A 144,179-nucleotide genomic window follows, 5' to 3' on the forward strand; every position below is an offset into this window, starting at 1 on the left:
GGACGATGCTTGTTACCTTCAACGAGGTTAAACCCTTTTCTCTCAGACGTCATGTTAAAACAGGCTCCATAGTTACAATTTGATCCCAAGACAAAGAAATAAAGGTCAATGATTGAAGGCAATTCTTTACCATCAAATTAAGATGTGACAAATTTGTCTATTCTTCACTGACAATATTTTGCTTCTTCTGCAAAACCAAGATTAAAGTGAGAGGGGGAAAAAAAAAAGATAAGGACTCAGTTTTTAAAAATTTCCCATTTCAGTTCTTTAGTTGTTTCTACTCTTTGTTAATTTAGATCTTCTCCATAATTGTTTTGAAAATAATAAGATATAGTACCATAAAAAATTCTTTAAAATGCAAATAATAATGTAATTTTAATAAAGAGAGTTATGTTTGATTCTAGTGAAATTTTGAGTTTCAATGAAAGGAAATGAGGCTTAACGAGATATTTAAAATTAAATAAATGCCAGGGGTTAAAATCATTCCCTATTTTGTTATTCCATTACTTAACATCTGTATAACCTGGGCAGTTCGAGGATATTTCTTTTTCTTCTTTCTTTCTTTTTGGTAGTACTGGAGATTAAGCCTACCCCATGGGGGCTTTATCACTGAACTACATCTCCAAACCATTTTTAAAAAATACTTTTTATAACTTTATTTTATTTACTTTTTTTTTAATGTGGTGTTGAAGATCGAACCCAGGGTTAAAGTGCTAGGCAAGCACTTTAACCACTGAGCTACAGCTACAGCTCTTCTCCAGCCCTTTTTAGTTTGAGACAGGTCTGGTTAAATTGCCTAGGCTGGCAATCAAATTTACAATCCTCCTTCCTCAGCCTCCTGAGTTGCTGGGATAACAGGTGTGTACCATGAGGCTTGGCTTGCAGGTCTCTTTGAGAGTCTTTTGTTGCTAATCTGCAAGGATGGCCCCAGTAATTTCTTACACATAAGGTCATATAACCTGTTTCATGAGCCATAGCTGATTGTTCCAGGACTCACCATGCATATAATGACACATCTCAGATCCTATACCTGACATAGGAACAGCATTTCCTGAGCTGGGATGAGGTGGCTTGATAAAAAACCTGAGAAAATTATGATCCTCCATATTGGCTTATGAATAATCTGCCCATTAAATCCTCACCTCCTGGACATAAGATGGGTCCCACCAGAATTCCTAGAATAGCCAGAACTGGGGTCATAAATATCTCTGGTCTCCAAGAGTCCTGACTTTTGACTGCTGAGATAGTTTCTTCTATTTTCTAATATCCTAGAGAACGCTTATAATAAAAGTAGTTATCTGTGACCTGGACATGTGTTGGTTCCTTGAAACATAAGAGTCTAACATAATAGTATAGTAACACATTCAAAGTACTGAGAGTATATATTGTAGATTCCTTCTAGGATGTTATCAACCTTTATCTTTGGCCCTAAGGAGGGGCATTCAGTCAATACTCAATATTTGATTGACTCAAGGGTGAGAGAATGATGAATGAATGGAATAACAAGATGGACAGATGAAATGCATTGCTCAAGGCTACTGAGAATTCAGACCAACATGATTTCATGACCCTGGGTTAAACAATTCTGAAAGTAGGTATTCTTTCCTGTCCTTTTGTCAAACAATACTAAAACGAAGCAAAGTATCTTAGCTGTATGTCCCAGGAACACCTGTTCCCAGAAGATAATACCATAAAGCAACTAAACAATTTACTTATTAAGACTAATAGCTTCCTCAGCAAACCCTTCAAACCCTTGCTCTGCTGCATCCATGAATCTAAACTTATAATATCATAAATTTTGTTTAGTCCAAGCCAGTTCCTTACCTGATAAGAATTACCTTAAAAATCATGCTGTCTGGGTCCTAGGACACTATCAATACCCTACTCTAATTTTCATTTTTAGCCACTATGATAGACCCAGTAAAGCAATATTTTCCTTCTTCATCCTGGGTCTTAAAAATACTTTTGCTTAATAAGTAATCTTCTTTGGTAGTTTTAAATATAACACAACTAGTTTTTAGTGCTTCTTTTCTTCTTTTTAGAACATAATGTCACATTTCTTTGAAAATATAAAAATCTATTAAGCACAAGGAAAAGTGTGGATTTCATTGCTTTCCTTAGAGGGTTTGCAATAGAAAAAAGAACAGTCCATTCTCTTTGGTACTATTTCTAAGGAACCAAATAATTGGACTGAAGTTATTTCAAAAATCTTGCCAGGAACAGGGGTGCATTCCCATAATCACAGCAGCTCAGGAGACTTGAGGCAGGAGGATAGCAGGTTCAAAGCCGTCCTCAGCAACTTAGCAAGGCCCTAAACAACTTAGTGAGATCCTATCTCAAAACAGAAAAATAGAAAGGGCTGGGATATGACTCAGTTGTTAAGCACTCCTGGGTACAACCACTGGTATACTAAAAAAAAAAAAACCTTTCTAATTCTAGGATTGGGGTGTAATTCCACCTATGGAAGTGCTTACTATATTCAATTTTGCATAAATGTCATAATTGTGTGTTCCTGTGTTGGATATAGAAGAAATCTAGCATTGTCTTGACTCTGAAGTAGAAATTGGCTTGTGCTGCCTGGCAAACAGGGTTCAGGCTCTATGGTCCATTAAATGCTGAGTTTAATTTCTTAAATATACACAAAAATGCACAGCTCTGGACTTGCAGTAAAGTATCTGTCATGAGAGTCATTTAGCCCAAATGGTTCTAAAAAATGGCTGTCAATTCCAGACGTTTCCAACTGGATGGGACAACAGCCACCACATGTCCTACAATACACCACACACAATGTAAACATACCATTCATGTCCACAACTAAGATATTTATGGCATTTTCCATGGTTGCCATGTCAACCCATGCAGCAACCAGGTCATTAAATCATGCTGTCAGCAGGCCAAGACAGTAACACTGCAAAAAATTCCAGTTGCTGACATGAAACATTACATTTATCATTTGATGACTTGTTTTTTCCAGCTGTCTTTTGCTTTATGCTCTTCACTGCTTTTGAGCTGGTCTTTGAGGGCACAAGGAGAATACAAATGAGCTGTTTAAAATGCAGTAGAAATCCCAGCCAACTCTTGACTACTTTTATTTTCATAGAACTTAATTTTTTTTTCTTTTGGTACCAGAGATTGGACCCAGGAGTTCTTAAGTACTGAGCCATATCCCCAGCCCTTTTTATTTTTTATTTTTAGAAAATGGTCTCACTAAGTTGCCTAGGGCCTCACTAAGTTGCCGAGGCTGCTCTTGAGCTTGTAATCCTCCTGCCTCAGCCTCCCGAGTGGCTGGGATTACAGGTGTATGCCACTACACTCCGCAGAACAAGGAGGGTTTTGAGATGACTGTGTTGCGGTCACATTCCAAGGGAAGAAGGGATGGATTGAAAGCCAATATTATTGGTATAAGTCCACTTTTTAACATTCTTACTTGGATTCACTACTTTTTCTCTCCCTTCTGAAAGAAATTATTCCAGTGAACTCTTGGATTTTTGAGTGAATTCAATTTAGTTTCTTCTGAACACAGCTTGGGAAATTCCTGTTAAATTTTTTTTTTTTTTCCATCAGGATCATGGAGAAAGTCCAATCAATAGATATAAAATGTGGATTCTACAATTGGTAATAATGATAAAAGAGTACATTTTCCCTGCATTGTTAGGGTTTTATATAACCATATTAATTTCAGAAAAAGTGTTTCCTTGAATATATAATTAAATATAATTTAAAATTTGTACCATTCAAATACTTTTTACATAAATTCACAAGTCAGAAAAGGCTTTCTGTTACATGAAGGGCTAGAAATATAAGAGAATGAGGAAACTAATATTTCAGCATAAATGGTGATACAATTTTCAGACCAAGGTTTATAATGCATAAGTAGAGCAAAGAGGCTTCAGGGTTTGTTCTAATTCGCTTTATAGTCCCTCCTCTCTTACACACAGCCTGCCTGTCCTGCATATCAAGTTTGCAGGATTTTCACGGGGCCTGGAGGGTTGTAACTGTTCGTTCTTGCAGTGTTCTGACCTTCATTCTTCCTGGAGAACACCTCTACGGAAGCACAGTGAAAGCTTCCAGAGAACAAGCCTAGACACGAGTCTCTGACTTATCTTTAGAATATCTTTCTGCTTTTCACTCATCTCACTATGACCCACAGCTCCTGAAAGGCAGGTCCCATGGGTATTGTTTTGGAAAAAAGAGACAGAGGGTAATCAGATGGTGTGAAAAAGAGCCAGGATGGGGCTGGGGTTGTGGCTCGGCGGCTAGAGTGCTTGCCTAGCATGTGTGAAGCCCTGGGTTCGATCCTCAGCACCACATAAAAATAAAAATAAAATAAAATAAATGTAAAAAAGAAAGAAAAAGAGCCAGGATGTGTTTGGGGGCGGGAGTAGACCATCCAGGATATTGCCATTGACCAAGGCTACAAACCTGAGCATCTAAGCCACCCAGTGGCTCATGGTGGAGTGGCAGAGGCAGATCCTTACAGAGTGGATGTTGATAGTCCGCAACCTTGGGATCAGAATGGAGGACAAAGTGAAGGAGATCTTCAAGGAGGAGTTAGCATTGTCCGACAGTCATATGTGGAGAAGAGTAACTTCAGACTGAAGGACCCTTGACCAAGAGCCCAGAAGCAGGAAGATGCTGATGGAGCTGAAGGATGAAAATGTAGATTTTATGTTTTCCAAGTAGGATACACAGGATGCAGGACAGGGGCAGCAAGTCATGGAAGACTGTGAGTGCTTGGGTGAGGGGACAGCAATGGGAACATGGAGGAGAATGTGCTCAGATTATTCTTTGGTGATGTTTGTGAGATGAATCTTACGGAGAGGCAGATGAAGTCAGGAATTCACTGGAAGTTAATAATTAGATTTAAGAGACGGCAAAGATAATGAAAAGAAGATTAAAGCAGAGATTGGAAGTCTGAATGCGATGAAGAATGGGGGAAACTCCTTTTTCAAATATTTTGTAGGTAAAAATTTCCTTTGGAATGCATCGTAATATATTCACACAAAGGAATATCACACATCAGTGGAAAAGAGTGGATTATAATTAAGTATAAAAACATGGTTAAATCTTTTAAAGATGAGTCTTAGCAAAAGAAGCCAGGCACAAAACGCTAAATGTGGTTGAGGCCATTTATTTAAAATTCAAAAACTAATCTCTGCAACTAGATAGATATTGGAGATCCTTGAGAATTGTGAAATGATTGAAAGAGAACATAGTTGGAGGTGTCCAAGAGGCTGGTCACATTCTGTTTTTTTTTTTTTTCTTTTTCTTTTAATTTTTAAAATTTGTTCTAATTAGTGATACATGACAGTAGAATGCATTTATGCACTTTGATACATCATACATTGTAGGGTATAATTTTTCATTTTTCTGGTTGTACATGTTGTAGACTCACATCATTCAGTCATAAATGTACATAAGGTAATAACGTCTTTCTCATTCTACTATCCTTCCTATCCCCATATCCTCTCCCTTCCCTTCACTTCCATCTATCTAATCTAAGGTAACTCTATTCTTCTCCAGGGCCCTCCCACACACCCTTATTGTGAATTATCATCCCCATTTCAGAGAAAACATTTGGCCTTTGGTTTCACGTTCTGTTTCTCGATCTAGCTATTTCCTGGTTTGTGAAAAATCACTGGGTGGTACATTGATGGTATGCCCACTTTCTGTATGTTAAACTGAAAAGTTTTCACAAAATGGCATACTTTGTTTTGGACATTTTGGTTTAAGGAGGGAGTTATCTATGAAATGGTCTTTAAATGTTCAACCCTTGAATGTAAATACAAACGGGCCATGGTTCCTGGATTCCGGGAAAATTAGGAACTGTGATTCATCGAGTTAAACCATTGCATCATGCAGTGACACCTGACGTCTCCCACCTCCTGTCCTCCCCACCCCTCAGCCAGGCATGGAACACTAAATTGCATCCACAGGCCCAGACGCTGTCACCAGAACCAAGTCATTGTGTCATCAATTTTAAGGAATCAGGAGAATCAAAAGTGATAAGGGAAAGGATGGTGGGGAGGGGTCATCTCTTCGCAGCTTCAGAGTAGAACCAATGGAGCTTGGATCCGGATGAGAATTAGAAATCCATCATTCCTTCCTCCTGCCCTGTAGTCAGCCCCACTGCAGAGCTTGGCAGAGAAGCCTGTAATGATTAACTAGGCCTGTCCACACAGTGCTCCCAGACAGACTTCTTATCATCTGGGAGCTCAGTACTTTACACTTAGTCATGTTCCAGGTTCAGACAAGGAAGTTTGCAGCCATTAATATACCTCCAAATTTGAGTTCAGTGTTAATTCCAGTAGTTCATTCAGTAAACCTTTTCATAGCTGCTCCCCACCTGGAGGAAGAAATATTTCTGGCAGATTTTTTAAAAAAAATCCCAAATTATCCCCTAAAGTGGAATTCTCCTTTCCCTAAGGAGCTCTTTAGGAAAAGGGGCATTTCTCAATTTGGAATTTTCATAAGTGTTTTTTTTTAAGATTGTTTATAAATTATTAACTACTTGTAAAAGGATCTGAGACAAAGAACAAAAATGGAATGACAACAGAGAACGTAAAATATACCCTTAAGTTAGTCACATTATTTTAATATTACATATAGGTTGAACACCCGTCATTCGGAAATCCTAAATATGAAATGCTTCAAAATCTGAAATTTTTGAGCACTGATATGACACCACAGTGAAAAATACCATACCTGCCCATATGTGATGGGTCACAGTCAAAATGCACTGAGGATGTTGTATAAAGTTCCTTTCAGCCTCCTTGTAGAAGATGCACAATGAAACATAAGTGAATTTCATATTCAGATTTATGTCCCATTCCCAAGATGTTGAATCATACATATGCCAATATTCCAAAATCTGAAATAAGAAATGTGAAATCTGAAAGTTTAGTTTCAACCCTTTTAGATTAGGGATACAAAACCAGTATATAATTAATTGCTTATAAAAATTGTGTGTTACAATCAACACTTTCAACTTCCCATCAGAACATAATTGAGATCTCTCTCCCTCACCCCTGCCTTCCATTTCAGCTGTTCATTCCGTCAGCGAGTGTTGTTAAGTGGGGTCTACGTACCAGGTCTTGTTTAGGGTGCTGGGGTAGAAGCAGCAGTAAGTTTGGGCTGACCCAAACCTACATAATGACATTCTTATGGCTATGACCTGGTGCAGACACTTATTCCCCTGACACTAGCTTTGGGAACTTTCTCCCACCTCTCCGCACCTCTGGCCTGTCAGTTTCCAATACTTCCAGGACTCTGAAAACGAGAGAGAGGCCCTGCAAGATTAGATCTGAGCATTTCATACCATCCCTCATGCGTTCTCTCTATCCTCCATGCCACAAGTGATAAAATCAAACAGAATAAACATGCAAATTTCCTCTATCAAATACAAACAAAATCTTTAATAAGATAAAGGGAAGACCTTAGGATAAAAAAACTCACCCAGAGTCCTTCAAATCCAACTCTCAGTTTCTTTCTCAAGGACCCACATGGTCTTTCTTGGTATCATCTGTAGGCCTGTTCATGTCTTCCTATGTCAAAATGTTTTTTTGTTTATTTTTATATTGCCTTTATTTAAGTATATCTTTTGCCCAAAATGTCCTTCCTTTCTACCTCTGCCCATAAATTTATCCATTTTTCAAGAGCCAAGTTCAAATGCTCTTCCTTCACGAAACCTATAGGCTACTGACGTCTCTTCTCAAATCCACGTCCAGCAACATCATTCTTGGAGCTTGGATTTAGTTGTAACGACATTATTTACACCAGGAAATTGGTTAATGCCATAAGTCAGAGATTGATTTATTGTTTTATCGACTATCTTGACTTAAGAAATTGGTAGATGAAATGTTAATAGAGCAGATTAAACTTAAGTGTGCTGTGCCTATAGCTATTATGTTGTGAAAGCAATGCATTTCAGGAAAGAGTTTTCCAGTATTTGAAAAAACTATTTTCCAGTTTAACAAAGAAGCCATCCACACTACTGAAGGACAATAAAGTTCCAATATGTCTTCATTTTATTTCACTTCCGTTTGGCTAGTTACCATCTACAAAAATATCATTCAATATTCATGTTGGAACTATACTCACTCATCAATGAGGTGAGCAACTTTTGCTGAATCTGGTAGTAATCATTGATATGTAATCTGATGTTCAAAAATCATACTTGAAACAAGAACACAAATGGGCTATGAATAAAAAAGTTCAGTAAAATCAACAAAACCTTTCTGTGAGAATCAAGTAGTTATAGTTAATTTATAATAAAGAACATTTTAGAAAAATATTTTGTTCACAAAAATATATTCAAGGTATACAGTGTGATATTTTAATACACATATATGTTGTCACATATGCTATCAGAAGTGGCAAAATTCTCCTTTTTTCATGGCTGAATAATATTCCATTGTATGGTTGAAGATATATCAGATTTTCTCCATCAATTTATCTGTTTTCAAGAACTACTAAGTTGTTTCCATATCTTGCTTGTTGTGATTAGTGCTGCAGTGAACATGGAGATAGGGATATCTCTTCAAGATTTTCATCATATTTTATTTGATCATATACCCCAAATTGGATCATGTGGTTATTCTATTTTTGAGTTTTTAAGGAAACTTCATATTGTTTTCCACAGTGGCTGCACCAGTATACATTGCAACCAACAATTGCATTAATTGTACAAAGATTCTCTTTTCTGCTCAGCCTTACCAACTCTGGCTATTTCTAGTTTACCTGGTAATGGTCGTCCTCAGAGGGTTAAGGTAATATCTCACTGTGGTTTTTATTTGAACTTCCCTGATGATTACTGATGTTGAACACCTACCTGAAGATAGATAGATATAAATACATAGATATCTCACATTTATATGTCTTCTTTGAAGAAATATCTATTCAAGTCCTTTATACATTTTAATAATAGGGTTAGCTTTTTGCTGTTCAGTTGTGTGTGCTCCTTATACATTTCTAATATTAGACATTTTTCAGATAGATGGTTTGCAAACGTGTTCTCCCATTTTGTAGGCATTTCCGTTCTGCAGATGATTTCCTCTGCAGTGGAGAAGCTTTTTAGTTTGATGCACACCTACTTGTTTGTTTTTGTTTTTTGTTGACTTCACTTTTGGTGTCATATTAAAAAAACAATCAACAGCAAGGCTCATGTCAGGGAGGTTTTGTTAAAACCTGTGTTTTCTTCTAGGTATCTATTTTTTAGAAGGGGAAAAGTGGGTGGTGCATGTCAAGATCCTGGCACACAAGTGTTAGAGCAGCGATCAACATCACCACAATGAATGTGGCCAAGGTGGAGTGTTGCTAGATTGTATTTACACTCGTCAGGACTGTCTGTTGGCTCTTCATGGAAATCCAGTGAGGTGGGTTCTGCATCGCTTCCGTTTTAGAGATGAAGAAACAGAGGCAAACGTAGAGTAAGCTATGTGCCCAGGGGCCCACCACTGGGGGTGTTCAGTAGATACTATGAAAGAGATAACATTAAAAGGTGGGTTTCAGGTACATTTTTCTTCTCCCTTTTCCTTCATCTGTGTTTCTTGGTTCTTTTATAGTCTCTTTTCTTTTCTTTCTTTTTCTTTTTTTTGTACTGAGGCTTGAACCCAGGCCTGCTTGACCACTGAGCCACATCCCTAGGCCTTTTTTATTATTATTGTTATTTTTAGAGACAGGGTTTTGCTGAGTTGCTTAGGGTCTTGCCGAGTTGCTGAGGCTGGTTTTGAACTTGAGATTCTCCTGCCTCAGCCTCCCAAGGCACTGGGATTATAGGCTTGTGTCACAGCACCCAGCACCATAGTCTCTTAATTTTTCTTTTTCTTGTATTTCTGTTCCTTCCCTGGGACTTCAGCCACCTGAAGGGGAGAGAAGAGGAGACTACAAATAACATCCTTCTTATTTTCCTGTGGATTTCACTTTCTTAGCTGCTCCCTTTGGGGTTTTATTGACTGTAAAAAATTTTCTGACCTAACTTCAGACTTGTAAGAGAAGTTGCATTAACTGTACGTAGAAACACCACAAACGCTTTATTCAGATTACCGGTGTGTTTCTGTTTTATCTCATTTGCTTTATTTTCCTTCCTTTTTGTCTTCTTTCTGCCTGTTCTGTACCTAACATAAAAAGATGATGTCATCTGTCTGGCCAAACTGGACATGTAGCAACAACTTATTTCTTCAGTTCTCCTCCATATCATCATTCATGAGCACAGTGACACTTGCCTTTTCTAATTTCAATTCCCTTCCTTGTCTGTTGATAGCAGAGTACCACCAGCCACAAATTTTCACACATTTTAACCTGCTTCCCAGAGAATATTCCACTGTGGAACACCTCGGACAGTTATGTGCTATGCTGTCCAAAGCCCTTGAGTCCAATGGGTTTTAGAATCGGCAATTTAAGGATTTTAAAAGGAAAGGTAAGGAATGTTCTATGTATTTAATAGCATCCTCAGTGAGATCTAGGGGAACTGCTCCATCATCAAACACTAATATTTTTGCATGTAGAATGAACAGAGACTTTAGATATTCTCAATTCAGTTCATAATAGTATAGTAATCAATTGAGATTTGATGTTGAAATTTCAGAATTTAGAGCTTCCTCTTCTTCTCTATTTTTTTTTTTTTTTTTTGGTGCTGGGGATCAGGGATTGAAACCAAGGGCACTCTACTACCAAGCCACATCTCCAGCCTTTTTTGTTTTTTTATTTTGAGAATTTCATTAGTATTTAGGTACTACTCAGTAAGTAGCCTCAGACTTGTGGACCTCTTGCCTCAGGCTTCCAAGTTGCTGGGATTACAAGGTATGCAACACCATGTCTGGCTAGAGCCTCTTGTTTTTTGGAAATGCACAAAAATGTATGGCATGACCAAACATTTAAATATGGTAGGGAAAAGATGCTAAATAAAAACTTTAGTGATTGACCAACAGTATCCCATCTAAGTTGCATGGAAAACTTAGTAAACAGATCAATTTTGTCTCAATAATAAAATTATGATAATCTCAATAGTAGTATGTTAGCAGCTAACTATTTCCCCAACCCACTTACACTCCAAGATAGAATTAAATTCTTAAAGATGGTAAGCAAAGACTAATGTCTCTTTTTTCAACAAGATGGGCTTCTTTGAAATTATAGGGAATCTAGAACTCAGCAGTTAAATATGTGGCGGCCTGTCAAAACAGCAGGACACATAGCAACCATGGGGACTATGGATTGCTAATCAAGTCTATATCAAAGAACACAAAGTTCTGTGTACCAGAGCACAGTTTTTACAACAAATCAGTTCCCACAGTGGTAAAAAATACATTTTATAATAGCACACTGGCTATCCCTAAAAAGTATCAGTTTCCCCAGTGAATCATATATTTATTAAATATCAATAGAGTGAATATTCTTTCATGTAGTGACTTCTACTGAGAACTCTTTTCTCTATAGTTTTAGTTTTATTATATTTTTACCCAGCCTCCATCCAGCATGAGACTGAGCACTACCTCAAACTATTCTCAAATGACTTTATGGGTATTTTTCATTTGACATATCATTAGAATTTATGTTTCCTAAGCTAAGAGTTGGCACTAAACAAATATTTGAGTCTGCTTGCAATAAACCTAAAGGAAGGATGATAAATTTAAATTGACATGAGGCTTAATAATTACCATAGAAACTTTGGTTTTTGTGATTAATTTATTTGTTACGTGTCATTTCTCTTCAGTATGCTTTTATTCAGGTAGGTTCATACTATATCCTTTTTAGGGATTGAGAAAATGAGTTTAACAAATTGCTATGGTCATAGATCAAATCAGTGCGTCAGCCACGGAAGTTTTGCTTTAAAGGTTCCAGTTTGGATGCAGACTCCTCGGTGGATGGCATTTAGGATATTTCTTGTTGGAATATGAGGTCAGGAACGTCAGGTTTTCCAAAAGAGCATTCCTTTCTCAAGAAGTCAGCAAACTCCTCTTTTTGGAATGGATGCCTCTGAGTTGCTGCTGCTTAGAAAGCACCAGGCTGAAGCTTAGAGCTGAGCACGTCCTGGAACTGGGAGCTCTTGACAACCCCATTAACTGGCATCAGATGCAGTCAGATAGGTGACTGAGCTGCTGCTTTACCTTTTTTTGTTGTTGCTGGTTTTTTTTTTTTTTTTTTTGAGAAGAATGTGCTTGTACCCTCTGAACAAAGTGGCAAATCTCTGCAGCTGCCTGCTGCCGCCAGACAGCCGGTCTGATGTGAATTATTTAATGGGAAAGTACCGCGACCTCCACTAACAATAGAGGAGGCCTCAAGATTTGTGGGCAACACCCTGGCAGCCCACAGGATCAAAACCAGGCTCCTTGGAGAAGCAGGGCAGCTTAGCAGAGCCGGTCATCAGAGGAGCTGTCGCGATCTCGGGGCTGAGAGGGGAATGCCACTGCGTGCCCTGAAAGCCACACATTCCGGCAACTCAACCAGGAGAGGAGAGGCCAACTATTGGCATGACCAAACTGCAAAGTAGGTTGATTACACTTTTAAAGATCCGCTTCTCAGCTCCAGATCTAAAAATTATATTTAAATTTCCTGCCTCTGTGCAATCAAAGGAAGCCAACTGAAAGCAATGTGCACTTCAAGGCTGTAAATCTGAAACTTCCTAATCCCCGAAAGTGCACACTAGACTTCTTGCCTCCATGGAAACAACAAAGCATTCTGCCAACTGATTGGCCTCCAATGAATTTTAGATAAGACAGCTTGGAAGGGAATGGATGTGATTTTAATGCAGAAGAAAGCGCTGGAAGGGAGGTCCACTCGGTTCATATTTGAATAAAGCAAACAAGGCAGACGAAAGGCTGACAGCTGTAAATGACATTGTCAGTACAAAAATTATCAGCCAGTTTACAATCTGTTTGCTTATGTTGAACAAACAGACTGTGTGTGGCATCCTCCGGCCCCGTGAATGGCAGAAATACTTGCGGGCCTCAGAAAAGCTATCTACTCTCCTGCAGCCCGGCCACATTAGATCGCCATTTGACAGCCACACTGAAAAGGAAACTGTGTCCTCCGTCTTTCCCCGGCAGCCCCTCGCCTCTCTGCTTTCTCTTTCCCTTTCTTTCTTTCTTTTTTCTTCCTCGTCTTCTTCAGAAGACAAGCACTGAAGTTGGGTGGAGACACTCGTCTTGTTGTTTCAATGGGGTGAATTATGTTAGTTCTGTTGCTGGATCAAGTCGTTTACTGATGTGTCTGACATTCCAAGAGGGAGATCTTCAGTAACCTAGCAAGGCTCAGTGCCAACAGTCTTCATTTTTTATTCCTTACAGGAAGCAGAATCCCGGAGTCCCTGAAAGAATGTCACTTTTTTTTTTTTTATTCTTTGTGCAGCCTGTCTCAGAGACCCTTTGCTTTGAACTTGCTAACAGCATTGCAAATCACAACACAGGGATGGCTGTGGAGGAAGCATCCAGCCCTCCTCCCCCTGAGCTGGGCCCAAAGAGCCCAAGTTTTTAGGAATAAAACCCCAGTAGGCTCTAACTCTTCTTGGGACAGAGCTGAAGTCTTCCGACCCAGCCCCCAGCCTTACAGGACAGAGTTGTGTGGTCCCACTGCCTAATCCCCTCTGTGTTCTGCAAACTCATATCACAGAAATAGCTCCCTTTGTTCAAAAAGAATGGAGAACAAACACAGGTACTAAATTTATCCTTCAAGTTCTGAGGCTCCCTCTTGTTTAACTGCATCAGAGAGATTTAAGCTGCTGGTTTGTGGCTTTTCAAGGGGCCTGAGGCAATTTGGATGCTCTTGGCTTCTTACCTAAGAGATTCCAGCTCACCTTGGAGAGAGTGAAATACCCCTGGCCCCAGAGGACAGACAAGTCACCTCTGTAGAAATGCACACTGGTGACATAATCATCTCATAGAAGACAATTATCCAGAAAAAAAAATAGTTTGATTTTGGGTTTCCACCTAACATATTTCATCATCATTTGCCCTGCCTGCTTCTTTGGGTGAGAAGATTAATTCTTATTATGCTTATTGTTTGAAAAAAAAAAAAAATATATATATATATATATATATATATATATATATATATATATGAATTTGTTTAGAGGTGCTTGGTTTATTTGACCAGAAAAATAAAATAACAATGGCAGGTGAGTGTGGTGTGTTTGCAGCAGATAAAAGGGGCATACCAGGAACACAAAGCTGGAAGAATGTGGTAATTACTGTTAAGCAGTGAAGCATCAAAACACCTCTCATATGGAAAGTTCATCCAATTACCAGCAACCTGGAGAGGAGAGTTATGTTGTGCTGTGCTTTTCATTTTAATCTAAATTGCTGTTTCTCTTTCTCTGATATGGCCATCGGTCATAAAGAGTTGACCATCATTAAAACTGTTTGATTTGGAACCCTGTAGTGTTTGGCTAAGAGGGTAAATGCAAATTTGATGAAAGAATAAGGATGAATTTACATATCAGCCTCAGCTCACATGGAGAAAGTAAACATTCTGTTTATCTCAAGTGTCACTTTATGATTTCAGTAGAATATAAAACTGACCTTGGCTCAGTCATTGCAAAAGACCTAAATGAAATATACGGTTGTCTAAATACGATTTACTCAAGTAGAACTTGTCGGCAAACCCTGCGGAACTCAGCAAACAGGACTGGAGAGTGCAGCGGGAGCATTTTGTTCTGATAAACTCCAAAATGGAATTCTGGAGCGAGGAGTTGGTGAATAAGAAAGGATTTAAAAAAAAGAAAAAAATTCCCATTTTATGAATTTTATGTAATCGCCATGAATTAAACCATTTTGTTTAGCTAGTATTTTACATGTCAGTTATCTAAAAATTAAAAATAAAGAACAGAAAAATGTTAAAATCCATGTTAACACTGCAATATCTAGTATTCTTCAACCAATCCTTCATTTTATCATTTGGGGACAAGAGTAAGACCGTCATTTGTTTGGTTTCCAGAAACTATAATTGATTTGAGGAACTTCGACACTCCATAGGTAGTTTACATTGCAGGAGGATAATTCCTTTTGGCTATTTAAATCAACCACGTTTGCATTTTCCACAACATTTTTAATTAGTTTTTTTCCTCAGGCTAAGTCAACATTCATCACTGTGGTAAAGGAACACCAGACTTTTGTTCATAATGGAAGCTTTTGAGTGTGCAGAAAAATATTCTGAAACACCTGCAGGCATCTAGATTGATACTTTTATTTTTGGGTACTAGGGATTAAACCCAGGGGTACCACTGAGCTACATCCTCAGCCTTTTTTATTTTTTATTTTGAGAAAGGGTCTCGTTAAATTGCTGAGGGCCCCGCTAAGTTAATGAGACTGGCTTTGAACTTGTGCTCCTCCTGCCTTAGCCTCCCAAATCACTAGATTGATATTTCACCTCCACTTCCTCACATCCAAAAGTTAAATGTGGAAAATAAAGAAGTGAAATGAGATACTATTCTCTTTTGAAGGCAAATTGATGGAAAAAATGTAGTAAGACGATAGGGGGAATGTATATACATACAAAGATATGTATTAAATTTGAGATATTCTATTTTGCCCACCCTAGAGCAAAATAATCCTGAATAAAGGAAAAGTGCAGGACATTTGGCAGATATAAATAGTTTTAATTGGAATATCAAAGAATATTTTTGTAGGACAATATTTATGCATTTACTTCTGTAGCCTACGAAATAATTATTTTTCAAACAAGTAATTATTTATTCACATCTACAAAGTATGACAAAGATTTAACAGAAGAAATCCAAAGAGGATCATGAGTTCAAAGCCAGCCTCAGCAATGGTGAGATGCTAAGCAACTCAGTGAGACCCTGTCTCTAAATAAAACACAAAAATAGGCCTGGGGATGTGGCTCAGTGGTTGAGTGCCCCTGAGTTCAATCCCTGGAACCTAAATAAATAAATAAATAAACTCCAAGGGAACTTCTAGTCTAAATATAGTTTGCATCTTAATTACAAATACTTACATGAGAATAATGGCATAGAGAATGTCAGTGGGCACATGTGCAAACCATGGACTACCCCTTGCCTGAAATGGACCTGTGTGTGCACAACATGTAGAAATCACCTTCTACTTGTTTTTCTGTGAACTCCATTAGATCATATCCATAGAATGCTGAAAGGGATAACTATAAAGCTAAAAACAACTACATGTCCATCAAAACAAAATATAGCATGTCCACCTATGGGAATATTACTTGGCAATAAAAAGAAGTAGAGCACTGATACACATGACAACAAGGATGATTTTCAAGAACATTATGTTCAGTAAAAAACCCAGTCACAAAAGATTACATATTGTAAGATTCCATTCATATGAAATGTCCCCAACCATTCATATGAAATGTCCCCAACAGGTGAATCTAAACACTTGTTGCTAAACACTTGGAATGGAGGGTGTTAACAAAAATTCCCTAGGAAAGAATTACAGATGACAGGAAGGTCTGGTTTAAAAAAAGCAGTTTGCAAACTGGGCAGATGCAGCCTTCTGTGTAAATTTTAAGTGGGCTAGGGAAGGAATGAAGAGAGAAAGGGACTAGATTACATAGAAGTACCTGTTCAGGTTCCTACTTCTGTCTGCTTATGCAAATGAGGGATAACAGAGTGCTCAAGCTAATTGGTGGGTTTTATGTAGATGAGGGATGCAATCATGCCCAATCCTGATTGGTTTACATTTACAGATAACAGTAGTTATAGATTATTGGTCAGATCTGGGTATCACATAGAGCTGCTAGGGTTCAGTTAGCTTGGCAGTTGAAGCAGGAACACCCTAGCAAGGTCACAAAGTTTAGTTTGTGGTTATTCCAGAAGCACAGAATTCTGCATATGACCTCACAACTAGAATATGACTGTCAGGTTCCATTTTGAATTTTACTCAGTCTCTTGGAGATTCAGTTTTTCACAGGGGTGGGAATTGGAAGTGATTGCTAAGGGGTATGGGATTTCTTCGGGGAATGATTAAAATACTCTAAAATTAGATTGCAGTAAGTGTTATATAATTCTTTGAATATAGGAAAGCCATTGAACTGTACATTTTACATTTTTTTTTTTGTGGGGAGGAAGATATTGAGAATTTAACACAGGGACAATTTTCCACTGAGCTACATTCCCAGCCCTTTTATTTTATTATTTTTTTTTTTAAAAATTTTGTGACAGAATCTCATCAATGCTTAGGGCCTCACTAAGTTGCTGCGACTAGTCCTGAATTTGGTGATCCTCATGCCTCAGTCTCCTGAATCACTGGAATTCCAGGAGCACACCAGGACACCCAGCTTTTAAATAGGTAAATTTTAAATAGGTAAATTTTAAATAGGTAAATTTTATGGCATGTGAAAGACAGCTCACTAACATTGTTGAAGAAACAGGAAGAAAAAGATAAAACCAGACCAGCTATCCAGCTTCTTGGTTTATACTCAAAGGACTTAAAATCAGCATATTACAATGATGCAGCCACATCAATGTTTATAGCAGTTCAATTCAAAATAGCTAAACTATGGAGCCAACCTAGGTATCCTTCAACAGATGAATGGATAAAAACATATGGTGTGTGTGTGTGTGTGTATATATATATATATATATATATATATATATATATATATACACACACACACCATATCCACAGAATCTTTACACAGCTGGAGGACCCAGATCCTAGTGAGTCTGAAAACTGTTATGAGGAGACCTGGGGTGGTTGACCAAGTATGTGAAGAAGACTTGTACTGGCCCCACCAGGAACTTACATTTGGTCCCAAGCCAGACAAGCCAGACCCTAGTCTGTTGTGGGAACAGGAGCTGGTTTATTCTCAGGCAGGGTTCTTATGAATTGGGAAAGGCAATCATTTGGGGGTCTTCTGCAGCTCCAGTGCCACCTCAAGCTACAGAAATGCCTCTGGCAGAATAGCCCCAATTTACACACACACACACACACACATATAGGAATATTATTCAGACTTAAAGAAGGATGAAATTATGACATTTGCTGGTAAATGGATGAACCTGGATACTATCATGGTAAGCGAAATAAGCCAATCCCCTCCAACCAAAAGCTGAATGTTTTCTCTGATATACAGATACTAATTCACAATGCAGGGGTGCCTAGGGAACAGTAGAGTTACTTTGGGTAGAGGGGAGTGAAGGGAGGGGAGGGGATGAGTAGAATGAATTAGACATTGTTACTCTGTGTGCATGTATGACTATATGGCCAGTGTGATTCTATATCATGTACAATCAGAAGAATGAGAAATTATACACCATTATGTGTGATGTGTAGGAATGCAGTCTACTGTCATGTATAACTAATTAAAACAAATTTAAAAAATTAAAAACAATGTGTAAGACAAGTAGTTATGAAGGATATAAAATAAAGCAACATTTTAGTGGCTTCATAAATTCCCACTACTAAAAAAAACAAAAACAAAAACAAAAAAACAGCCTGGCAGCTAGGGCTACCATAGAACCAAAGATGAGCTACCAAAGAGAGAGAGAATTGTGTAGATCTTTGAGAGACAAATGGAAGGCACATGAGCATTAACTCAAACCAGGCCATTGACCATCTTGGGCTGTTTCCATCTGGATGAAGGGAGTGTTTGTCAGACCCTAACTTAAAATTTGGTAAGTATTTGTTGGTTATTTATGCTGCTCCTGGTGTGGTAGGCCATGTGGGAGAATAAAATTCACTGTGGAACTCCCAGTCTAGAAGGACACAGGAGAATATAGATATTATTCCCTTGACCACAAGCCAGACAACAGTGCATGGTATTAACAGTGGGCTTAGAAATGCAAGGAATAGGCAGATCCCTCCAGGAACCCTCCCTGCGAAGAAGACACCTCAAATGACAAAGTTTCTAAGTTTTTGTTGGGGTGGTAATGAGGAGATTGAAAATTGTTTTTTGTTTTGTTTGGTTGTTGTTTTGGAAGGAAAGTGACAAAATATTTTGCAAAGCCCAGTGCCAGTCTCAGGGTTGGATCTCAGCACAAACACATGAATGCAGGGCCCAGGAGCTTGGTTTAGTGAAGCTTTCAGGTGTCTTGCTACTACTTGGAAATGGCATATGCAGATATAATACTTCCAGGAACCCTTAGTTCCTCATTTGTGAGCTTTTTAGAGATTGAAAGTATCAGGTGTCCTCCAAACACCTAAACAAATTCTTTATTACATAAATAGCACAGAGTCTACCATACAAAGTAGAGTGAGTTTATCACTTGGAGACCTGGAGATTACAGCCAAAGGTCAGTGTTCAATGCCACACTCTAGTTTAAAAGGAGCACAGTTAGAGGAGTATGGCAAAGATTCTGGAGGAGCTACCAATTAGATAACATCCATAAGGGTGAGAGAGAATGGGAAGATCCCAGCTAGGTGGGGGCAGATGTCAAACTTCACCAATCTTTGCTATGAATTAGGAGTTTGACCTCACTACAAGCATCACAGCATTTAATCCTCAGAACCTAAGAGGGATCAGTGACAAGGAATGACATTCTCCCCATTTATACAGATGAGAAAACAAAGGATAGAGATATTAAGGAATTTATCTAACGTCAATGGGTAAAGAGCAAAGTGACTCCAACATAGCTCCATTGACCATTCAAGATTACAGTTTTAATCGCTGTGTTATTTCGCTTTCTTGCCCTGAATAGACCCACAGTATGTAAAATTTGCCAATAAATAGAAACTTCAAGATGGCAGCAGCTTGTCTCTAAACTCTACAAAGAAGAATAGATATGTATTTTCAGAGTGTGTTCCAAGTCACTGACAATGTTCATGGAAGAACTAAAGGATCATTTATTGGAAATATAGATGGTGCAAAGTATTGGTATCAAATGCTCTTCGTGTGTTCTGTTACCCTACTGATTATGACAATGTTATTGTGCTATCCTATGAACAGAACCAGAGCCTCTACACGTGGTCATGCAGGTTGAACATAAAACAAATCCAGGACGGGTGGGGGAGGCTTCGTATTCATAGTCATTGAAGATTTGACTGCTGATGATAGTTTCCCTAAAGATCTTAGTAAAAAGGTTTTAAAGGAGAGAAGCTATTCTTTGTACGCCATAAGTTTTCATTTTATTCCTTAGAAGTCTTGACTATTGTCTGATTTAGAAAGATAATTGTAGAGAAAGGATGGAGTGTCATAAGACCCAGATATAGAAAGATGAAAACCACTTCCATAACAGAAAGTGAGGGAAGAAGATGGAGATTGTGTTATGGTGGGAGCTATTTCAAATGTGAATCAGTTTAGGAGACAGGCAGGCTAGAGACCTATATTTAGGAATTGTAAACATAACAGGATAGTTGAAGCTAAAAGAACTGGTAACTTTAAGTGAGGAGCAAGAAAATCAGGCATTGAAACATAACCCTGAGCAGTAGGCAAATTTAATTAGATGGTGAGGAAAACAAGAGACAATGTTTTTCAGGTAGTAGGTGATCTTCAGAGAAGACAGGTAATATGATTAGCTTTTCCACCACTGTAACCAAAAAGACCTGACAAGGACATAGAGGAGGAAAAGCTTATTTGGGGCTCATGGTTTTAATCCACGGGCAGTCAACTCCATTGCCTTGGGCCCAAGGTGAGGCAGAATATCATGGAAAAAGAGTGTGGAGGAGGAAAGCAACTCAGAACACAGAAATAAGGAAGCAGAGAAAGTTCTGCTCTCTTTCACCATGGATAAATTATAACCCCCAAAGGTCTACCTTTAGTGACCTACCACTTTCAGGTACACTTTACCTGCCTACAATTACCACCCAGTTAATCCATTCAAGTGAATTAATACACTAATTAATTTAAGGCTCCCATAACTCGATCATCTCACTTCTAAACTTTTTGCATTGCCCCACACATGAGTTTTGGGGGGGACACCTCATATCTAAACCATAACAGTAAGAGAAAGACGGAGAAGTTGATGGATGTAATGAACTTAGACATTTAGGATATTTAGGAGTCCACTTTCAATGAATAGTTGATAGAGAACAAGACAGAACCAGACTGGTAGATTATGGTGTAATGGCTGCAGAAAGTGAAAAATAGTGTGAGCAGAAGGGTGGCATTGAAGAGGAAATCCATGGTGCTCTGGTTTGAGAGGGAAGAAGGTCAGAAAATGGTTTTGGTGTGTAGGGAGGTGGAGATTGGGAAGACATGACACAGATGATAAATCATTTATAAACAGGAGCCATACATTATACAAATGCAATATCTAATGCAAATTTGGCGCTGAATGGTCATGTTCCATAATTCTTAGTAGAATCTCTTAAAGTAACAAGACATCTTTTCTCGGAGAAATCTATATATTTCATCTTAAGTGGCTTGTAAGAATGATTCTTTACTTGCAGTATTGAACACACATGCTTCGGCAAGTCTTTACAAGATTTAAGAACACTCAAATGCGGGTTAGGAATGCTTACAAGCAACTCATATCACATGGTTTCATGGTGTAGCTTTGGTCTTAGTGAGTTCCACTTTTAAATCTCTTTCAAATGTACCATGTGGCTGAGAAACTTGGGAGGGTTTTTATTTGGAGGGCCCAGAGCAACTTGGAAATCCAGAGGCCAAGGCATGTCTTGGAGCCACACCCTGTGCCTCCAACTCTTCCTCCTTCTGTCTCTGAAGTATCCAGGAAGTTGGGGCCCGAAACCTCAGTCACGCATCAGAGCTCTTAAATTGGCTCCGAGAAATTGGCAAAAAAAAAAAAAGCAGCTGGAACTATTTTGCTGCCCCATTGTATCATTATTATTAAACTCTTAAGGGGTTTGCAAAATAAAAAGCATAACATGTTATAACTTAGGGGAAAGAAAGCATGAGGATAAAACATGACATGTTGAAAGAGCGTGACACTTTTTAAAAAGCATGACATGTTAAAGCATGACATGTTGTGACTTTATTACTACTCTCTGATTTCCAAAGTCCTACATGTTTGTTAAGGTGAACAGTGGTGAGATGTGTGAATGATTTTCATTTTCTTCATCATAATTTTCAACATTTAAAAAAGTGTTGCTATTATCCTTTGTTTTTCTTATATTTTCTTTCCATATGCACATCACTTATCATTATTTATATAATTAAGTTCAACCCTCAGTGTGTGGGACAAATGAATGCTTCTACATTTTAGATTTTTTTCCCTTAGAAATTCATTGCAAATTTTTCCCATAGTTAAATGTGTTTTTCTATTATATAATCTTTGTACTATTCCAAACCTGTGTAGTACTATGATAACTTCTTTAGACTTTCTATAGGAAACTTAGATTGTTTCCTCCTTTGTTTTGTAATTATATATAAAATACTATGATAAATATCATTTCCTCAATTATTTCTTTTTGTTTCATCAGATAATGTGATATTTTAATACTATATATTCTACTTCATAGAAATTATTTTTACTATTATTAATTTGGCAGCATTAGGGATTGAATCTAGGGGTGTTTTACTACCAAGCTACGTCATGTCCTTAAGTCTTCTTATCTTTTATTCTGAAATAGAATCTGGCTAAATTGCCCATATGGCTTCAAATTTGTGATCTTCCTGCCTCAGCCTTCTGAGTAGCTAGGATTACAGGTGTGTACCACCATGGCTTGTTATAGAGAATTCATTTTTTAAGACCCTTGCATTTGATTGTCAAATTTTCCCTTAGAATGGTTATTCCATTTTACATTTTTATGAGTTGGCATAAATGGTCATTTTTTTTTGCACTTCTTAATAAGTTCTGGGCATATTCTTAAAAAGAAAAATGCAAACCAGTTTTAGGGGATAAATGTGGAATATATGTACGCATTGAAATTTTTATTTGATTACAAATGAAGTTATAAAATATATAAAGACATGAGTTTTTTTTTAAAATACTTCTTTTATTTGTAGATGGACGCAATACCTTTATTTGATTTATTTATTCTTTATGTGGTGCTGAGGTTCAAACCCAGTGCCTCACACGTGTGAAGCATGCACCAGGCACAACCCCAGTCCCAAGACATTAGTCTTTTATTTGACATGTATATTAGGATGTGGGCATGTATGTGTATGGATGTGTGTATTTAGAAATTAGATTTTTTTTTTTTTGCCAGGCATAGTTGCTCAGGAGGCTGAGGCAGGAGGATTATCAGTTCAAAGCCAGCCTCAGCAAAAGCAAGGTCCTAAGCAACTCAGTGAGACCTGTCTATAAATAAAATACAAAATAGGACTGGGGATGTGGCTAAGTGGCCAGCCAAGTGCCTGTGAATTCAATCCCCAGTACTCCCCTACAAAAAAAGTAATTTAATTTTTTGTTTTGTTTTGTTTTTGGTAGTGCTAAGGATCCAACCCAGTGCTTCACTCATGCTAAACAAGCACATGTTATTTCCATGAGGTATAAAGCCATCCCTGAAATTTGATATTTTATATAATAAAATATAATGCTTGGATATAATTACTTGGGTGTTTCTTCTACTTTCTGTTATGCTTACATGACTCTCTTATTCTGAAATTACATATTTGTCTATTCCCTTGATTTTTATTCTATTCTCTGAAAACAGTCATCTTTTAATTTTTAAAAAAATCAAAACATATCAGTACTGCATGTGACTGTATATATAATATTATATAGGGCTCTAATTTTGATTTTTTTCCCAGTGATTTAATAAATTTTCTCATTAGTATGATTCTTTACTTTTCCTGTTGTCTTGAAAGCTCCTGTTTTCATAAACTAGACTTTTATACTTGCTGTAAAATCTGGATTTCTATTCTGTTCCATTAACCCATCTATGTTTACATCAATATCACACTACTGTAATGATACATCAACTTTAATCAGCAGTAAACATTAGAAGAAAGGAATCACAAGACAATGGCAATAAATTTATTGTGGGTTAGCAGCAAAATCTGGGAGCCAAGCAATAAAAGACTTAAGTTCTAAATTAGGCTTCACCACTGGTTGTCTGGGCAATATTGCTTGAGACCCCTGCAATTTTAAATATATTTCTTCATTTAAAAAGTTAGATACTGGGGCTGGAGTTGTGGCTCAGTGGTAGAGCGCTTCCCTAGCATGTGTGAGGCACTGGGTTCGATCCTCAGCACCACATAAAAATAAATAAAATAAAGGTATCATGTCCATCTACAACTAAAAAAAAAAAATTAAAAAAATAAATAAATAAAAATTAAAAGTTAGGTGCTGAGCTGGAGTTGTAGCTCAGCAGTATCATACATGTGAGGCAGTGGGTTCGATTCCTAGCACCACATATAAATAAGCAAATAAAATAAAGGTCCATCAACAACTAAAATATATTTTTAAAAAGAGTTAGATGCTATATGCATAAAACTGAGATTATATCATTTCTCTGGCTAATCTCATCTAACTCTCCCAGAATCAAACGTTTTTCTTTGTCTGACACAGCAGTTGAAAGCTCAGATTTTGTAATTAAAAAAAAAAAAAAAAAATATATATATATATATATATATATATATATATATATATATATCTCTGGTTTGAAATAAGGCATGGAAGGAATTATAGGTTTAGTTTTCTACACTAAGTAATCATTTAGGAGACTCATCATTGGAACTTGCTACATGGCCATAGAAAAGAGAGCTTAGAGAAAGAGAGGATTCAGGGGGAAAAAATAATAATCTTGAAGTATCTTTAGCTACTTTTTGGTCTCAGGAGGAAAAGCCCAGTCCAAGACAAACCCTCATCCTGAAGGTGTGCACCACATTTGACATCTTCCTGTATGAGCTGAGCTACTACTATTTAGGTGATTCACTACCTACCAGGTTATTTCAGGGGGAAGGCTGTATCTTCCAAAAATAATTTATGGGTCATAGTAGTAGTAAAACGTGTCCAAATGAATACTTCCTCTGTGTTCACATTTGGATTAAAAACTCTCAGCCACAGAAAGCAGAATTGGGCAGGAGGGGGAAAGAGTGGAATGCACAAAGCAAGGGTACTGAGCACTGGGCAGGGAATTGAGAGCTAGGAGATCAGTGGTCACCTTACATCTGACCTCCTATGTGTCTTTAGTTAGATCTGGCCTCTGTCCTGGTTTGAACAAGAGTGTTGCCTAAATCCGTACTGGCCTCCTGTGGTTTGGTAAGAATCTTCATCTAATTCCCTGGGGTCTCATAGGAGCGGTGCCCACTAGCAGCCCACCCATGTTGCATGAAGAGAGGGGCAGGTGGAGTGGATGGAGGTCCATTAAGCAGAGTGGGAGTGGGAATGCTGTGAGGGCAGACACCATGCTGTGCTATCTTTCTCCCCCAGCATCTAGCACCTTTCATGTGCATGTTTAGTGAATGAATGAATAGGTGGATTTGAGTGGATGAGAAACAGCACAGGTGGTCCACATCAGGAGAGGAACCTGAAAGCTGTTTACCCTTTCCAAGAAGTATCAGAATCCTGTTTCTTGCTACCACTGCTCAGCCAGTTTCAAGTCTTCCATCCCACCCGGGATAAAAGAGGATGGGGCTCCTCCCACAGGCAGGACTCCAGCTGGCCCATATTTGTCCACAAAAACAATATCCCCTCCTTGTTTATTCTGCCAGCAGGGTACCAACCTGGGAGGCCACACTTCAAGGCCAACACCTCCTTTTCCAGGGGCAACATCATGGTGATGAAGGGTAGCCTCAGCCCCACCCCCAATAGGGAACTGTTTCCCTTGAACCAGGATGAGGTTCCCACCAAGGGAGCTGAAAGCATTGTCCCTTCACCTCAGGTTGGCAGAAAGCATTCCATTTAGACAGGTGGCTATTTCTATCCACTGGCAGAAGTTTTCTTCTTTTGCTCTGAGTGCTGTCTTCCTTTGCAGCTGGGCTCTGGCTAGGAATTGGGAGCGGGTGACAAAAGGGTAGAGCAGAGCAGGAGACAAGTCCATTCATCAGAGTTGCCTTTGATGAAATGGGATTATTCTGCCTTCATTTGTCAAGAACTGGAAGCCAGAAGATTAGGGGCAGGTGCACTAATCAAACATAACCAAGGCCAGCACAGACCTCCAGGAGCATACTAAGGAGCCATACTAAGGAGCATGGAATAACTCATTTGATAGAATCAGGATGCTAAATGCAGCTCATGTAGGAAGATATCAAATGTGGTGCACACCTTCAGGATGAGGGTTTGTCTTGGAATGGGCTTTTCCTCCTGAGACCAAAAAATAGCTAAAGATACTTCAAGATTATTTTTTCCCCTGAATCATTTCTTCCCTTAAGCTCTCTTATATACTGCCATGTAGCAAATTCCAATGATGAGTCTCCTAAATGATTCTTGCTATGAGAGTTGCAAGAAACCTGAGGAAATGACTGTGTTCCTGGTTTCTAGCAGCACACCCTATTGCCTGCACTGACCATCCTGTGTCACATGTGTTAAACTGGCAGATACTCCATCTTGTGAGATGGATGTCAGATTCATTGTGGCATCAGACTGAGTGAATTTTGCAAAGATTAGCAGCCTAAATTGACAGAAGTTTTGAAAGGCCACAAAAGAAGGGATTACTTTAAGTTGTAGATAGTTACTTCAAGCTAGAACTCTGCACCAGGAGCAGTTTTCAGGGAGCGAGGAGTCCTAATAATGATGTCATTGCACCAGACATAAATGTGTCTCAACATGGTCTCACATCCGTAAATTTAAAAGCACCACTATAGTAAACAGTGTCACCTACTTCATTACAGGAAAGTGCTGTGTAACTCAAAATACAAGATGACTCCTATCTATCCCTTAACCATTCTGTAAGCAGGACATGGCAGTAAATAAAATAAAAAATCTTTTGATTGTCACTTCTTTAAGAGACCCCTGTTTTCTGTGTTTTGCTTCATGCTATCAGCACTCAGAATCTGGGGAGTTTCTGAAAGAGCCACACAGGGGAGGGAGCTAGGTGCATAGATAGCTCCATCCAGTAGTTTGGATGTTTTCTTCTGTACATCATCCTCTCAACTTGTCCTATTCAAATTTGTCCCTCTGCAAAATGAGCAATTAATGCATGGCCACTTGTAAATGTTAAATCTGCAAATACCAGGCCAGTCTTATAAAATGTTTCCATAAATTGCAAGATTCTTGCCACATTATCCCCATTTCCCTTGGGAAGGGGAGGGGATCAGAGTGACCAGTTTGCACATGGGGACGTAAAGGCAGAGCACATTTGCATACTCATGAGAAAGAGCACATTTGATAGAATCAGGAGAAACCATATTACAAATCCCTTAGAGAGTAAAAGGAGGTAGGGGGACCCATCCTGGACATTTCAGCTATAAATACATTCATATGCAAACATATTTCAAAATGTGAGGGAGAGTGAGCACCCATCTGAATGAGGTTTTATTCACCAAAGAGAAGGTCGCAGTTTCCTAGGTAGGACTCAGTGGCCAGAGAAGATGAAATCATCTTCCACAGAAATGGGGTCATGCAGGTAGTATGGCTCCTGGAAGATTTATTTAAAAAGAAATCGTTCCACCTTCTTATTCATAGGAAAACTGATATATTCTCAATTAAAACTTCAACTTTTAAATGCCATGGTATGATTTATTATATTGGTAGACTGTGATAGTGATTTTGTAGCCTTAATATGCATTTGATCTAACAAAGATAACAAGTTGAAATGTTTAAGTTGGTGTCTTTCTTTCTTTATAAACCAAGCAGTTTCTTATTCACAAATCCTGTCTGAAATTTCACGTTCTAAAGGAAAGGAGGGGAACGACTGTTTTAAAATTTTCTGAAATGTCTAGCATTTATTTTTAAATTTTATTCTTGTATTTTTGTGCAGGTGATCTCATTTCATACCTGGATGTATGAAAACAAATTATTTTTTATGTTAAACATAGGTAGAACTTATATGCATTTTAATAGGTTAAATATTATGACTGGATATTGTTATGCAATGAACCAGTGTTCTCCTTACAAACAGAGCTTCAGAAAGTTAAATGTCATAAATTTCTTTTTAGTTCCTTAAAATGAGAAAATATCATTTTTTATTTTTCTCACTTTATAAAATATATGATCATTTGAAAATGCAATTCAGATGTCAGCATTGTTAGCATTTTGATATGTAAGTATAAATATACACATATATTTTGACAGATTTAGGAATTATTTATTTATTGCACTATTGGGGATTGAACTCAAGGGTGTTCTACCACTGCACTACATCCCCAGTCCTCTTTATTTCATTTTCTAAATTTTGAGACAGAGTCTCACTAAGACTCACTCAGACTTGCCTCCAACTTATCATCCTCTTGCCTCAATCTCCCAAATAGCTGATATTATAAACATGCACCACCACATCCAGCCAGAATCATATTATATAGAGAGTTTTATTTTCTCCTTTGTTCCTTTAATGAAGTATTGTGAGCATTTCTCCATGGCATTGACTATTCTTGGAAAATGTGCCCTTTAATGCATCTAGAGTGCCCTACATATGATGTCTTCATGTATTTTACAATACACAACAGTGCCAAGTAAATTTGGTGCAAAAAAAAGAGATAAATGTCATGAAATCAGCCAATTTGGTAGGGAAAATATATATAGTATGCACTGGATTTTGCAGAGGGACAAATTTGAATAGGACAAGTTGAGAAGATGATGTACAGAAGCAAACACCCAAATTACTGGATAGAGCATCTATGCACCCAGCTCCCTCCCCTGCGTGGCTCTTAACTATACAAGTTGATTAATCTTTTGGCTTTTCAACTATTGTTTTATAATATATTGCTGCAATAGATCTGGGGACCTCAAGGTCCTTTTTCTCTTTGGGTTTCAACGGTTCACCACATTTTATTTTAAACAGAATTCATATATGCTATGTTTTAAATGGGATTTGTTCCCATGTAAACTCATGTTGAAATCTAAATTACTGATGAATGGTGTTGAGCGGTGAGTTGGCCTTTAAGAGAATTTGGATCACGAGAAATTAAGGAAGCCCTCACAAGATCGGGTTTGTTATAACAAGAGTAATTTGTTATAAGGTGTCTAATCTCCTTCATCCCCTTTCTTGTTTGCATGCACTTGCAAGCCCTTTTACTTTCTTCCATGAAGTGAAGTACTTCAAGGCCCTTATTGCACACAGTCACCCAATCAGTCTCCAGAACCATCAGTCAATATAAACCTCTTTTCTTTATAAATGACCCAGTCTCAGATATTATGTTATAACAACAAAAATGACTAACACAACATGCAAAGAGGCAAAAAACTGAGGATAGAATGAGAAGAACAGAGAATTATGCTCTAGATTATTCTAGTGACATTAAATTTTCATATATGAGAAGAAGGAAGACGTAAGATGAAAAGCAAATAGCTCCTCAATGAAAAGGTATGTGAAGATATTTTTTAATGATGCCATTATTTTATAATTTCTAACTAGTTATATTTTTCTGAGTGAAATTAGTGCCAACCTACTCATCCTGCACCAGGTGAAGTTCTATCAATAAAATAAAGCTTCAGTCCCATCTTTCATACTTTATCCCTTTGATTGGGCAACTAGCCCAACTGTCATTAAAATTTCTTCTACCAATCTAATCTTTTGAGATTTTTAGGGTGCAGAAATGTGGAATTTCAAAAGAGGGGTTTGAACATTATACTTGGCAGAATTGCAGCAAGAGATCCAAAGTTCTTGCTTCTTAACTCTAAGACTTTACAAGATCTTGGTGCTTTAGTGATATCAAACATCAAAGAAGATTATCATGGTTATTTAAGGGGAGAGGGAAGTGTGTCTAAAAATATAGTTTTCTATTTTGGTTTTAACCATGAAGTCTTATTTATTCTTTCCAAATTTTCTAATTTTTTTCCTCTGCCATGTTGAAAATGATCCCTTGAGTCTCAGTGGAACCAGCCATGATTTGCTTTGGCCACATATTGACCTGTAGCTTCCTCTTTAACATAGAAAACCCTCATTTGGGAGATGTGGAGTTGTATTTAATCCACTCTTAAGTAGACCATTAGTGCCTATATAGTGAGAACTAAATGGGCATTAGTTTCCTATGATAACCAGTAGAAACATAGAAAAGTTGGATAATCTCTATTAAAAATGAGTGAAGTAAAAGTTTGACTCTTTCTGACCTTAGTACACACTATTCCTTTGGAAGCAACTCCCATGAAAATACATTCTCGGTGAGTCAAGCTTCACATTTCCCTTTTCCTCCTCTCAACCTCAGAGTGGGCAGCTCAGGTGTGTGCCAGGTATCTGCTCCAGTACAGCCCTCCTACAGCCTGTCAAAGCAGTCCATTGTTATCCAACGGAAGCTCATGATTCAGCAGGTACATGACGTGTGGTCTCTTAAGAAACAGCTACCAAGCATCTGAACAATTTGCTGCCGACTGACCACATCTCCAGCCAACAAATGCTTCCCACAAATGAGCAGCCTGTCCTTCTCTGAGAGTAACAGGGTTGACTTGTGTTTTGGGGCTAATGATGGAATAAAATCCTCAACCAGGTTGGTCTCCCAATCTCAAGATGTCTCAGGCATTCATTCTGAAACACACGTTGGTCTCTGGACATTGTTTTCATACTCGGTTAAGGTGTGGAAACAGGCCAAGAAATGTGTGCCATAGGGACAATGAAAACTCTCTGGCTTTTTGCCACTGTTTATTTCTTCATAGCCACTCAACGATTAAAGACTAACCATAAAGCAAGACTTTTCCAACACCCATGCATGTATCTATCCATCCATTAGCCAGCAACTAGTCATGTTACCTGGTTTTACATTAAGCATCTAGGATGCAAAGGTGAATCGAATCTAATCTTCAAGAACTCAGACTAGTGGGGAGAATGGCTTTCTCACATAGTTCTTCATATAGACATGTGAAGAAAATACTGTGGAAGAAAGCTTGAGAATAAGGAGACAATTGCATAAGCTTCCACAGAGGAGTGAGACATGTGGAGTTGGGTGTTCTGCTTTTTCTTTTAATAAATTTTATTGTGTCTATTTAAAGAACACATGTTATGGGATACATATAGGTAGTAAAATGATTATTGTAATAAATAAAATTTGTATATATATATAATTTCACAGAGTTATCCATTTTTGTATATGGCATAATTAGCTAAAATCTATTAATTTATTAAAAATCCCAATACAACACAGTACTATAATTATAATTAGCAGCCCTCCAGTTGTACATTACAGTTCTAAACTTGTTCATCCTATGAATCTGCTACTTGGTATCTTTCTGTGTGGGCTGTTTCTACACCATAACCTACTCTGAAGACAAAGTCCAAAAACCAACCTGAGACTCCTTTAAGAGGAGACCCACCTGGTGGGAATTTTATCCCATCATTTGCCGCAGGATTCAAGCCAACCCTGCTACTCTCAGAGGAGGGTGATTGCTCATTTGTGGTTCTCCCCATAACCAACCTCATTCCTGGTAACCACTGTTTTATTCTCTACATCTGAATTTGATTTTTTTTTATTCCACATATAAGTGAGGTCATGGGATATTTTCCTTTTCTGGCTGACTTCACTCAGCAGAAATTCCTCTAGTTTTAGTTTTATTCATGTTATGGCAAATTGCAGTATCTCCATTTTAAAGACTAAATAACAGGACTGGGATCTAGTTCACTAATAGAATGCATGCCTAGCATGTATGGGGCCCTGGGTTCAATGCCCAATACTGAATGAATGAATGAATAAATAAGTAAGTAAGTAAATAAATAAACGAAGTGACATTATATATAAAAGCCTGTTTGTGTACCACACATGTAAATATACAAACATGTGTGCATGTATATGCATGTGCATACATTGTATATTTACATACATGAGACATATATACACATAAGTACATGTGCATACTCACATGCACGTAGTATATAAACACATGCACCAACACACATGTATACATACAGTAACACATGTGTATGTGCAGGTACATGAACATGCAAAGACACATGAACAACACATCTGAATACCCATATACACATATGTATACACACAAACACACATATGCATGTGTATATGCATGTGTATACACATGCACATGTATGCACACTTCTGTAAATATACATCACACATTATACATGAGCATACACACATACATGCAAATGTATGTGTATACAAGTATGCATACATATGTGCACACATGTATGCATTTGTAATGTACTCACAAACACTCATGTACACACATGTCTATACACTATCATACATGTATTTGTACACAATCACGTGTATGTATATACACATACCCGCACCTAAACATATATACACGCACATCTAGCACATGTAGGAACAGACACACAACCCATGTACACATCCACATATGCACACAGGTGAATGTTCCCACATATACACAATCCATACACAGACCCACACAAATGCATACACATACAAACACTTGCACACTTATGCACACTCGTGTGTGCTCTTGCATGCACATACAGGTGTGCATACCGGCACACATTTGTCTGCATGTTTGTGTAAACACACATCTATGTATGTACACACACAAGCATGTTTATATGTATTTGTGGGTATATGTATATACATAGGTCCCATATTGCTTATCCAGCCATCTATTAATGGACACTTAGGTTGTTTCCATATGGTCCTTACTTTGAATGCTTCAGCAATGAACATGGAAGTGCAGATATTTTTATAAGTGGTATTTTGTATCCTTTGGGTGTATACCCAGAAAAGGAATTGTTGGGTCACAGGTAGCTCTATTTTGCCTCTCTGTAGGAATCTCCAAACTCTTTTCCATAAGGCTTGCACAGTGTACACCAACAGTGTACAAGGGCTCCCTTTTGTCCACTCTCCTGTCAACACTTAAAATCCCTTGTGTTTCTGACAATAGCCATCCTACCAGATATGAGGTGACCTGGGAATTGGGTCTTCAAGGTGAATAAAAATTTGTCTGACAAGGAAGGGGTCAGAGTTCATTTCTGGCTTAGAGGGTCACATACTCTTGTTACTCTTCCCCTCCTCCCAGTAAGTTTTGGCAGAGTTCGTTGTCAGGAGGCTCAGTTTCCTTAAAAAGATAGTGATAAATATAGCTGCAGACATTGTTTTGTTATAAAGTCACTCTGTACAAACTTGAACAGTAGTTCCACTTTCTCATGTTGATATTTCTATGTAAAGCTGCCCTTTCTGCAACCACTCAACCCAGAAACATCAGTAGGTCTCCTGTTGTCTTCTCCTACTTTCTTCATTGAATAACAGCAGCTGACTGCAGGCACTCCTAGCCAAGAGCTTTCCCCAGCACCCTAAGAACTTACCTATCCATTGATAACTCTATCCTAGACATTTCTGTGGTGCAGAAAACTAGACTTGACTGTTTTGTTTTTATCCACCTTACAACCCTTGCCTCCTCTGGGCAACTTGCCTCTACTACTCTACTCCAACTCTATCCCTCCCTCCTCAAGTTGGGTCCTTCCAAGCTGAAATTTCCTGGTGATCCCTCTTAATTCACAATTAAATGAGAATTTATTTCCAAATTTTAGGAAACCGGGCTTGTGGTCTGAGCCACAAAAGCCATTCAAAGTGGTCACTTTCATGCCTGGTCCTTGTCTTTTTCTATGGGTCATCTGCAATTCAAATCCAGGCCAAAACTGAGACTCAATTTTTTTTTTAAGTTCAAACTTAATATTTGATGAGCAGTAAAAATATTGTTGTATAGCTCTGTCCCCCTCAGAAGAAAAATCTTAATTTACTCTTTTACTTAAGATTTTTGTATTGACTAATCTATTTTCCTTGTTGAGGTTCTTTCTGTCATAGCATCTTGAAAGGTTCTCAATGTCATCACAGATATGTGTGTCTTATGGTCTCCCCTCCAAATCCAGGATGCATGACCTCTCTTGTAACCCAAGTGAGACTCTCCAGAGTTTTAAGTTTTCTGGTTATAATTGTGACCTGCTTGAGTTCTAATCTCAAATCTGATCAAATGCGGTGTCATTAAACATAAATAAAGCTAGATGCAGACACAGGAAGTTAATAATACAAATTCAAATGACACCCTTGTATGTGGATCAGTTCAAATGTGTACTTGTAAACATTTTATTTTGACAACACAAAGTAAGTATAGAGCAGAGAAACATCATAAACTTACAGTTTTGCTACTTTATGTAATTTACAAATTCTAATTTTGTTTTGCATGTGTGTAGTACTGAGGTTTGAATCCAGTGGTGCTCTACCACTTAGCTAAATCCCCAGCTTTTTTTCTTATTTTTAATTTTAAGACAGGGTCCCACTAAGTTTTCCCAGGTTGAATTCCAACTTGCAGTCCTCCTGCCTCAGTCTCCTGAGTCACTGGAATTATAGATATGCAGTACTATGCCCAGCTACAAATTCCAAATTTAATGACATTCTCCTGGAGAGTAAACAAAATTATTTAATAAAGGAGTAGTTTGGGTATGATTTGAATTTGTCTCTCAAAAGTTCATGTTTAGAAACTTGGTCCCCAGTAGACAACAGATGGAGTCACCAAATCTTGGACATTTAGCCTCCGAATCACAAGCTAAATAAGCCATTTTTCTTTACAAAATACCTAGCTTCAGATATTTTGTTATAGCCACATAAAACCAAACATGGTCATTATCAATTGGCAATGATTTTTAAAGAAAGAGGCATCCATACAGATAATAGAAAATCACCAATAGATTAAATTGTATTCCAGTTGGTTCATATGGAAGTATGGTATGAAAATGTACAGGTATTTTTTAGTATACTGAAAAATTCACTCTGACTAGCTATGTTTATAACCAAGTAGGAGTCATGAGTTAACAAAATGCCTGGTACAGGACAGAACTCTTGAAATGGAGACTGTTTTGAAATACCCATGTGTCTTAATGTGGGGACATGTAGATGGTGATTCCCAGACACCTCCAACATGGTGGGTGGGCTGAGACCATAAACAGTGTAGACCTCAACTCTGCATGAGTTCTGGGACCAAGTGTCTCTTGAAAAAATGGAGTAGGGAAATGCAATGATTATTTAGGTAACTACTAAAGAATTGCACTGGGATTAAGTTCAGTTTAATTGTCTCAGAATGAGGCTTTACCTAATGGTGGAAGACTTCACCAGAGCTGGGGTTAAAAGGGGTAGAGGAGGTGATAGGAAGTTCTATTTAGCACTCACATCTTTGGGAAAACAAAACTCAAAAACCGCAAAAAGATTATATTCCTTTCAACTTCATTTTTATTGACATACTTTCACATTTTGCATTTATTTTATTTTTATTTTAATTTTAGCTGACATATACTAATCATAAAAATTTATATGGTACCATGTGATATTTCCATTCATGTATATGATGTACAATGATCAAATCAGGGTAATTAGGATAGCCATCACCCAAAACATTCATAGTTTCTTTTGATGAAATGCAAACAGATACCTCATTGAAATTACCAAAAAAATCTACATAAAGTCCTAATCCTCTTTTGGGTCACATGGAGAAAAAAAAATCATCACATGACATATCTGATTATGAAGAAGATAGACCTTCTAAAAGCTAAATGCAATGTTTATTTTTAAATGTCCGAAGGTTAAGACCTTGCCAGCAAGTTTTTATTGCAACCTACGTGAGAAATGGGGTTTATGATGGAAATGCCGTCTTTCTGCCTTAATTATCAGATTGCCACCAGGCACCAGCATAATGAAGGAATTTTCCTATTTTTGCACAATGAATACTAATTAAAGTGGGAGAAAGGAGAATCCGTGTGGTCTCACTGCAGTAAAAGGGTGCCACCTAAAGGAGAAGAGAGCAAGCCACAGGAGCGGTGATTTGCCAAGGAAACAGAACGTCTTCTTCTAGCCTTGTCAGCTGGATTTCTGCATTTGGGTTTTTGACTAAGCCCAAACTGAACTCTGTTGTGTTGCTAACACGGTTGTTTATGAGGGCGGTGTCTGGGATGGGGCATATGCTGCCAGTTGCTCTGAAACCCAGCTCCAGATAGCAGACTTCTCATCAGGATCAGTGATTAGGCACCACTGATTATGCATGCCCTGGGAAGAGAGAGATAGGGACAAGGAAGGAGAGAAAAGGGAATGGGAAAAAGGGAGAGGAGGGAGGGAATGGAGATGAAAAGAGGGGGAAAAAAGAGAAGAAATAAGAGAGGAGTACAAGGTCATTTTGTACCTGATACTTTTCTTTTAGATATGCTATATAAAAATTGGCTTTTAGTCTTCACAAGCTGTCACATTTGTACATAAAGAAAAGGAAACACAGAACTACCATAAATTACCCCCAAGTGATTTGGTTGGCAAACTACAAGGCTATCTATCCTTTCTAATTCTAGGATCTGACATTTCTACCAGTATGGGGTAACCAATGAAATAACCTGGTACCCATTCTCAGACAGAAACATGTTTATTGCATTTGTGTGAATATTCTCACATATAAGTTCAAAGACAAACCTTCCCATTAAACAGACTCGGAGAGCAAAACACACACACACCCTTACAGTGCACATAGAGTTTCCCTCACCCTCACAGAGTTCTAGTTAAAATACTTGCTTCACCTCACTTCCATGCCTTTAAAGTCTGATTTCCCAATGCATCAAAAATTCATGGAGGACAACAGGACTGAGAAAATATTACTGGGACTTTAACTTTGACAAACCCTCTCAATGAAATGAAGTCCTTTTCATAAACCAGAGACAGCTTGGATCTTACTGTTCTGTCTCTTGGCAATATATGGGAAACAAATGTCACTTGGTGACCAAGGGGTATTAATAGATCTGAAAATACAAGGAATTGACCTGTTGTCTACACCCTGGAGAGTTGGTTAATAAGGTTGAATGGACATGAGGTTTGAGGCTAAATATAGCATTTCCAAAGTAGCTGAGAATTCCAAATGTGGTGAACCACAAGAACATTCCATGAATGGGGGGCATTTTTATACCACTGGAATAGGGCCCATGGAATAATCTTAGTCATTTTAATAACCCAGTTGACTCACCACAAATGCTCAGGTGGAGGAAAGTACAGTAATTTATTTATTTAGCACTGCTGGGGATTGAACCCAGGAGTGCTCTACCTCCAAGCTGCATCCCCAATCCTTTCATGTTGAGACAGTGTCTCCCTAAGTTGTCCAAGCCAACTTTGAACTTATGATCCTCCTGCCTCAGCCTCTCGAGTTGCTGGGGTTACAGATGTATGTCATTATGCCTGGCAGAAGGGCACAATTATTTTGCTAGTACGGTCTGAAATATTGGTTCCGTCATATCATCTGGACCCACACAGGCTGCACAAAACTGAGGTCTCTGATGCAATCAGGTAGAATAATGGATGACAGCTATTGGTCACTGGAACTAGATTTAACCTGGTCAGCCTCCTGGGATGGCCTAGTCCAGCCACTGTGTCTCCCTATTGGTTTAAAAGAAAGAAGATATAGCATTTCAGCTTTCTAATGGTCTAGGATGGAGAAGCAAAATAGTCTCTTTAACAGGTGCGTTTTCATGTAGTAGACTCTTAGCGGGGCTTGAACGTTTCTTGGGGGGGGGGAACTACTTGAAGCCATTTCCGTTAAATAACAGGCAACCAGAGTGAGATTTCCATTTTTTTTCTCACTGATTTTCAAAGGGAATTTTTAACTTTAAAAATCTGCTTCTATCTAATTCAAATATGATCATCAGCTACACATCATACAAAGAGATCAGAGAAGACAATGGAAGAGAACAATAGACGTGTTGTGAATACATTTTTTTTTTAAATTGTGGAAAATGTCTGAGGTTCCTGGGATTGGAAAGCACATGCAGGCTAAGGAGACCTCACCCTGTGTCCTTTGATGAGTTTGACATTATTTAGGTCAGAACTTTTCAGAATACATACAGGTGTTCTTTGAAAAACTATTTATCAGTCAAGTGAATATGGGAGGCAGCTGGTTAAGACAAAGGCAGGTTTTTCTGTTATAGGACTTTTCAGACCTTTGAATATGCTAACATACTTGCGACATTCCAAGTGGGGCCCGAGCAAAGGCTGAGTAAAGATAAACCCCTATCTCTCACCATGCACAAAACTCAACTCAAAAGTAAATCAAGGACCTAGGAATTAGACCAGGGATTCTGCACCTAATAGAAGAAAAAGTAGGCCCAAATCTACATCATGTCAGATTAGGTACTGACTTCTTTAACCAGACTCCTAAAGCACAAGAAATAAAATCAAGACTTAATTAAGGGGATAGATTCAAACTAAAAAGCTTCTTCTCAGCAAAGGAAACCATCAACAAAGTGAAGAAAGTGCCCACAAAGTAGGAGAACATTTTTACTACACGCACATCAGAGAGAGCACTAATTTCCAGGACATTTACAGAACTCAAAAAATTTAACACCAAAGATAATTAACATAATCAATAAATGGGTTAAGGAACCAAACAGACATTTCTCAGAAGAAACAATATAATCCGTCAACAAATATGTGAAAAAATGTTCAACTTCTCTAGTAATTAGAAAAATACAATTCAAAACTACTCTAAGATTTCTTCTTACTTCAGTCAGAATGGCAATTACCAAGAATAGAAGCAATAATAAGTGTTGAAAAGGATGTGGGGGAAAAGGTACATTCATACATTGCTGGTGGCATTGAAAATTGATGCAAATACTCTGGAAAGCAGTATGGAGATTCCTTAGAAAACTTGGAAAGGAACCACCATTTGATCCAGCTACCCCGCTCTTCAGTCTACATCAAAAGGACTTAGAATCAGCATACGGTAGTGACAAGCCACATCAATGTTCATAGCAGCTCAATTCACAATAGCTAAACTGTGGAACCAACCTGGATGCCCTTCAACAGATGAATGAATAAAGAAACTGTGGAACATACACACAATGGAATATTACTCAGCATTAAAAGAGAATAAAATTATGGCATTTGCAGATAAATGGATGGAGTTGGAGAATATTATGTTAAGTGAAGTAAACCTACCCCTCCCCCCAAAAAAAACAAAGGCTGAATTTTCTCTCTGATAAGTGGATGCTGATCCATAATGGGGGTGGGCACGAGGGGAGAATGGAGGAACTTTGATTGGGCAAAGGGGAGGGAAGGGAGGGAAGAAAGGAAGGGGTATGGGGGCAGGAAAGATGGTGGAATGAGATGGACATCATTACCCTAGGTACATGTATGACTGCACATATGGTGACTCTACATTGTGTACAACCAGAGAAATGAAAAGTTGTGCTCCATTTGTGTACAATGAATCAAATGTATTCTGCTGTCATGTATAAACTAATTAGAACAAAGAGAGAGAGAGAGAGAGAGAGAGAGAGAGAGAGAGACTGACTTTAAAACATTTTATACAGAGCTCTGTAGGGTTTGGATCCTAAGAAGCAGACTGATGAGGCAAAAGGACTGAGAAGGCTGTATAAGGACCTGGAGCTACATATGGGACCATATTTCCAAGAAAAAGCATTGTAATAATGGAATACTTTTAATGGAAATACTAATTACATAGCATAGAAAATACTGACAGTAAAGAATGAAAAAATCTTTCTCCCAAGTGAAAGAGAAACCAGGTGGCCACCATTCCCTGGAGTAGGAGATGGAATTAACTTTTTGAGCTCTTTTTAAGCATCACACTGACTCCTTTACAATTATTATGAGGTTTAAATATTGGAACTTTAAGATATACTAGTTTTTCCCCCCTTGGCTTATAGAAGAGGGGCATGACTCAAGAATGTCAGGTGACTTGCAGTGCCATGCAGGTACTTAGAGGGAGAGAGCCCTCTTTGCAGGAGGCCAGGCCTTCTCTGAGGAGTAGCAGAGAAGAGTCATTGTCGGTGTCTATAAATCCAAATGTACTCCAAACATCATTGACAGCCTGGGTAATTAATATTTCTTGCACCAATTCATACTATTCTGTTTCAAACATAAATGCTGCTATAATTGATAAAATATCATTAATCTAAACAGTTTGCTGAATTCATAGTATTTAGGTATTTTCTCAATAGATAACTCGAGTTAACTGTTGAGATATGTGTTTAGATAATCCCCAAAGTTTTTTAAAAAAACTTTGAATAAACAATACACATGATTAAAAAACCAGGAAGTGTTAATAGGGAATAAAAATACCTCCCTCTCATTCTTAACCACCCATCTGCTAAGACGCCAGGGCTCTAGTGGAATAATTTTTTTTCTTAGTTTGTTATAAAATCTTTCCTGTTTATCCAGCACACATGAACACATTCAAATGTAGGGCTTTACTTTGCCCTATTTTTACAAAATGGATAGCATATTTTACATGCTAGGCTTTACCCTATAGGTCTGGTACCACTGCATTGCCATATATCATCGCTATTGAAATAGATTTCTTTACCCTCAGACACCTTGTAAGTGCCAAAAGCTCCTTGGACTTCACACCATGTTTAGAGAAATTGATCTTATGTTCTATATCTCACTCTACCTACAGAGTAGCTTACCTCTTAATTTCCAGTATGATGGGGAAAACTGGGTATCCATGGGGTCAGAGTTCATGCTCTAAGTTTGACCAGATGAGTTAGACTAAAGATTACATGGAGAATACCAGGTCCTAAAAATGTTGCAAAATCTTGTTACCTTTGGCTGATGCTCTGGGCTTGTGGGGTTCGTCAGGACATCAGTTTCTGACTGATTAGGGGGAACAGGGAGCTAATTATTTCATCTGCTCAGCACTTATGGTGGCTTCTTGTTTGTAGAAAAATTCAAGAAACACTTGCTAAGGCCTGTTTTTCATCAGAATCCCTGGGGCTGCAGAGCTTTTAAAAAGTGCAGATTCTCAGGTCTCTATTAAGACCCATTATTATGATTGCCAAAATCCCTAAGAGCTACTGAGCATAGGTATTTCTAATTTCCCAGGCAATTCCAATGATCTCCAAGAAGAAACATGGTTGAAGGGATGCTGGGTGTACTATAAATAGGAAGAATGTGATGTGTAGCCCTTCTCAAATCTTTGTACCGTTTGGTTATACTAAAGGTACAACTTTGATGAAAACAATCTTTATTTATAATTCTATTTGATTTATAAATATGCATGTCTCTTGGGCAGGGAATCACTTAGAAATGGAACACAAAAAAATCAAAATAATAGAGGGGCAGATGATTCCTTAACCAAAGGAAAAACACCCCAGATTTTCCCTTGGGAACCATTGAATATGACAGAAATAGTGATTGACTTGAGTTGGATGAAGTTAGAAATAAAATTCAAATTCAGATGAAGCTGAACTCTATTATGATCCTGCTCTGCTGAATGCCTACAAGATGGCCCCTCTATCTCAGTTTGCTCCTCCTATGGTCTGATGACCTTAGGACCTGGTGTGATGAAGGGCTGGCAAAAAGGGAAATCAGTGGAGTTCAGCACCAGAAGAAGTGGGGAAATCCAAGGTCTCTATCAGAAGGCCTTGGAAGAATCTGAGACTGTGTCAAAAGCTGCAGGAACCATGGGACTATCTATATCTGACCAAAAATGCAGGTAGGTAAGGCTACTGATACATTTCTCTTCAAAGGCTCTTTTTGGTGGACTAAGAGCAGACAGATTAATTGCAAGAACTGCCTGAATTTGCTACAATTCCATGTATTTACATTTTCTGCAGTGTGACTTCTCAACTCTTTCCCTCAAGATGCGAAATCTATTCCCTTTCCCCTTGAATTAGGGCTTCACTTTTACCAACAGAATATGACAGCGTGCTGGAGGCAGAGCAAGCCTGGGTGTTTAGAAACCATGCATGTTAACCACTGTTTTGGAACCCAGTTTCCACCAGGGGAAGGTGCCTGGGCCAGCCTTCTGGAAGATGAGAGGCAATGTGGAGCAGAGCCAGGTCAGCTCAGTGGCCCCCCACAGGGAATATTTTAAACACCAAGAGGCCCCAAGGGATGATTATGTTCCCAATGGAGCAGAACAGAACGGCATAAAATTTCAACATCCTACTTAGAATGGTGCTCAATTTAAAACTTGTGAATGATTTCTGGAATTTTCCATTTAATATTTTTGGTCTGCAGTTGACCATGGGTAATTGAAACTGCAGAAAGCAAAACTTAGATAAAGGGGGAACTACTATATAGGTGAAGAAGCATCAGAGAAATGTTTTCCTGCTGAAGTACAGACTGACATGTTGTGGGAAGGACCACATGGCTGGAAATGACAGGAGGTCTGTAGGTGCCAAACATGATCCTGGCTGATATGGGGCAAGAAAATGGGGAACCTCAGTCCTACAACCACAATGAACCAAATTCTATCAATAATTAGTGAGCCTTGAGTGAGATTGTAGTGTCAACCATCACCTGAATTCCAGCCTGGGAAGACCTTGAGTTTAAGACCCTGCTAACCTGTACCTGGAAATCAAGAGGCACTAGTGTATTTTTCTAAGCTGCTAAGTGTGTGGTAATTGGTTACATAGCAAAAGAAAACCTACATGACCTCCAAAGAAAATATCAACAACTGGGGACTTCTGGAGAACAACTTCAGGGAATTTTCTGTATATTTGGGGGGCTTTGCAGTAAATCAAAAAAATCATTCAAAATAAAATGTTATCTAATAGCTTATTGTTATCTATATGGCTTACTAGAGGTCATATACCCTTTAAAGTATTTAAATATATTAGCATATTTAATTCTTTATAAATAAATGAATAAACCCCCCCTTTATGATTCTTTTTCTGCAAATAAGGAAACTGAGGCATAGAGATTTCGGGTGACATGCTAGAAGTCACATAGCTAATAAGCTGCAAAGCTGGGATTCAAATTCAGCTTCAGAGTTCACAATACTTTATACTGTGCCATAGATACTCAGTGGTCCTGAAGTGATATAATGCTAATTGTGCCAGAGGACAAGGTGACTATGATTGAGCACTGAAGCCCATGGAGAATCATGTTACTCTGTTTGTTTATTTAGCGCGCAAGTGTTTGCAGTCATGGTGTGGCTATGAAAGCAGAAAGATTCACAATATTTGAATTAAAACATTGGTATCTGTCTTGTATTGGTGATTTTATATATTATCAAATGTATGTATATAGCCTAACTTGCTTTATCCCCTCCAAAATCTCAAACCTTCATACTGTGATAAGCCAATAAATTCTAAGTCAATGAACAATATGAGTAGAAGCATGAACAAATTGGGCTTGTTAAATGGAATCAAGAAGAAGAATATAATAATGAAAGTATGAAGTTTAATATACTTAACAAAAATCAGTCGAAAATGTACTTCCAACCTTCTAGCATATTGATTTTGTACATTTATCATACTCCAGGCTTCGGAATAAAATGAAGGCAACCAAACTCCATTGTGAAATCTAGTCTCCTCAAAACCCATCTGACCTCAGAGAGGCAAACAGTGAGTAATTCAAAATATTTTTGAATGAAAGTGTCAGTTTAAGATCCTCAGCATAAAACATACCTACAAAGCCTATTTGCAAAGTAAATTTACTCTGGATTCTTGATACCTATGAAAGTTTTTTCTATTATATTTATTTAAAATTACAACAGTTTACATTAGAAACAAGCTCAAACAATTAAGGTAAAAGATAAATAACTGCATACAGTTTAATTTTACAAAATGCAAACACACATCTTTCATTGTTCCATTATCTGAGTATTAAGCGCCACATAATTGCACAAGGCATTTTCAAATGTCTTAAAGGCTCTAAAATTACAGAGTTGACTTTTGTGAAATAGTCTTTATTTTTCTCCATTATTATACAAATAATTGACCACACAGATTAAATTTAAATCGGAATTGGATATGTCCCCTGTAGAGTTCATTTGTCTTTTGTAGCTTAAGGTTGGCAGCTTGTGACAGCTCACAGAGCTTCCTTGGGCCCATGTGGGGTTCAGAACAGGGGATCAAGTTCCCAGAATTTAGGGTGTTCAGCCAGGAGGGACTTCAGAGTCCCCAGGACTTGGTAACCTCACAGCTAGGATTTTGCAAGACAATCCCCATTTCAGCTATGTCAGAGTGATTTTAATTTGTCCTTTTCACACTCAAAAATACTTCATTTGGAAGATGGTGCCAGGGATGAAGATTCTCTCTGACCCAGAAAACTGTGGTCATTCCTGGGGAGGCAGGAACCCCATTCTGCTGTCTTCAGAGGCACCCCACCCTCCATTATGGGAGCACAGATGGAAAATCAAAGAATGAGTTCTTTGGTCCTCACCATACAATGACACATTACTCCCCAAACTGGGAAGAGGACAGAAGAGATCATGTTTATATTATTATTTTTTCTTTCATTAGAAAGAAAAACATGTCCCTGCCAATAAACTGGACAATGTGGATGCAGGCAAAGGAAACCAATTCTGATAAAATGCCCTCCATTAGACACGGTTAGTAGTTAGTTACTCATTGTTTAGACACACAAGGGTTTCAGGAAGTGACTCTTAATTCTCAGTGGCAAGAGAGGGTTTTATAGTGTGTTCAACTTTTAGAAATCTGATCTCAGATCTCTGAATTCCTCTTCCTCTGCCCTCAGAGATCAAGTTCTCCTGATCATAACTCTGAGATAATTACCTCTATCAAGGAAGTGAGTGGGAAAGGGGGAAAAAAGAAAAATAAAATTTAGTTGTTAATAACTGGGAACAGAAGGTTGGATGTGGGTTCCCTCTCACGCAGCATCAGGACCTCCTGGCACCCACCTTAGATCTGGTTGTCAGACAGCACGTTGATGGTAGCCTTTTGAATGGACAGCCCTGCTCGGCTCATGGAACCTGATCTGTGCTGGGGAAAAAAAAATGTATCTGATTTCACCATTGTTCCTCCAGCCCTAACATGATGCCAAGAATGAACTAAACACTAAATTTTTATCAAATGAGTTAAGTGTGGTTTACACAGTTTTGTTGTTGTAAGGTTCATTCTAGTCCAAGTTAAATTATAGACCCAAGGGTTTCCAAAGGGTTTAAAAACATTTTCCCCCTCCCAAGGTATAATGAATGTCTAATTTCTTTGCCAGACCATGGTGATAGTAGGGTGAATAAGAAAGAGCCCTTATTCCTGAGGATCCCAGACTCACATAAAGAACCACATATTAGAGGTAGCATGGTATAGTTGAACAAGTTAGTGAGACAAAGTTAGGTTCAAATCCCAATTCTGTGCTCATTCGTTTTGTAACTGCAGGCAGGATACTGATTATTATTAAGAATGTCTCCCCAGCAGGGCTAATGACAATTTAAATTTATTGGTTGCTTGAGGATTAAATGTGTTAATTGATGAAAAGCACTGGAAGATTGCCAAGCACATAGGCAATCCTTTGACATATGGCAGCTGTCACCACAATGTAACAGCTGTGCAATCTTGGACAGGTGAAACTTGCTGAGTCTGTTTACACAGGTAAAAAATGGGTCTAGTAATATGATGATTCATAATGATTCCTACACTTCAAGGTTTTTTTTTTTTAATTGTTTGCATGAACCACAAAGTTTGGGTCCCCATTATGGCCCCCTTTCCATCCTGGGGACACTAAAGCTCAAGGCTTGAAGTTGGGTCATTCTCTCAGATAGCCACAATCCAAGGCTCGTGTTGGGGCAGAAGCCCCAGGTATGGCTACAGAACACCTGGGCCAACATCTGTTGTGGTGATTGGTCCTGGTACCTGGCCAGAGTTCCTTGGATCCTTTAGCCAGTTCTGTGCAACCATTCTCCATCTGCTGCAGGCTGTGCTGATAAGATTCACCTTCAGTTTTCAGAGATTCCCTGCTTCCTGGAACATCCTCAAGAATATAGAAAAAAGAAAAACACCACCTCATCCCCATGGCTAAAAACTCAAGTATAATTTACTGTTCAGAGAGCTCCAGGAAATCAGAAAGAGATTGGGCCTCTACCTGAAACCACACTCTAGCTCTGCTTCCTTCCTTTCCCTGTCTTGCTCTCTGGTCCCTTGCCACTTTCCTGGGAGCACATCCATTATAAATGACTTCCACCTCAGCCCTTGGTGCAAGGTAGTACCTGGATGATGCTGGTCACATAAAAGATCTAAATGCAATGCTGGTACTTGGTTGTTCATCAAAAATTCCAAATCCCAGATGCCTTTTCTGGGAAGTGAGGCTGGCCCTCAAGGCAGGGGTCCTCAAGGCTAGCCTCTACTTAGTTCTTCTCCCAAAGCCATGAGGACTTGCTATATGTTAAACCACATGTCTATGAGGACTTTGCTTTCCTATTTATTCCTTGTAGCCACAACTCTGCTCAGAGTCTGTTTCGGAACCTCCGGATGACAGTAGGCACTGAACCAATCCATAAATTCTCTAAGTGTTTCACTGTTACTACTCAGCATCTCCTCAAAATAAACTTAAAAAGCTCTCCTGTCTCCACTTTACTGATGAAAGAACTGAGTGGTATAGGATTAAGTTGAGGTCAAGGTCACATAGCCCACCAAAAGTCAGGGCTGGGATATGAGGTAGTTCTCATCATCGAATTGCTGCATTAGTCTATGTTGTGCTCCCTCCATGAGCTTCTTGACCATTTAATATATAGATTCCCAGACCTGATTCCAGAGGTCCTACAGTGCAATTTGAAAAAAAAAATTAATTTTTAAAAAAAGCCAAGTAGTTTTTCTCCCCATCAACATTTAAGAATTAGAGAAGAAAATTAGGTAGTCTAAAATGATATTCTAATTGCTGTTTTTTTTTTTTTTTGGAATGAAATTATCTGATTTTTTAAAATATAAGATATCTAAACTTGGCCAGGTGTGGTGGCACACACGTAATTGCAGTAGCTTGGAAGCCAGAGGAAGAAGGATCGCAAGTTCAACGCCAGCCTCAGCAATTAGCAAGGCCCTAAACAATTTAGTGAGACCCTGTTTCAAAATTAAAAATAAATAAGTAAATAAAAAGGGCTGGGGACATGGCTCAGTGGTTAAGAACCCCTGGGCTCAATCTCTGGCACCAAAACAAAAACAAAAACACTAAAAAAAGCAGATATCTACAATTACTGAACAAGGCTATAATTGATGCTTGGTGTCACAGTGTTAATCGTACAGAATACCTGAAGGACTGTGTGCACAGAGCTATGTTGTTGGGTTTGGGGGGAAGTAACTCACTTTCTCAGTAAGCTCTATCAGCTAGCTGCCCAACAATGGTCTCCCTCATGGATTTCTATACAGAGAGCCTATTAGCAAGTGCCAGCAAAGCAATCTTTGTGCAAACTGAATTCAGACCCTCTGACCTTGCTAACTATTAAGTAGCTTTGTATTTTGATGGACTCACTTCAGTCACAAGAACACTCAAATGCATCCTCATCTCCTCTAAAGTTCAGGTTGCTTTTGGTGTCATTGATTTTTTTTTTTTCTTGTCCATTATGATCCTAGTCCTCAATCTATGGTCTTTCCCCTCTTATTACTCTCTTTTGTTCTTCTAATAACCACTGTCTTCTGTACCAGATGATTGTTCAAAATGGACAGGACTGCAAACTGATTTACTACTATGTGTAAAAAGGGTGACCTGTTCTCAACTTCCCAGAAGACCAGGGAAAAACTGTGGGTCAGCAATGTCAAGTCTGTTAGGCCTGCTGGAGTCTGGGAGACCTTGACCATGCAAGTGTTCACAATGTCTAAGAATGAGGAAATCACCGGAGGGTATCTGCAGAGATTTAGGTTCTGGGTAGCTTGTGATGTAAGATCTTTGGATTGGTAGACACAGCAAGGTGAGGATCTTGAAGTGATTCTTGATGAGCAAGCATTAGTCTTGATTAATAAGCTATTTGCTTAATTCAGAGTCTTCCAGAAGCAGAAACTTCTCCAAGTAGGCAGTTATTTTTCCTTTTCGCTGTACTGTTTAACACAGGCCCAGAAAAGCATACCAAGTTCCGTATGGTTTAACAAATGTTGGGAAATCATCTTTGTTGCACTCCCCAAGAGTGATAAATTACCGGCACTGGGATAAAACCATAGCTGCCCCATGTTTATAGCAGCACAATTCACAATAGCTAAATTATGGTACCAGTATAGGAGTCCATGGACAGATGAATGGATAAAGAAAGTGTGGTTTATATACACAATGGAGTTTTATTCAGCCATAAAGAAGGATGAAATTATGCAGGAAAATGGATGAAACTTGGGAACATTATGCTAAGTGAAATAAGCCAGATTCAGAAAGCCAAGGGTTGTATGTTTTTTCTCACATGTTGAAGCTAGAGAGGAAAAAGGAAAAAACAGGGTAGGGTATCTCAGGAAAATAGAAGGGAGATTAATAGAGTAAAGGGAACAATAGGAAGAAGGAAGGGAGAGAAAGGGGATTTATCAAGGTATAGAATTGATCATATTATGAGTGTGTATAAATAAGTCACAATGAATCACACTTTTATGTGTAATTAAAGTGGGCCAATAAAACATAATTTAAAAACACATAAAATATAACCTCTAGGACCGATCTCAAAGGTATGTGTTCAACAGTCACAAACTTTAAATTCTCATGTTCTTACCTACCTTCAAAGAACTCGAAATGCCTATAAAAATCCACCCAACATGGCCCAGGAGCAATATAACACCCCCGAGATGTATGCTGAGCATTCAACCGTGTAAGTAAGAACACTCAAGGATGAATTCCTGGAGACTCCATAGGAGAAAGGATGCTTCAGCAGTGTGCATAAATGATGGCTTTGACCCACATCCCCCTTACCCTCTTCTGACTCAGAGCTAGGTGCTCCCAAAGTACACATAGCCCTTGGGGGAGAATGGGTAGGATTTGCAATTAACTTTATTTTCCTTTAGATGTCAAATAGAATGAGGGCTGAAAGTAATCGGTTGGCTGTAAAAATAAAGAGAATTGCTATTTTCACTTGCTTACTCTTACACACTGAGTCTCTCTCTCTCTCTCTCTCTCTCTCTCTCTCTCTCTCTGTGTGTGTGTGTGTGTGTGTGTGTGTGTATGTGAGATACCTTAATTTGGGTTTAGCCCCAAAGTAGACGTGCAGATCACTCATCTGTGAGACAATCCCATGTCAAGGAATACCCAAGACAGAGAAGGAGAAAGAAAAGGTGGGAAGCAATGAAGACCTCAGAAGCAAGGGTAGGGAGAGGGATTCATCCAACATTAGTCCAATGGAATCCTGTTCTCAACAGTTTCCCACTTGCAAGCAAATTAAAACGACAGGAAAAGTAACTTCAAACAGCCAGAATTTTTGTGGCAGAGAGAAATGCAATCAAATATCACACCTGTCCTTTTTTCTCAGCAGGGCTTTGGAAGCTCTTTGGAAAGGTCAAGTTTAGGTTTCATTATTGACTTTGGTGCTCTGGACTCAGAAGTCAAAACCTGGCTAAGACTTTCTAGCTTCTTACATATTTAGCAAAAATGATATGCAGGGAGGGTCCAAACCAACAAGTTTCTTCTCATTCATTAAGAACTGTGCTGGACCAGATGGACAGCATGAACTTCTCCATGAATCAACATTGGTTCATCTGAAGCAGAAAAAGATTCAAGCCTCTGGCTACATGGAGTGGCCACAGCTGGAAAGGGGCACACATGCTATTTTGAGAAGCAATGGGATTGTTTCTGGCTCATTCCTTATTGTTTCTCTCCCACCTGGGCTTAAAAAAAAAAAAAAACCTGGCAATTCATTGTCATCCAAAGAGCAGGTGCTAGAAAACATGGCAAATTTATATTGACAGTTGCCTCTGTCACTAAGGAATTGCTTGTAACAAAGGAAGGCATTTAGACAAAGGGTCACTTTCTTTCTGTAATTGGGTAGAATGGTCTCATTCTAGTCTCTGCATACTGAGCTTACTTCCTTTTAAGAAAAGTAACATGCAAACCAGGGTGGGATACAAATGTGAACCTTTTTGTTTGTTTGTTTTAAAGATGTTCATTTTTAATAAGCAAAGAATTCAGTCTATCTTTACTTTTTGTTATTTATTTGAATGAGGACTTAGAAAAAGTTACATTCTCCATACCAAAGTTAGTGGTTGCAAGGGACAATAAATAAAATTACTAGGGTAGGAATGAAAACATTGTTCTATTACAAAAGTAACTTAAATGGCTAGATATCTGATTTTATCAGAATAAATAAGTTAACTGGACAACCACGTGTAAAATATAAAATTTTGTCACTTGGGATATCTGGGCTATTTACTCCTTGGTCATTGATGGCTAAAACCTTCTGGACTACACATGTGGTACACATTTTCTTTTTTACACGGTTCATTGTTTGTTTACAATCACACATTTCCAGCTTTTTATTGCAGCAATTTTCAATATTTTTGTAAGAAATGAATACTTTGTTTTCTCATGGAGGGATGTTGAGAGAGTTGCAACAGACAATGGGGTCCCAGGGAAGCTAGGAAGGGGGTTCTCCTGCTGGTCTTCAGCATCTGAAGATGTACAGGTATGTTATTGAATCAGGATACCTCAAATGCAATGACTGCTACAAGATGGAGTTTACTTCTTCCTCAGATAGACAACTTTTTGTTCTCTAAGACTGGCTTCTGTCTCTGGGTCCAAGGTGGCTGCTTTAGTCCTTTCATCTAGTGGCCTGTGAAAAGAAAGAAGAGGACTCCTCTCCTTAGGCTGCCAGAAGAACATTCATATTCTCTCTGCTCACCTCCCATTGGACAGAGTTTAGTCACATGACCACGATAACCAATAATGACAAACAACTAACAGCTTCTGCTTTTTAGAGTCTCTCTTGTGGCTTGTAGTTTCAGCAAACTCAGGGGAGGGAGGCATGTTGAGGAGGTTTAACTTCTGAGGTCCCTGAACTCTTGACAGTAACCACTTAGTGATGTTTCATTGTGAGACCAGTTTTGGCTTCATAACAAGGAGAGTTGTCATGGCCATGAGTGTAGGACTGGAGTGGAGTAATGCACACAGTAATATTAGGTATGGCCATCGTAGGGGTTAGAGATCCTGTAGCAGAGCATCTTGCCTTCACAGGGGCTATGATAAATGTGGTCACTTTCTACATGTTAATGTTCCTCTATGTTTGTATCCTTAGCTTTCCTTGGTGTAACTCATCACCTTCCAAAGAATATAAAGTTCCTTGGAGAAGAAAACCTATAGCTCTCAGATACATGTAGTGTTGATCTCTAGTGTTGAAGATATTCATATGCAAGTCAGTAGAAATCAAAAACACTCTCTAAAAACAGAATTCATTAGTTACATTGAAATGAAAACAAAGCAGCCAAAGTTTTATCCACAAACACAAATACAGGATAATTTCAAAGATCTGCAGGTGTTTGGTTGCCACCCTCAATGGCTCTGCCTCATTTGATACAGAGGCTCTTGTAGATATTCCCGCAAGCAAGAGGAGAAAGGGAAGGCTACCGGGACTCACCCTGCCAGCAGCTGTTCTGAGGACCTCTCGCTGCCAGCACACTTATTGTTCTCGGGTATTCTTTCTAGTCAGAAAGGCTTTGGAAGCTTTTGTGTCCCTCTGTTTTCGAATTTAGGAAGAGTTGTATCCCTCACTGGCTATTATTAAGATGCCATGTGCTACTGCTGAGGGGTGGGAGGAGAGAGAGAGAGATAAAGAAAGCCGAAGAAATCCAGGTGATATGTTTTGAACCAGATTAATTTCTTCACTCATTTCAACTGGAGCAAAGATTAACTGAAGCTCTAGGCACCAAGTGGAGGAGGAGCCAGGTTCTAGGTATATATAGAATATTCTTCTCCTTGAGAAACACAGCAAGACTCACACATTATCTAAAGGTTAACCACACAAATCATTTTGTTTATAAAATCGTACCTTCCCTAGCTTTCTGCTGTTTATTCTTGGATGACTTTAATTTTCAAAGACTTTATCCTCCTTTATAAGAGTGATTCATGTTCATTGTAGAAGAATAGGATACCACATAAAAGTAGAACAAAGAAAAAAGAGTCACTTATACTTTTATCTGAAGTCACTCCAAATACTTGTGTACATAATTTTTCATTGTATAAGAAGAAGACATGTCAGAGTAAATGTGCGTCTTTTTCCCCTTTCATTTATCATTTTAGCATAATCATCATCTATGTTATTATAGTTCTTTTGTAAGCATCACTCAAATTTTTACATGAATTTCTCTGGCTGATGTCCTTTATTATCCTCTGCTTAACTCCTTTCCCCATTCTGATTAAAATAATCATGGTTCTGTCTAAAGCCATCTGTGATAGTCTAGAATTCCCTCACCTTTCAAGCTGCCTGCTTTATTCTTAGGGCTGCGGCCCACTCATGCTTGCTGGGGAAGCAGCTCTGCTGGTGAGGGGCATTCACATCCCAGGTGCAGTTTTGCTACCAATGAAGCTATGTATGACAGCTGCACAACCTTTTTACTCACTTATTCTTTTGTTACAGCAACTGATGTGTTCTGATTCCCAATGCCAAGCCTCACTTTTGCAGAAAAACAATAAATCTCTGTGGCCCTGGACCAGGCAGCACTTTTGGATCACATGCTGTAAAATTCACTACAGTTAACTTGTGTGTAAAAGGGACCCTCACAAGCCCTATGAGAGAGGTGAGGGGACCAGAACAGGAAATAGGTCCAAATTGGAGGGAAAGATGTTCCTTCATGTGGCAGCCATCTCACATCCTGGAAGCAACCTGCTCAATGTTTAATGTCCTAGGAAAGATTCAGATGGGTGGGAAGGAAGTGGACAGCTCCCTGTTGGTTGTGAGAGGAAGTGGGAAATAGAAGGGATTCCAGAGACCCCAGCATTCTGTGCTTGGCTATGAAGTAGGACAGAAGAGACTGGACACCCCAGGAATTTTCAGAAAACAGGTGTATTGACTGCAGGGTTCGTTGGTGGCTTTCACCTAAGAATTTTTCCTCTGAACAAAGATTTTGGAAATTCTTTGAATTTTATTTTTTAAAGAGAGAGAGAGAGAATATTTTTTGTAAATGGACACAACAAAATGCCTTTTATTTTTATGTGGTGCTGAGAATGGAACCCAGGTCCCACCCATATTAGGTGAGCGCTTTATCACTGAGCCACAATCCCAGCCCCAAATCTTTGAATTTTATACCCAGTGTGTGTGAGCAGGGGTGGGGGGCGGAGGGGATGGGGTGAAGCTTGGAGATTCACATGACAAGGGCTCTCTGTTCCATCCCCCAGACCAGACACAGGTTTCACAAGTTTTTACCAAGAAAACAAAGATAACATCTTTTGTACAACAAGCTTACAGACTCTTCCTCACACTTTTCCGGTGCAAACCTGGCATTTACAAGAAAAAGGAAACTACCAAACACAATATCTTGCAGATATCCTTCTGATCTGACAAGAGGAGAAGCTTAATTATGGCAAGGGTCTTTTGGGTGGGAGTCTCTGGCCTGCTTCATTCAGCCCAAGGAAGCCATTTCTTATGGTTTCACAAGTGGAGAAGAAATATTTCCACCAGAGCAATTTGAGGTGTCCTTAGGAAGGGAAAAGAGATGCTGGGCAGCCAAAAAATGACGGATGTCCACATAGGTTTCTTCATCTCTCAGCCCTTTTTTTTTTGTGTGTGTGTGTGCTTGGCTAAAGAAAATCCAAGTCTCTCTACTTTTCTTGTCTTGAGCTTTAGTTGCCATTCTGGGCCCCTGTTTCCATCTGCCCTTGTGAATCTCTACCTGTGGAATGCTTCTTATCAGGGCCACTAGCCACAGTTCATGTAAGTTATGAAAATGTTTTCAGTGTAAAGGATTATATTATTTACATTGTTTTGCCTCCCCTTTCCCTATAAGAGATTATATACTCCAACCCCCTTTCCATGTGTGCTGTATGCATCACTGTTCTTCGATTTGGGGCTTAGCCTTGTGACATGATGGACCAATGAGATATAAAGAGAATATATGATGTAGGCTTTGTTCGAGCAGAGGTTTTAAAAGAGAATCTTTGAAATTCTACCAGCTCTTTTTAAGTCTGCTCTTTGTCAAGAAAATATTGCATCCTCCTTTGGAAGGTGCTACTACTGTTCTGGAATAAGAGGTTCATGGAGCAGAGCCACAGCTCTTCACAGAAATACGTGTTTGCTGCTGGAAACAACTGGAATTTAGGTTTTGTTTTTGTTACTGGAGCAAAGTGTGTTGTTAATGTCCAAAAAATACTGACTTGAACAGGAATCAAATACCCCCACTCCCACCCCCATCTAGGTTCTAAGAAAGAAAACAAAATAAAAGGTAAAACACAACTTGGTAAAAACACAAGAACTAAAGTGAGAAGGCAGTCTTAAAGACTTCAGAAAAGTAAATAATAATACGTATTGTTTTAAATCTGCATCAATGAGTCTGTTCATTGTGTAGGAAAAATAATAGATCACAGAGGAAGGTCACAATAATCATCATAACTCAATACACAGTCTCTCTGTCTTCAAAAGATGTGTCAGGAGGAAGATGAATGCCTCGCCCACAATGGGAGGACACAAGTGAGGAGGGCAGAGGTCGAAAGTTATTTGTGTTTGTCAGTGTGCTTTAGGGACCGTACACACTGGCCTGCCACAAAACGCTAAAGGTCAGTTTTGTCTGCTCTTCTGGCTCCCTGCTTGCACCTGCCTGTGCGACCCTCTGCACACAAAGGAAGGGGCAAGAGGCCTTTGGAAAAACCAATACCAAACAGGCTGTTTCCTGCTGCAAAATGAAGCTCAGGGATAAATTTTTGTTAAATTTATGCCAAAGAACAAGGTACTCTTCATAGGTCTGATTCCAAAATGTGATTTTTTTTCCTTCCTATCGAGTCTCTATCAGTTGTATTTTCATGAAGGTTGAATTCCAGACCGCATATTATTTGCAATGATAGTTTGGAATCCAAAGTTTGTTATTTCTCTGTGTAGAAAGTCTGAGCAACTCTGTCAATAGATCTTGAAAAAAAAAAAAAACAATTAAATCCCAGAAAATTAAAAACAAGGATGGAGACCTTTTTGCCTCAAATCAGGATTTCATTTTTGTATGTGTCTGGAGTTTCATTGTAATGGCAGCATACAGGGGCTGTGATCCATTCCTGGGGAAGAAGCAGCTGTAAGGATTTCTGAGCTCCTTGTCTGCAAAGTGAGCATGACAATCAAGATTCCATGGGGGTTATAAGAGGATTCCTCAAGACTTCTCAGAAACATGAACATGTAGTCTTTTGCATATAGTCAGTAGTCAGATCTAAGAAAATCTTAGTTTTGGGGCTGTAAATAGAACACACACAAAATGTACATGTAAGAATGGGCATAGAAATACAATTTCAGGGACGTGGGGTGTGCTATGGGTAATGAAACCATCACATGATATGTTAGTCAGTTTTCCATCACTATAACATAATACCTAAGGTAATACACTTATAAATTTATAAAGAGATTACGTTTATTTTGGCTCACAGTTTTGGAGCCTCCAGTCCAAGATTGAATGACCCTGTCACTTTGGGCCTGTGTTGAGGCAGCACATTGTGGCAGGAGTGCACAGTGGAGTGAGACTCCTTAGCTCATGGACCGACAGCAAAAGAGGAAAATACCAGAGTCTCTTTCAAAGGCAAGTCTCTAATGACCTAAATACCTCCATAGGGTCCCATTTTCTAAATACTCTCCAGCCTTCCAAAAGTGCCTCCGAATTTTCTTTCTTTTTAAGGCTGAGTAACATTCTATTCTATTGCATGGGAGTACCATGTTTTTTGTTTGTTTGTTTGTTTGTTGTTGTTTGTTTTGTTTTTTTGTTGTTTTTTTTTAGGGCCTCAGTAAATTGCTGAGGTTGGCTTTTTGTTTTGTTTTGTTTTTTCTATTATTGGTTGTTCAAAACATTACAAAGCTCTTGACATATCATATTTCATACATTAGATTCAAGTGGGTTATGAACTCCCATTTTTACCCCAAATACAGATTGCAGAATCACATCGGTTACACATCCACATATTTACATAATGCCATATTAGTAACTGTTGTATTCTGCTACCTTTCCTACGTTTTGTTTATTCATTTATTCATTGATGACATTGGATTGCTTCTAACTTTTGTCTATTATGAAATATGCTGCTGTGAAATATTTGAGTCCCTCTTTTTGGTTCATTTGGGTGAATACTCAGAAGTAGAATTTATGGATCACATGGTAATTCTGTTTGCCAGAATTCTTGTCCTTCAGATTTCCCACAACGGTGGCCCCGTTTACATTCCCACCAGCAGTGTGCAAGGGGTCTACTTATTCCACATCCTTGAAAATGCTTCTTATTTTATTTTTATTTTTGAAATGATGGGCATCCTAAGGGGTGCAAAGTGGTATCTCATTTTGTGGTTTTGATTTGCATTTCCCAAATGATTAATTATGTTGACCATATTGTCATGTAGTTACTGGTCATCTCCATGTCTTCTTTGGAAAAAAAATATCTATTTAAATCATTGGCCCAATTTTATTTTGAAATTTATTGATTCTTTTTAGTTCTGTAAAACATTAGGATATATTTTGATCAATCACAAAAGCTTGGAATATGATTGGCTCTAGTTCAGTCCCCAGCACTTCCTCTTTTCCCCCTTCTTCCTGCTACCCTCTCTCTACTGATCTTCCCGCAATGTTTATATTTTTTGTTTAAATCAGTGTTTGTGGGTATACTCGATGTTGGCATTCACGGTGCTATATTCACGTATGTACGTATGAAAGTTCAGTCGGAATCATTCCATTGTTCTTCCCTTTTCCGGTTCCTCCTTCCTCCCTTCATCTACTCTACTGATCTTTCCTGTATTTTGATGAAATTCCCTCTCCCTTTTATGTCTCTCTTTACTTCCCTCCCTTACTTTGGATTAACTTCCACGTATCAAAGAAAATATCAGACCTTTGTCTTTTAGGGACTGGCTTATTTCACTTAGCATGATAGACTCCAGTTCCATTTGTTCACTGGCAAATGCCATGATTTTATTCTTCTTTCAGGCTGAGTAAGACACCATTGTGCATAGAAATCACATTTTCCTTATCTATTCATCTGTTGAAGGGCACCTAGGTTGGTTCCATAGCTTGGCTATTGTGAATTGTGCTGCTATAAACATTGATGTGACTGTGACACTGTAGTATGTTGATTTTAAATCTTTTGGATATATATGTAGGAGTGGGATAGCTGGGTCATATGGTGATTCCATTCCTAGTTTTTTGAGTAATCTCCATACTGCTTTCCAGAGTGGTTGCACTAATTTGCAGTCCTATCAACAATGTCTGAGTGTATCTTTTCCCCCACATCCTCGACAATATTTATTATTATTTGTATTCTTAATAATTGCCATTCTGACTGGACTGAGATAAAATCTCAGTGTAGTTTTGATTTGCATTTCCCTTATTGCTAGGAATGTTGAGCACTTTTTTTTCAATTATATGTTGATTCTTTATATTTCTTCTTTTGAGAAGTGTCTTGCTTAGTTCTTTTGCCCATTTATTGAGTTATTTGTTTGTGGGTTTTTTTTTGTGTGTGTGTGTTAAGGTTTTTTTTTTTTAATTCTTTGTATATTCGGGATATAAATGCCTTGTCTGAGGAGCAGGTAGTAAACATCTTCTCCCATTTTATAGGCTCTCTCTTCTATTTAATTGTTTCATTTGCTGTGCAAAAGCATTTAATTTAAGGACATCCTACTTATTAATTTTTTAAAATGTTATTTCTTGTGCTTTAGGATTATTGTTAAGGAGGTCAGTTCTTATGCTAATATGCTAAAGTGTTGAGCTTACATTCACAATTACATTCTAGCAATTGTAAGGTTTATTGTCTGATTTCTAAGTCTTTGATCCACTTTCAGTTGACTTTTGTACAGAGTGAGATAGGGGTCAATTTTATTCTTCTAAGTATGGATTTCCAGTTTTCCCAGAACCATTTGTCAAAAAAACTGTCTTTTCTCCAACACATATTTTTGGCAGCTTGGTCAAGTATCAAATGGCTATAAGTATGTGGGTTTGTCTCTGTGTCTTCTATTCCATTCGTCTTTATGTCTGTTTTGGTGCCAGTAACAAAAATGCTATTTTTGTTACTAGAGCTGTATTTATACTAAATAATTTGAGTATTATGATGCCTTTAGCTTCTCTTCTATGGCTAAGAATTTCTTTGACTATTATGGGTTTTTTAATTCTTCCAAATGAATTTCAGCAGTACTTATTTCTACTCCTGTGAAGACTGTCATTGGTATTTTGATGAAAATTGTGTTGAATCTATATTGTGCTTTTGGTAATATGGCCATTTTGACAATATTAATCCTGTCTATCTGGTAACTGGGAGATGTTCCATCTTATAAGTTCTTCTTCAATGTCTTTCTTTAAGCGTTCTATAGTTTTCATTGTAGGGAGTTTTCACCTCTTTTGTTAGATTGATTCCCATGTTGCTTTTTTTTTTTGAGGTTACTGTGAATGGTAGAATTTTCCTAATTTCCTTTTAAGCATATCCATTATTGGTACATAGAAACATGATTTAAATTTATGAGCATTGATCTTGTATCCTACTACTTTGCTGAATTCATTTATCAGCTCTAGAATCTTCTAGAGGAGTTTTTTGGCTAATGTAAATTTAGTACAATGCCATTGCTTTGCCCAATTTTAAGCTGAAGAGTGTTGTTGTTATGTTGTAAGAATTTTTTATGTATTCTGAATATTAATTAATTATAAGATATATGATTCACAAGCATTTCCTTCCATACAATGATTGCCTATCACTTTGTTGAAATGTTGTTTAATGCACTCTAGTTTTAATTGTCATGAAGTTCAATTTATCTCTTTTTTCTTTTGTTGCCAGTGATTTGGGTGTCTATCTATCAATCTTTGCCAAACATAAAGTCATGAAAATTTCTCCTATGTTTTCTTCTAAATGTTTTATAGTTTTAGGTCTTAACATTTTGGTTTTTGATCCATTTAAATTTTGAATATGTTATAAAGCAAGGTTCCAACTTAATTCTTTTGCATACCGATATCCCATTCTCTCAACAATATTTGATGAAAAGACTATCATTTCTCAACAGAATAGTCCTGGAATGCTTGCTGAAGGACTATATTTGCACATGTTAGTTTCTGGGGTCTCTATTTTATTCTAAATGGTCTACATGTCTGACTTTATGTCACTGCTGTATTGTTTTGATTTTTATAGCTTTGTACTAATACTGAAATTAGGAAGTATGAATGTCCAATTCTGATTATTTTCAATATTTTTGTTTATTTAGGATCCCTTGAGATTCCATGTTTATTTTAGTATGAATATTTCTATTTATACAAAAAAGCACTGGAAAATTGATGCGGATGACATTGAGCCTGTGGATTGCTTTGAAAAACATCTATCAGTGAATTAATGAATGTGAGAATTCTTTCTGTTTATTTGTATTTTTAATTTTTTTCAGCAATAATTTGTAGTTTTCGGTTACAAGTCTTTTTTGGTTAAGTTTATTTCTATTTTAATCCTATTTTTATTTTTTCATGGTATAATTGGAATTGTTTTCTAAGTCTCTTCTTCAGATAGTTTAACATTAATATTAGGAGTACAACTTTTGTATGTTGATTTTGTGCCTTGTGGGATTTCTGATATAAGTTAGTAGTTTTAGTTGTTTTTGAAAGGAAACTTCAGATTTTTGACAGGTCTTCTGTGAACATGGATAATTTTATTTCTTCCTTTTTATTTTGGATTATTTTTCCTTCTTTCTCTCTTTCTTTCTTTCTTTCTCTCTCTCTCTCTTTCTTTCTCTCTTTCACTCTTTCTTTCTTTCTTTCTATCTAATTGCTCTGGCTAGACCTTCCTGTATAGCTTGAATTAAAGTGGACATTTCTTTTCTTGTTCCTGATCACAGAGGAAAATCTTTCAATCTTTCTTCATAGAACCTGATGTTAGCTGTGGGTTTTTCATACATGGTCTTCATTATATTGAAGTAGTAAGTGTCGGTGATCCAACTCAGGCTCTGATGCAGGCTCTGACAGTGCTCTATCACTGAGCTACACCTACCAGCAACACCCCCACCCGCCGTTTTCTTAAATTGTGAAAGGATGTTGAATTTCTTTTAAATATTTTTCTGTACTAATTGAGATGATCTTTTGAGATTTTTTCCCTTCATTCTGTCAATTTGGTACATTACATTGATTGATTTTCTTATGTTGATCCATCCATGTATTACAGGAATAAATTCTACATGGTTATTGTTTTTGATCCTCTTAATGTGCTCACTAACACTTCTCACTTTGAGTCTTCTCTCCTTTTTTCTTAGTCACTCTGGTTAAAGATTTCTCAACTTTGCTGATCACTTGGAATAACTAATTCTTAGTTTCATTGATCTGTGTTTTATTTTTCTTCTTTTATTTATCTCCATGTTGCTTTTATTACTTGCTTATTTCTCTTCACTTTAGTTTTTATTTTTCTCTTCAGGTATAAAGTTAGGTTATTGTTTTGGGGTCTTTCTTCTTTTTTTAAACTAATTTTTTATACCTTTATTTTATTTATTTTTATGTGGTGCTGAGGATCGATCCCAGTGCCTCTCACGGGCTACGTGAGTGCTCTACCGCTGAGCCACAACTCCAGCTCTCTTTCTTCTTTTTTAATGTAAGTTTTTATAGCTGCAAATTTTTCTCTTAGAATTTATTTTTTGCATCTCATAAATTTGGCATGTTTTATTACTGCTTTCATTTACCCTGAGATATTCTATAATTTCCTTTTGACTTCTTTGTTGAACCATGAGTTTTTAAGTAAATTGGTTAATTTTCTTGTTTTTGTGACTTTTCCAGTTTTCCTTCTGCTATCAGTTTCTGGTTTCATGGAGTTAACATCAGAAAGTATAATTTGAATGATTTCCAGCCTTCTAAAATCAGTAAGAGTTGATTTGTAGCTTAGCATATAGTATATGTCTATGGAACAGAGAAAAGTCTGTATTCTTTTACCATTGGGTGAAGTATTTTTTTAATACTTTTATTTATTTATTTTTATGTGGTGCTGAGGATTGAACCCAATGCCTCACACATGCAAGGCAAGCACTCTGTCACTGAGCCACAACCCCAGCCCTGGGTGAAGTATTTTATATAAGTTTGTTAGGTCCCAAAGGTCTATAATGTTATTCATAGTCTCTATTTTCAATTGACTTTCTGTTTGATTTCTCTATCCATTATTGACAGTGGGGTATTTATATCTTCTACTGTGGTAATATAACTTCTTATTTATCCTTTTAATTCTGTTTGCTTCCAATACTTTGGAACTCTGGTGTTTATATCTTTATAAGTATTGTATCTTTTAGAATAGTTTATCATTTTATCATTATATGATGTCCTTTCATCTTTTGCCATGAATTTTGACTTACAGCTTATTTTGTCTAATTAAATAGTATGGCCACTCCTGCTCTCTTCTAGTTCCTATTTGCACAAAGTATATTTTTTCTATACTCTCACTTTCAACCAATGCATCTGTGTAGATTTTAACTGAATTTCCTTATAGGAAAGACAAGTGAAGTTGAGGAAGGATACTGAGAGGGAAGGAAGAGGTATGGGAAAGGGGAAGAAATGCAGAATTAATTTAACAAAGTCTCACTATGAACATACATAAACACACCACAGTGAATTCCTCCTTTATGCATATGTATGAAGTGTCAATCAAAGTAAATAAATAAACAAGTGAAAGGAAGATCAGTAGAGTAAAAGAAGGAGAATGGGGGAGATAGAAGGGGAAGAAAAGCAATAGTTGAGGGAATTGGAACTGAAATGGAGTAAGTCTAATTTTATGTGTGTATGATTTTGTAAAGTGAATCATTATTTTTTGCCATTTGTTTATTTTTTCCTGTGTGTCTTATAGTGTTTCTCCCTTCATTTCCTCAATTACTACTTTTTTTTTGTTTAGTTGGTTTTGTGTCATAGCAAATTTTTTTCCTTGTCATTTCTTTTTATGTTTATTCTACAATTTCTTTTTGGTTGTCTTGAGGATTTTACAACTATAGCAATATATTTTAAATTTATGTCAAATTAATTTAAATAAAATAAAACTACTCTTTTACATCTACATCCTTTATGTTATTGATGTCAAAAATTACATTCTTATATATTTTGTGCACATTAAGTTATAAATATTCTTGTGTAGTTTTCTCTTAAGTCTGGTAGGATATAAAAAAAGGAGTTACAAACTAAAAGAACAATACTATTGGCTTTTATATTTGTCCAGGTATTAACTTTACTGGAATTCTTCATGTTTTCATATTTTAGTTGTTGTCTACTATTCTTTCACATCAACTTAAAAGACTCATTATCATTTCTTTCAGAGCAGATCAAGTGGTAATGAAGTCCCTCAGGTATTGTTAGTCTTAGAATGACTTAATTTCTTCCTCACTTTTGAAGGACAATTTTCCAGATATAGAATTTATGACTGACACTTGTTTGGTCTTTTGTGTGTGTGTGTGTGTGTGTGTGTGTGTGTGTGTGTGTTAGTGGGGACTGATATCCCAGGTTGCTGTAACACTAAGCTACATTCCCATCTTTTTAATTTTATTTTGAGATGTGGTCTTGCTAAATTTCTGTGGCTGGCCTTGAACTTGCAATCCTCCCGCCTAAGCCACCTGAGTATCTGGGATTACAGACATGGGCCACTGCAGCAGGCCTTCTTTCAGTACTTCAAGTGTATTAGCTCACTTCCTTCCTTCCCTCAAGGCTTCTGCTGAGAAATTCACTGATAATTGTGTGGAGAATATCTTGTACCTGAAGGTACCTTGTCTGTGGCTCTTGACATTTTTCTTCTGTTTAATGTGGGTCTCTATAAATCCATGTCTTTCTTCAAATTTGGAATTTATTTTATTTTTTTTAAATTTTTATTGTTGGTTGTTCAAAACATTACATAGTTCTTGATATATCATATTTCACACTTTGATTCAAGTGGGTTATGAACTCCCATTTTTACCCCAAATACAGATTGCAGAATCACATCAGTTACACATCCATTGATTTACATATTGCCATACTAGTGTCTGTGGTATTCTGCTGCCTTTCCTATCCTCTACTATCCCGCCTCCCAAATTTGGAATTTATACCATTTTATTTCTTCCCCCAGCCAAACCCCAAGACATCCTTGAGTGGAAACCCTCCCAATCCTATTTAGTATTAATTTTGTCTAAACCTGCACCCAAAAGGGAGAAGTTCTTTCTTCTTGCATTTTAACAGTGTGATCTTGGGACTCTGACTTGCAGCAAACCTTTTCCAATCTTTTTTCTCTAGGGCACTTTTAAAGTTCTCATACACTCCAGTTAAGAGGAGGAAGTAAGAACTGCCCCCCAAAACAAACAAACAAAAGAAAGAAAAACCAGGATTTAGAACCAGAACAGAGCATTCAAGTTCAAGTCCAGATTCTTCTTAGCTTTCTGAGTCTCAGTTTCTTTCATCTGTGAAACTGGAACTTATCTTACAGAACTTCAGCTCATTGCAAGGTCCAAACAAAAGCAGGTAAAATTTTTACACTTTAAAACATGTATTATCATTAAATACATTGCAATAGTAGTCATTGCCCCACCCATGCTTCCTCGGGTCCTAGTACGTGCTACAATGCTCAAAATGCAGCTTTTATGGGGGTAGAAATTCCCTCCACAATGTCCTCATTCCATTCTATGTTAAGGAGAGAAGGTAGAAGGGGGCAGACACCTTTCTTACAAAGTAACAGCCTACAAGTTAAATCACTTGCACTTATATGCCAGTGGCCAGGAAAGAGTCACATGGCCACTCTACAACATATGCCCTGAGCTGAAACACAATGGTCCTACCACTAAGGGGGTAATAAGAGGATGAATAAAGGCATTATGGATATTGAAAGATTACTGGATGTGTAGGAAAAGTCAAATATTTTTCTTAATGTATTGAACACTTCTGGGACCAGATGTGTGGATGTTTCTCCACACCAAGCATTCTCCAGTTCTCTGTGGACACCGACTGAGTGTTATAGAATTCGACCGTGCACTAGCTACCCAGTATCAACACAGACCTATGGGTTAAGAGCTCAGTCCCCAAAGAGTGACTGACCCCCTCTTCATTTGTAAATGTTGAATCCTCAAGTTATCCACAACTTCTTTCTGAGTTTCAGCTACACATCGGAGGTTCTGACAACTCCCTCCTTATGTTCAATCATTTGCTAGAAGGGCTCAGAGAACTCAAGGAAACATTCACGCTTACCTGTTTATTATATAATAAAGTGAAGGTTATGATAAAAGATACAGATTAATAGCCCGATAAAAAAAGGTACATAAGGTGAGGTCTAAAAGGATCCCAAGCACAGAAACTTCAATCTCCATGGAGCTGAGGTGTGCCACCCTCCACAATCTTTTAGGACTCAGTCTTTTAGGGAATTTTATGGGGACGTTCTCACACAGGGATGATTGATTATTAACTCACTTTCCAGCCCTTCTTCCCTCCATTGAGATTGGGGGATAGAACTGAAAGTTTCAAGATTCTAATCATGGCTTGGTTTTTCTGGTGACCAGCCCCTATCCAAGGAGTCCACTAAGAGGGGACATTCATTAGAACAAAAGATTCCTATCATCCAGGAAATTCCAAGGGATTTAGAAGCTCCATGTCAGGAACTGTAGCTAAAGGACAAATACCAGAAACAAAAGATGCTCCTAGCACTCTTACCACTTAGGAAATTGTTAAGTGTTATACAGGCTGTTTGTGTCAGGAACCATGGGAAATCATGACTTCCACACTGGTTGTCACAGGTAACATGTTATGAAGCCTCTCTGCATCTTGCCAGAGAAGAACTTTGGCAAGTTCTTGATAAACTGAAGCTATTATTATTATGTGATCACCAGTAATAATAAGCATGTCTCACTAAGGAGGCTATCTTTCCTCCACATTTTCCTACACTCCTCTAATCCTACACTTTATGACTGAACACAGTGTTCTATAGAATACTGAGGTCTCAGGTCTATTGGGAAGAGAATTTGGTTCTAAAGTCTTGCTGCAAGCTTGCATTCCAGTCAAGTAGTGCAAGAAAATATCCACTGAACACCACTTATCACATCAAGGAAACACTTTAGGATATCCCTATGAGAAATAACTTAGGTTCCCTGAAACTCAAGATGTGATCCTTAGGCTTGCAAGATCCATGGCACCAGGACTTGTTAGAAACACAAATTTCAGGCCTCATCTGAACCTACTGGGCCATAGTCTTCATTTGAACAATATCTGTAGTTGATAAGCACTGATTTTAATGTTCACTGAGGGAGACAAGGCTCTCCTATCTGGAGTGTCAATTTTTTGGCTGAGCCCTTTCATGAGCTAACTAACTAGGCCTGGAATGTGCCTCTGGAGATGAGCACTTACTTGCGCACAAACCAATCCGTGGTGAAGGTTAAAATTCTTACACTAGGGCTGGGGTGATAACTCAGTGCTTATACATGCTAAACTTGGGTGAGGCCCTGGATTCTATTCTCAGTACCACAAACAAGAAGAACAGTAGCTAAAACTACCCACATGCATTTAAACATGGTGTATTTGAAAAGAAATGAGGGTTGATAATTTTTTTTCCTCTGGCTTAACCTTCAAGGAGAAGATCAGTGGGGCTCTTACTTGGGAAATATTAAGAGCCCTTGTTTCAAAACTCTAATAAAGTTTTTTGAAGTCCTGTGAAGAAATACAGAAAATGAAGGGGCGGGGGAAGTCTAATGAAAAGCTTAATTCTAGAATCTACATCTTGCTACACTGCTACCAGATTTGTGACTTCAGGCAAGTAGTAAACCCTCTGAGCTCCACTATCAAGCAGAGGTCAAACTTGTTAGATGGAGATTATAATAGCTCTTTTATATTTCACAGTATCATATACTGCTGGATATAATTTTGTCAGTTTCAAAACTTATAAATGTATTACAGATGATTTGCTGCAGTCCCAGAGCTGCCAAAATATTAGACTAAGAACTGCAGTCCAGGACCTCAGCTCTGGGGTCACTACATATTAACAATTAGAAATTTCTGTTCCCTAACAGTTTTAAGTCTTTTACATGAATTACACATGTATTTGCTCATTTAGTATTTCACAAACCACGAAGAAAAGTAAGATGATTATTTTAATATAGACAGGAACACGAAGGCTAAGAATATCTATTATTCTGAAATGAGTATATTTGGCAATCACTGTTTTCCACTCTTCTTCTCCAATCTGACTTAGAAATAGGGATTCTTTTCATATGTTGTAACTCTCTTTTTGGAGACAATCATCCGAAACGTGATTTCGAACATTTGCAAATTGCACATATGTGCTTTGAGCAAACAGGAAGGTACATTAAGTTTAAATAAGTACACCTCCTGGAAAGGTTGCTATTTGGCTAAAGGGACTCAAAATCCCGGAGGACTACTCCTCAATTATCTCTAGTTCCTCAGGAAAGAACTTTTGGTGGAAAATGTCTTCTCAAGTTACAAGCAAATTCAGTTATTGAAATAGGTGGTGGAGGAAATGAATGGATATCATAGTTAACACTGCAGACACACCACTTTACAAAGGAGTCAGTATTCTCCCTGGAATTGGGTGAAATCTCAGTAGAGCACCCTTCATCTTGATCTCAGTTGGGAATAAGCTTTAGAATCATAGAATTTTTTTTTAATTATTGGTGACGTAAGAGATGTTAAACTCTCTTGCAACAGGGAGAGATTTGTGTCCCATGGAAATCAGAAAACTTGTTCAGGCTTATAAATTTTAATGCAATAGATGTTGGTTCAGAAGCAGGACTTCTGAATATAATGCTTTTCCTACTGATGATTGGAACTTGTTCCTGGGAGTTAGGTTTATTAGATTATAAAAGGGTCACATTGTGAGCTGGTTCATTCCTGGCCATGAGCCCAAGTATGGCCTTACAGAGAAATCCCAGAGGCACCATAGCTCACCTGCTTTATGTTGCAAGGCTTCTCTAAATTCTGTAGTCATTAATTCACCTGCAGAATTGATGCTACCATGGAAAGTGTGTACAAAACGACACAGGTACAAATAGGTAGAATTCTAGGAGTAAAGATGAGCTTCAGGGAAAAAAAAGAAGAGAAGGTGCAGAGCTGGTAAGACAAGTTAGTTTAACTTTTAGCCATTTCTCACTAAAAAGAAAGAAAGCGCTAGTACCTTAACAAGACCAGGCTCATTTAAAAGAAGAAGAGAAACAATAAAGAAGAAAGAAGAGAAGAAGAGGAGGAAGACCAAATTTTCATACTAGGGAAATCTTTCCTCATTCAATTTATGTATTTGTGGCCATTTTTCTCCAATGAAATAATGGATTTATTACTCTGTTTTCTAGGTGTATAGGTGGAAAGCATTGGAACGGTGGTTTTCCCACTTTGTGTAGGAGAATCATAGCCATATGGTATTTTGCGTTTTATTTTCCATTGCCCTTGGGCTCCATCTGCCCAGATGTCTCTTCTAAGAGTTGACGGTTCAAAGACTAAGATCAGGTCCAATAGGTGGCCATTATTTTAATAAATATTTTCCTACTCATAGAAATATTCATCGATGCTTCTGTAACATTGAAAAGAGAGATTTACATTTTTAAATGTCGTAGTTTGAATTAGGTTATAGGAGAAATAAAATATTGACCAATTTTCCACTCACCGTTGGTTATTTGACTACTAATTTGATTGTAGAATTGTTCTTATGTTGTAGATGTTGTTTAGTCTAAACTAAGCATTCAAGAGGGTTTTAAATTGCTTCTTTCAAATTGACTCATAGTCAAAATATACAGAAAATATATTATATGGTTATACTACATTATACATTATATGATTATACTAATCAAGCTCCTTAGTGATTTTTAAAATCCCTTCATTCTGTTTGAAAAATGTGATAATTGTAGACATAGAATAAAATGGTTTTTACTTCTTCAACTGAAGAATGCAAAAGTCAAATGATATAGAAAAAGGTACCAATAAAAAAGGAAATAATAAATACTTAGATGATTCAATTTAAAAAATGACAATTTGTAGCACTTTATTGTAGAACTAAGAAATAACTTGATTCCAAAAGAAAATCATATGTTTGTGAGAAACAAATATTTAAATGAAAATCAATAGTTCAAAGTTTAGGTACCTTCTAAACTCTAATAACAGAGCATCTTTTAACTCTCTTTAAAAATATACTGCAGAATAAACTATTTTGAAGAATAAAAGGCAATTGGATTAAAACAAGAACTAGGTTTGGACTTTGGAAATCAAGTTCATTCTTCTCCCCAACTTTAACAGAGGACTTGCTATTTATCCTTGAAAGTAGGTGGGACAGTGCATCGGGTCAATCAGCTACTGTAGATTTTACTTCCGAAACTTCTGAAATTTATAGGCAGAATCAAGACTGTATGTACCCTCTTTCAAAAGAGGACCTCATGAGAAAGTTTTCAAGTGGCTTCAATGCCAGTTCTGGTGTTGACTCAGTCTTTAAGACTGAGCAGTTCCCATAGAAAAGCAGGTCTTTTATGAGGACGAAGTCGGTAGAAATGATCAGATTTGTAATGCTTACCCATTTTTTCAATCAAAACTACCGCCATTTTGTGGGCTATGCATAGGGACAAAAATATTACTGAAGGGAGAAAAAACAACTTCCGCATATTTAGCAAACATTACTGAGTGAGGGCTGTTCATGCCCCTGAGACTCATGATGGAGATGTGAGAGAGTCCTTTCTTAATAGACACCAATGTTCTTCCAGTCACTCTTTACTTTGGGCTCCTCTGGAAGCTGAACCATTTACTCCCCTTGACCTTTAGATAGCAATCCATGCCAGGAAATCTCTCAGGATTTCTTGAGAGAAACTCTATGGGTGAAATTCATCCAACAAATCCTCAATAAACTAGTCATGGAATCATGAAAACTTTCGGGCATCAGTTTCTTCCTTCTCAGAGGGACAGAAGGTTTCCTTGTGCTTCTTCCTGCTTTGGGAAGCCCTACTTTTAGTGATTGGGCCATTTGTGCCAGCTCCAGCCAAGACCCAGCACAGCCTGGTTCTGACTCCCTGAAACATAAACTTCTCTGTTCAGCAGCAGCTTCTGGCACTTGAGTCTGCATTTCTCCAAACTGCCACCACTGTTTGAATAAAATAGAATTTTAACACACTTGAATCTTCTGTGTAAGGACATTTTCAGACAGAGAAAAGGGAAAAATCTCCCCTGCCTGATATATTTTTCTGAGAGTCATTTCTAAGACAGTAAAACAATTGTTGTTTTTTTTTATGGCAAAAATATTTTTTTCCTATAAATTTTCTTGTACTAGATTTTAGAATGTTAATAGATTTCCTGAAATCATTTTTAATCTTGTGGTGCTGGGGAATGAACCCATGGCCTTGTAGCATGTGAGGCTAGCACTCTACCAACTGTCCTTAATAGGTGTTTTTGATGATGATATTCCCAAGTTATTTTTTAAATTTATTAGCAGTTGAAAGACTGTGACTCCTGGCCAAGTACTGCCTTCCACCTGTTTTTGTAAATAAAGTTTTATTGGAACACAGCCACATGGTCAATTATGGATTGTCTATGACTGCTTTTCCACTAAAGCAGCACAGTTGAGTAGTTGGAACAGAGACTGTATGGCCTAAAAATCTAAAAATAGTTTTTATTTGGCTTTTTACAGAAAATGTTTGCTGACCCCTTCACATAGCCTGAGAACCAACCTCTCCAGCCTGTCCATGCCCTGCCCTGGTTCTCTCTCTAAGTTGGACACAGGTTTGCTGTTCTTTCCAATGCTTCCTTCTTATGCTTCCCCTAGCTTTGGTCTGTGAAATTCTAAACACAGAGCCTCCCACCTTTCCCAAAATGATGACTGACATTCTGTTCCAGGCTTCAAATTCATCCTCTTGATGAATCAGTGGTGGAGGAAGTAATTTGAGTAACATGCTGTTCTGACCCACCCCCCCACCCCACTTGCCATATTCTCTTCCACAAAGATCAATAAAATATGTTTGTGTGACTTGAGATGTTTTTCCATATAGATGTATCCTTTAATTTTTATCTCATAAATTTAATTTCCTATTTTGCTATTGGCTATATGAATTGTGGCATACCTCATGTTCCCAATACAATTTGCCATTCAATTCCCTAACAGTGCACAAAAGTTTGTATTATAAAGCTCACTCTACACATGACAGACTGAGATTCAGAGAAGTTGTTCAAGTTTCTAATGCTAGCCAGTAGCAGAGCCAGAATTTAAAGCTAGGCCAGAGTTACTTCCAGTTGCCTCCTAAAGAACTTCATGTACTTTGCATCACTGGAGAATATTAAAGAATGACTTCTTTGATTAGCTCTTCTAGTGGACATATTTATAAAACATTTTTAATTAGATCATAGTGAACATACATTAAGCTATTCAGGATGATTCTGCATCATAGCTATTAAAGTAAGTTTTGTAGTAGCTTAGAAGAATTTGAATCTTCAATATGACATATTAGCAGTGCAAACTCAGGCAAGTAACAGCCTACGTGAGCTCAAATGCCTCACCTGCTGAGTGGGGTTAGTAATAGACTTGAATGGAATAAAATACTGTGATTGAATAAAGCACATAGGGAGCATTTGCGAGGTGATTATTATTATGACATTTTTAGATTATTGAGGATGCTCTTTAATGTGGCTGCCTGGAGACAATTCAGACTAACTTCAGAGTCATTTTATAGGTACTACCAAGAAAGTCAAGCAAGTTCAAGTGATACACTATTTGCACCCCTGGGGCCTATCTTCTGGATTAGATTGTGACTTCTTGAAAGTCAGTGGCTATGGTTGTTACATTTTCTGCTTCAGTTTGTATCTGTAGTACCTCTATTGATCCATGGGGATTTATTGTTGCTATTGATCAAGATTCAAAGCCTTGTTTTCAGCTCTGGCTGTCATGGAGAACAGATGGTGAGACCAACCAGTGCCAGTCTCCACCAGCCACAGCTCTCCAATGACTGCCTGGGAAACGAGCAGATGACCATGACCTTAATAACATACTAGTTCACCAGGAAAATGAGAAGGGACCCACCTCTCATCCTAATGATGCGGTTCCATGTGATCCCAGCAGTAGGAGGGAAGGTCCAGGGCTACTCTATCAATATTGTTCCTTAGGGGAGTGATTTTGAATCTCCCAGAAAGAGTTCTTCAAAAAGGAACTGGACATAGGATCAGACATGGAAGCCACCCTGGTGTTCCAAAAATACTTTTTAGGAAAAGGGACTTAATCTTTTCTCTAAGTGTAAAATGGACAGGTGAGTTTCTAGGGAAACAAATTCCAACCTGCCCTAAGGAAACCTTTTAAAAAGCTCTATCCAGCGGGCAGAATTCTGGAAGTGCACCAGAACATTACCCAGCGGGGGCTGCTCAGAGGAATGCTTGCCTGAGGGAAGAGTGCTCCCACTGAGGGAAAGTCTTTTCAACTGCAATCCTCTAAGACTTTGGGAAGGTTTCCCTGTGAACTCCCATGGACCATGGATAACTCCCATGACCTGGCAGAGCTTTCCAAAGGCACTGGATTCCAGCTTGAGCATGCACACGGATCACCTGGATTCTGCTAAAATTCAGGAGGTGTGGGGATTATGGTTCTCTGACCCAGGTGACCCAGGCTCCTGGTCCAGAACACACCTCAAGCAGTAAGGTTTTACAAGATGTAAAAGGGTTAATAAGCAATCTCCTTTATTCCTCACCTGGAAACCAGAAGCCTTTACTAGCCTCGGTCTTTCCAGTTTTTGCCTTGACCACACCTAAGTTAAGGGTTCTAAGTAAGTTGAACTAAGTAAGTTTTTTACAGAAAATGCATGAAAGGAGGCATTATTATGCAGGGCCTTAAATTGGAACTGAGATTTTCTTTTTCATATAAAGACTTCTACTGAGATTTTTTTTTTTCATTTCCATAAAATCTCTGGTCTTACATCTTTCCTTATTCCTAAAAGAGTATTTCTTGTTTTCATATTGACTTTGTGGGTAAAGAAAGCATCCTGGGTTATCTGTCCAAAGGGAAATGGGACAAGGAGAAAAAAAAAAAAAACTGTTCAAACAGAAAATAAACTATTTAGGATTTGATGTGTATTCATGAGTCATAGGGATAGGAAGAGGAACTTAACTGCTCTAGGTCGGTAAACCACAAACCCTGTGAATCAATAGTATTTCGTTTGCTGTTCTAATAATGGCAAACACCAAGGTGTACCAGAGTAGGTGTGAGGGGTTTCCTTCTCCATTTTTTTTTCTTCTTATGTGATGTTTTCATGTAGTGCTAAGTTCATTCAGAGGAGACAAGAAGATTTCCTGCTTAGGGTATGCCTAAGAATCTGAGAGACAGAAGTGTGGTGGGGGAGACAGGATCAAGTCCCCTGGTGGGCAGAGTGCCATCCTTCCTGTTGGACAGAGCCAAGTTCACTGGCCCTCACAGGGGGGCTATGTGTGTTCCTGTATTACATTTAATTCTCATGAAAATACAGGGGCTGTCCGTGCTCACTGCAATAGAGGAGGAAGCAGGATCTGAAATGAATGAACTACCATGGGATGAAGCTGGGGTATAACTTTGTGCCTTCAGGGCTTTGAAGCTGTTGCTCATATTTATCAAAGGATGCCTTTTGGGTTGCAGGAGGCTAGGTTGTCTTCCATGCCTTCATTTTGCAGAAGAGGAAACTTGGTCTAGAGTATAAGGATTTTGCAATGAACATAAAACATCAAAGAGCAACACTGCAGAATGAGAGGCACTTTTTTGACTACTGAATTTGTGTTCTGTTCTACAGCCCAGTCTCTGAAGTATCCACGTATACGTAGTAGTATAATAGTCTACACTCTCATTTGTCTTTGTCCCTGGTGTACACAAATATTCATGCATACTAGCACTGTGTGAGTGTATATGAAATACTACATGTGAGTGCACATCTGTGTGCAAGGGTGTTCTTGCACATGAGTGTGCATGTACATGAGTTTGTGCATTTGTGTGGGTGTATGTGTGTTTTGGGTAGAGAGAAAGAGAAAATCGTATTTATTTATAGTGCTTCTGGCAATACTTTCCAAGGTACTGGACTCCAACTCAAGTGTGCACATAGATCACCTGGGTTCTGCTAAAATTCAGTGAGTCCAGGGACCATGGTTCTAAGACCCAAGTGACCCAGTACTCCTATTCTAGTATACACCATCTGTGATGTTATCTATCCTGCTAAGCACAGCTGAGGTCACAGAGCCTCATAGTGTGGCTACGTGTTCCTATATTTTATTTAATACTCATGAAAAACCACAGGCCGGAAGTACTCATTGTAATAGAAGAGGAAGCAGAATTTGAAATGAGCTATAGTTCATTGCTGTTCTAATAATGGTGATACAGAGCCAAGAACTTCACTTAAGTTCTTTTCTTGTTTTTTAAATTTTAATTTGTTATATATGACAACAGAATGCATTACAATTCATATTACACATATACAGCACAATTTTTCATACTCTGGTTGTACACAAAGTAGAGTCACATCCTTTGTGTCTTCATACTTATACTTAGGATAATGATAACTTTTGCATTCCACCATGTTTCCAACCCTATGCCCCCTCCCTTCCCCTTCCTTCCCTTTTCCCCTTTGCCCTATCTAGAGTTCATTTAATCCTCCCCTCCCCCCTCCCCCACCCCACAGCATATTATGGATCATCATCCTTAAATCTGAGAAACCAGTTGGCATTTGTTTTCTGGAATTAGCTAATTTCATTTACCATTATATTCTCCAGCTCCATTCATTTACCTGCAAATACCATGATTTTATTCTCTTTTAATGCTGAATAATATTCCATTATGTATATATACCACATTTTCTTTATGCATTCATCTACTGAAGGGCATCTAGGTTGGCTCCACAGTTTAGCTATTGTGAATTGTGCTGCTATAAACATTGATGTGGCTGTGTCCCTGTAGTATGCTGTTTTTAAGTCCTTTAGGTATAGACCAATGAGCGGGATAGCTGGGTCAAATGGTGGTTCCATTCCCAGTTTTCTAAGTATTCTCCATACTGCTTTCCATATTGGCTGCACCAATTTGCAGTCCCACCAGCAATGTACGAGCATGCCTTTTTCACCTAAATTCTTGCACTCAATGAGCACATATTTGAAGTAGACTCTATCATCTGCATTTTTCAGATAACAAAATTTATAGTGTGGAATTTTGAATTCAACATTTGAGTTAGATAATAGAGATTGCTAATTTATAATGTAATACAATGTCATAGGGACATAAGCTTAATTTCCCTAGACATGAGAAATTGTTCTAAGGATCTGCAGTGACTTATATTAGACCTAGAAATTACTATATTGGAATATGAAGAAGAGCCAGGTGCTGGTCAATCCAATGTGGCCACTGTGGTCCAAGAACACAGACTTGGGAATCAGTAGACCTAGGTTTGCTACCAAGTTCAATCATACAGTAGGACACCATGCAACTAGGTACCTGAAATAAGACCAAAAAGCAAGGGCTATGATCCTTTTAAAGACATCTTTCCATTGTCAAAACAATATCATTCACAGCTATTCTGAATATACTCAAAGGTGCTAACCACATTTCTTGCCTGGGTTGAATAAAATACAATGTGACAATGAATGTCATGGAGCTCATTAGAATACATACATCTCATGGAACTGTCAATATCCAACTGTGTTATTTCCCCACTAAAATGATAATTTTTTGAGTATTGGCAGATATTCTGAATACATTCAAGGGTGGTAACCACAAAAAAAGAGGGATCCCATAGAGAACAGAGGGGGGATCAATAGAGCAGAGGATGGGGATTGAGGGGGAGGGAGAAGGGATAGGAAAAGGGAGGAACTACAGAATCTAATTGGCCAAGTTATGCTATGTACAAATATGAGCACATTATAGTGAATTCCACCTTTAGGTTTATCTGTAAAGCACCAATTTAAACAAGCAAACCAAAAAACCCACAATAGATAAATAGAAGACCAGTCGAATAGAGGAAGGGAAACAGGGAGATGGAGGAAGGGAAGGAATGAAGAAGTATCAGGCGATGAAATGGAGCAAAAATATATTCCACACAGGTATGAATATGTCAAAATGAATCCCACTATTATAAAAAACTCTCATGAACTAATAAAATCATTGAGAAATTATGGTCACCTTATATTCAGCATTTACCAAGGACTGAGCACTAAATGAGGTGCTTTAGGTTCCCATAAAGCACAATACCCTCTCAGCTATCCACCCCATGAAATTATTATTAGCCCATTTTACTGAAGAGGAAACTGAGGCTCAGAGTAATTAGTTGACTTACTCAGACTCAAAGCATAAATTAAATTCAAGTTTATCTAACCCAAGCCATTTTTACCCCCTTCTCACACTGGAAAGAGGATCCCTGGGAAGAAGGGGACAGATCCATGATCTGTTTGATGCCTCTTGCCATCCTGGTGTGAGGCCCAGGCACCCCTCTCTCATTCCTTTTGCACCCTGGTTGGTCTCAGATCCCAGGTTTGGAACAAGACTGATCTGTGTTCAAATCCAGCTCTACTGTGTTCTAGAAATTATTTAGCTTCTTCTAATGTTTAGTTTTCTCATTTTGAAATAGATTAATCTTACCCACAGTTCTGAGGAAGGAGGGAGTGGATTTTTGTATCTATTGTGGTCCTGGCTCAGAGCCTGTAGGACGAGCTTTCGCTCAGTTAGCTCTCAGGAGGTCAGAAGAGACTTCCCAGAATATGAGCACATTTTTATAATATTCCTATTGTTTAATTCCTATTTCTTAGAAATTAATGACCATGAATGGATCTGAGAGGAATGTATAATTGCTTTAAACCTTAGGTTCAGGAACTTCAATATGCCTCTGCCCTTAACATCCAAAACAACAAATACAACTGCAGTACTTAAAGTTATACCCAACAGACATGGACAAACCTTCCCCACATGCTGATGAGGGAGAAGAGGGAGATGCCAAAGCTTTAGCCAGAGTGAGGTGGGTCTGACTTCATCAGCACAGTGACGCTAAGAGCTGAGCAGGACACAGATCACCACCCAGCCCTGGACCAGCTGCTGGGGCGCACACTGGGATAGAGCCAAAGAACACTGTTTATTTCTTTGAGTTGTAAAGAAATTAATAGACTACAATTTTTAGAGAAGTTTTTGGTTTTCAGAAAATGGAGCAGAGAGTACAGGGAGTTATCTTAGGCCTCCTCTTACCCCAACCCATGGTTTCCCTTATTATTAACGACCTGCCTTGAAGTGGTACCTCTATCACAGCTGATGAGCCAATATGGGATGCACTGTTATCTATTTAGTTTTTGGTATTGGGGATTGAACCCAGGGGTGCCTAATCACTGAGCCACACGCCCAGCTCTTTTTATTATTTCAATTGAGACAGGCTCTCGATAAGTTGCTTAAATCTTTACTATCTTGTTGAGGCTGGCTTCAAACTTGCAGTCCTCTTGCCTCAGCCTCTGGAGCCACTGGGATTAGAGAATGGATCCACAGTACCAGCTGGGATACACTATTATTAACTAAGGTCCATAGATCACATTAGAGTTCACTTTTTTTCTATTGTATCTTCTGTGAGTTTTAACAAATACATAATGGCATGCACCCACCACTACAGTGTCATACAGAATACTTCCTCTGTTCTGAAAATTCTCTATTTTCCATCTATTTACCTATCCTCCTTCCATCTAACCCCAACATTCCTCTACCCAGGTCTCAGGCAAACACTCACCTTTTTTACTATTTCCATTGTTTTCCAGAATGTGATATAGTTCAAATAACACAACATGTCGTCTTGTCTTTGGTACCAGAGATTGAGTCCAGGGGTGCTTAATCACTGAACAACATTCCCAGCCGTTTTTTATTTTTTATTTTGAGATGGGGTTTTACTAAGTTACTTAGAGCCTTGCTAAGTAGATGAGGCTGTCCTCAAACTTGTGATCATCCTGCCTCAACCTTCCAAGTTGCTGGGATGACAGATACATGCCACTATGTCTGACGTATGTAGCCTTTTCAGATTGACTTCTTTCTTCCATGTCTTTTTGTGGCTCTGTAGGCCATTCCTTTTGATTAATATGTGATTTTTCCATTGAGTGGATGTTCCACAGTCTGATTATCCACTCACAGTTGAAGGAAATCTTGGTTGTTCTTAATTTTAGTAATTAAGTTAAATAAAGTTGCTTTAAACATTTACATGTAGATTTTTGTGTGTATCTAAGTTTCAACTCATTTGGTCAAATACTGAAGAGAAAAACTGCTGGATCTTAGGGTGGGAATATGTTAAGTTTTGTAAGAAAACTCTCTTCCAAGGCAATTGTACTATTTTGCATGGGACTGGGACTTGGAGCTCTGAGGAGGAGGAAGCTGGAGATTTTAAGGGGGCATGATGGGGCTGGAAGGAACGATTGCGCTTCTGGGGAGATAGTGATAGAAAGAGCGAGTTTTCCCAAGCAAGGGGCACCTGAGTCTCCCTTGCAATCTCTCTCTCTCTCTCTCTCTCTCTCTCTCTCTCTCTCTTTCTCTCTCTCTCCCCCTTTCTCTTCTCTCTTTTTCTCTCTCCTCCTTTGATGCACACACACACCCTCCTGGCAGAACCCAGTAGTGAGCAGCTGGCCCAAACCCACTGTGGTCCCAAGTAGGGATTGCAGGGCAGACATGGAAAGGTGTTTGGAGCCAAGAGATTTTGGTTTAATGAAATCACTCCAAACATGGCTGTGGTAAGTCCCAATCTCATTTCAGCAATGAGGTAAAGAAACTGGATGAGGCATTCTCGCTAGACCTGGTTTTTACAGGTCAGTTACTTCTCTGATTCAAGATTGCTCCCCCCACTAGATACAGAAAAGAGGCGACAGAACATTTTGTCCTTCCACTCGGGTCTTCCTTGAATTACCCTGAAGAGGCTGAGCCTGGAGGAAGGTGGATGTCTGGAAGGAGCAGTCACTCACCAACCTTGAGCAGCTTCATCTAATTGAAATCGTTTTCCTATTTTTGTACAGAAAGGGAGGGACTCAAGGCTCCCCTCTGCAGTTTCAGGACAGGCACCTGCACTTCAGCCTCCACACAAAGTTCGCAGCATATGACATACAGTTAAGAAAAAGAGGAAAATTGGTCACTGTCCTGGCAGAGTTGAATTAAAAAAAAGAAAAAGAAAAAAAGATCCCAGGGCTCCTTTTCAAGTATTCTCCTCTCTCTTTATCTTCCTTCAGTCAACTCAAACAAGATCACCTCAATAGTCTTTTTTTTTTTTTTTAACTTTTAATCCATCCTAAAAAGCAGTTTACTAATAGTTCAAAGTGTTGGGATATACTAAATTGACCCTTGGGAATTGCCTTGGATCAATTTGCTGGTCTGACACGCCCCCTGGTGGTTAAAACCGCCAAAGGTCTTATAGGTATTGAACAACTCTGCTGTCATAAGGATTTTTTTTTTTTTTTTTTAAAGAATAAGCATGAAAAAAAAAGATGAAGTCAAAAATTCAAATTACTGGAAAAAATTTGTAGCATAATTTGAAGGAATGCAAGCAGGTCTCTAACTAAAATGTCAGGTCGTGTAACTTTATTTTTTTAGTGATTATTCATTCACATATTCTGGAAGTTTTCATTAATGCCTCAGCTTCCAGGATGTGTTTTCTACCTTTTTGCTATTGCCATTGTAATTTTGGCTGCTGACGCAAGTTAGAAAGAAGGTCATTTAGGATTCATCCCTAAGTCACAAAGGTAAAATAAAAGACAGATGGCAAACTGTGGTTTAATTAAATCAATGTTCTTGATTGTTTGATACATCCTACTTATTTTCTTCTCCCAAGTTATGTTTTATAAATAATGGAAAAAGATTAAAATTCTGTGATCTACTGGCTGATAAAGCCCATTAAATTTCCCACAGGTTAAATGAGCATGAGAGATGAACTTGTATTCTCAGATTATCCCGGAATCATCCTCCGGATTCCCTGGAATCATCCTCTGAGTAAATTTCCACAAAAATCATTTTTTAAAAAAAATCAATTTATTGAGGAAATATGGTATAATACCCAATCGAATGTTTTTTGACCATAAGAAGAGTGAAATCTGGTTATTTGCAGCAACATGGATGACACTAGAGGACATTATGTTAAATGAAATAAGCCAGACATTGGAAGACAAATATCATGTGTTTGCACTCATTTGTGGAAACCAATAAGTAAATTTTGTAGAACACAATGGAGCAGTGATCATTAGAGACTGGGAGAGGAGAGAGGAAGCAGGTGGAAAGAAGTTCAATAAGGGCACCACAGTGGAAGATTCTTCTTTAGCTCAATAGGGTAAATATACATTAAAATGGTCTATGATGTATTGGCTAGAAGAATATGAAATTCCCAGTATATAAACTGGTTAATAGTTGAAAAGATAGAAACACTTGTTACCCTTATTTAGTTATTATACATTGTATACATGTATTGAATTAGCATATGTACTTTGTAAAGACTTACAACTATTATGTATCAATCAAAAAATAAATTACACTATATCAAATACTTGCACTTCTGTACATACTGAATGTATTTATCCTCCCAAATTTCTTCCTGCCCTTATTAATGTTTTTATCATTATAATAAGGACACTCACCATAAGAACCACCCATTTAGAACATTCTAAGCATATACAGGGTTACTAAATGTAGTCACATTGCTGTACATTGGATCTCCAGGATATCTTGAATAACTGGAACTTTCTACCCTTAGACCAACATCTCCCTATTTCTTCCTTCCCCAACCTTTGACAACTATTTTTGTACTTTCTGGTTGTAATAGTTTGGCTTTTTAAGGGTTAAAATTTTAGGGTCTCATTTATGGGTATTATACCTCAAAATGGCTTTTCTGCACTGGACTACATGACCTCAGGGACAGCAGAGGAGCTGCAGCTATTTTGATGACCTTCAGCTTCCTTGGATATCTCTGAAGTTTCACTATGAAGAGACATCTATAGACCAAAATTTATCTCCAAGTTAGTTTATAGCTGACCTGGGGACAAATGGTCACCTGGAACTTGACATTGCCCAGACAGATGACAATAAACTCAGATAGGTGGAAACACTCTGAGGAGCAGTTATGAATCTGAATTTGCCCAGGCAAATAAAGCCTACAGGATGAAGGTCTACCGCTTGGCCAAAAGAGTCCTTGGCAGTAGAATTCAGTTCTCTTATAAAAAGGAGGTTTGAGAAGCCACTCAAGAATGTGCAATCATCTGTACCCAGGAGAATTCTGGGACTTCAGAACAGCTGGGTTTCCTCTTTGAAAATGAATACACAACCCCAAGAGAGGCTGCCTTCTCTACAACCAAGACTTGTACTTTTAAATTCGAGGCCCTCCTTTCTAATTCTTGAAAGCACAGTTTATGGATGAATGGGCAAGAAGGCTTGGCCCCTGGCATTTTTGGTTTAAAACTATGAGGTTGAAGCTTAATGTATATTGTAAGAACAATTATATTGTATATTTCAAGTGGCAAGTTAGAAGATAGAGACAAAACTGGCAAAGGATCTCAAGATTTTTACCCAAGTTTCAGTAGTATATTAGTCAGCTTTGTGTTATTATAACAAAATACATGAGATATTTATAAAGAGAAAAGGTTTATTTTGATTTGTGGTTTTTAAGATTCCAGTCAAGAGGGGAGTGAGTTGCTCTGAACCTCTGATAAGGTAGACCATCAAGAGGGAAGGTTATGGTGGTGCAAACTGCTCATGTTATCAGCCAGAAAGCAAAGAGAAGAGGAAGAAACCAGAGTCCAACAATCTCCAAGGGCACAGCCCCAGTAACCTAAAGACTTCCCACTAGGCCCCACTTCCTAGAGGTTCCACCACGTCCTAATAACACTACACTGGGGACCAGACCTTTAACCCAAGGGCATGCAACTCAAGCCTTAGCAAATAGTCTCGGTGGGATCAATCCCAACATTATCTCTCAGGAACTGCAAAGTCAAGTCCAGAGACATCTTTTGCCATTTAAACCCACTCTAAAACTTCTGAACAAGAAAGCCATTTCCTGGGGATTTATCAAAGGCTGTCAATTTTTTTTTTAAAGAGCAGGAATCAGGAAGATAAAAAGAAAGGAATAAGGAAAGAGAGAGAAAAAGAGGGGAAAAGAAAAGTTAAGAAGGAAGGAGGAATGAAGGCAGGAACTAAGGAATGACGGAAGCCAGGACTTTAAAAGACTATCTCACAATTCCTCAATTAGGATATCTGATTCTTCTGGAGTGCTGGCAGTTGGCAGTCACAGAAATAAAAGGTGCTCCAATAATAAAACGTCTTCTAAAAACAGGTTTGTTAGTAGAGATGAAATATGTCCCGACTAAAGCCCCTTTCCAGTAGACCCATTCAGCGCATCCAGCATCCAGAATTCCAGATTCCCCATGAAACCCAAAAGCAATTATCTTGGATTAGCAGGAGATCAGCAATGGCTTACCTCAAGTATTGTTTTCTAAACCCAGAGGGCTGGTGAAATTATTATCTGGTAATAATTCCAAAAGCTCCAAAATGGTAACATTTGTTCAAACTGAGGAGGAGAGATATAAGACCATGACAGGGGATATATACATTTTACACAGGATATAGTTTAAGTGGAGTCTTATGATATTTGTTTTTATTTGAGAAAAATGGATGAGGACCCCCAAGGAGAGGGCTCCACCTTAGCTCTTGGGTAATTCTCAGAGCCAGGTGCATGGGGGAAAGATTTGTACAAAGGTAGGGACTGGATGATGGATGGCTTGTAACAGCTCAAACACATCTGTTGACATCATAGAGCTTACGCTTCATATATTACAGAAAGACTGTACTGTTGAAAGGAGAGCTTAAGGATGCTTAAAGCAAACTAATTTAGATTTCTGGAAGATGGACAAGGAATACTGAGGATAAGGCCAGATATTGCAAAATTAGTCATTTCATTGTGAGAAATTATTTTATATGAAATACTCTCCCAGGTACATTTTATAAGGGTAGAATGAAATATGCAAGTTAAAGTCTGTGGGAAGCTTATAAAGAGCTGTGATTAAGGCTACAATCATTTCAAAATGTTTTCTAGCCCATAAAGAGGTCACAAATAATCTGCTTTTCAAAAAGATTTTATTTACATGCTATTTGCAGTGAAATTAGAGCCTCTAAGAATGTTTTTGGATTTTAGACTAGGCATCCTTTTCTTTCTTTCTTTTTATTGTTTTAAATTTTTTATTTTTAAAGAAATTTAGCCCTGCCAGGTGCTGTGGTACACACCTATTTTCCCAGCGGCTTGAGAGGTGATACAGGCTGTAGTTCAAAAGCCACACTCAGCAACTTAGCAAGGCCCTAAGCAACTTAGCAGGACCCTGACTCAAAATTTAATAGTAATAGTAATAATAATAATAATAATAATAATAATAAGTATTAAAAGGGAGTGGGGCTTGGGATGTGGCTCTGTGGTTAAGCACCTCTGGGTTCAATCCCTTGAGAAAGAATGAAAGAAAGAAAAAGAGAGAGAGAGAGAGAGAGAGAGAGAGAGAGAGAGAGGGGGGGGAGGGAGGGAGGGAGGGAGGGAGAGAGAGAGAGAGAAAGAAAGAAAGAAAGAAAGAAAGAAAGAAAGAAAGAAAGAAAGAAAGAAAGAAAGAAAGAAAGAAAGAAAGAAAGAAAGAAAGATTTAGCCCTGGTCTGGTATAAAATGCTTGGTGCATGATGCACCTTTCAGAGGTAGTCAGCTGGTGGCCCCCAAACTTCCAAGTCAGGCTAGGGCCTGCCTCTGAGTCAGTCCTCCAAATTCCCTTCCCTGAATGGGTATAACAAATTTAAGTTTAATTTTTATATTGGCTTCTCTGGCTAGAGGAATCATACCCCAAAATTTCTTTTGTCTCAACCACAAAATTATCAGATGACTTTTATTATTGCAAAATAACAAATTTGAGCAGGCAATGCAAACACTTAATTGCATTACACTGAACTGGCAGTGGAAATTCTGACATCTCTCTCTCCCTCTCTCTGTGCTTTTTCAAGTATACTGTTCTATGGAGCCCCCAAGTGGACACATGTAGGTATCGCCAGTCTGCATAATCCCCCTGGGCTCCTGAAGGTAAAGCTCTTGTCTGCATCTGAGTTGTCTGTGATACATGTTGTAATACTGCTGTGGTGTTTAAAAGCCAGACCTCAAGGATTCAGTTAATACTCTTATGGAGAAATGGGCTGAAACAAGGTTGAATTGTTATTTTCAGCAGCAAGTTCATGTAGGACCAAATGCATTCTGATGTAGCCGATTCCTTATCCAGTCCTATATCCCTACCTGGTTGTGTTCTGAGTGGTCACCTTACTTCCTAACCATGGTTCACATTGTGTGTCACACCTGTTCCTCCACCAGACCCTTAGATCAAGTGTAGCTTAGGTCAAGTGTAAATTTCACACACACACTTTATCCTGTGCATGTTTGATCTTCTGACCAATGGCATAAAACATCCACGCATTTTGTGAGATTTTCAGAAGACATTCAAGTATTCTCTAAATCTGGCATTGGTAAGGAACCACAGAGCAAATATTTCAGACTTGTAGGTCAAGAAGGAAAATTCCAGAATATTTTCAAGGCCCTTTTATAATCTCTTAAAATGTGGCCATTTAAAGACAGAGAAATATTCTGAGCTTTCAAGGCATAGGGAAGAGGTGGCTGGCTGGGTTTGAGCTATGAGTGCTTGTATTCTGATCTCTTACCTAGTTGATGGTTTATTGTTCTCAGACTAATGTGTAAGTTTGGGGATGCAATGTTATCGCACACACAGTACCTCTTTTGTTTTTAAAATAGTCCATCCTCACGCTGGGCAAAGACAAGGGCTGTCCTTTACCCCCTAAACCACAGAGCTCAGGATCCTGGACCATAGGAAGGAGGTCCTGCTTACTGAGGCTCAGCCTGGTTCCTGAGCATCTGCAATTCACTAGTAAAGGTGGATGACTAAGGCCCCAGGACTGAAAGCACTGACCATTTAATTGGGGGAAATGAGGGACCTTATCTGAGAAGATGAACCAAAAGATATTATCACAGATGGAGAGCAGAGACCCAACATGGGCTGGACTACAAACTCTGGGTACTGTGCCCTGGAGGATTGGAACTGTATCTAGTACACTGTGGCCACAGATATTGCATTCATGTATTAGTTCACTAAACTCACATTGCTTGGGAATACTATATTCTTGTCCTGGGAAAGGGTCTGGAAATAGATCCATGACCAAGAAAGAGAAAGCCCAGGGAGTCTACAGTTAAAATAAGCAAGGCAGGTAATGTACAAGTAGACAGTAACCAAGATGATTCCAAATGGGGTTGTGTATGGAAGACTTTAGAAAGAGCAGGTTATGAGAAAGAGTTAGGAAGAGTGAGGAGCAGCAAAGGTCCTGAGGCAGGAACTTGCAAATAAATAATAATACAAGAATTTGGATAAAGCAGTACTACCAAGAGAAGGGTGTTGTGTGGAGATGGGGGAAGGGCAGCTCTTGTCAGGGAACTAAAAGAAGAAAGACCAAAAAATGCTGCCTGGAGAGCTAAGTTTTCTAAATTCTGGGTAGTGGTATGAGCAGAGGTATAGGATCCTGGGGAAGTAATTTGGGAAACAGTGAATGGACTGGCTTGGTGGGCACCAGAGTCTGTGTCATGTATGAATGTGTAATGACAAGCAGTAATTCAGGAGTGGCCCAAGAAGAGCAAGGGAACTTTGGCTGAGAGTTCAGATTTAGTCCTGGAGCTGGTGAACAGACAGCAAGAAGGCAGTCTGCAGAGAGGTTTAGGAGATTCGCTGTGCAGAGACTAGAAGCTTATTTTTTCTTAATTTGCAGTCTCAAAATTTAATCAAATTTCAGATCCGAGGGAGTCCTGGATGCATTTTGGGGTGCTTCAGGATCACCCTGAGTAGACTCTGATTTTGCTGTTATGAGGTCACTGACTCCTCTTGCACCAACCTGTGGGAAACTAACAATCATGAAGCCTTGGACTTGATTCTTCAGAGATAAAATTCTAGCCTGTGGCTAGGTATGGTGGGGTCACTGTAATCCCTGCAGCTCAGGAGGCTGAGGCAGGAGGATTGTGAATTTAAAGCCAGCTTCAGCAAAAGTGAGGTGCTAAGCAACTCAGTCAGACCCTGTCTCTAAATAAAATACAAAATAGGACTGTGGATGTGGCTCAGTGGTCAAGTTCCCCTGAGTTTGATCCCCTATAATCCCCTGCAAAAAAAAAAAAAAAAAAATTCTAGTGTGTGGCTCAGAAGCTCCAAGGACAGAAGGTCCTTACTGTCCCCATAGGTATATAAAAATAAAATACCTATCAAAAGCACAAAATGCCAATAAAAGGGAGAGAAGAGGGGCAGAGGGAGCCCCTAGACTGAGGTACCTGGATCAGGATTTAGCACCGTGGGCTCCAGCCCTGGATCATGGGCTCATTAAACGGAGTCACCTCTGGGTAAATGGCTTAACCACTCTTGCCCTCAGTTTCCTCTCCCTTAAGCCTCCCACTACCCGAATCTAAGAACACAGAGCAAAGGTCCATGTTGGTATGTCCACTAGAATTATCCTGGAAGCTTAAAAGTTTACGAAATTCCTGACCCTATCTGAGAAGAGCTTACCTGGAGATCTGGGAGAGTTGCCTAAGCTTTTGCATGTTTTAAACACTGACAATGCTAACACGTAGGCAGGGCTGAGGACCACTGATATTAGGCAAAGGTGCCAAGGGCTGGCCAGTATCTTGGGTGCCCGTTGGAAACATCTATTTCTAGAGGATTTCTCAAAATGTAGTTTAGTGCCACTCTCCACTCCCTCAGGTGACTCTTGAGGTGGGCCTAATAATGTTGTGGCTTCATTTCATTATGACTCTCGTTTCTAAAATGTAAACAGGCTTTTGCACTTAAACATGACATGATCTTGAACAGAGTCTGAAAGAGCCCCAAAGTACCTTACTCCTTGGTCTAACCCTGCCTGCTGCAGCCTGTGTCTGGGACTTAAATGAGTCTGTGAAGCCTCCCTTGGCTCAAAACAGAGCATGGGAATCAGGCCTGGGAGGTCAGGGGCTCATGCTGTGCCCAGAGCTTTGTGCCCTGTTGGGACAGAGATTAACATGTTGTCTCTGAGTGAAATCCGTATGACATTTTAATTGTAGTCTTAGAAAAGTCCATTTAGGACAAATCAGCTCCAAGATGAAGTGTAAAGTCGGTGGGGGCTCCAGAGCTCCGCCTGCCACAGGGGGATTCAGGCTAAGTCACTAGGGGCTGCATGGGGCCAGCTGACTCCTGCTCCACATTCTGCATCCATAACAGCTTTCCTGCTGGTCTTCTTCCTGAGGGAGAAGCTTCCATTCCTTCCCAGAGGTGCTGTTTCCCTGGATGGTGAGACCCTTCTGACCTACTTAGCTTTGCTCATTCTCTGTACCTCGCTGCTCCTCTCAGCTGAGATTTGGGAGGATGGTTTATCAAGGAAAAAATAAAAAAAAAACAAGAAAACAAAAAGCAGAAAGAGGAATCCTAAGGAAACTGCTTCTGCTTGACTCAATGGAGAGGGTCACTGGGTCAGAGGACACACAGAACAGTGAAAGATACTTAAGTATTCATCTTGGACTCATATCTAGGGACATCTATTTGATTTCAGCTCTTTTCCTTGTAGCTCCACCTGAATGGTTTTATACTTGATTGTCCTCTAGGATGCTCCATGCACATGGAAGTTTTCAGGGACACAAGATGATTGCAGGAAAGAAAATGGATTCAGACAGGATGACAAGCCAACATAGCTGCTGGTCTGGGAGTAGCAACCCACCATACAACACAAACCACTGGGAGGAGGACCCTTCAGACCCAAGGAGAAGCTGCCCATGATACGGGACTCTGAGGACAAAAGATTCTGCTTCCACCATAGATCAACCCAGTCCCTGATAAACAAAGAAGCTGTTCCTGTAGACCAGTACTTAGAAGGCAAGTAAAATGCTAGAAAAAGTAATTTTTCAAGGGTAGCTTTTTTCCCCCCAGGTTTTATTTGTGATTGACAAATAATAATTATATGTATTTGTGGGATGTGAGGTGATGTTTCAGCACCTGTGAACATAGTGGAATAATCAAAAGAGGCTAATTAACATATCCATCACCTCAGATATTTAATATTTTACTGTGGTGAGAACATTTCATACACTTTAAGCTATGTGTTTGTATACAATACTTAGTTATTAACTACAGTCATCGTTCTATGCAATAGGTCACTAGAACTTTTTCTTCTTGTCTAATTGAAAGTTTCACCCTTTGGTCAACATCTCTCCTTTTCCTCTCCACCCCCAGCTCCTTTTAACCATCATTTACTCTCTCCTTTTATTAGTCTGACTTTTTAGATTTCAAAAAAATGAGATAAAGTATTTTTTGGATATACAGAAGCAAAAGTAAAAATGATTGCATCAAACTAAAAAGACTCCTGTACAACAAAGAAAATAATTATCAGAGTGAAGATACAACTCACAGATTGAGAGAAAATATTTGCAAATTACACCTCAGATAAGGGGTTAAGAATCAAAATATACAGGTAAATCAAATTGCTCAGTAAGAAGGCAACAAATGGTTTTATTTAAAAATGGACAGAGGATCTCAAAAGAAGACAGGATTGGCCAACAGATACAAGAAAAAATACGAAACATCAGTAATCATCAGAGAAATATAAATTAAACTACAGTGAGATACCACATCAAGAGGCCTGTTAGATAAGTTATTACCAAAAATATGAATGATAACAAATCTTGGTGTGGATTGGAAACTCTTGACTTGGGCTCAATCACTGAAAAGGGGCTCATTAAGCTGTGTAACCTCAGGGTAAATGACTTACCTTTCTGGTCCTCAGTTTCCTCTCCTCTTAGGCTACTTCACCCAGAATCCAGGAGTACAGAACAAGGATTGGTTTTGGTTTATGTCCACTAATATCATTTGGGGAGCCTTAAAAAAAAGTACTACCATTGGTAGGAAAGAAAATTAGCACAGCCACCTTGGTAACCAATCTAAAGCTTCCTCCAAGAACCCAAACTAGATTTACCATATGATTTAGCAGTCCCCTTATAGGTGCATATTCAGAGGAACTGGAAACAGTGTGTTGAAGAGTCAGCGGCACTCCCACGTCCACTGCAGCATCACTCACAGTAGCCAAGGTATGGAAACAACTGAAATGACCATTTACGCACAAACAGATTGTGAAAATGTGGGTTATAAATGCAATGGACTACTGTGCAACCACAGAAAAGCAAGAAATTCTGTCATTTGTGACAACGTGGAAGAACCCAGAGGACATGCCAAGTGAAGTAAGCCAGACACAGAGACAGAAACAGCCACTTAGCTGCAGTCACTCAGATTCAAACCACTGTAAAATGAGAAAAGAATGGGTCTTGGAGAAAATGGACTTGAATTAGTCTAAGCAGACCAACCACAGCGGGGATATTCCAGTGTCAAGGAGATGAGAGACAGAGAACATCTGGAGGAAGAGTTAAATGGAGACAAGGCTCAACCCTTGCTTTATTCTTCCTGCTACTTCTCCCCAGACCAGGGGCCTGTGCTCTCTCTGGATGCCCACGGTGGTTCCACAGGCCTTCCTGACCCTCGAGCACGGCTGCTTCAGTCCATTCTATACACTGAAGCCCCTTCTTCCAACACCCCTTCGTCAGATTCAGACCCTTAAAATATTTTTATTTTTATTTATATCTTAACCAATGATTCTTAGCTTCCAAAGGTCAATCACACCAAGAGACCATTCATCTTTTATCAATTCACCTAACTTTAAAAATTTGCTCATATTATCTCTGACTTTAATGAGGAAAGACTCCTTCTTGCCCCCAGGAGCACTTACGGGACAATAAATGTGTGTGTTCACTTTTTAAATCCACTTAATTGGGTCAAAAATTACCTATAAAAATGCGTCCAAGAGAAGTGAATAGTTTCCTGAGTTCTGACAAACTCATCTGTCCTGGAACTACTACCTTTATTAAGAAATTTAACAATACCGTCACCAGAAATGAAGACTAATCTCCACCTCAGTAGACATTCCTACACACAAACTCAAAAGCTGGCCTGAATTTGTGAGGTGTGGCTAGGTGCTCAGTATTGCTCGATTGTGGCAACTTATGAATGAATACAATTCTCTGTCCTCTGGGACGCAGGGTCAGTGCAATGGTCAAGCAAGTGAATTAAAATTAATTTCTGCCTATTCAAATTTTACCAGATTCACAAGATGCAGTTGAAGTCAGCCTCTTCTGCAAAATTGACTCTGATCCTCACCTTCTTAAATTTCTCATGCTCTTAACTAAATGACCCAGCCAGACTTAGAAAACCCAAATATTTTATGGCCTACAGATTTTTAAAATTGATTGGTTTGCTCTCATAGCTCTCCTTGCAAAAAATATTCATGAGGTGGCTTATAAAATGTATAATTTGGTAAAATAAAGAAGAAATCTGAGCACAGAAAGAATGGAGATTGAATAAGACTATAGGAGCAGTAGACCTGCATGAGGTGAGACCCTACCTTCCTGGGGAATGATGAAACCAATGTAGATGAGCAGCTAGATCAGCTGGGCCTTCCTAATACATCCCTTATTCCTCAGAAGCATTCTACTTCATAAAAGCTAGGAACTTGGTCAACCCACTTCAAACTTCTCATCCTCACGTTTGCTCATTGTCTTAATTTTCTCCAAAGACATTCATGCCATCTCTACTTATGGACATCTTCACCTACATTTGACAGTTCAATTCAAGTCAACTTCAGCCACCCTGTTAGCTGTGACATGTATCCTCTTCCTACGTCTTGAACTGTTAGTTGCAGGGGCCCCAAGGGACTGACTGAACCAACCCAATCTCTGCTAATGCGCAGGGGTTGAAAACCCAATGGCTAGGGCATGCCTTCCTTTTCTAAATTAAGAGATGGAAACCTGAGAAGCAGATGGTTATGAGATTACAATTGCAGAGGAAAGAATGGAGAGCGAGACCCTAGCTCACAGTTGACTGTCCGTTTCTGCCTTTTTAGGCAAGGAAACTTCAATGCTAAGTTAGTTATTGCCATCATGAAACTCAGTAGAATTGTATCGAAAGCTTAAAAAGGTATTGAATATTTAATGTACCCATGAATTTTGTGAGATTTTAATAGAATCCAAAATAAGCAATGGCAATTTAAAGGTCCAATATGACCTAATATAGAGAATTCAATATGGAATATGATCCAAAAATTCTAGGAATAGAATGGAACCATGACCAAAAAAGAAAAAAATCCGGTTAAGGAGCACCTTCAATGTTGCCAGGAATGTCACCACCAATGAGACATTTTCTATGTGGTCAGGAATAAAGATGCTACTATATGGCAGAAGCTTTGGATCACATGTAAGGTGAAATGGTCTTGGTGGTAGAGCTAGGTAGAACAGAGCTTCCACTGATATGAAGTAATTCATAATTTATCTGTCACAATTTAAATGTAGTCTTATTGTAAAAAAGATACTTAATAAAATTACCTTGATGTGTAATTATGATTTCCTTAAGGGCACCTCAAGAACAGTACAGCACATTCTATTCTGCTGATGAGAAGCAGTAGCAATTTGCCAAAATATTTCCAATTTATCTGGATCTTTCTCTAAAAGGAATTTTATGAGATAATCTATGGAGACCTCATGCCTGGTTCCAATCCAGAGACGATTCTCAGATGGACTCAGTGATAACTGATGGCCATAATGAAATTGTCTCCTTGTCTCAGCTCTGAATTGTGCCTAGTGACAGCAGCAGATCCACATATACTCTCTGGTCAATGCATGTGCATGTTTATTACAGTCTTGGTGGAGAGTCCCAGGTGGAGAACAACTGCATAAACTTGTCCTTGATCATATGCCAACAGATGTTGATTGACTGGAAGGAAAGTTGAAACTCTTCTATGAGTTCCAGAGAGCAGTAGCACCTGAGCCATATAGTTTTGTTACATAGCACCCAACCAAGTCTAGCTTATAATATGTATGTAAAGAGAGTATATGCTCTCTCATCTACTGTGGCTTGCTTATATATATATATATATATATATATATATATATATATATATATATATATATATATATTTATTGGTACTGGAAATTGAACTCAGGGTCACTTTACAACTGAACTACCTCCTCAGCCCTTTTTATTTTTTTGAGATGGGATCTTGCCAAGTTTATGAGACTGGCTTGAATCTACAATCCTCCTGCCTCAGCCTCCAGAGTCTCTGGGATAACAGGCATGCACCATAGAGCCTCACCTATGGTGGCATCTTTAGAGAAATGAAAATATACCTTTATTCAGCTCTTACGTGTCAGATATTTACACATACAGTAACCTTTGTTCACATGCTGATTCATTCATGTATTTATCATTAGTTTATTAAACTAATATTTATTGACAGGCTATGATGTAGAGACATTGAGAGATGAATTCTGTAGGTAAGATCCCCCTCCGGACATTGCTTACAAACATACATGAATAATTATTCAATACAACTCTGGTGTTAGTAAGAGAACCGCAAATTGCCACAGGGGCAGGAATAGGGAAACCTGGATCATCGTGAGGGCAGTGGAGGCTTTCTAAGGGAGGGAGGTTTGCAATACATTAAAAGACGAATAGAAATAGCTGGGAAAAGGACAGCTGGCTGAGCTGTGGGTTTGTGGGATCTGATGTGGGGAGAAATCTAGAGTCTCACAGCAGAGTTTCTTCGACTTTTTTGCACCAAACCGGTTTCCTAAGGTCCAGTTAAAATGCAGTCTCTGAGTCTGGGGAGGGGAAGGTCTGAGAATTTGTATTTCTAACAAACTCTGAAATGCTGCTGGTCAGGGAGAGTCTGAGGGACCCTAAAAAGCATGTGCACTTTTGGAAGGGAAGAGAAGAGAACCTGTGATCCGTGAAACAGTTTCCAATCCTGATATCAAGATCAGTGGGAAGGATCAGCTTAATTTGATGATGGTACTGGATGACTGGACTATGTTCAAAATTCCTCACTCTGGAAGCAAAGCAGAAAGTGGGCTAGATCAGCCAAGAGTTGATGTGGGGGGGCAGTTGTAGTCCTCATCAACATGACTGAGGAAGGAATGCTCTCCATTCTACAGACAAGGAAACTGAGGCTAAGAGAAATCAACAGCCTGGATACAGGTCACTTATATTTACAAGTAGAGAGAGCATTGGGAACTGAGTATCCTGGTTCTTTCTACTACGATGCAGCTGCCAACCCTAAGAGACAGAGAAACAAGGAGACAGGGGAGGACATAGAAGAGAAGAGAAGGGTGGGGATAGTGAAAGGAAAAGAGGGAATGGGAAGAGGGAAATGAAAAGTCAGGGAGAGGAGAGGAGAAGGAAGAAGGTGGGGGAGAGATGGAGAGCAGGGGGCAGGAAGAGAGTAGAGGAGGGTCATTTTTCCTGTTCTGAGCATTAGAAACCAGATTCTTGGAGAATGTGAATGGCTCTGAAGAAGTCCTACTTCTAGACATGTGAGGGGTCTGGAGTACTGAGCTCTCCCAGGGAGAGTCTGAGGGACCCTAAAAAGCATGTGCACTTTTGGAAGGGAAGAAAAAACTCTGCTTTTACAGGTTGCCTGGTACCTTCTAAGGTCCCACCCTGCTATAGCCAGCCTTCCCCTGTGTCCTCTTGGCATCTCCCTTTCCACCATGTCCACCCTTCCAGGCCTGGTGAAATGCTCTGCTGCTGTGGCTTTGTCAAGCCCCCCTGTCATAGTCTCCAGCACACAACCCAGCACTGTATTGTAAGTAGTGGGGAGGTATCCATTTTTCTGAAGGTGCCACACATCAAGTTATTGTTCTATAAGGAGACTGAGAGATTCTTATTTAAAAAAGACATGTTTTATTCATGTATTTGGCTATGTAGTATCAAGAGTATCAGACTTGAAATCTGAGCCCCAGCTCTACCACTTGTGAGCTGTGTGATACTGAGCTCTGAGCCTCAATTTTCTCTTCTATAAAAGGAAGATAATTATTCCCTGGAGTCTCAGGTGGCTGATCTTCAAAGGACTGTTGATGATCACAGTATCTACCTTTAAGGAAATGTAAATTTGGCAATTCTAGTACCAATACATTGAGAACCGTGTGACACCGAGTAGGGGCTTTGTAAATGGTTATAAAATTATGCATTTATTAGGACTCTGTCCAGGAAGGGAGAGGAACTCAATTTATGGAAGCAGAAAGGGGAATTATTTGTCTCACATACATGAAGGAACCAGGCATAGAAGAATCCAGCAGCTCAAGATGCCTCTCCCCATTCTTCACTTCTGCTCTACTCTGTCGACTTCTTTAGGCTGAGTTTTCACACTACAGGAGAGTTGCATACAAGTAGCCTGAGCCTTGATTTCTCCAGAACACTACATCTCTTTCCCCCGCAAAACCCTGACCTTCTTCAGCCTTGGTCAAGTGCTAAGTCTTGGAAGATGAGCCAGCCCCATGTGCCTCTCCTGAAGAATGAAATAATCCTGTTAGCAGAAGAAGGGATGTAGCTTAGGCAGCACAACAGCTGTGGATTCCAACATATGAAAGCACTTTAAAAAAGGTAAGTAGTCTAAATACACTTACATTAGTTTATCACCATCATACAAGGTCAGTCCATTCTTGCACATCTTAGCAAGAACGACTTCATTACCTGGTCATCAGGCACTAGGAAACACCAAGGGGTGGGACCTCTGCCCCACTGTACTGAAGGAAGGGAGAGTGCAGAACACAGCTCAGTGCTGTCTGCCAGGCCAACAGGCTTTACTACAAGGAGACTAGAGAGTGGAGAAGGACAGTCCTCGAAGAGGAAGGCAAGTAGCAAAGAAACAGCAGGAAAGAAAACAATAGCATCCTTTGCATTTTTCTTAATTCCAAGTCTCTGATGATTTATTTTGATCTTAAATTTTATTGCTAATTACCCTGATTTGATCATTATACAATACATTGATGTACCAAAGAGTTACAATATACCACATAAAACTATACGATTAGTATGTGTCTAACAAAACTAAACTATAAAAATTTAAAAATCTCCCAAACCCAAGAATAATCATGAATCAATCAAACACACACACACACACACACACACACACACACACACACACACACATGAATCAAAGAAATGATAAATGCTTAAGGAGATTGAAATGCTAACTTCCCTGATTTGATCATTACACATCCCATTCTTTGCTTTTTTTTAAATGATAAACTTTTATGAGAAAATCATTGAAAGATAGGTTATAGGTATATAAATTTAAAAAATAGAAAATAATGAGAGAGAAAAGGGGATGACCAGTGGGAATTTCTCTGTCCTGAACAAAATTATTTTTTTGTTGCATTGTTTGGTTCAGAATATCTATTGGTATGAGCATTTATGAATATTCAAAGACTGAAAATGATATTATAATTAAAACTACAAGATATTCAACTATTTATTATGATGTCCTGGTGTTATTGTTTGGATCTTTAATGTCCCCTGAAGGCTCATGTGCTAAAGGCTTGGTCACCAACCTGTGGCACTATTGGGAGGTAGAGGAACTTTTAGGAGGTGGGGCCTAGTGGAAGGAAGTTAGGTTACTGCAGGTGTGGCGTTTCCTCTCTCTCTTTGCTTCCTGGACACGCTGAGGTGAGGATTTTGCTGTGCCACCTGCTCCCGGCCTTGCTGTTCTGCCTCACGACAGGCTCAAGATGTAAAGAAGTCAGACAAATATGGATTGGCACTAAAACATCTATTGTCTTTAAACCTTGATGGAATATGATGGACATCATTATCCAAAGTGCATGTATAAAGACATGAATTGGTGTCAACATACTTTATATACTACCAGAGACATGAAAAATTGTGCTGTATGTATGTAATAAGAATTGTAATGCATTCTGCTGTCATTTATTTTTTTAAAAAATCAATAATAAAAAAAAAACCTTGACCATCTCAGATACTTGTTACAGCAATAGACATCTGAATAATGCACCCAGGAAAGGAGTTGTTAAAAAAATATAGTTTTTTTCTCCTATAGTGAAGAGGATGATCTCAGATGGTCTCTGCCATCTTCCTTTACATAAGTGTACATTTCTTTTGATAAGGCTCTTTCTGGTGTTTACACCCCCAAGTCTTGCTCCTGGATTGGTATGAATCTCATGATTAATCACTCACTCCTTCAACAATATCTACAGGGCTCCAGGAGATGACTTTCACTATAAAATTTAACTTTGATATTTAAAAGTATATCAATAATAAAGTTGTATCCAGGAAACATGTATTTCTAAGACCATATTGGCCATTGGGTGATAATCTTAGGAATACTAAGATTGTTAACTGTGAATATCATTTTTCCCATTTGGAATCCCACTTTCACAGTTGAGCACATCAGGAGACTTCTAGCTTCTCAGATGGAACATACAATTTCTTTTTTCTTCAGTGCCAGGACCTTGAACATGCTAAGCAAGTTCTATGATTCTCTTGAACATCCAACAGAGTTCCCAGGACAGATTTGAAACTTCAGGTGTGGACAACCAAGTATGAGAGAACTGATTTCAAAGAAGCTTACTTGGACTTTTCCTCAGTATGATATAAGACTTTGTCCATTTGGGTACCATAAAAGGTTTTGTGAGGTGTGTAACCTGCTTAATACTTTCATCCAGTTCCCCTTATTGGTTGAATCTCTCAAGTAGGCTCTATATATGTGCACATACCTAGATCAGTGTGGATGTGGGTGACTGGATTTCTACATTAATGTGCCTGTGGATACACATGGACAGAGACATTTCAGGAGGAATCCCCATTGCCATTCCTAAGGGTGCTCATGCAGATCAGTATCAGCCACTGAATGGAACCACTGAAATGATGCCTGACCAGCCCCTGACCCATCAAAGTGTCAGGGCCCAGGGAAAACTTTAGAATCCCCATTTTAATGCAGATAGCAAATAGCTTCTCCTAGCTTCAGGACAAGTCTAGCTTCCAATTGGTTAACTTGAGGCAGAAATGTGTTTTTCTAACCTTACTCAAAGGCCCTGCAAACACAAGTCTTTCTTTGTGTTTTCTGAATTATCCATGGGATCCACACCCACTGTCCTGTAGGAGATACATGACTTTGTAATTATTGTGACATAATCTTGTACCAAATCCACTGCTGCCTTTGATCTTGGCAAGAACAAAATGAGGGGCATAACTGGTCCTTGCCTTCTTCTCCTTCTCCTCCTATCTTTGTAGTGCTGGGTCAAACCCAGGGCCTCCTGCATGCTAAGCAAGTGCTCTACCACTAAGCTACACTCCCAAGTCCCCATATTCTTTGTTTCACTTTGAAGATGCTGGTCTGATAGTGACTCCAATCCCAATATACAAATCAGGAATATAACAGAAAAATAGTATTATATCCCAAACAACAACAAAAAATCCAAATTAACATGGGATAGGAAAGAATTTTAAATGAAATCATGAATATGATACCTTTTGTTACCACTATAATGCATCTTAAAATATTTATTATTTTTATTAGTGCATTTTAACTATGCAAGATAATAAGTTTCTTTATAGCACATTCTACATGCAAATAACATATTTTGATCATAGCCATCTCCTTATTCCTTCCCTAAGAAGCTATCCAAGTATTAAGTAGTCTTAATTATTTTAAGCAAAGCAATGAATGGATAATTTCATAATAAAAGAATTTTTTTGTTATAGGATAGCCTAAGAATGTAAATAAGTATTTATGCCACATTATACCAACCTGTGAGTCTCTAGACTTAATGATGGGATATTAAGATAAGGGAGATGCTTAGTAAATCTTGAATTAGTTGGTTGAAAATATTACTATTATAACTCAGATTCTATAAAATTAAAGTAAACATACCATGATATTGAAAGTTTCCACTCAAACTACATTTTGCAAAATCTCTGCTTACATTGCATAGATTTACATAATTTTAAAAACAATCACCCAAAAAATAACACGCTGAGTTAACTTTACTCATTTGTGTTATACATATTTTCTTTGATAGTTTTTAGCTCTAATTGTACCAAGGCATCCCTGAAGCTTACTGGATAAAATTTCTTGTCACTCATTTTATTCACTGTTACTTTCAACAGTTTGGAGATTGCTTTCAGGTTAAATAAAAAAAAAAAATCGAAGCTTTGCCATTGATATTTTATTTTCCTTAGGGGAAAATGCAGTTGGCTTGGCTCAATACTGACAAGGTAATGAAAGTCATTCTAATTTTTATTTAAGAAAAAGCAATTTTCATAAATGCTGTACCACTAATGGATCATGATCATCTATAAGCCCCACAGCAAATTACTCTTAATCCAGTTTGCTGTGTTGCCTTACCTGAGGGAAATAATACCCACCCTTCCTTGGGGCTGGCACACTGTTCACAGGGACTTCTTCAATATATATTAATCCCATCATTTATCTTTGTCAACTGAGAACAAAAATAATTTGTAGAAGAGTAAACAGAAGCACATAGGAGAAGGGAGCTCAGCATTATTAAACAGTGGAAAGCAGGTGCTCACAAAGCCAAGCTTATTTTTATTGCAAAACTTTAGTAATTCTCCTTCTGCATCTGTGCATAGTAAATAAGAGTGAGGGAAAATCTCATATTTTAGAGGAAACTGAAATCACTTCAGCAGAGGAATGAGGGCAGGCATGGGTGTCATGGCTTGCTTTTTAAAAAGTCAATCTGAAAATAGGAGATTAATGACCTCCAAAGGAAGAAAGGAAAAATGGAAGAGGCGAGAGCCAGAGGAAATATCCATTTGATTTGAAAAATAAGAAATAATAAAATGTACTTCTGATATTCATTTTTCAAGGGCAGGTCTGAGTGTTGGCTTCCATCGGCTCTCGCATTCACAAATGTTTTAAATAATCAAAATGGCTAACACTAAAACTTGCATTAAATAAACTTAAATTTAGTAACAATTTTATACTTACAATGTAACTATTGATAGTGAAAGATTTGTTCTTGTCCCTGATGCTGGTCCAATAGCAAAGACAAGCTTTTGAGAAAAAGGAGGAAGAAGTTTTATTGATTTTCTAGCAAATGAGAATACACAGGTGACTTCTGTCCTCGAGGCTGTGATTCTTACTGCCAGGGGAACAGAGGGCTTTGAAAGAGGGCTACAAAGGCTAAACTCCAGGTGTGCCCTATCAGTAGTCACAATTCATATCTGAGTGGTAGCCTTGAGAGAGAGGTCATTTCTTAGATCCCCTGCTACCTGCTCCCAAGTCTGGATTCCTTCACTCCTAGGGTCAGGTCAATGAGTCCAAGGACAAATAACTTAGGCTAAGACAGGAAGAAGGTCAATCTTGCTTCCTCCCCATTAGGGAGGGGAAGAGGGAGAAAAGGGAGAAAAACATGTCAGTTTGTAGCCCCAGGATCTTTGCTGTATACTCACATTTGACTATCCTTGCTTACTTCAGCACACAGCCATTTCTCTATCCATCAGTCAACCCATCGGTTTTTGGATGCATTCAAAGTAAGTTACAGGCATCAATGTGCTTCAGAATAAATATTTTAATATTTACATTATCAACTAGGGATCAGGCTCTAATAGTTTTCCTTTCTTTTTCTTTCTTGTCCTTCTTCTTTCCTCCTCCTGTTTCTCCTCACCCTTCATTTCCTTTGAGGCAAAATTCACACAGAGTAAAAAGCACCTATTCTAAGAATAAGTTTGGACAAAAGTACACATCTGAGAACACATTTACTTGTTTAGGCCCATTTCAATTATAAGCCCAAATAAAATCAGGAAAATCCAGGGACTCTGTTTATCTAGCCTTCCCATCTCCTCTACTGGAGATCAGTTTCTTCCTATTCTTACCTGCATCTTTTAATCATATACAGTCCATACTAGTTTGATGGCAACTTACCATAAAATCAATAACTGAATAAATATTGTGTATTTAATTTTGAAGAGGAAGATATTTAGAAATTGTAGTTTAAGAAGACATTTGTGACTCAATGAACTAAAAAAAAATAAAGCTATAATGGCAGAATGGCAACCATAAATAATTTAGATATATTTAAAAAATCCTTATCAAACCCCTCTGAAATTGTACCATGACAACAGACACTGGTGCTTAACCATCTAACTTTTTGGCTTAAGATTCATTTTATGAAGGTGATACATGGTATATGCTGGAATGACTCATTGGATTACACAAATCAAATTGGAGAAAGTCCACTGTCTCTCTTGATGTGACTCTGCACACTGAAAATTACTTCTCTGAATTTTCATTTCTGACTGAGAACAGATCTGAGCTGAATACACATAAAGCTGTGGCAGGGACCAGTTGCTCTGGAATGGAATTTTGTGCAAGGTGGGCCATTCCTGAATCCCCTTGGGAGGCCTGGGTGGTCAAGGCTGCATTAGCAGGAGCCTTTAGATCAGTATAGTTTTCACATTACAAGTAGATTTGCAGCAAAAAGAATGTATTTATTTATTGGTATACCTAACATTCAAAAAATATTTTAGAATGTTCTGAGTAATTGGGTGGTAAAACTGAGGTAGATATGGAAATATGTGGTGAGCCGTTCCTATAGACCGTGGCCACCATTAGAAGATGGCGCCGGCTTCCACTGTGGCCTGTGATAAACAACTCCTTTTTTGTAGAGTTGGCACGTAATCCCTTATCACCCTATGAGAAAGCTCCACGTGGAAGCTTTGCATTGGGGCTTGAGATGCTTTATTAAGGCTGGGAGGGGCATCCAAGGGGGAGAAGAAGAAATATCAAGGGCCTGAATAAACTGCTGAAAGAAGATTCCTGAGTTGCGTCTTCCTTGCGGGCAAGGGGTCGCGACAAGTGGTGCCGAGACCCGGGAACCAGAACTTTCAGCAGTCAGGGGTGGTGCACCGGTTAGTCCCAGGTAAGTGGGATCCGCGACCAAAGCGGGGTTAGTCCCAGGTAAGTGGGACCCGCGACCAAAGCGGGGCAGCTCCTCTGTAAAGAAAGAGAGAGCATTACATTTTATTGCAGCTGCACTGTGTACTTTCGCTTTTGTTTTTTGTGCTTCTTTTGTTGTTGTGTCATGGGTGCCGCATCTTCAAGTCTGCTTCTCCTGGCCCTAGATGGCCTGTTACGTTCCAAGGGCCTGGAAGTGAAACATAGTACTTTACAGAGATTTTTACAGGAGATAGATATCGCTGCTCCGTGGTTTGCATTTTCGGGCAGCCTTACTGTACCTAGTTGGGATAAATTAGGCAAAGATCTTGACTTTGCATCTGAGCAGGGCATATTAGAGGGTGGGGTGATACCCCTTTGGAAAATGGTCCGTAGTTGCCTTACAGATGGTAAATGCCAAGAAGCTGTGAGTGAGGGTCAGGCCGTTCTTGAACAACTACATGAGGAAAAATCTGAAGGATCACATAGTGAAGTGGCAGAGAGTATCAAAAGTAACAGTAGTGAGAAGGCAAAAGAGCCTGAAGATAAAAATAGGAGAAGGCTCTACCCAGACTTGACCAAATTCAGAACGCCTGAGAACACAAGCGACTCAGAGAGTTCTGAGGACCTTGATATATTGTTGCAACAACTACATAAGATAAAAATGAAAAAGAAGAAAAAGGAGACACAAGGCGCGCATGCCTACTGTAAGAAGGGGGAGGGATCTAATATTGGTCAACAGAATTCTGAGGAGGAGGAGGTTGAAAATTTAGAAGAAGATATGATGCCTGTTGCCCCACCCCCGTATGTGGAGGGGAGCCAAGGTTCCGGGAGATCTTTTCATGCGCAAGTTTGGAGAACAGTCAATACAGATATGGGACTTGCATACCCTGTATTTCAGGACAATAACAGGGGAAGATATCATGAGCCTTTAGACTTTAAGATAGTTAAAACCTTGGCAGAATCCGTCCGCACTTATGGCATAGATGCAGCTTTCACTCTCACTCAGGTGGAGGGACTTACTAGATTTTGTATGACTCCTTCAGATTGGGCTAGTCTAGTCCGCGCTTGTGTTTCCCCAGGGAAATATTAGGAGTCCAAAGTTGGCTGTTTAATGTTTCTGGCAGTACCCAAAACTCGGAGCGAGGTAGGAGGCTTAAAATTTTTGCAAATAATTCACAATTATCTAATGCTACGTTGCCCTCCGCAGCAGTCTGTCTCCAATCTCCGTTCCTGTTTCTTTTGGCTAATGATACATCACAGGGGATGCTTAATTGTTCTAATGTTACCTGCTACTTGTCTGAGTGTTGGAATGGCTCCTGGACTATGGCAGTGATTATGAAAATTCCAACCTTTGTCCCGATCCCGGTTACTGCGGATCCAGAATCTTTTCCTATTGTTGAATTGATTAGAGCCCGTAGAGATTTTGGAATTACGGCAGCTATAGTGACAGCTGTGGCAGTGTCTGCTGCTGCAGCGGTTACGGCCGGAGTGGCCATGGCCAGTCAAGTACAAACTGCTGCCACCATTAATCAAGTTGTTCAACAAACTTCCACTATACTTGAATCCCAAAATACAATTAATCAACATATTTTGTCAGGGATTTTAGCTGCCAACCAAAGAATAGATTTACTCCAAACTCAGGTAGAAGAATTGGCTGACTTGGTGCTTTTGGGTTGTGTTGACCAACGTGCACATTTATGTATAACCTCTGTCAGATTTTATGATTCCAGAAATGCCTCCCGCATCATCGGAGAGTATCAATCCGGAACCTGGTCCATGGAAGCAGAAAACTTGATCCAGTCTCAACTAACTCAGATTGCTGTTTTGAACAGTACCCATGTCAATCCCGTGACTTTGGGTCGATTCACCGATTGGATATCTTCTGCTTTTTCCTTCTTCAAAGAGTGGGTGGGGGTAGGCATTTTGGGGGCAATGTGTTGCTTCGGTGTTGTACTTTGTTTGTGGCTTCTCTGTCGCCTTAAAGCTCGCCATGCGCAAGAGAAAGCTATGATTGTACAGGCTCTTGCGGCCTTAGAAAATGGCATTTCTCCACAAATCTGGCTTGCACATCTTAAACAGTGATTTTCTGGGCATGGCCATTGCACCCCAAGTTAATTTCACATTGCTCTGGGATTGGCGTGCCCTCTTTCCTATGCTCTCCCAGTGCTGAATAGCCCTTGCACTCTGCAGGTCTTGTTACCATTGCACGCAGATGGGTTTCAGGACTGGTCTTTCTTCTCGGCTACAGACTCTTTACCTTCCTCTGGGGCTTAGGGATTGTGTTGCCAACTTAAATTTTGTCATCATTACCAGGCTACCTGTATTACCCTACTTCTCACCGTCGTCACGATGCAGGATGCGAGGCAAGGCACTGCACTTGAGTGATCCCTCAACGGACCTCAAGGAAAGCATGTCCTATTGCATGCGGGTTTGACGTCCACGCCCCGCCCTACGAAAAAAGGCGTCGGCTGATATGGGATCAGGTCTGGGGAAGGCGCCTCCTTAGGACTGAACCATACATTGCAGCCACTTCTGCACAGTGGGATAGGACCTCTACTTTCGCCTGCATTGTTTTATAAAACAGAAGGGGGAACTGTGGTGAGCCGTTCCTATAGACCGTGGCCGCCATTAGAAGATGGCGCCGGCTTCCACTGTGGCCTGTGATAAACAACTCCTTTTTTGGAGAGTTGGCACGTAATCCCTTATCACCCTATGAGAAAGCTCCACGTGGCAGCTTTGCATTGGGGCTTGAGATGCTTTATTAAGGCTGGGAGGGGCATCCAAGGGGGAGAAGAAGAAATATCAAGGGCCTGAATAAACTGCTGAAAGAAGATTCCTGAGTTGCGTCTTCCTTGCGGGCAAGGGGTCGCGACAGAAATAAATGTCAGATTTATACCTACCCCCTTCATCTGAATGAGGAGTCAAGCTGGGAACGGAGGGGCATGCCATGTCACTTTCAGTCTGTTTTGCCAGTTGCAGCTATGAGACTCTAAGTCACTCTATCTTTTTGTACTCAAGTTTCTTTTAACTTTTTATTTCAATATAATTTTAAATATATAAAATACTGTAGATATGGTACAGAGATGTCTCAAATCCTTCAGTCTAATTCACTAAGAATTCATATCTTGTTCCATTTACACTTCTATCCATCTTTTTATCCACCTGTCACAAATACTCTCACACATACACACACACACACCGGCACAATTACACAACACATTCACATGCACACACATTTTTCTCAAGTCACTTGACTGTCGTCTATATTACTCTCCTTTATTTCTAAATATATACTGCCATGTATAAGGATCAAGATGAGGACATTTTTTCTTATATAAATAAATAGTAAGATTACTAAAATTAGAATATTTAATGTTGACATGACTGTCTAATGCACAGTCCATAAAGTCTGGAATGATTTCTCAATCTTGGTCTTTGTCTTTTATGATTTTGTCAGTTTTGCCATGTCCAGATAAGTTGTTCTGTGGAATTTGCTCAGTTTAAGTTGTTCCAATGTTTGTGATGACATTCAGGTTGAAGCAGGGTTTGAAGGAATATTGCAGAAATGACATTTTGTTCTTAGTGCCTCATATCAGGAAGCATGTGATCCTGAGTGGTTCCAGGATCAGCTACCTCTGATCTCTTGGGTAAAGTGGGTTTCCTGCCATAAAGTTCTATTTTTTCCTCTGTAGATATGAAAAATAAGTGTCTGTTATCTAAGCCACTAGATGTGTGATGCTTTGACATGGCAGCCTGAGCAGATGGAGACCACATGTCCCTATTATTTTTGAGTACTTTCTTACTTTATGTTTAAAATGAAGTTGCAGGTTCAGTTTCCCTCTCCTTGCCCAATCCTTTCTCAAAAGATCCTTGATTTCCGTGAGTGGAGAATGATACTTAGTAAATGAGATTTATCTGTTAGCTGTGCTTACTACTACTAGGGATTCATTGCCTTGAGGCCCTCTCAGTGGACAAAGCCTGGGCAAATCTATGCTATCTTTAATTTAAGACCTTTGTACACATACACACAGGTTCTTCTTGATTTTAGTTTCTTGATTTAAATTAAGAGGTTCTGATTCCCTAAACAGTTGGCTCTTCTAATTTCTCATTTATCAGATCATAAAGAGTTTAAAAATTATTTTCAGTGTGTGTGCGGAAACCATCTCTCAACACACACACTCATATACATACTCATTTTTTCCCCTGATGCAATTACACAAATCCAGTTGCAGAGTTGGTTTGGTGGGGAATGTATTTATTGACTCTGTAGTTGAACATCCTCTCTACATTTGAAAATCCGAATACCACACTCTGGCAGAAGTCAAATGCTGACAGATTTAAGTTTTGTTGAAATAGGTGAAAAAACAAAGAACCATATGAGAATAGGAACACAAGAAGCCCAAAGGGAGGGCAAAGGGAGGAGAAGAAGTATTAAAATTCTCCAGTTCTCTGTATTGGAAGACTTGACTTAGAGATGCTTGAAGAGATTTGGCTTCATTGTCACATGCAGGGAAAGCCACCTAGCCACTGTGGCTAACTGTGATGTCCCATTTTCAATGGTTGGGGCACACCAGATGTTACCCTACTCCTATTAGCCCAAAGTACCAGGACCAATACTGGGAACATTACCAGGGGCTTGGTAGTCATAGAGACAAAAGTTAAAGGAAAAGGGAGAATAATGGGAAAAAAATGTCTATTGCTCCCCCAAAATTGCATTTGAAAATATATAGGTATATGTATCTTCTCTGCTACTCATGGATATGGTCACTGCTCACACCAATATCATGCAAAGGCACACAAATTTATTCATATAATATCAGGATCAAAGAAAATTTGAATAAAAATGAAAAAAAATATGAATATTTTTTAATTTAAATGTTGCTTATATTTCTGTTAACAATACTGTATCAGTCCACTTTTTCATTGCAGTGACCAAAACACCCAATAAAAACAAGTTAGAGGAGGAAAAGTTCAGAGCTGATGTTTTCAGACTTCTCAGTTCATAGCTGGCTGACTGTCGTGTTGGGTCCAAGGTGAGGCAGCACATCACGGCAGAAGACAGAAGGGCCAGAGAAGGAAGGCTGCTTAGCTCGTGGTGGGGTCAGCAGGAACAGAGGCAGCACAGAGAAAATGCAGTTTTCCAAGGTACACTCCCAGTCACCTATCTCCTCCAGCCACACCCCACCTGCCTACAGTGGCCACCCAGTCAATCCAAATTCAGATGACCTGAACACTATGCTCTTACTCCTTCCTCTAAGATTGTGCTTAAAATTCCCTGTCCCATGTCTCCTGCAGCTCTCAACTTCCTGAACTTGGTCCGTATTCAAGTCAATGCTTTCTGTAAATATCTGCATTGCAATACTGTTGGGACTGCACACAATAGTACTCTTCTGTAGAATTTTTCTATTTTTTTAAAACCAGGGATAGACTAACTCAAATCACATCTGTCTTTTAGCCCCAATATTTTTCCTGATGACATATGACCAACTACAGATACTGCTGGACTTATGATGCAGTTTTATCCCAATAAACATATTGCAAGTTGAACATATCATAAACTGAAAATTCTACACCGAATCATAGCTTGGTCTAGCCTATCTTAAACATGTTCAGAACAATTACAAGAGCTTACAGTTAGTCAAAGTTATCTAACATAAATCTAATTTTGTATTAAAGTGTTAAGTGTCTTACATATTTTATTGAATACTGTGTTGAAAGTGAAAAACAGAGTGAATATATGGGTACCACTAAAGAAGCAAATCATTGTTAAGTTAAGCCATCATAAAGTGGGGACCACCTACATTTGTTTTTCTTTGGAAATCCAATGTATAGAAAATAAAATGCAGTTTCCCTGTGTCTGAATCAATCTCCCTTCCATCTTCCATCACCTCAGACTTGAGGAGACAGATGCCTAGTCAGTTTATATCCTGGACACAAGCTGATGGCATGTGGTCAAGGCCCATGATGAGGTCTGAGGTGTGGAAGGGCTGCCCAGGATTTAGGTTCACTCTGGGCAGGGTGTAGGTGACCTTGGTTCTGAAACTCTGATCTCACAAGTTTCATTTGCTTGAAGGAAATTGAGGATAGAGTTTTACCACGGTCTTTCTCAGGTCTCTGGATTTCACATCTGCCATACACTGACCTTGTATTTGGTTAGAATTCTGCATGGTAAATTCTCCACTTTTCTCTGATCTAAGCAAATGATCAGGCCCGGTGGACATTTCTTCCCTCTGTGAAGAAATTCCCAAAGTCTTCAAGCATCTGCCCCATTCTGTCCTCTGATATGTGTCACTGTCAACTTGGACAATCTGAGTCAAGCAGGCATTACTAACCCAATCTGGATCAAACAGAATCACCTGAACCCAATATTAGCAGTTGGGATAGTGGGACTGACTGATGACTTTCAACTCCTGATATATAATGGAAGCTCTATGAGTTTTCACAACACGTAGGTTGTCTCTTCCTCAGAAATTTGGCTCCACTTTGTCTTGTGTTAGCCTTTAGACTTTCTCTTTATTTTTTCATGGGTGGGGTTGCTAGGTATTGTTTTAGCAGTCATCTCTCATTTTTTTGGTACTGGGGATGGAATGCAGGGACAATCTACCACTAAGCTACATCCCCAATGCTTTTTATTTTGGAAAGCGTCTCACTAAGTTGCCAAGGCTGGCCTCAAACTTTCAATTCTCCTGGCTCAGCCTCCCAAGTCTCTGGGATTACAGGCATGTGCCACTGCACCTGTTTAATTTGAAAAATCCATTTAGGAACATGTAGATAATACTAGCACATATCATAACACTTTTCACCTAGATTTAAAAACATGTTACTTTGGAAAAAAGAAAGGGTGAGAAGAAGAGAGGAATGGACAGAGACTCTGAGGATAGGGCCAGTAGAAGAGTTAAAGATTGGAATGGAAGGAAAAAAATAGGGAATAACTTTTTTACGTCTAACAGGGGACAGAAACTATGATCTGTGTTTTATACTCTATAGTTCCTTTAGTTGTTATAAGAGATGGGATCAGGTGAGGAAGTTGCTTCTGGGTTGACTAAGCCATATTTTCAAAGTCACACAGCAATTAGGTGCCCTTGGAGTTGAAGCCCATTGGTCTGGCTGTCCAGGACCTGCTCTGCTCTATCATCAATTTCATGCCTTGCAGAGAGGAAGAGGAGCCTGGGAACAGGTGGAGAGAATTCTGTACCCTTGTCAAGGTGATCAGCAGCTCAAACACACTCTTTAGGTGCATCCTAAGCCCTCTTTGCACATCCAGGAACTTGAGTTGCAGAGGGAACCTCTGGAATATTCCAAAGATGAACCCTTTTCTGCAAATGATGCCTCTATGAAGAGATCAAACCAAGGAGCAGTGCACATCCATAAAACATTTGGCTTAGTAACTCCCACAGTATTCTCTCTCTCTCTCCCAATTTTTATCCTGTGTTCAGGACTAACTCCTACAAAATTACATTGAGGTGTTCTTACACATATGAGTCTACTTTATAGCAATGATAAAATACATATTTTCCCACATCTTTTTATGCATTTTTAAAGATCATTGTATGATTCTGATAGGATAATGTGGAGGGGACTGTAAGACCATTGTAGGTATGCAAGATATAAATATCTGAAACTTGGCTCTGCCTTCTTATCTGACTTCACTTTATGAAAACATATACAATTTCACTCTCCTGGCTGCTCCAGCCTCTATGAGTAGAGAGTATTCTGTATCTCTCTCTCCCATTTTTATCCTGTAGGGATCTAACCAATTCAACTAACTTTTAATTAACTTAATCAACTTTTAGAGTATGTCTGATTTAGTATTCAGAAAATCCCTAGGAGGAAGGTTAAGGAAGAAGAAAAAATTTATTTACTTTTTTACATATGTAGAAGTTAAGGCCCAAGGGGTCTGAGCCCCAAGCCCACAGAACAAGGAGCAGGGACCAGTAGATGTCAAAGGATTCCCATCCAGATCTTTCCTTATTATATCAGATCCAAGTAAACTTATCTCAACACTTCGCATTCAAAGGCTAATTCAGCTCTTATAGATTTTTCTCTAGGGATATATTTCCTGTAGTCAAGGACATTTTATTATATAACCATAATATCATTATCAAAATAAAAGAAAATCAACCTTGACACAATCCTCTTACCTAGTTGAATCTATTTTCAAATGTCATCACTTGTCCAAATAATGTCCTTTCCAGCTATATCCCCCCAGTCAGTATCCAATCACACTTGGCTTCATATGTCATGATTCTTTAGATTTCTTTATTTTGGAACAGTTCTTTAGCCTTTCCTTTTGTTTCTCGACCTTGATGTTTTTGAAGCGTGGAGACTGGTTATTTTGTAGAATGTCATTCAAGTTTGATTTCTTCATAGTCTTTCACTTGGGGCAGGAAACCACAGAAATGATGCTGTGTCCATATCAGTGCATCTTGCTAGGGCACACGTGATGTCTGTTTTCCCCAATTTTGATGGTGTTAACTTTGAGCTCAATTAATTTACAATTCATGTTGAATGAAATGACCTCGTGCGGCTCCCACATTGGAAGGCTGATTCTGGATTACCTGAAGACTATTTTTACACTAAGGGTTAGGAATGATGTTGGATGATGCCTCTTTGCCTCTGCTATGTTATCTCTAAAGTTTTACCAGTAACTAATCCCCCATATTCTTGGATAGGAAGAATTAATATTGTCAAAATGGCCATGCTACCAAAAGTGTTATACAGATTTACTGCAATTCCAATTAAAATCCCAACAACATTCTTCATAGAAATAGAAAAATCAATCATGAAATTCATTTAGAAAAATAAGAGACCTAGAATAGCCAAAGCAAACCTTAGCAAGAAGAGTGAAGCAAGAGGCATCACAATACCAGACCTTAAACTATACTACAGAGCTATAGTAACAAAAATGTCATGGAATTGGCACTAAAATAGACATGTCAACCAACCATACAGAATAGAAGCCATAGAGACAAACCCACATAAATACAGTTATCTCATACTGGACAAAAGCTCTGAAAACATACATTGGTGAAAAGATGGGCTCTTCAACAAGTGGTGTGGGGAAAATTGGAAATCCATATGCAGCAAAATGAAATTAAGCCACTATCTCCTACCATGCACAACAATCAACTCAAAATGGATCAAGGACTTAGGCACTAGAACAGAGATCCTGTGCCTAATAAAAGAAAAAGTAGGCCCAAATCTACATCATGTCAGATTAGGCCCCGACTTCCTTAATCACATTCCTAAAATGCAAGAAAAATAAATCAAGAATTAATAAATGGGATGGAATCAAACTAAAAAGCTTCTTCTTGGCAAAGGAAAAAAAAAATCAATAACGCAAAGAGAGTACCCACAGAGTGGGAGAAGATCTTTACTACATGCACATCAAAAAGAGCACTAATCTCCAGGATATATAAAGAACTCAAAAAACTTAACACCAAAAATAAATAAATAAATAACCCAATCAATAAATGGGCTAAGAGATTGAACAGACACTTCTCAGAAGTTATGCAATCGATCAACAAATATATGAAAAAATGTTCAACTTTTCTAGGAATTAGAAAAATGCAAACCAAAACTACTCTAAGATTTCATCCTACTCCAGTCAGAATGGCAATTATCAAGAATACAAGCAACAATAAGTGTTGGCAAGGATGTGGGAAAAAGGGTGCACTCATACATTGCTGGTGGCACTGAAAATTGGTGCAAACACTCTGGAAAGCAGTATGGAGATTCCTTAGAAAACTTGGAATGGAACTATCATTTGACCCAGCTATCCCACTCCTTAGTCTATACCCAAAGGACTTAAAATCAGCATACTGTAGTAACACAGCCACATCAATGTTCATAGCCGCTCAATTCACAATAGCTAAACTGTGGAACCAATCTGTATGCCCTTCAACAGATGAAGGATAAAGAAACTGTGGAACATAAACACAATGGAATATTACTCAGCTTTAAAAGAGAATAAAATTATGGAATTTGCAGGTGAATGGATGGAGTTGAAGAATATCATGCTAAGCAAAGTAAGCTAATCCCCAAAACCAAAGGCTGAATGTTCTCTCAGATAAATAGATGCTGATCGGGGGCACTGGGGAGAATGGAGGAACTTTGATTGGGCAAAGGGGAAGGAGGGAAGGGAGGAGGTACAGGGGTAGGAAGATGGTGGATGAACATCATTACCCTAGGTACATGTATGATTGCACATATGGTGCAACTCTACATGGTGTACAACCAGAGAAATGAAAAGTTGTGCTTTGTTTGTGCACAGTGAATCCAAATGCATTCTTCTGTCATGTATAACCAATTAGAACAAATTTTTTAAAAAGAATAGGAAAAAGAATTTTTTCCAGTAACTAAAGAAGGAAAAGAAAATTAACAGCTAACTAGATCAGCTTGATATTTCTTATCAAATGAGATAATCTAATAAAGAATTGGGCTTTAGTTACATGCATAAAATGGTTTTCCTTTTATACAAATTGAAAGGTAAGCAGCAAATGTTACTATCCTAAGATAATATTCTATGATAATCTTACTGGAAACAAGATGGAAGGAAGCACATTTACTAAAGGGAATTTCTAAGTGTTTTTGCAATGTGTGCAATGACCATTAGGTGGCGCACCGGCTCCAGTCGTTTTATCGGTAAGATTCCCACTGGGAAATTTGCTGCTAGAAAATGTTAGTTGCTTGTCAACTTAATTAGCTCCCTGGAATTTGAAGAGAATGTCTGGTTTGTGAAAACATCTTACTTTATATATTATATATTTGAGTTGAGGTTGGGTTCTTTTCCATAAAAATCTTTTCCTTTTCCTCATTTTATGGCTCCAAATTTAAGAAACCCATTTAGGTGCATGGTTAAAAAGAGAGGGAAAATAATATCAGTAAATCAGCAGATTTGCTAATATTCAAATCTTGAAAATATTTATTTTTGAGATTTCTTGACTCTGCCAATTTTTGGAGGGAAGATATACAAAGCAAAAAAAACTCCTTTTTTATATGTGGCAGCACATACTTTCTGGGGTGTGTGTGTCTGTCTGTGTGAAAGAGTGAGAGGGGTTGGGGAGAGAGAGAGAGGTTTTCTGTCTGTGAGGAACATAAAAGGGAGATAAGAAAGGAGAAAAAACTAGTTTTTAAAAATTCCTTTCCCATTCACACTAAAATTTAACATAATTAAAATATTCAAACTTTGAATAGAATTATAGGTAAGAGAGACTCTATCCAAATATTAATACATTAAAGAAGCAGACTGAACTTTTTCTCTCATCTGATGTGGACTGTAAGACACTCTTTTCTTAAGATAAATATTTGTTCATTGATTACTGTATTCATTTTTGCAATCCTGGGGAGTGAACCAGGGTTTCTCATGCATGCCAAGCAAGCACTCTACCAATGAGCCACATCCCCATCCCCTGTAAGATTTCTGCATATTTTTTCCTTTAAGCACACTTAAATGTATTTTTAGATCAAGTACAAATCTATCCATGGGATTACACTATTCTATTTAATAAGTACTAGAAACTCCTGTACATAACTCATCTTGGAATCAAGGAATAGACCAAACTAAGGTGGCTTCTCTGAGGGTTGCTTAGATCTCTAATTTCTGTTAAGGTCATATAAGTCACTTAAGTAGATAAATAAATAGGTCCCCAAATTTCTGTGGTGTGCCACTTCACCCTTGAAATGGCATTCTGGAGGGGAATAGAATTTATGGAGGAGCAGCCACAAACTAGCTTCAACAACTCCATACAGACAAGGATTGTTCACCTCAGAGACCCAACTTTGAAGTAACATTAGTTGAATCTGCCTGTTGGGTCACTAGAGGGCAGTGTTTCAGGTTTTTAACTGGAAAACTGCCCTGAGAGTGTCTGAGACTCTGGGTAGCCCCCAAATTGGAGAAAGTGAGAATACTTCTTTAGAATAATACTTTGTTATATTTTTCTTCAATCCTCACATCATTATAATTTTACAAAGTGTATTTTAGTACTACTACTTTAAATATAATGACAATTTTAATAGCTTTAATTTTATAACAATAAACCCCCTTATATCTGACAAATTATAGTATGCATATATTTAAAGTCATTTCATATCCTATGCACAAATAGACTTGAATATTCCATTAATATCTTCCTGGTTCTCCAAAAATACTATGGGCAAGGAAAAATATTTTTCACTTGAGCTAACTGAAGTTCACACTTATTATTTCAAGACATGCAAGTCATAAATAAAAATTGCTATTTGTTACTGGGTATAGACCCATATTCTATGCAAATCTCTTTGTCAGCTTTGAAACTCCCTGCTTCATTCCTACTATGGTTTCCAATTTTGGGACACATAAGAATGATATGAGGAACCTACCAAAAGGAGAATCTGGTAGAATTGATTCAGGATGGATAGGCTCAGGAATCTGCACTTAAAGAAGCATCCAAAGCTACATAGACCATACTTTAATAAGAAGACTTTATAGAAGCAGCAGCCACTTCTCATAATTGATCATGTTTCCTGTGCTTGCCACTTTCAAGTTCACCAAATGCTTTCAAGTACAGCACAGATTTTCAAGCTGTACCTGCTCTGGCACCATAAAGAGTCTCAGCTACTTCCAGCAACTTCTCATGATACCCGCCTGGAATCCTCATGCACCATTTCACAAGAGTAACCTTGAATTTGTGAGTTTCATTTATAGCTTCTATAATTATCAACCACTCTAAGGTCCAGTTCTAGCAGAAACAATTTTTGAAAACCCAATCCAATTATAAGACAACTTAAAGCTTTATTTCATTTTATCAAAAAATACTCTAAGGGAATTTTACATTTAGAGTTTCTTTCAAATCTATTCTTTTTGCTCTCATTGACAGCAGTTGCTCCAGAGCATTTTTTATTGCCTGCATAAGAACTATTTTCCTCTTAAAGACAGAAGATGGATTCTTCTCTTTTTTCCTCTCCTTCATTTAATTTTTTGATATATCCTTTTATTTCTAATCAGTAACTCTCTTTTTCCTTTTGAATTACTTAGTGCCATAAACTTCTATGATTTTTCTGTTCTCTGGTCTACTCTCAGCTATTCTTATTATTCTGATTCTTCTTCACGTTAACTTCCAAGACGTGCTGGGACCCTACAGACTCCATAGCAAATAAGGAAGAGGATGACCTATGAATAATAATAGATTCATGAATATGAATAGTTGTAGCCTATTATTCCATCTTTTGAAAACATAGAATTAAAACATGACATTATTGGATGCTGTTTTGTTGTGTATGTGTGGTGTCAGGGCTCAAACCCAGGCCTTACAGGTACAGGGCTAATACTCTACCTCTGAGTTACATCCTCAGACGTGATTATATGATCAGCTGAAATACATAATACTGTTTTGGGTACAATATAGCCCATTGAAATGATTTCCAATAAATATGTCTATTAATGTTTGATTTAGTTTTATTTAATGCAATCTTATTTGATATTTGTGGCTTATGAAACAAAGTTCCTGTTTTTAAATAAGTTGTTTTTCCAGAATATATTTTTATTTTACTTTCTTGATATTTGTTCCCCTTTGAATGTTGGCTTTGTCTTCATATCTTTCTCTCTTTCTGCCAAAACATGACACTGTGACACTGTTGAAGCCTTGCTCCTCCAGCTTTACACAAGGCAGGCCTGAGGTTGTGGACAATCACCCATAGGTATTTGGGATCTGAGGCATATAAACACAACTTGGCACCGTGACTGCTTGCTCTCATGAGGCCCATCATTCCCTGTTTGCTTCAAAGGAAAATTCCACTACAGCCTTCATTTGGAGGTAAACTTATGTTGAGAAGAAATTTCAATGCCTCTAATCTATAGATTCATGCAATTCTATCCAAAATTACTATAGGAACTTCAAAAGCTGATTCTGAATGCTGATCCATAAAGGAAAATCCTGTATCTCCTATGTGAAATTACCCAGTCAGAAAATTTTTAAAATATATATATTTAAAGATGTAGTTTTTAAGAAAATGTTGCATTAGTGTAGGGACAGAGAACAAAATAAAATTGAATACAAGTCCTAGAAATGCACCCCTGTACATATAAGTAAACTTGATTTGATACAGAGTGGATCCTGCACATCAGTGGAAATAGAGTTTTCAACAAACAATACAGGAGTGATTAGTCCTAGTATATTCTTGCTGCTATAACAAAATGCCTTAGACTAGGTAATTTATAAAAAACAGAAAATCATTTCTCACTTTTGGAGGCTGGGAAGCTCCAAGATCAAGGTGCAAGCAGATTCAGAGATTCAGTGTATGATAAGGGCTGCTCTTTGCTTCCAACATGGTGCCTCCTTGATATGTCCTCACATGGTGAGAGACAGAAAGAGGAAAGTGATTGTCCTTTTTTTTTCCCTTTCAGTTCATTTAAAACATCACTAATCCTATTCCTCAGGGCTCCTCCATGACTTTACAACCTTCTAAAGACCCTACCAATTAATCGTATTGCTGATTAAGTCCCAACATGTGGATTCTGAGAAAATACCTTCAGATCTTAGCATCATCTATATAGAAAAAAATGGAAGTTAAAATCCTACCTCATACCATAATAACAGCAAATAGATAAATAAAAACTTATATATGAAAATAGAAAAACATACTACTTTATTTTTTTATTTTTATTTTTATTTTTTGAACTTCTGACTGGCAGGTATGGACATTTATAGGGAACTGCTAGTAAAAATAGACCACATAAAATTTTACATTCCTGACTTTGTCACTGTGATTAGTCCATCTAGGTAGATTTCAGCATATCTCACATTTTATTTTTTTTTCAGATTTTTTTTTCAAAACATTACAAAGCTCTTGACATATCATATTTCATACATTAGATTCAAGTGGGTTATGAACTCCCATTTTTACCCCAAATACAGATTGCAGAATCACATCGGTTACACATCCACATTTTTGCATAATGCCATATTAGTAACTATTGTATTCTGCTACCTTTCCTATCCTCTACTATCCCCCCTCCCCTCCTCTCCCATCTTCTCTCTCTACCCCATCTACTGTAAAAACATACTACTTTAAATAAGAGAATATCTATGATCTTGGGATAGGTAAGAGCTCTTAAACAATTCATAAAAAGCACTAAATGTAGAGGGGAAAAATAAGTCAATTCAGTTAGATTTTAGGTCAGAATTAATGTGGATAAAATACTGAAACAGAGTAAAAATGTAACCCTGGGGGGCTGGGGATGTGGCTCAAGCAGTAGTGCGCTCGCCTGGCATGCATGCTGCCTGGGGTTCGATCCCCAGCACCACATACAAATAAAGATGTTTGTGTCCGACAAAAACTAAAAAATACATATTAAAAATTCTCTCTCTCTCTCTCAAAAAAATACATTTTAACCTGTAACCCTGGGAGAAAATCCTTGCAGCATACATGATTGACAAAGTACTAATATATAGAATATATACTCTATGCCAAAAGTGTCAAAGAAAAAGAAAAAAGTAAAACAATCCAACAGATGGATGGACATATTGTTTGAAGAGGAACTTTATAGAAGAGAAAAATTGGATAGCTAATATGCATACAAAAGATAGACTGCTTAATAGGGAATAAGAGAGCTGCAAAGCATGCCATCAAATGAAATAGCAGTTCCTAAAACATAGCTAAAACATCAGAAAACTTTGATAGTAACAAGAAGTGGCAAGAGTGTGCAGAAATTATTAAAAATATAGCACTGGGGGATTGTTAATTACTACAACTTCCTTGGAAACAATTTGATATTACCCCAGACTGTTGAAAATATGAACATCCCATCACCCAGTGATTTCACCCTTTATGTGGCTTTTACAGTAAAATACTATTATACCCGTGTAGTGATCCTTTGTAGCAGCTTTGATTGTGATAGTAAGTATGCACACATGAACACACAAACACACAAACCAGAAGAAACTGAAATTTCCACAAAAAGAAAATGGCAAACTGAACTGTGGCATATCCAGAGAAAGGGGACATCATCCACTCGTGTCAGAGGATGAGTGATGGTTGCATGAAAATCATTAATAAACCTCAGGAGCATAATGAAAAGGGCAAGTGGCAGCAAAGAACACACAGTATGATTTTTTCTTGCGTAAAGCTCAGTTACATATAAAACTCAACTAAATAAATTCCAAAACTGTATTTGAGGAATGCCTTCATATGCAGTAAAACTATGGAAAAGTCTTATAATGAGAGAACTAAGCTCTGGGTGTGGTGCACATAAGAGGCCTCCTCCAAGTTAGGTGGATGTTCCTCTGGCATATGTGAAGTCCTGGCTCCCATCCCCAGCACACCCCTCCCAAAAGGAAGAATACTCTCCTTTAAAAAAAAATTGATTTTATTTTTTTAAGTACCTGACAGTGGAATGCATTACAATTCTTATTACACATACAGAGCACAATTTTTCATATCTTTGTATGTAAAGTAGGTTGACACCCAATTGGTGTCTTCATACATGTACTTTGGATAATGATGTCCATCACATTCCACCATCCAATACTGTCCTTCTACTTTATCTGGGTGATAGATCAAGGATGTTTGCTATGTTATAGCTCACGCCCTTACATTTCATTTTATTTTTTCACACATCTTTTATAAATTTCTTCTGCATTTGCTTAATATCTAATTGAAACAATCCTAAAAGGATAGTATATAGATAAAATAAAAATCTGAAATACATAAAAAGACCATTTTTAACTTGTAACTGCTCTGCCTTTCTGTGCTAGTACCTGCCCCCTACTGGCTTGTTTTCATCCCAACAGACATAGGTCATAGAATCCAGTTTCCCCGGTAATTTATGATGTTGGTCTCTGCTGTCTCTAGTTTACCCTCTATGGCAGTCTAGGTAAATCTACGTGAAACACAGGTGTTTTTATTTTGGAATCCACAGTAGATGATCGAGGACAAGGAACTCTGCTTCCATTATCCCCATTAACTGTCCCTGTTGCCTTTTTGTGTTTCAGTGCAGGGGACAGATACACTGTAGAAGATGAGGGTCCTGAGTGAGTCACAGGGTGACTCTCTCCTTTGAGTCAGCGTTGTTTACCCAGGTGGTAAGGACAGAAAGTCCCACCCACCTCCCTGTAATCCTGGCCTTGCCGCAGGACACTTCTGTGGGCAGCACCGGCAGACTCCCCAGAGCATGGAAAAATCCAGACTGAATGGGTAAGGTGTGGCTCAGTGGGTGATGGTGGTGATGTTGGCAGAAACACCTAGAGCAACTGAGAGTCTAAAGAGGGTGAAAGCAAATTCCTGATAGGGAATTTAGAGGCAGGGGATCAGGACAGAAGTGGAAACAGTAGAGCAGAATTTGCCAAAGGATGGTTACAAACTTAATAAGGAGTTTATGGGATGTCTTCCTCAAATAGGAATTCTTGTGCCAAGTAGGAAAAAAAAAGGACTTTTCAGCATGTGGAATAAGAGACAGGTACATCCAAGGCATTATCAGAGCTCTGGAAATGGCATGAAGCCTTTTCAGGAGGATGGGTCACTTATCAAAGCCACAACAGGGTCTCCATGAGTAGGAGGCACTGTGGTGGGCAAAGTCCCCAGAAGGGATTGGGATGGCCCAATCCTAATGTCCTCTGCTCTCCTCATTTTTTTTAAATCTCTTCCTTCCAGTATATCAAGGGTGCATCTTCCTGTAATAGAATTGTTTGGTTATGAAGTGTCCACCCCCAAGGCTCCCATGTTAATTCAGAAATATTCAGAGGTGAAATGACTAGATTGTGAGAGCTGTAACCTAACCAGTCCACCCTAGTTTGAATGCACTGCCTGGTGGTAACTTGAGGCAGGTGGGATGGCGCTGGAGGAGGTGGGTCACTGGGGTCATGCCCTGGAAAGGTGCATCTTTCCTGTGGACACTTCCTCTTTGCTTTCTCTGTTCCTGGCTGCCATAAATGAAGCAGAACTCCTGCCCTTCCACCAATGTGTGCTGCCTCACTTTGCTCCCAGAACAGACTCAGTGTCTACAGACTGAGATCTCTAAAATCATGAGCTCCCAATAAACTCTTCCTCCTCTAAATAATTTTTGTAGGGTATTTTGGTCATGGCCCTGAAAAGCTGACACATGCAGTATAGAAATCTCCCTCCCAACCCCTCAGCCATTCCCAGGGCTACAGATGTCATGACCTTTGAATGCTTGTTCTGAACAGAAAATTTTTAAAACAATATTTAAAAAATTCTATTGCTCGTTTGAGTTCTAGAAATTCTGCAACTACACAGGAATCAATAGACTAATTTAGCCCTTCTGGATGGCTACTTGTTATTACCCTTTTGCCACGAATAAAATATTTTCCTATGATTTTAATGACATTCCATAGATCATGCGTTTATGGTTTGCTGAGGTAGAAACCTGACATTTCTCCTTTGGTGTCTCTTTGTGCATGTGGGGTAAAAAGGAGAGTAGAACTTGACATTCCTGGTTTATGTTCTTGTCTTGTTTTTACATCTTTTCCACTCTCAGTCCAGGGAGACAGGCCAATCCCTTTAAAGCAAGCCCCATTACACAAGGTCTATTTTAAAGGGCCATCCCATAAAATAATGTGTGACAGGATTAGACACCTGCCTTTAAAAGCACTTCCTCCCTGTCATGTACTACTTGATTTAGCATCAGTGCGCAGGATTTCCCTGACAGCTTGAGCACCTTACAAGGCCCAGGTACAGGTGCAAAACAGATCTTCCCAGGGCTGTGAACTGGTCTTTTAAGCAGAGTACAACATAGCGTCAACCGACTGTGGCCTTTCTCAGTGAAGAAATCACTGGGGAAGAGGAAGGATGAACCAGTGTGGCCAAATTTTCAGGGCTGAGTGCAAATTTCCCTCATTTATATAACAGCAAATAAATATCTGTCTAGCCAAAGCAGGTGACTGTATACACAGGTGTCTCCTTGGCTGGGCCTTCTTTTATTTGTGCACATGAACAGGAGGCTGTGTAGAAACACAGATGTGCCCTTAGTCCCCCGAGCCATGTGAGTGTGAAAAATGAAGGCCTCAAATTTTGGTGGAAAGAAGAAAGGGGAAGAAGGTTTTTGTGGCCACCAGTTGTCCTTAGATGAGCTCCTGACAGGTCCAAGTACCTAGGGTTAGATCATGGATCTGAGTGATCTTCGTGAAACTAGCTTCAATGTGAAAGCCAGGATTATAAGAACCATAATATGCCAGTGAACTCCAAAGCTTCTTGCCTCCAGGGGATTAGTGAGCTGAATTTGCTCCAGAGGCTACACAGCATGGACTCTGAGATCATATTTACCTGGCTTCCTGCTGTCACTCAACTTATCCCCATGCTTACTTGGGAAAGTAATATTGTATATCTGAGCATCAGTTTCCTTGTCTTTAAAATGGGTGTTACACCAACAACCAATTTTCTGTGAGAATTAAGTGAGGTGATAACTAAAAGTATGCAGCAAGAGCTTTTCTGAGTCATTACTTGTGTAATAGAATTACATTCTTTCTATCTGACATTGTTCAAACTCACCTGGTTTGTTGTACAGAGGTTTTCTAGCCTCATCCAGAATTTTATGGAGTCTCTTTTAGGTGAGGTGGAAAAGATCTAATTGAGAGGGGGAGATAATGCCTTTTGTCTGTCTGAGGGTAAGCTCATGCTATATTGCCCCATGTAAGTGCCCGTCAACTTACACATTTTAAAATCTGGAAGGCCTGTTGAGGCTACCTAGACTAGATGTCCTTAACCTGGAACAGCAGTACTCCAGATGGAGTACTGTTGATGGCTTTAGAGTTTGGACTTGGGATGTTCCCCCAAGGCTCATATTTTAAAGGCTTGGTCCTAAACGCAGTTTTTAGGAAGTGATCGGATCACAAGGACTCTCACCTCTTCAGTGGATTAATCCATTGATGGATTAATAATTTGGTGGCATTATTGGGAAGTGGTGGAAACTTTATAGGTGGGGGCAAATCAGAGGAAGTAGGTAGTGTGTCTTTGAAGGGTATATCATAACCCTACCCACTTCATTCCCCCCTCTTTTTTCTTTCCTTCCTGCCACCTGAGGTAAGAGGCTCCGTTTTGCCCTGCTTTTCCACTATGAGGCTCTGCCTTACTTCAGGTTCATAGTAATGGAGCCAGCTGTCCATGAACTGGAACTTCTAAAACCGTGAGCCAAAACAAACCTTTCCTCCTTAAGTTGATTTTCTCAGGTATTTTGTCAGAGTTAAGAAAAACTGACTAACACGGATGGGATCCACAGGCACAGAAAGTTTTATGATAACCAAATCCCCTGAACTTACATGGAAACTCTTAGCTAAAAATTGATGCAAATGACCTTCCCTTTCGCAGCTTCCTTCCTCTCTTCCTTTCTTCTTTCCTTCAGTATTTAATGAGAAGTATCTCTGAGGCACTAGACACTGTTCCAAGTGTTCTGGATGCAACAGTGAAGTAAGTAGGCATAAATCTCTCTGTATGTAAGAGGAAAGATAATAAAAAAAATATGAAATAGATGGAATAAATGATATTTTAAATATAAATATATTCTAAGGATAAAAATAAAGCAATACTGAGGAATTGAAAGAGTTAGGGTGGGAGTATTTGCAATTTTAGCTAAAACATTCAAGAAAGAGTGTGTCTTTGAAGGGTGTATCATAACCCTACCTGAAGAGGGATCTTTGAGTCAAAACCTGAATGACACACAAGGGAGCATGTTTTGCATATTTCTGAGGTAAGTGTCCCAGGAAGAGGAAATCAAACTATCATATTTAGGGGGCAGTAAGGATCTTTAAGAGAGAAGATCACCTGAAAGTAGTGAAGCACTCTGGGTAGGCAATGTTCACTATCCACTGTCACAAAGCATCTTTTCATGGTGGGATCTAGTACAACAGAACAAATCAGACACTTCACCAGAACTGCCTTTTCCAGAGGGACCACAGATGGCAGAACACCTGGCAACACTTCTCATCTTTGGATCTGGGTTTGTTGACCCGTTGCTTAACGTCCCTACACACACCTAGGATACAGTGGTCAAGGACATCATCAGAGACCATTGGGACCTTTGTGGCTATTCATTGTCAAGAGCTCAAGATTCCTGAGAATGTGGAAAAACAAGTCAGTCCTTCGGAGATTCTTTTAGCATGGGATGTCTCCTGCCATTGGGACATGAACTAAGAAGAGAAGGAAGGTTCTCAAGGGGGTGCGGTGGACCTACAAGTTTTGAATGAGCAAAAGACCGGGATGTACATACACAAAGAAGGGGCCCTTGAGAACATGACAGAAGCAAAGGGCTTGTCCAGAAGCATGAGCCCCTTGTTGGGAAATGATGGTGTAAAGTTGATGGACATCGTGGATGAAAGAGGATTTCTCCAATTTCACTCTGCTTCAGAGTGAACATTGTTTGGCAGACACCTAAAATGTCTCTTTTGTGCATGATTCTGGAATACATTATTCATTCTGTTTCCCCCTTGAAAAGGAATCTGTGATCACAAGAAGCTAGCATGAGTTCACTGAGAAATAGCAATTTCACACTAGACCCTATTTCTTTTTTTAAAAGGAATACTGGATTAAACCATGTAGTGGGTATTATGTTGTAGGGAAATTTTTGGCTAAAGATCAGAGAAGACCTGTCTTCTTGCCAGAATTTAAATTAATCTATAGGTTTTATTTTTGAGGCAGAGAGTATAAAAAAATCACAATCCTAATAAAAAATAGATAACAGTCAAAGGACTTTTGAATAAAATGTAAAGATAATATTAAAACCTACTTAGTCCTGGAGGGGGGAATGGGAATAAGAAAGATAGTAGAATGAGTCAGACGTAATATGCCTTTGTTCATATCTGAATACATGACCAGTGTAACTCCACATTATGTACACCCACAAGAATGGGATCCTAATTGGAATGGGTTGTACTCAGTGTATGTATAATATGTCAGAATACACTCCACTGTCATTGTCATGTATATCTAAAAACAATAAATAAATAAATAACTACTTAGTCCTCTATCAGACAAATGTCTTATTTGAATAGTCTCAAATGAATGAGCAGAACTTGGGACTCTCCCCCATCCTTCCTTATCCTTCTGAGTATTAATAAGAACTTATTTGGAGGAAGCCCACCAGGAAATGATAAGCACTCAAAGTAATGTCTCAGGAAGTATTGATAAAGGCTGTAGGGCATTTAGCAGAAAAAAATAAGCTCATCTAAGAAGTGGTTCTGAAAGCATGGACCCCACACAAGCAGCATCAGCATCACCTTTGAACCTGTTAGAAATGCAAAATCTTAGGCCCTACCCAGACTTCCCAAGTCTGGTGGAGGGAACCTCACAATCTGTGCATTAACAAGCCTTCCCAGGGCTTCTGAAGCTCACTGCTTTTTCAATGCTTGTACAATGGGATGCTCACCTGTGCTCTTTAGCAATTAAACAACTACCTTTTGTCCGCCCTTGAAGAAGTCATTGCACCTGCCTAATATCCAAGAGACCCTGTGGCCTGCTAGGCTAAAGTTAGATATTTGACCAGGTGTTTCATGATGCATTTTAGAAAATAGAGGGAAGTGCAGAAAGAATCTGGTCACAATTATTTGGATCCATAAAATAGTCAAAAGACTAGACCTCAAATATTCTATCCAAGTGCAGTTATCAGCTGCAATGGAAAACAGTGTGTTTTATGATTCCCCACTTGGCCTTTGTGGCTTAACATGTTTTACTGTTAATTTAGATGAAAATTTCAATGGGGACATTTCCCAGATCATATGATGAGGCAATAGGTTATTGATAAAATTGTCTAACAAAATGAAGTTTCACAAAAGTGCTAAACTTCTTCAAAGAGTTGACAGGGATAAAATATTTTTTACTTTTATACAGGGGACACAAATGTCAATGGTGCTAAATAAAAATGGTGAAGAAGTGACTGAGGAGCCACATTTTTGAAGAGCTCTTGATGGTGCTTGTCTATCATGAATCTTCAGCAGAAATCAAAAGATAGCACCACATACTGGACTTTCATATTTAGTTAGCTTAACAGGACCACTAGATCTTTAATGAAGAAAATTCTAGATCTGCTATACTCTACTGATCAAAATCACACTTGCAGAGTGACACTCAGTCATGAGCACCATATTTTAAGTGGGATGAGCATTAATGGGAACTTATTTGGAGGAAGCCCACCAGGAAATGATGAGTACTCAAAGCAATGTCTTAGGAAGTATTGATAAAGGCTGTAGGGCATTTAGCCTAGAAAAGAGGAGATTCAGACCCTACCAATCATCTTGAAGTTCTTGAAACAATACTATGGGACTAAATTTATTTGTGGTGGCACCTAAATACAATTTAGGTTGTATTTAGGTACAACCTAAATAAGGAAAAAGAAACTGCAAAGACATAGTCTTTCATTCACTGTAAGAAAAATTCTTCCGAGAAACAAAGGTGTCCCCAAATTACAAAAAATTCTTTTTTTGCTTCAGAGTGTTAAAATGGAAAGACCACTTGAGGGATGAGATTGAGGGGATTCAAACTATCTTTAAAGTTTATTTATTTCTCCTGTGCTTATATATCTATCAGTAGATGTCCCAGAAGTACAATGGGAAACACATTAAATTACCTAAATCTTGTAGAGAATTTACTGCGTCAGACACTATAACTACACATTTTGTATATATAATCACTCATGCAATCATCATGGTAAATCTACAAGAGCAGTGCTATTATCCACACTTTACAGATGAGGAAATCGAGAACCAGAGAAAGTGAGTACCTTACCCAAGACTGAACTGCTAATCCAAGGTTTAGCTGGAAATCAACCCAGGCATGTTAGCCCTTCCTGCTCTTCATCATAGGGATGATCTCTGGCTTGTCCACAATAGTACTCTGGTCAAACAGGCCAAGTTAGCCATGTCATGAGAAAGACATGAACATATATACAAGCATATGTGTGTGCACATATATGTAAATGCAGATAGAAATCTAAGCATGAGCCTTCATTATGATTCACAACTCTGTGATTACAAATGCCCAATAAGAGCAAATCCTGGAAAAGATATTAGTAATTCTGCAAATCCCTGCTAAATAGAGGACAGGCATTCAGTGTTCTCTCTGCTCCTTGAGAGTTTTGCATTACCCTTTGTTGATGGGAATATAAAATGTTGCAGTCACTATGGAAAATAATATGAAAAGTTGTATAAAAAATAAAAATAAAAAATAGAACTACCAGATGACCTAGAAATTTCAATTCTAATTTTTAAAAAAAGCAAGGATCTCAGAAAAATATTTGTATACCCTCGTTCAAAGCAGCATAATTCATAGCAAAGAGGTAGGAGCAACCAAAGTGTTCATAAATGCATGAGTGAATAAGCAAAATGTGGTTTATATGTGCAGAGGGATATAATTCAGCCATGAAAAGGAAGGGAATTATTATACATGCAACAACATGGGTGTACCTTAACATATTATGCTAAATGAAATGACAGATGCAAAAAGACACTGTATGAATTCACTCCTAGGCAATACTTAGAATAGTCAGATTCACAGAGACAGAAAGTAGAATGGTGTTTTTCAGGGGTTGGGGTAATGGAGGAATGGAGAGTTCACTAACAGGTAAAACATTTCAGTTTTGCAAGATAAAGATAGTTCTGGAAAGATGGTGGTGAAGATGCCACAGCAATGTATATGATACGACTGCATTCTACGTGGAAAAAGAGTTAAGACAGTAACTTTGTTATGTGTGTCTGACCATTTAAAGATAATAATTTAAAAAGAAATTTCCTTCACTTTTTTGTTGACAGGATTCTCTTGGGAGACAGATACATCTATTATTCCATTAGTCTCTAAAATTGCCTCCTTCAAAGTTCTTCTCTACTCTGACCTTGGCCTCATCAATGGAGTTCTTGGTAGCTTTCTTGCCTAGAAAAGTGATGATGAAACTCCAGGAAAAATATTTTCCCACCATGTTTTCTTACTTGGAAGCCACAGTATTTTTCCAAAGTGAATTCAGACCAATAATCTTGTCAACATTACAGTTTAAGTCTCTTCTTATAAATAATTTTTCAGCCTGCAAATTGGATTTAATTTTGTGGTCACATGATTTTGGCTGCCTCTGCTTATGGTCAATCATTTTCTTGTGTCTGAGCAATTTATGCAGAATCTCATGTGGGGAGTTAATTTCTTCCGGGTTTGTTCGGAGAAGAGTGGATTTATTTATTTATTTTTGGTGCATTTTAGTTATACATAAGAGTGGGGTACATTTGGGCATATTCATAAGAACACAATAGTTTTCTCCAATTCAGCCCCCAGTACTATCCCCCCTTCTCTTTTCTCCTGCCTACCCCTGGTTCTCTCCCTCTACTCCATTGGGCTTCATTTTATTGATTGATTGGTTGATTGATACTTGGTGGTTATAAATATAATTGGAATGCCTTGTATTATATTCAGACCTGCACATAGTATAATTTGGTCAACTTTATTCCCCAGCTCGTTCCCTTGTCTTCCCCTCCTCCCTCCCTCTTGGTCTCCTGCTTCTACTATATAAGAATGAATGCTCTTTCACTCCCTTGAGAACCTTCAATGAGAGTAAACCTAGAGCTGACGTTGGTCACATGGCCCATGTAGCATCATATCCATGGGAGTATATGTGCACTCCCTGATCAGTTCACATGCACACATGATAGCCTGAATGACCAAACACCTTGCAGGATTTTGATTTTTGATGCCCTACTATGTGGTTATGTGGTTTTGCACCACATATGTTGTCTATACTTTCTATACCTGGGAGTAAACGCCTATGAAACAGCTAAAAATGGGATTTACCATCATCCTAGCTTTTCAAATCTTCTCTAACTTTACCTTCTTTTCCTTTACCTTAGTAAATGACCTCCCTGACCCCTTTCCTGGCCCTATCCCTGATGTCATATGCAGATATCACTTTTTTTCCCCTATCATGACTTCTCTTTGGTTATTTTCCATGGATGTGTCCCTGAGGATTCAAAGCAGGGACATCTGGCACACAGCTGCTGGGCAGAGGTCCACCTCGCTGGTCCTCTCCCAACAGCCCTTCAGTTCCCATCTTTACCATCTGTATCACTTCCCCCATTTTATTTAGGATGCTCTTGCTGCCTGAGTTATAAAGTGCTAAGAAGTTTAGGAAGAGATTGGACTCTGCTGACATATTCTATCTCTTTCATCCTCAGACTTTTTCTGGTTTGACTTTCCTCTTGGATGCTTAGAATGGGCTACTGTTCTGAATGATTTTTGCCACACAAACCCCTCTGCAAACACTCTGCAAAAAAAAAAAAAAAAAAAAAGGATCCCTTTCCCATTCCTGATACATAGGTTCTTGACAGCCCCACAGATAGAAAATTCACTTGCAAATAATTGTTCCTAATGCAAAAGTAATGTTTCTGAGGACTTATATTCTCTGTCCTTTCTGTACGGAAAGTCTGCCTGAGGGCACAGTGGTGGTCTCAGTTCTCAGTATATTCACTAATTCCCCATTTATTTAACTCATCTCCTTTCAGGCTGCCATTCACAGAGCAACACTTACCTTTGTGTCTGTTATCAGAAATTACTTGGCACATCATTTCCTTCTAGATCTACCACTGCTAGCTAAGAAGATAAAACTGCATTGGTTACTTAGATAGTTTACCTCTCCGTTGGCTGTTTTCCCCTGTAATAAGTTGAAATCAGACCAAACAAGCAGAACTGAGGAAAAGGTCCTCAGTGTCTGACTCTTCCTCTTTCCTTCACCAACAGGAGAGCTTTCTCTAACGTCTCATCAGTATGACAAAGTGACCCAAATCATCCACCCGGCTGTCCTGCTCTGTGCACAGCAACCTATACCATTGCCTAGACCTCTCAGAGCACTTCCATATTTTCTCAGACTTGCAGTCTTTTGCCTTTTGTTGATTAAATTTGGGAAGAGTCACAATTACTGTGACATAAATGTGTTCAACTGTGGAAATCCTGTCCTTAGAAGAATCTGGCATAGCCTCCTGTAGTCAATCAAGAGCTTCAAAGAAAGCAACTGGGGGCATCTAAAGTGACAACAGTTGCCTGACAAATTGCCATTTCAAATCCCTTTGAACTAGAAGAGTGAACTTAATAGCTTTCAGCCACTGATTGTTGTTCTTTAAACAGGGGCTTTTCTTCTTGTCTTTTGGATCATCTGCCCAGCCCCGCGTCTACAGACTAGGAGACTGTTCTTGCCCCAGTTTAGGTTAAAATTGAGATATTTCACACCGTTTAGTGGCTAACATTTGAATTTTTGTCTTTGACTGGCCAAGCTGATCATGGTGCTGGAAGAATTCCAAGAATGTCATGACTCCCAGTGGGGACTGCTGGCTGCAAGCCACATTAAAACTGAATACACTCCTGTTGAAGAGGCAATTTTAAATTAGTGTAGGATATAGAGACCTGGCTTCTGAGACCAAGATCTCCCCACAGGGCAAGGGGCACCAAAGCTGATGGAGCACTGTTCTGTGCCAGATACTTAGATCCAAAAATGAGTTCCATTTAACCCCCCAAATTCCATTTTAAAGCAGCCCTACATGGCTATGCTAGCATCTAGTCACCTGTGGCTATTTAAATTTAAATTAATTAAGATGAAATAAAATTTAAAACTGTTTCTTAGTCTCAGTCGACACATTTTCTGTGCTTAATGTTCAGAGATGGCCAATGGGTGAGTACCATTGTAATAATTGTAGAGTTAGTAGTTAGTAGGTAGCACTGGATAGCTCTAAGATGCATATTTTATATCTCTTTGGTATATAATTTTTATCATTCAAGAAGTATATATTCGGTAGTACTGCTTTAAAGTAGGCATTATTTTTATTTTCACTTTTCAGGTGCCGAAGGTGAGATGCTCTGTTGGGGCCCTGAGAGTCGGTGTTTCACTTAAGTTTTACTACACGGCCCTAGAAAATGTCAGAGTCAGGCAACTGAAGAAGGAACTGTGGTTCTGGTCATTTAAATCCTGGATGCATCCTGGATCATAGTATACACAATAGCAAGGGTTTGAACCAAGGTTCATGAAGCAATCCCAGCTATTCCAGTCTCATTCCTTATATAACATTATTAAAAAACCAAATCTGCAATGTAATTAATAGGAGAGCAGACAAGAAGAGAATGTTTTTAATGACCAAGAGGTATTTCCTGGAAGTCTTGACCTGGGAAGATATTTTGGTGATGAGGTTAGGTAAGACCTTCTAGGATATAGGATTTGCCTGAACAAAGACCCAGAGGCCAGAAGGCGCATTTTGGCTTCACATGTTTTCATTGAGCATATTTTGCCTCAGCGTCTCAGATCTTAAGAATTTAAAAACAACACATGTCAAAATACTTATCTTTTTTTGTTGTTTCTTTTTGGGATCCCGAGTTAACACACATTAAAGGGAGACACCCTTGTGAATTCACGGGCCAGTTTTGAATAAAACATAAAAGATGATAGTTGCTATTTTTAGAATCATATAAAGAAAATAAAGCTAATGGGGTCATTTTTTTTCATTCCTGGCCATCCATCTTGAAAGCATCAAGTGAGAGCAAAAACATCGCTTCTATTGGGAATAGAAGAAAGGCTCACACCAACAAGCATTCTGTGACCAGGGTCAACAGACAATTATTACAGAATATGTAAAACTGAACCAGCATTCTATCTTTTTTCCCCCCATGGCATATTCTTTTTTATTGGTTCTTTTTAGTTATGCATGATAATAGAGTCCATTTTGATATTATACAAGCATGGAAAATATCTTATTCTAATTAGAACCCCAGTCTTGTGGATATACATGATGGTGAGATTCGTTGTGGTATATTCATATGTGTACATTGGTAAGCTATGTCAGATTCATTCCACTGTCTTTCATTTCTATCCTTGGTTACCTATTAGGAGAAGTGGCCAAACTAGCATTATGGAAATGGTGTAATCATGGAGAATAAGAAGTCATTGCTAATTCTGAAGTCCATTGGCTAAGGGTTGAACTGCCTATTTTTACCAGTAGACCTCAGATCCCGATTTTTACTGTGGATAGGTATCCCAAACCCATGTCTCTAACAAAGGCTATTATTAAAGGATCCCAGAGTTCTCTGTTCCTGCAGCTTTCTTCAAGGAGCTACCTATGTTTGCTTCACCAGGGCAGTAGTGGAAGGTCTGGTTCACTTTGCTTTATTTTCCTATACCAGTCATTTCTCTAGTTTGCACCCAGGCCACACTCCCATGCCTGGATTCCCATAAACAGTGTCTCAACACTACTTTCAACCTAGGCACAAGTTGGGACCCATTTTGTATCGTGGTATAGGAAAGATGAGACAGCCCTGATTTCATCTAACCCTTTTGCCAAAAGGTCTGTCTCTTCAGAGTCCTCCAAACTGATATATCCAAACTAAGAGCATCTTCAACATACTTAAGAATAATTCCAGAATGCAATTTCTATCCCAGAAAGATGGAAAGGCCCTTCTTTAAATCTAAAAAGAAAGCCAGCCCTTTGTTGCAAGGGGGTTGTCTGAAGTTAAGCCCTGAAAGGAGAGTTTGATGTGGAGATTCTCAGGGAAGTGATTGACGGAGATGTTCCCTCAGAAGACATCAAGAAGAGGATGGAGAAGCAGAAACTGACCAGGGGGCAGTTCCCATGAAATTCAGCCTGAATCCCATAAAACAAGGAGGTTTTCTGGAGCATAAATTGCATAGAAGAGTCTTTCCTGCCCAAGTGAACTGTACATTCATTTGCTGCATCAGCCCATCTCTGGCTCTGGGGTACTGCAAGGTATGCAGGCATAGCTTGGAGGCCCTCTGAGATGCTGGCTCAAGGCATTCCTGAGGATGAGCTGCACTGAGAGCCTTTATAGCACAGTCACAGCAACCAGTAAAAGGTTTTCCAGGCCTCTTGGCCAGCATCTGTTCCAAGATATTCTTAGACACTTCCCCTTGCCTCACTGGGGTCGGAAGTACAACAATTGTGGGAGTTTCTGTATCTCTCACTACTGAAATCTCTTCAGGAAAATCTGTTCTCTGTCCCAGGAGACCTGAGCCTTTCCCAGAAAATAGCTCTTCTCCTCCAACCTCCCTGAGCCAAGAGAGCCAAGCTGTCTTGGAGAGTAGCTATGCCCAACATAAGCACTATCACGATTGCTCTCCTGTTCTCATATCATGGGGGAGTTTTATTCACAGCGTGAGGTTGAACACTTCCTCCATTTGAATTGTTATTTTTTTCTCTATTCCCACCAAAGAGAATTTAGGACTGCTGGCACATGTTTCACTAGTGTTAAAGGAAGCACACCTTCTAAGGATGATATTATTAATTATCTAGACAAAATTGAGTCTACATCAGAATTGAGGAACAACTAGGTATGGTGATCCTTCTTATCTGCATTTCCTCTGCATTATTAACAAAGAATTACTAAATGGAAAATTCCATAAACTATTGATAACATTTAAATCATGTACTGTTCTGAGAAGGGTGGTAACAATCTCACATCATACTTTATTCTGCCTTGGGCAAGAGTAACCTCCTTATACAGTGTAACCATGTTGGATATGCTACCTGCCTATTGGTTATTTGGTAGCCTTCCTGGTTTTCAGATCAACTGTGTGGTATTGCAGTGCTTGTGCCAAAGTCTTTTTGAGAGAAAGAGAGACCACACTCACATAAATTTTATTATAGAATATTATATCATAAGTGTCAGTATCAGTTACTAATAATTTCTTACTGTGCCAAATTTATAAATTAAACTTTAGCATATGTATTTATGTGTAGGGTTTGTTGCTATCTTTGGTTTTAGGCATCCACTGGGCATCTTGGGACATATGCCCTGCAGATAAGCATGAGGGCAGGTTCCATATGTAATTAGCAAGATATGCACACCTTTCTTACAGTCATAGCACTGATCGCCATGATTGGCTTTCAGCATCTCCTAAAATCTCACTGGCCCCTAATTGCATTATTTCTGTTTCCCTCTGGAAAAATTCTATTCTTGATGCAATTCTTACTAATTATGCAACTCCCCTCACACTGTTTTGGCAATAATATTGACAATCTCTGACATTTATATAGTAAAGAACATCATAAGTTTCTGTTGTGGTTAATCTGACCCAGTAAGGCTAATATTTTGAGGCTCTGTTCATTTAACAAATAAACATCGACTCTCTCTTAAGTATCTCTCTCAAAACCAGAGAGGGTAGTAGAGGAAGGGAGGAGAGAAGTCACAGATCAAATGTAAGTGTAGCAGGAATCCAAAGTGGCTTGAGGGAATCCCAAAATTTTGAGATGTTCAGCTGTGGTTAATGAATATGATCACCTGAAATGATGAGATGGTGAAGATAACCAATAACTGAAATTCCTGTCTAGTCACACTCTGAAGTGATTTGGCTGAGGTTCTTTGAATTGACTTCATATAGAGAGTAGATGATGTAAGGTTGTGGATTATTTTCATCTGTGTCCAGGTACACACACACATACATGATATATGCATGAATACATATGGTACATACATATGTATGTGCATTGTTTTATTTGATCTTCAACCAACCCTATGACCTGAACTTTCTACTTGGAAGAACACTGGGACTTCCTGATATTAAGTAGCTGGGCACTTTACTTCAAATTCTGTTTTTTCTTTCCCCCTGCATTCTTCTGAAATCTCTTGATTAGAGAATCATCATTCTTCTTTCCAAAGGTTCATCTTAATTGAGAATGTATTAAACAGGAACTTTCAACAGCAAAGAGTAGGTGTCCCAACCCAAACATCCCCAAGCACAGAGATGATTAGTATGCATGGTACCGGGGATGGAACCCAGGGCTGAATGCATGCCAGGCAAATGTTCAACCACTGAACTCCACTCCCAGCCTGAGATCAATAAGTGGAAAGGGATGATCATGATGAGTCATCAGCAGGATCCAGGTTCTCTGGTGATGCCAAGACCATGTACTTCTCCATTATTGGCCTTGAGTTCCTTTGTGTTGAATTTATCCTTAGATAAGTGCTTAGAAAAGTGGGTTAGAACAGATGAAATAATGTGAGTGCTCACAGCTCTGATTTATTACCTTGGCAACCACCACTCAGAGAGAGAAATCAGGGACAGCTGATATGCCCAGGAGTTCTGAGCCTGCAAGTATAGCTCTCTTTGCATATAAACTTCAAAATATTATTATTCATTATTTTCCCTTTGTGCTGCTGCTTCTTCTTGGACAAACCTGTAGTCCTTCCTCCAAGGTAGGAAGAAGGACTGTGCAGCATCCCCCATCAACTCTTCACTCCATCTGCATTTTTTTAAAAAATATAATGTAGGGACAGAATATTGTAGTAAGCAGAGAGGGGACAGTGATGTTTTTACATTGACAAAGTTTTAATTTTACTCAGCAAAAGAGTGGATTCTTGGCTTCCTTAATACATAGGGTTGTAGGTACACAAAACAGTTCTCAAACCTATCACCTTCTTCCTCAAGCAGACACTGTCATTCCCAGTGTCTGCGTGAGCTTTGTACTACATCTTGTCTAAATATACTAACTTAGTACATTATTTTCCCATCAGCCAACCCTGATACCCCTTTCTTCCCCAAACACCTTATTACCTACCTGAGTCTTTCAAGAACCACACAGAAAATACACTGTGGTTCTAGAAAGAAGGGAGGAGGTGCTACAGTCATGCAAGCACTGTGAAGAAATTTCAAAAGATAAAGAACAGATTATGATACATTGACAGAAATCTGTCACAAACAAGTGATCTGCAACTCTGAGTAAGGAAAAGAGGGCACTTTTATTTTTTTTTATTGGTTGTTCAAAACATTACAAAGCTCATGACATATCATCTTTCATACATTTGATTCAAGTGGGTTATGAACTCCCATTTTTACCCCAAATACAAATTGCAGAAGTAAGTGTTCCCTGCAGCACCCCAGAGAACTCCAACCCAGAGGCAGAGGGGCTGGGTGAAGTGGGCTATGGGCAGAGAACCTCTGAAGGGTAAAATACCTGCAATAGAGTCTGTTTCTTGGAGCAACTGAAACAATGAAGCTATATTTATGAATGGAGCAATATTTATGGAAGTGGCAGCTAAATTTGCCTGGAATCAGTTCTTAAGTAAACTACTTGCATTAGAGTCCTTGTCCCATGATCTATTTGGAAGTAGCACAATCCAAGGTAGCATCTGTCTCTAATATATCATTATGTAGGTACCAAACAATGCTTGAAAGGTGAAGAGGTGGCAGTAAATCCTGCCTAGAGGATAGGGAGCAGAATCCAGGGAAATCTTCCCAGAGTTGATACATCAAAACTGAGGGAAGAATGGTCATCAGGGGACTGTAGAAATGAGAAATGACAGGCACATAAAACAGAGAAGCAGGGGCCATAATCTTCCTCTTCGAACATTATATATATGTAATACATACACACACATGTATCTACACACATACACATAGTGATATCTGTGTGTGCATATGTGTGTGCATCTGATGATATTTTAGCTATCTAACATCATTTGTTATTGTTTGCATTTTAACTGTTGTTATACATTCAAACTAAAGAAGGAATTTTGTATGTTCATGACAGATGACAGAGGGAAATGGGTTTAAAATTTTCTTCCCCTATTCCATTCTTGGTTATAGGCAATACCTATAGAAAAGTAGAAAGAAAAATGCGTATGCAGTCATGCATTACTTTATGATGGGGATCAGTAGAGGGAAGGAAGTTGGGGGTGGGGAAGAACGGGGAAGGAGAGGTACTGGAGACCAAATTAGAACAAGATATATTTCATGTTTTTATAGTTATATCAGAATGGATTCTACCGTCATGCATAACTAAAAAGAATCAATTAAAAAATCATAATGTGTACTCAATAAAAACTTAGATAATACAGGTCAGTCCCTCAGTGTGACCTTTTGATGTAAAGAAGAGACAAAATAGCCATGAGATGCATGAGGCTCTTGCCAAATTAACACGGCAGACTGTTTTGCAGAAAACTTGATTAATTTTATAAGTAGAAGTAGTACACCTCAAATAAAGGTGAGAAGTATAGTAAATACATAAACCAGGATCTTGGTTTAGATATGACATGTTCCCTAAAACTCTTGTGCCAATGGTGGAGAGTTCAAGAGGTGAAATGGTTGGACTGTGAGGGCTATACGCTAATCAGTCCATCCTGGTTTAAATGCACTGACTGGGTGATGACTTAGGCAGGTGAGCATGGCCAGAGGAGGTGGGTCAGTTAGGATGTGCCCTGGGAGGGTGGATCTTTCCTGGGGCCCCTTCTCTTTTGCTCTCTGCTTCCTGATCCCCATGAATGGATCAGCCTCACTCCACTACCACAGCTTTCCATCATGTTCAGCCTCACTTTGGGCCCAGAGCAATGGAATTAATCAACCACGGACTAAACTGTTGAAACCTGAGTCAAAAAAACATTTCCCTCCTTCAAGTTGATCTTTCAGTCACAGCAATGCAAAGCTGACTAACGCAGTCAGTCACATAGTTATTGGTCATCATTATCCAGTATTATGTATAGTTTATAATAATATGTACTATGTTGTTATATGACCAGAAATGAATTAGATTTGTTTACCCCAGCATGACCACAAACAAATAAGTATGGTGTTTCCCGTAATGTTATGCTGGTTACATTGTCACTAGGCCATAGGAAATTTTCAGCCCCATTATAATCTCATGGAACCACCATGTACATGTGACTTGTCACAGACTGAACATTGTTATGCTGTGCATGACTATATTTCTTTTTTTAAATTTTTTTTTAGTTGTTGATGGACCTTTATTTTAATTATTTTTATGTGGTGCTGAGGATCAAACCCAGGGCCTCACACATACTAGGCAAGCGCTCTACCACTGAGCTACAGTCCCAGCCCGCATGACTATATTTCTAATCCCCAACCCTTTCTACCTATGTTGGGTACTTGTAATTTAAGGGTCCCTTATGCCTCAATGGAGTGAAAGAAAGTGGTATGCATGATGGTGGGCACTGACATAGAACTAGGTCTATGAGAAAACCAAGCCTGTGAAATAGGAAGAAGAGCCCCACAGTGAACTGGGAATAGGAAACCAGAAGCCTGAAGCTGGAATCCAAACTGGAAGCTGGAAGGTTCAGTACTGTGCTGAGAGAAGGAGGTAGATTTAAAAAGTGATCTACCTTGTTCATGGCCAAGAAGGGAAACTGGGAAAGGTGGTAGGTTGTTTTATGGAGACATCTACCCACTTTAGTGCTTTCACCTCTAACAAAATCTTCAGGAGGATCTGTATCCCTGACCACTAATTTGATGAGAACATTCTGAGTAGTAAATGTGAAGGGTGGTGCAAGGCACAGCAGAGAAGTCAGGAGCAATCCCTGAATGTTGAAGGAAGCTTTTAGGACCACATGTGAACTCCTTTGAGAAGATGCATTTTAATTTTACCCCTTATGCACCTGTGCTATCTCCCCCACTCTTGTGCTAGCTCAATTCTCCCTTGCTTGGGCAGTAGTTCTATATTTCTGGGATCAGATTCTTACTTAAAATGGAGAGAGAAGCAATGGAATAGCCCAATGCCTCAGACAACCTTCCCCTTATCAGTATCGGGCTCAAGGCTAAGTACAGGAGACTCTTAATATTCTGGATGGCAAAGTTCACTGAGCCAAATCTCTGTCCTGTATAATTTGCATGTGGAAAGAGGTCTTATGACTCAACCTGGGGGATGGATGAACTAGGAGACATATGTAGTCCTCTTATGGCTACAGGAATTATACTGAAACATCAATTTCTCACAAAAAATGTATAAAAAAGTTAACTGTAATTTAAAAAATTAAAAATTCCAAAGTAAATGTAGATACATTATGAAATAAATTGTACTTCATATATATTTAAGAAATGTACTTTAAAGATATGCTTTACTGATGAAAGGCTACTTTGAGCTAAGTCCCTCAAGACTCAGGAAAGATACATTCAAATTTCTCTAATGTTAGAAGTGGAATGATTTGGTTGAAAATTCTGGGAATTGCTTTGCAAGAACATTGATTTGAGAGCCCAGCTTCAAGTTCTACATCTGCCCACTTAGTCGTGCCAGGCTTGTTAATTGGCTTAATTTATTTATAAGAACATTTAATCACATGCTTGTTATGCACCATATCTGGAGGTTACTGAGATTAACACAATCCAGGTTCTGCTTCTCCAGGGGACACAAGCAAGTAAGTGTCTGTAGAAGATATTGTTGGCTCACTGGGCCACACTGAAGGTCCTGAGGTATCTCTCTACTTTGAGAACATCCTCTGGAAGAGAAGGGTGCTCTACCCAGAGTTTGAGGGGATTGAAAGAGCCAGAGAGTTCAAGGCACTGAATTTGGGAGATAATGCACCAGTTACTTGCTGTCTTCTGTTCTGAGGTGTACTCTGTTCCAGCTACTCAGAGGGTCACTGCAGAATTGAGTCTGCATTGTCCACATGTAGAATCTGCTCAACACCTCCCTTTTATACATATGCCTCCCTTTCCCATCTCCCACCCATCAAGGCTGGCTGCTGGTCTGCTTTTGGTGAGAGGGAGCCAATTAAAACAGAATCTGCATGTCTGATCCACCGTGAGAAGTTGTAATAGCAGTGCTATGCAAAAGTGAAAATAATGAATTCAGGGGTGTGTGTGGCAGGACGCAGAAAAAACTTCCAGAGTTGGTCTCATTACAGCTCAGTGGAGGATGGTGAGGTGGAGCTCATCAGAAGATTTCCATGGTGAGAGGGTACACAGAAGAAGGGGCAGAGTACACTCAGGACCTTAAGGCAAAAGAAGCCTTGGTTGGTTTGGGGAGCAACAGGATCCTTTGGGGGAATAATTTTTTTCCATTTGCAAAATGAAGATGTAGGGCCAAATAATCTATTAGGGCCTATTTACCCCCAATGCTCTGCAATCCCAGATGCAGCTCTCATTCAGGAAAGCAAATGGAGGCTGGGAGAATAGACAATTAACTCTGCCAAAAATTCTGCAAGGATTTCTGTTTAGCAGCACAAGATGGAGCAAAGATAGAAGAAGAGCAAGCAGTCCATGGTATCCTCTATTTTAGGCCTGTCTTTTAATTTAAGCCACATTGAGTGACAAAGCTTGGCTGTCCAAAATATGCAGGAAGCAGTAAACAGGGTATGCATGGCTGTTTATCTCAGGGGTAAATTGAGTCTGGAGGAAGTATAGAAAGAATCTGAGGGCAGGAGAGAGAAAGATAGGTCTATATCCAAGTGGAAACTGGCTTTAAAAAATTAGTCAACTAAATTAAATGATTGGCAGAAGGAGTCTAGATGATAGCTGTCTCTGGAGGCTTTGGGGTGCATGGGAGTAGAGATGGCTTCATGATACTTTCCTTGGAATGGTCATCCCTTATGAAGGAAATACTGCTGTACTTTCCTGAGCTCTTCCACAATGGGTTTAATAGCTATGAGTGAAGGTGCAGAATTTATACAATACCGAAAAGGAAATTTCTTGGATTTATTCAGGTGCATGCCAGATGTTGCATTGGCACTGGCCCCACAAGGAGGGACTCTTGGAAATCAACTGCAGGCCCTGGAATCCCACACTCCTTTCCCCAGTTAACCCTTAAGAGGCTACTGCAGTCATCTCAGACTATCCATGATCAAGAGGGGCTGTCAGTCACAATGTGTAACTCAGTGCTGCAACATGCCAAGCTGAGCCTAAGACACAATGAGCAACATGCAAGAAGTGGCATGGGTGTCATCTTGTAAAGAATTCACTCAGTTCTTACAATAAGACCTACATGGAAGATAGCTGGCTGGTGACAAATTGAAATTCATTTAACGAATTGTGAGGTACTCTATTAGGATTAAAAATGTCAAATATACTCCAATGATTTTAGAGTTTTAATGAGTGTGGTTGGGAAGATGGGATGGAAGCAGAGGCAGGGACCATGCCTTAGGCTCCCTGATGCTCTTTATCTTACCCAAAGGACCTAGTGATGCATACAGCAGGTGCTTAATAGATGTTGTGTACTTGAAGTTTATTAAGAGATCTTGTGGACTTCATGGCTGTGTCCATGTCAGCTGACAGCTCTGGGACTTGGTTCTCATCTGTAAACTGAGAGTCTTCCCTGAGATGAAGTCTTCCCTTCTCCCTCTGTGAAATGCATAAGAAATACTCTATCCTAGGAAAGCAGCAGTCACTGAACCCAGACTAGGATGGGGCTGTAATTTTGATTGCACAGTTGGATTTTCATGAAAGGCTCTTTCCATTGTTGCTGTGGCTCAATTAAGAGTCTTTTCTCCATATTTTCCTTTCATTTTGTTGGATACGAAACATGTATACTAGCCAAAATTACCACAAGACAAGGAGGCTCATGAAAATTGGTGTAAGTAATCTCTAGAGAGGGTAGCAATATGTCTTCAGTAAGCCCTTGAACCTTAGTACTCTGGATAATATTGGGATTAGGCATTTGCATTAAGAAGACAACCTGGACCAGAATTAAGTCCAGAGCATGTTCAATTATTTGAAATGTTCAGAAAGGTGATCATTGGAATTGGAAGATCAAAATTATCATTTTAAACAGAGTTTTAATCTATTATTATGTCAGCTCCATGGGCCCAGAAGGTGTTGTACGTAGTCTTCTTTATTCATGTCCTTGGATATGTGCATTTCTTATAAATTACCCAACTGACAGATGTTAGTGGGAAGAGAACACTCTGAAAAGTAACTCCAAGAAACCAAGGGCAGGATGGGCCCATAAACACCTGACTTACAGCAGTCTCAAGATTTGAATCAACAAATAATTGAAAGTATGGTCAGTTTTCAGGGCTCTCTACTAAACAACTCATTTAAGATTCAAGAAAGAGGACAAGAAAATATTCGCCTATTAATGATGGCTCATATTCAAGATTTTGATGATTTTCCATACTTATACTTGGAACTCTTCAGAGGGACCCAGAATTGGTCCCCCAGAGGGACTCCTGCACATCTCCAGCTGTATCTTCTTTTGAAATTTTATTTGCTTTCTGTTCAATCCTTTTCTCCATTTGGGGATCTGCTCTTGAGAATGCAGAAAAATAGAACATCCCTCTGTTGATGATTGAAAGTAAAATAATATAAGCTCTTCAGAGGGCAATTTGCTGTTTTCTAGTAAGATTGAACTTTACTAGGCACTCTAAGACCCACTCATTTCTCTTCTAGGCATAAAACTTGGAAAAATTCCCACATAGTACAAGGAGAAAGCTACAAGGATGCTCACTGAAACATTTTTTTTTTAAAATATTTTTTTAGTTGTAGATAGACACAATATCTTTATTTTATTTATTTAGTTTTATGTGGTGCTGAGGATGGAACCCAGTGCCTCATGCATGCAAGGCAAGCATACTACCACGGAACTACAACCCCAGCCCCTCACTGAAACATTTTTAAAAGTGTTAATTGATAGGTAATAATTGTATATGCTTATGGGGTATAGTGTGATAATTCAACACATGTACACAGTGTATCATGAATGAATTAAAATAATTAGGATTTTTATGTTCTTAAAATTTATGACTTCTTTATGTTGGGAATCTTTGAACTCCTCTTTTCTCAGCTCTTTATAAAATATAATATAGTTTGTAAACTACAGTCACTCTACTGTGCATTAGACCACTAGAGTGTAAATTTTTTTTAAGTACTCCAAAATTGAAGCAATTGAAGTATCCATCCATTAGTAATGAATAAATAAATTGTTGATGTATTTTAACTACTACACAATTTTTAAAATGAATATACTAAATCTACCTATTTCAGCATAGACAAGTTTCTAAAACCCAGTGTTGCAAAATAAAAAAAACAAGTTGCAATATATAATAATACCACATTTATGTGAATGTGAAAACATACAAAACAGCACCATGTATCGTATGCACATGCATGTATACATTATAAATTTTAAGATAAGGACTGGAGGAATGCAAACAACCTTGGGAGAGAGGTTGTCTTTGGTAAGTGAAGAAATCAGTGGGATGGGGAAGAGTTATGATATCAGCTAATATTGTATCTCTTCTTAGAAAAATGTCCTAAAGAAATATGGCACCATTTTTTAAATATTAGTTAGAAAAAGGTGGATGGTGTATACTTGGGTGTTTTTCAACAAACTATTTAGGATATTTGATAATTCTGAGGAGTCCTAAAAGAACTAAACAGATTTAATATAACAGCAAACAGAGAAAAGCAGCGAGTTGCAACATGAATATAAAATAGTGTAGAATTTAAACCTAAGTCATAAATGGAGCAAGACCTATTTTATTTTGCATCTGAACTGGCTAGGATTTTATTAATACCTTAATTTTCATTATTATGTATGTGTTTTCATATAGCAGCTCAAATCCTTTGTGAAAATGAGGCAAAATGCAAACAAACAAGATATCCAGCCTTTTTGTAGCTGAAGGGTTGAGTTATATACCTTGTACTGTCATTTTAGTTGTTTTGATTATGTAGAGAGGATCTTCCTGGCTAGTGGTGTGTCTTTCCAGACATTTAGGATGAGGACAGCAAAACTTTTCTATAAAGGACCAGAGAATAAATCGTTAAGAGTTTAATCAATGAGACAGACTTTGTAATTACTTAATATTGTAGTAAGAAAGTGATTGCAAACCTGGGTAGAATGAGGCATTTTTATTGTATTTTTAATTTTAAGCAGCTCACATCTATAATTTTGATTTAAAATTTTGATTTAAAAAAGAAGTATGTGATAATTTCCAGAGATTTCAAACTTTCTTTTCAGTCCTTAAATTAGAGACCTGGCTAAGTCTTAAGGAAATTCTGTCCAGGAACTGGTGGAGACCAAACTGGAAATGAGAACACTCATCAGCAGTGATTTGCCCAAGATGGAGTCCTTTCAGTCCCTATCAGTTCCCAGTTTGTTCCATATAAACTCCCATGGTACAAATAGTTATTAGGGCATCAGTAGGCCACCACTGAAGAACATGAAGAGAAAGAGAGATATTCTTGTCCTTTTAATATTTCTTTCATTTACTGAGCATCTCCAAAGGTCTAGAGCATGCTAAGCATTGAGGATATGTAGGTTCCTTGTCTTTCTCTTTCAGTTCTTCAATTAACACCTCTGCTCCAGAAATTTGGATACAGAGTGTCAAATATTAAAACAAACAAAGGGCTCATTCAGCTAGCAGTTTTCACTCAGAATGGAAGCTGACCAGAAAAGAGCAAACAGCACAATTAACATAGACGTAAACCAGAAAATTCTACATCTTCTGAAGTACATGGACACTAAAACATGAAAGACTCCAGAATATTGGCCAAAAAGTTAACCCTACTGGAGAAACTCCTTCTACCTGGAGTTCAAGGAGGACTCCTAAAATGAATATTATTGATAGTAATTTTGTGATTATTACTTAACACTATTGGTATTACCCGCTAATTATAAGTGATTTGGTTATGCAAAAAAATTTCTGGTAGCCTACAAAGAAGTTATAAGTGGGTGAATAATGACTTCCATCCCCTCCTTACACCTGGTTTAAGAGCCTAAAAGAAAAGCCAGTTTAATGTAAAATTCTGGTATACATATAAACCTTTTAAATGAAACAGTTATTACCAAGCAGATCGTTATGGTTTGGATATGAGGTGTCTCCAAGCAGCTCCTATTAATATAGGAATATTCAGAGATGAAGTGATTCAATTGTGAGAGCTGTAACCTTATCAATCCATCCTAGTCTGAATGGACTGACTGGGTGGTAACTGTAGGCAGGTGGGATGTGGCTGGAGGGGTGGGTCGCTGTGCCCTGGAAGGTTGCCTATTTTCTATAGCACCTTCCTCCTTCTCTCTTTGCTTCCTGATCCCATCATGAGCTGATGGCTTTCCTCTGCTAGGCTCTTCTGCCATGATGTTCTGCCTCACCTTGGGCCCAGAGAAAAGGAGATGCCTCTCTATGGACTGAGTCTTCTGAAACCATGATCTCCCAATAAAACTTTCCCTCTCTAACTTGTTTTTTTTTTTTTTTTTTTTGGGGGGGGGTATTTGGTCACAGTGATGCAAAAGCTGACTATTAGTGATCAGACTACTTGTAGGCTCAATGAAATGCCAGCCTTTTATCCTTTTAGGTGCTCTGACTGCCATCTTATTTGGAAAGTTCACTTGAGGTGGCCACGCACGACTCTAGTCAACTGCCAATATTGTGGGCAGCTGCAGGGATCCTCTGGATTCCTGACTTGGTATAGAACCAGAAAAAGATCAAACTTCAGGAAAAACCACTAAAGATCATGGATACTCTGGTTGCTTATATTAATGCAGGAGTATATTTCCATATTTTAGCCAAACCACCTTTCTTGATTACAGTCAATTTCACCAAATGAGGAAACATTTTAATATGTTGAAACTTACTAACAAGTCACAGCTTTCACCCAAATCTACATGCCAATTAGCCAAGCATCAGAAAGGGATTACCATATTGACAACAGAAGTTCTTACAGTATTTGTTTCAGAAGAAGGGCTGCCTCTCTGATCTAAGACACATTTGCCTCCCTGGTTGAAATCCTGCATTGTAGCTCTACACAAATAACAGCACCTAATCCCACCTTTTCTATGTTGACAAATTTTAAAATGAATTACAGGTGATGCAGCAATCAAGAAAGGACAAAAACGCTTGCCTTCTATTTATGTTTTTAACAATGTTTACACAATTACTGAGAATTTGGGGAAATGTTTTTTTTTTTTTTTAAAGTGGAAGTGACAAAATAAGGCATAATAGTAACGAAATCAAAGAAAATAACCATTATGAAATCCCTTTGATAGATAGATAGATAATGATAGATAGATAGAAAGAAATAGACAGAAATAGGTATGCACAGATTGATCGATGGATAGGCCTTGTTAAAAGAGTTTAGGTTCTAGGTAAAGTGGTTTGCAATGGTTGTGCCTGGAATGTTACAGTATAAGGTATGACTAAAACCATCATCTTCATAAGGCTATTGAAAATAATGTTACAATTGGAACCTAATAACATATCCTGGAGGTCCATCTTCTATCTTATAGAAAAATCTGAAAAAAAAAAAACCATGTAACTATACAAATGAGTACTTTCCAGTGTTTGTTGTGGGCCAATTGCTTCCCCTTCACCACCACACTCTTTCTCTGTACTACCTCACGTGGGAAGCATTACAATGCTGATCAATAGATGCTGAGCACTCTGCCCAATGCTATTGAGTTAATGAATGGTGGAGCTACATTTCAACCCAGTCTAAGTGGCCCTAAGACCCTGGTCTTTTTGGCTTATTGATTAAGCTTCTGGTTCTTTGTAAAGTAGGTCAGTAACCAAGTATACCTGGCATTTCTGAAGTCGTATGTGGATCTTGTCCACAATGTCAGTGTATCTTTGGCATGCATTTGTTGCTTTAGGTTGTTCTAAATATATGTAAATCCTTTCATCCTATGAACTAGTCCTAAGGCTAACTCAGTTGAATGACATCTCAGAAAATTTGTTTTAATTTATGAGATTAGTAAACACCCAATATTTTGTAAAAGATTATTCAATTAGTAACTTTATTTTGATGATATGCTCCCCTCTCCCTGAGTTCTTTATCACAGGTAAAGAACATTTCTAAGTCCTTTATCACATTTTATAAGCTGTAAGGAGGGGAACTTATTTAGTTTTATTACAAACTTTCTCAATGTTCCTTATTTCCAGTTCTAATTCTCTTCAGCATTGCTGATCCTTTTCTTGTCTACCATATTGAAAGAATAATTATACCTTTTCTTGTCCTTGGACTCCGATTTTTTCCTTTTAGGACCATGATGCACGTGTCATCAGCATTCAGTCTTCAATCTTATTTTTCTGTATTCACCTCTTTGACCCTCACAAGATGAAACCCTCAGACATAAAGCAAAAATTCCTTCTACCCTATGACTTGTTTTGGTCAGCTTCTTCACTGCTACGACTGAAAGACCTGACCAGAACAATTGTACTGGAGGAAAAGTTGATTTAAGGGGTCACAGTTTCAGAGGTGTCAGTCCATAGACAGCTGGCTCCATTCCTCAGAACTTGAGGAGAGACTGAATATCATGGTAGAAAAGTGTGGCCAAAGGAAGCAGCTCACATGATGGTCAAGCAGAGAGAGACTCCACTGCTCCAATACAAATATATACCCCAAAGCCACACCTCAAGTGACCCACCTCCTCCAGCCACACCCCAGCTGCCTCCAATTACCAGTCAGTTAACTCCATCAGGGGATTAATTCACTGATTAGGTTAAGGCTCTCACAACCTGATCATTTCCTTCTGAACCTTCTTGCATTTTCTCACATGTGAGCTTTTGGGGGACATCTTACATCCAAATCCTAACAACTTCTTTCATTTGCTTTATCCTCCCCTAGTTTTTCGGCCCTTATCCATTTTGAGATCAGTTTTTCTAAGGGCTGGCACTATTTATTATTCACAACTTCCAGCCTCCCCAACTCCCCTAAATCATCTAGTTTATACTTAAAACACTAGATGGGCTGTATTTGCTTTTGTGCTTTCCTGGGTTTCCCTTGTGTGTTACATGAAAACTTAAAATTTGGTTTGGACAGTTCCAAAGGGTGGTGTAGATGAATGGCTTTTTCGCTGCTATGGATTCAGCATGTATTAAATGTGCAATAAATGTTTGTTGAAATAAGTTGTATTGTTGTAATTTTCCACTTTTTAAATTTCTTTCTGTCATTGGATAATGAGTTTCTCAAAGGGCAGGGATTACCTTCTATTTTCCTGTATGTTTCTAGCAGTTGGCAACTTCAATCCACCATGTATTCCAGAAGCTCTGTACATATGTAGTAGGAGCTATATGGCCTGTTAGATATGTCAAATTTCTCTTATATATTAGTTTAGTTACTCTTTAAATAAAATTCGCTTGATGAGATTCACTGCTAATTGATTTATACTGAATTCATGCAAAAATACTTCCTTCACATTGTGATTTGGAGGTGATGTTTTTCC

The sequence above is a fragment of the Marmota flaviventris genome, chromosome 2 (genome assembly GCF_047511675.1).
Source record: "Marmota flaviventris isolate mMarFla1 chromosome 2, mMarFla1.hap1, whole genome shotgun sequence".
Lineage (NCBI taxonomy): Eukaryota > Metazoa > Chordata > Mammalia > Rodentia > Sciuridae > Marmota > Marmota flaviventris.